The following is a 109,696-nucleotide window of genomic DNA, read 5'->3' as shown; positions in this document are numbered from 1 at the left end:
CACCAAGAGGCTAAGTTTTCATAGGCCCTTTTATCAAAAAGTCCCTCTTTACCTTGCTGACTGGGGATTCCAACTTTATCACAAACTAAATCCCCATGTGTATTTGAAGCTATTTCTGCACTTCTTCAGAGAAGGCAATGGCACCCCCACTCCAGTACTCTTGCCTGGAAAATCCCATGGACGGAGGAGCCTGGTGGGCTGCAGTCCATGGGGTCACGAAGAGTTGGACACGACTGAGTGACTTCACTTTCACTTTTCACTTTCATGCACTGGAGAAGGAAATGGCAAACCACTCCAGTGTTCTTGCCTGGAGAATCCCAGGGATGGGGGAGCCTGGTGGGCTGCCGTCTCTGGGGTCGCACAGAGTTGGACACGACTGAAGCGGCTTAGCAGCAGCAGCAGCTGCACTTCTTATTCCATCCCATTGGTCTAGCAACTCACATGCCAAAACTATATATTGTTTTCATGAAAGGTTTTAGAGGCTGCTTAAACACCTGGTAGGCTATAACTCTCCTGCCCCACTGCTCTTCTTTCCAATTTTCCTGGTTACTTGCAGTTATTTTTCCACTTGAATTTGAAATCACACTGTCCAGTTCCAGGGGGGGGAATCCTATTGGTTTTAGTAAAGGTACGACATTGAATTCATAAATTAATTTTGGGAGAACTGACCTTTTCAATATTAAATCTTTCTAACCAAGAACATGATATTTCTTTCCATTCATTCAAATTTACTTTTGTGTCCTTTAGAAGTGTTTTATTTTCCTCATCATTTTTGTACATTTCTTAAGTGTATTTCTAGATGCTTAATCTTTTTTTGTTCCTAATGCATATCTTCTACATCACTGGTCTCCAACCTTTCTGGAACCAGGAACTGGCTTCATGGGAAGATAATTTTTCCATGGACCCTTTGGGTAGGAGGGTGGGTTTCAGGATGATTCAACCACATTATACTTATTGTGCACTTTACATCAGCCCCATCTCAGATCATCAGGCAGATCCTGGAGGTTGGGGACCCCTGTTCTAAATGACTGTATTTCCATAAATGATTTCTGTATAAAAATTTTACATCTCATTGCCTTACTGAATCGGAGAAGGCAATGGCACCCCACTCCAGTACTCTTGCCTGGAAAATCCCATGGATGGAGGAGCCCGGTAGACTGCAGTCCATGGGGTTGCTAGGAGTCGGACACGACTGTGTAACTTTCAAGTAGGCAACCTGAGCGACTTCACTTTCACTTTTCACTTTCATGCATGAATAGAATGGCAAGCCACTCCAGTGTTCTTGCCTGGAGAATCCCAGGGACGGGGGAGCCTGGTGGGCTGCTGTCTCTGGGGTCACAGAGTCGGACATGACTGAAGCGACTTAGCAGCAGCAGCAGCAGCCTTACTGAATACACCTATTATGTGTAATAAGTTTTCAGACATTCTCTAGAATTTTCCAGCTACACATTTATATCATATGTAAATAGATGTAGTTTTATCTTTCTCTTAAATTCTTGTATGTTTAGTTTCTTTCTCATTTAACTGTACTAGCTAACACCTGAAAAGAAAGTGAAAGTGTCAGTTGCTCAGTCGTGTCCGACTCTTTGCAACCCCATAGACTATAGCCTGCTAGATTCCTCTGTCCATGGGATTCTCCAGGCAAGAATACTAGAGTGGGTAGCCATTCCCTTCTCCAGGGGATCTTCCCAACCCAGGGATTGAACCCAGGACTCTTGCATTGCAGGCAGACTCTTTACCATCTGAGACACCAGGGAGGCCACCCAAAACACAATGTTAAATAGTAGTAGTGATAGTGGGCTTTGCTGTCGTATCCTAATTCTAGTGGGAATGCCTCTCAGTGTTTCCCATTAAAGATGATAATGGTGGGACTTCCCTGGTGGTTTAGTGGTTAAGACTTTGTCCTCCCAATACAGGGGGCCCAGATTCAATCCTTGTCAGGGAACTAGATACTGCATGCGGCAACTAAGAGTTCACATGTTGCAAGTAAGACTTGATGCAGCCAAATAAATCATTATTAAAAAAAAAACAACCCTGCTCTACTACTTACTGCTGTGTGACCTTCAGCAAATTTAACTTTTCTCTACTTCAGTTCCATCATCTATAACATAATAATGATTCCTATACCCCACAGTGCTATCATGAGAATTACATGAGATAATAAATGCACGTAAAGTACTTAGAATAGTGTCTAGCCTATACTGGCATACATATGCTTAACAAATGCTAGATAATACTTCCATCAAAAATGGGATATATTTTCTCTTACACTAGCAGGCTTCACAGCTATTGAACACCAATGACAAAATAAGACTTAAAAAAGAATTATCAAGTGTCCAATGAAAACAGTGATGTAAAATGTATCTGTTGAGAATACCACTGGATGCATAAAGTGGAAACAGTATGCGTGCGTTTTCTGTTTAAATGTTTGATGTTAGCACATCAGCCGAAGGTCTTGATTACCAAGAGAGATGCCCTCCACCCTTGCTGCCCCAAAGATACAGGAAAAATGGCCACTCACAGCTGGAGAAGGCTCTGCCACATATAATAAAACAAAAATATGCATGTGAACATGTACTTAGCTGGTGTGACCAGTGTCTCAAAAAAAAAATTAAGATGAAACAGAATCATGCTTTTCCCATAGCCTTCAATCTAAACTTACAAGGGACTTGATTTCTTACCCAGTAACATCATCTCCCCAATGCTGTCTTCTTCCATCTCTGAGGTGGGCTGCTGAGCAGGATCCAGGCTTACACATTCTTCTTGGGAGTGAAATACATTCAAATCCTCAAAGACCACCAGTTTCTGAAAGAACAACAGGCCCCCTTCTTCTTAGTAACAGAGGTTCCTTGACAGCCTTGCTGTTAAGAAAGACTGAGACACAAAGATTGGGGAAGGGATGGTGAAAGGGATCTACAAGTCTCACGCAGACTGGAAAGCCAGGCTCAGAGAGAAGACAGAGGAAAAAACAGAACACAACTGTCTAAGAAGGCAGTGAAGAATGAGCCCAGTCTCCCTGCTGACTCCCTAGTGTGTTTTTATATGTGGGAGGGCTTCGAGAGCAGAGAGGGCGATGCACCCAAACAGTGAACGGGAAAGCTGAACCCACCTCAGATTCAGATTTCAGACACAGAGATACTGTCTCCTGTTTCTGCTGGATTTCTTCTCTAGGTAGAAGCTTCACTAAGGGGCGAGGTTGCCCTGGGGAAAGAGGAAGCTGCAGTTAAAGGAAAGTCAGTGACTCTAATACAAAGATTCTACCCACATTTTGAAGCCAGATCATTCCTTCGGTAGGTAACTCATAGTTTTTTCTGCTCCTACGAGCCCAGTCAGAGGTCAAGCCTCAAACCACAGGGTCTTGAACCTACATGGCATCTTTTCATTAAAAAAAAAAAAAGTTGATTCCCCTAAGCACCTTTTAAAGTTTCCATTACCACTAAAGGGAAGGTTGGGGTAAAGTCTGAAGATGTCCATAGCAAGCACAAAAGTTTACCAGATTCCACATAAGCTGAAGTCAATTCAATAATTCATCAACATTTCTTTATCGTAAAAACATACTCCCCAGGCTTCCCTGGCAGTTCAGTGTATAAGACTCCACCTTTGTAATGCAGGGGGCGCAGATTTTATCCCTTGTTGGGGAACTAAGATCCCACATGCTGCATGTCATGGCAAAACAAAAAGATTCCCCCTCCCGAATGTGTGAGTAAAAGTGACACTACAAAAAAAGTTAGTCCATTCTATGGCTTTACACACACTTAGCAAATCACTCAAACCCAGCTTGAGAAAAACAAACAAACAAACTCCCTCTTCCTGGCATGTTGACTTATTGGAATCAACTCCTTGTTTCAACACCCACCTTCCTAACCTGAATTCCCTATTACTATGGAAGCCTAGCTCAATCTCCAGTACCACCCTCTTTCTTCTAGTGAAACAGTATATGCTTCTTACCTCTATTCTGAAGGTTTGAGCTCACATCCTTGACAATAACCAAGGTCTCCTTGATTTTCTGACTGGGTTGGACGAAGCTTGGCTTGGGCAAGAAGGTGAGGAAGTGCTCCAGAACCAGTTGGTGGATGGTCTTGGGTCCACTAGTAGCATCTCGAAGTAGGTCTTGGCCCAGCTTGGAGTTGGGAGGGACTTTCAGTATAAAGGACCGCTTTGGCTTGGGGGGCATAGGGACCACTTTTGCAGCCATCGTGCCTTGAAATCACACACCACACTTGTTTCTGCAGAGCTTCAAGAGCCACCTCTTACTGGAGAAAACCTGTCAGTCAGCTGTAGATGAGAGAAACCATGGGTCAGGTTGAGCATGCCTCTACTCCAATGTTTCTTGGGCAGTGAGGCCACGTGAAATCTAAATCAGTAAGGAAAGATAAGCTGGGGTAGGGAACTCACAACTGAAAGGAAGACCCCTGAACCTGATACTCTCAGCAAGACCTGAAAGGAATATCCTGCGAATGGAAGCTGATGTCCAAACCTCAACGGAGCAAAGACAACCGGCAGAAGACCAAGGGTCTTCCTCACGATAATGTGAAGGGCAAACTCCATTAGGAAAAATGGTTTCACTCACGCTGGAAAAAAAAAAAAAGCGGGGGGGGGGGGGGGAGCGGGGGGGCAAAAGACAGGAAATCCGAGGTTCAATAACGAGGGCATCTGGTTAGAGGTCAGCTTGGCCACTGAACCTGGCCTCATCGTAGCCCTTGGACCGCATGTCCCTAGGATGTCCTTCAGGGGGCAGTTGGCCCAAGGAGCAACCGCAAGGCTGCATGAGGGGGTCTACATGTGGCCAGCCGACTGTTTTCCGCCCTCAAAGTCTTGTAAGAGAACAGGAGGCATCCCAGTAGGGCCCACCGGGCCAGGCCCACTCTGCAGCCTCTCCCACTGGCCAAGGAGCATCTTCACCGCAAAGCCCAGCTGGCGGCATTGCCTGGGGTGCGCTCCAGCAATGGCCCCTGTTTCGCTCCCTAGAGGCCGCCTCAGTCTAGTTCCCGCCCTCCCGGAGCCCCTCACCTTTTGGGGTTCTGCTGTGCCTGGGCGCACGCTGGGGACAACCCCGGACCCAGACTCAGGGGGAGACTGGGAAACTAGGCGCGAGAGGCCCAGCCCAACCCTCGCCCTTCGGGGTGTCCTCACTGTCAGCCAGCTATTATTTGTGTGAGCTGCGGTTAGTTGGTGAGGACGACCGGGACGCGGTGTCTTCTGGGAGACCGGGTGCCTAGGCGGCCGTGACGTCACGCCCGGTGCCTTGTTTCCGGTGCGGAAGCCTGGTCTCCTCGCTTGGAGCGGGCAGTCTGTGCTTCAGAAGGCGAGGCTCGAGGCCGACCAGCAGGACTTTCAGGACCGCAGGGAGGCCACGTTGGCAGCATCCGCTTTCTCTGCGGCTGTACCTGGGAGACGGAAAACTAAAGGCTAGCTCCAGCCCGCCAAACCTGGTTGGCACCGCTCCAAGTACGGAAGCGCTAACTACAGGGGCTGCTGGGAAATGTAGTTCAGCGCCACACAGCCAATGGGAGATCGTCAGGCTCAGCGGTTGGGGCCGAGCAGGATCGGGGCTCGACCGGAAGCGGGCTGTCGGGAGGACCGGAAGGTCTGTGCGAGGCAGCCGCAGTTTCCGCCGCAGCACCTGGGGTCTATCAAAAAACTGAGGTGGCGGTGAGTTGGTAGTGGGTTCTGGCCTCTATCAGGTCTAGGGTTCTGTTACAGCCGTCTCTTTCGGTAGCGGCCGCCCGTTGGTCAGAGCCGGGCGACGCTCCCCTCCCCTGTATGCCAACTCCTACACTGCGGTCTGGACCGGCCATCTTACTTTCTGAGGAATCGTAATTGTCCATTCCGCTTCCGTTCTCCGTTTATCTTTTCTTTCTGCCTTGTTAACATACTCGGTTCATACGCCAGGGAGGTATTGGTCAAGATTTTGGGCCACACAGGAGCAGAGATTGCCTTATTTCTCTGTGTAAAGTCATTGTCAGTCAGGATGACTAAAGTGAAAATATAGACGAGTCTCGTTTCTTAACGGAAACTGGGTGATTCAGCCATGGTCTAAAATGTGTTTTGAAGAGACTATTGTCAAAACTGTGTGGCAAAAAAAAACACAAACAAAAACTGTATAGCAACAAGTTAAAGAATACCTGTCTTTCCAGACATCAAAATTACGAAACAAAAACAAAAACCTTCTTTAATCAAAGCTGTATAGTTTGAACTACGAGTGAATAAATAGAACAATAAATGCTAAAATTGGTCTGAATATATGTCGACTTGTATGAAGGGGTGGCTTTTTGGTACTAGCAAAAGTTCTCTGTTCTTCCTGGAAAAAAGGAAGACTCCTGTCTTTACATACCCCAAAATTGGGATTTAATAGCCAATGAAAGAATATTTACGAGAAGGCTAAGTTTAATGTTGAGACAGAGTAGGAAACTGAGGTGCCTTAAAGTAGAATATAAACTTTTGAGAATGTATTAAAAAAAGAAACTTTAGAAAATAATATTGATAAAGTCAAACAAGCGGTAGACTGGAATGTAATTGTGCAAGATAAGACAAATAAAGAATAAGGCATTCCCAGCACGCAGAGCTCCTGCCAACTGACCGAAGACTGAGGCAAAGGCCATGGAACCATTCCATAGAGGAGGAAAGCTAAATGATATTGACATTTGAAAAGATGTTTAGTGGGAATTCCCTGGCAGTCCGTTGGTTTGATTCCTGGTCGAGGAACTAGGACATTGGATGCATGACAGTGTAGTGAAAAAAAGAAAGAAAGAAAAGATGCTTAGCCACAGTTTGGCAGTCTTTCAAAATATCAGCATAGAATTATTATAAGTTCAGTTCAGTTGGTCAGTCATTTCTGAGTGTGCAACCCCATGGACTGCAGCGCGGCCAGGCCTCCCTGTCCATCATGCACTCCCAGAGCTTGCTCAAACTCATGTCCATCCAGTCAGTAATGTCATCCAACCATCTTATCCTCTGTTATCCCCTTCTCCTCCTGCTCTCAATCTTTCCCAGCATCACGGTCTCTTTCATGAGTCAGTTTTTTTCATCAGGTGACCAAATTATTGGAGATTCATCTTCAGCATCAGTCCTTCCAATGAATATTCAGGGCTGATTTACTTTAGGATTGACTGGTTTGATCTCCTTGCAGTCCAAGGGACTCTCAAGAGTCTTCTCCAACACAATAGTTCAAAAGCATCAAGAATTACTATGCTGCTGCTGCTAAGTCGCTTCAGTCGTGTCCGACTCAGTGCGACCCCATAGATGGCAGCCCACCAGGCTCTGCTGTCCCTGAGATTCTCCAGGCAAGAACACGAGTGGGTTGCCATTTCCTTCTCCAATGCATGAAAGTGAAAAGTGAAAGTGAAGTCGCTCAGTCGTGTCCTACTCCTAGCAACCCCATGGACTGCAGCCTACCAGGCTCCTCCATCCATGGGATTTTCCAGGCAAGAGTACTGGAGTGGGTTGCCATTGCCTTCTCCGATAGGATCAAATAATTCCATTCCTAGGTATAAACCCAAGAGAAATGAAAACCTATACACAAATAGCATTGTTCATACTGGCTGAAAAGTAGAAACAACCCACTTGTCTGCGGAACAGATTAAGAAGATGTACATCCATATAATGAGTTGTTTAACAGTAAAAAAGGAACAAAGCAGTGATACATGCTGCAACATGAATGAACTTTTGACACACCGCTGAGCCAAAGAAACCAGTCACACAAGACCATATATTGTAATTCTTAGGTGAAATGTCCAGAACAGGCAAATCCGTAGAGATAAAAAATAGTTAGTGGTAGCCAGGCCCCTTTCACTGAGGGGAAAGACCAGTGACTGCCAATGGGTGCAAGGCTTGTTTTGGGGGTGATGAAAATGTTGTGGAATTAGTGTTGATCCACACATTGTGGATATACTAAAACCTATTTAGTTGTGTATTTAAAAGGGTGCATTTTATGATATGTGAATTATATCTCAATTTAAAAAAACCATCTGACAGGGAAAATTACATCCTACAAATACAAATATTTAATACTTAAAATATTTATGTAAAAGTACTACAAAAAACTCGTTCAATATCTGGATCCCACATAGCAAGTAGTTAAAGGAACTGTACCATTTTTATAGACTTGATGGAAGCAGTTTTTTACATGTTGAGGTATGGGGAAGTCATTCTTGCTTATAAATGATTTGGCTTGAACTTTATGCTAATTAGAATAGCCTGTTTTATGGGTTGTCTAACGTACATTGTACATATGCTTTAACCATTAAAAAAAAAGAATACAGCTACCAGATTGTTGAAAATGTCCTCTTTGAAGATAGGGATAAATGTTCCCCTCCCACCCCCATAACGCCAATGCTAGTACTCCATTAAAGATGAGGTTCTCTTCCCAGACACCAGGGTCATGCTAACTAGTTGTGTGCATGCTAATCTGCCTCATTTGAAACCTGTCATGTTTGATGTTTTTTGTTCTTTTTTATTAATATTACTTTTTGGCCATGCTGGGCCTTTGTTGCTGTGCGTGGGCTTTTCTGCAGTTGCTGGGAGTGAGGATTACTCTCATTGCAGTGTGTGAGCTTCATTGTGGCTTTTCTTGCTGTGTCTTGAGCTTGAATAGTTGCAGCCCATTGGCTCAGTAGTTACAGCTCTCTGGCTTTAGAGCACAGGCTCAATAGTTGTGGAGCATAGGCTTAGTTGCCCCACAGCATGTGGAATCTTCCTGGCCAGGGATCGAACCCGTGTCCCCTGCGTTGCAAGGCAAATTCTTAACCACTGGACCACCAGGGAAGCCCAATGTTCCTTGTTCTGCCAAGATATAAGACTGTGATTCAGGCATCCAAAATAGAGCAGGATAGTGATTGTGATTTAATTTCAGACTTGTGCTTGCATCATTGAGAACCTCAATTTTCTGAACTGTATCAGACTCAAGGATAGCACAAACCATTCTCAGAAACGTATCTGCTAGTAGCTGCCAGCTGAAACCTAATGGGCCAAGGTCTCCCCTTGTAACTTTGCAACCATTTTGGACCCCAACCAGTCCTTACTTAATAAGCACTCTTATTCTTTCCAGCTTCAATTATAATTCTTGACAAACAACTTATGTAGTTTTGGGGTTTTGCCTATATGAGCCTCCCCCCATTTTGAAGTTCTATGGAACACAGTTCAAGTACTTCTTAAATCTCTGTCTCCCAGGCTGTCGTCCTCAGTTTGGCTTGAATAAAACTATTACTATTATGGATTGTTTATCAAATATGTGTGTTGACAGAATGAAGCAAAAAAGTAGAAATTCACATGGAAAAATTCATAGCCTCAATTTCAGGTAATGAAATAAAGCAGGTAAAATCTCATTACATTTCTATCATATCAGCAAAAATTTTGTAAATGATCAACACTGCTTCAGGCATGAAACATTTAAAATCTTTCTGAAGGATTGTATGGCTAACCACTGCAAGTATTGTCAATTAATTCACGTTCTGAAACAGTTTTAGGAACAATTGGAGGGAAAATCATGTGTATGGGAGGGTGGCAGAAAATGTACACCAAGCTGTTCATGCCAAACCCAGGGAACGGCTGAGCAAACAGGGCACATGAGCTGTGTCAGCATGTCGATTATGCATGTAGAACAAAGCTCCATGAAGAAAGGAAAGCATGTATTTTGTGCTCTGGTCACAACCATGGAGAATCTAGACTCCACTGTGAAGATGGGAAGAGGAGTTGGAGTAGCAGGAGTTTGTGGTTCAATCTTCATTTGATCCTCCTTTTTTCTTACATCCCTCTCTATATGTCATTTTATTCTTTGGGTGTGTTAATTTTTTTCTTTTGAAGTATAGTTGATTTACAATGTTGTGCTAATCTCTGCCATACAGCAGTGTGACTCGGTTATACACATACAGACATCCTTTTTTAATATTCCTTTTCATTTGGTCTATCCCAGGAGACTGGCTATAGTTCCCTGTGCTATACAGTAGGACCTTGTTGTTTATCCATTCTCAACGTAATAGTTTGCATCTACTGTCCCCAAACTCCAAGTCTGTCCCTCTCCTTCCCCCTCTCTCTTTATGTCTCTTTAAATGGAGAATGAACTAGAACCTAACATTCCACAGACCCACAGATTGGCCGATAGAGCTCAGGAAGAATAGTAACAGCAGCCCCATCTCTTTCATGGTCTTCTGTATGCAAACAGCATTTCACAGTAATCAACTGTGTGACAACAAATGCAATTACAACTACATTTCTAAGTGATTTATTTATGAGGTCCAGCCACAGTTCATTAATCCAGGTACAAAAGTGATTTGTAGTGATCTAGTCTGCTTGTTTTTCTTCAGGCTTCCTAAGTCCTCAAGACAGGGGAAGGTAGAATGAAGGAACACATCCTTGCCAAGGGTCCTGAGGGAAAATGAGGATAGGCTCTGTCTTAGGAGCATCTTAGGTGCTAATTCTTAAAAAGGATTTATTAAGCAGCAGCTGTGTACTCTGAAATCCTTGTATCATCTGTATGTGTGTTCTCTTTACCCTTACCAGTATTTGTGACCCAGCCTACTTCTGCTTCTGTTCCATAAATTCCTTGGGCACGGGGACTGTTTTTTTATTGATTATATTCCCCACAGCACTGGAACCCAGTAATGACTGTCGAGTGTATGGATTCAAGATTCAAAGCCAGGAGCCTGAAGGGAGATGCAAAGTGTCTGGTATTCAGGGAGGCCGTGGCCACCCCCACTGGACAGATGGTCAGAGGATCCATGTTCTTCTCTCCATCATGTGTCCTGGGGCTGAGGATAGGTTGAAGGGGCCCAGGGGGAAAGTAGCCAGTGGCTGTGAGGGATGTGGGATTTGGCTGTCACATTGTAAAAGGAGATGTCCCCATCTTGTAGTCCACGGAGATGCCCCCATGCCAGCAGGGCTCCCCCATCTGGATCTGGAGAAAGGTGCACGCCTGGCATTGTTTACTGCCTCATTGTTTCTACCAAATGCCCATTCTCTGGTGACAGAGTCATGTTCTCCTTGCTGCTCATGGCTGCGTTGCAGACACCCAGGACCCACCCTGGCTTGTCGCCCACCTTCACTTCTCAGTCATGGTGGCTAGAGAGCAGGCTCAGAGAGCCCAGCACCACGAATCAGCTATAGAATTTTCCTGGACTAGCAGGTAGATGGTCGCACTTTTTTTCCCCAAGGCTCTCACTCTTCACATCATCAGAGAAGATGAAAGATGAGGTTGGAGTGGACAGTTTCTGCTTCCAGAATCACATTAACTGCAGAGAGAATAGAATTCCTGACTTCAGGTCCATGGACAACATCCCCACAGGGTTTTCCCCACATCCAGGAAACGTGGACAGGGTCCTTCTTCGGGAACGTACTGGGGGACCGAGCAGGGACCCCAGCAAGCCAAGGCTACTCGCCTCAGGGTGCCTGACCACCAATCAGTTCTGCAACTACAGAGAAAAAGGAGATAGGGGCAATGCTGAGCATCCCCAGTCAGAGGGACTACATCCGCCCCAATCCCCACAACAAGGAAAGACAAGGACCCCTCCTCCCCGCTCAGGACCTGCCTGGCTTCCTCTGACTTCATAGGCTGCCATTCCTCCCTGGCACCCAAGCCGGCCCTGGGTATTCTGTGGTCTGGCAGTGACCCTGGCTCAGAGACTATGAGAACTTGTCATGACTTTTCTCCCACCTTTGTTATAGGTTTTTTTTTTTTTTTTCTCTTCTAAATAATGCCTAGAAATCAACAGCACAAGGGACCCCTGGCCAACACAAACTACCACCACCATACTCACCATTGAACGTTTCCACTTCTGAGCGCAGGGTCTCTAAAAGGAAAGAAGGAGTTTGAGTTAGGTTCCCCATATGGGGACAGATCTGGGACAGGCTGAAGGCAGAGTCAGAAAGGACAAGGAAGATAGAAAAGGGACACCAGGGGGTCCAGGCTACATGGGTCTTGAAGGCAGGTGAGGGGGCGCCTCCCATTCTGCAAGCCCACCTACCCAAGAAGTGCTTCACGCGCTTCTCCACAAACTCTGATTTCTGATAGAGCAGGTGGATCTTCTCTTTCACCTCTGGTGGTGTGGCCCACAGCTCAGGGACAGTCACCATCTTGGCCCTAGAGGCAAAAAGACCATTGGCAAAAGAGGGCTGGAGCATGGGGGTGGCCCAAGGTCTCATGAACTGGAAGGGAGGTGCAGCTTCCACCAGGCACACACAGCCCAGACCCACTTCAAAAAGAAAGCTTCCTTCCTGGGCTTCAAGTTCTAAACACTGGTCCTCAACACTGGCCAGGGGGTGGGCTCTCCGGGGGAGTTTTAAAAACCACAGACACCAGGGGACTTGCCTGGCAGTCCAGTGGTTAACACTCCAAGCTTCCAGTGGAGAGGGTGAGGCTTGATCCCTGGTTGGGGAACTAAGGCCCTGCATGCCACAGAGCAATTAAACTCACACAAGGAATACCCAGCGCAGCCAAAATTTAAAAAGGAATAGGGGATTTCCCTGGTGATTGACTTGTTAAGACTCCACTGCAGGGGCCACAAGTTTGATTCCTGATTGGGAAACTAAGATCCAAGATGCAGCCCAGCCATAAAATAAATGTAAAAAAATAAAAGGAATGGAATTCTGGCACTCTACAACATGAATGAACCTTGAAGATATGCTAAGTGAGATAAACACAAAAACATAAATATTGCATAATTCCACTTATATGATGTAGCTAGAGTAGTGGAATACATAAAGACAGTAAAATGGTGGTTGCCAGGGGTCGGGGGAGGGGAGATTGGGAAGTTGTATAATAGTACGGAGTTTCCGTTTGGGAAGATGAGAGAGTTCTAGGGTTGGATCATGGTGATGTTCAATACTGTGATGTATGATGATATGAAGGTACTCACTGAACTGTACATTTTTAAATGCTTAAAATGGAAAATTTTGTGTTACATGTATTTCACCACCAAAAAAAATTCTTCAAAAAACTGATGCTTGGGTCATACTCCTGAGGATTCAGATTTAATTTGTCAGCCAGGGCCTGAATGTCAAGATCTTGTAATGTTCCCCTGAGTGATTGTAGGTTCCAGCCTCCTTCCCCTTCCCTTCCTCCCCTCCCTTCCCCATCTCTTCCCCTTCTCTTGCCCACCCCCTCCACCGCTGCCTGCTGGGCTTAGAAGATCCACTTCTGGAAAGTGCCTCTCTCCCTGTGCCTGCAAGCAGGCAGTCCTGCAGGAACAGTTTTCACAAGGTGAATTGCACAGGACGCGGGCGGTTAGGGGAGGTTTCCTAGGAAGCCACCACCATGCGACAGGCGTGTTCATTGGGTTCCGTCTTCAATCCCACACTCCCCTCCTGATCATGCTCCCATTCTCCCTACACAAATCCAGAAAGGCCTTTGGAAGCTGCAGGAGATGGGAGGAGGCACATCCCCAGGGTTGGGAGCATCTCCCTTCTAGGGCTGCCTCTCCAGATGCTGCCTGCAGGACCCCCACCACCACCACCACCACCAAGGGATCATCAGGGGACCTCTTGGTACCTGTGCAAGGTGACTCCAATGTCCTAGGAGAGAAAAGAGGGAAGTTCTCCATCACCAGTGTTGTAAGGGCTGTGCTCACTCCTCTTCTCCCTGCCCCAGAGTATCAACAAAAACAGGGCCCCTCTCCCCAGTTCTAATCACCAAGGTGGCAACTCAGCTGGGGCCTGCCCACAACCGTACCCAAAGTCTGCTGACATCTGGGAGATGCCAGGGGATCCCCTAGATTCTAGGCCACCATGGGTTCCTGAGAATGCATTGCAGGGGCCCGGGCACAAGAGGCATTATGGGTCAGCAAGGACAAGTCCCACCCCAGCCCCAAGGGCCTCACCACTGGGTTGGGGAGAGCTGATGGCAGTATTGGGAGCCCCTGTCATCCTACTGGGCACAGTGGACAGAGGAAGGCCAGGCTCAGCTGCACTCACCTTCATAAACTCCCACTCTGGCTGGCACTGCTTGGCCTCCAGCTCCCCAATCAGTTTGTTGAGAAGGGTGATGTCCCTCGTCCTTTGGGTGCCATATGTCTCCCTAACCTGGCTGATGGTCTGGCCCAACTCCTCTAGCCAGGCCACAAAGAGCTGCTCCTGCTGCTCTAAAAACTGGCACAGCTGCTCCAACTGGTACTGGATTCTCTGCTTTTGGGTTTCAGCTTGTTTCTGGGGAACAGAAGTCAGGGAGGTGTAAGGGCCTGTATGCTCAGGGAATACCCATAAGCCCACCTTCCAAAGGGAGAGTCCTCTGTCCTCCCCCTGAATGGGGGCAAGTCAGTCCATCTATTTGGATGCAAGTGAACTTGACTTCCAGTACTCTTGCACACTGGCCACCCATGACTTTCTCATCACTAGAAAGTTGCAGTGGACAGGTGAAGTTGCTCTAGGGTAACTTTCCTTCTTCCAAGGAGGAAGAGGACCCTTCACATAGACTGTATAGAAGAAATCTCATTTTTGGCTCAAAAGGACAGGACTAAATCTCTTAAGTTCTTTTGAACCAAAAATGTCTCTGCACCTTTTGTTGTTAATTTTTAATATGGGCACATTCATTTATTAGCTAAACTGCTAGACACAGCAAAGACTGCTAGTGGGTAGAACTCTGGTGTAAATTCCAGACAGCCCAGGGCCTCCCAGGACGCTTTGTGGATGTTTGCCTGGCCCCTGTTCCCCTGCCACCTGTGGTCCCCTAGTTGACATATGATAGTGGTTTCGACACTGCCTGGTATTTTTCTGTAATTAAGGAGTAAGACTATGAACTCGATGCATGCGGAACCACACACCTTCCCCTGTAACGTCAGCAGCCTTTGCTGAATCACATGCTGGGTTTCGAATGCGGAAGAGTGTTCTCCCAGTCTTTACAGCACAGCACCACAGACACACACCTGTGCCTCTGGTCTGCACAAGTCACTTTCCCCATCACTCACTGTCTGAGTCTAGACTATCAACAACAAAACCAAGACTGGGTTGTGGCATTTGCTGTTTCTTTGGCGTAGATGGGCTTCTCTGGTGGCTCAGACGGTAAAGAATCTGCAGTGCGGGAGACCTGGGTTTGTTCCCTGGATTAGGAAGATCCCCTGGAGGAGGGCATGGCAACCCACTCCAGTATTCTTGCCTGGAGAATCCCCATGGATAGAGGAGCCTGGTGGGTTACAGTCCATGGGGTTGCAAAGAGTCAGACACGACTGAGCAACTAAGCACTAAACATGTGGGCATAGATACTCCCACATGTGTCTAACTTGAGACATGTGGCCAGTCTCAAGCTTCCAATGTGATGTTCCTAAACATGGACTCTGGGACACCTTTTGTTGTTGATGGCAGTAATGTGGACTTTTTTTTTTTTAAGAGGACAGGTCAACCGTCCTGTTCAATGGCCTATATTCTAAAGTTCTCTGACAGTTTTGCTCATGATTAAATTCAGGAGAAACATGGGGTGGGGGTGAGGGTGCCACAGACCTAATGCCATGCTCTTTCTAGCCCATCCCAGCAGGAGGCAGACTCTCCAGTTTGCCATCATCAGTATAGGGATTCTATGGTTGGTAATTGGTTAAGGAGGGGCCTACCGGTCTCTACTGTAAATATATATTATTTCCTTTATAATTACTAAGTAATTTGGGGAGTGGTAGTTTGAGAGTGTATAAGTATGCTGTTCTCTGCTGGTTTTTTCCTAAAAAATTTAGCTTCTGTTGCTGATCCCTGTCCGTATCAACTGTATAGTGGAAATCTTTTAATTCAATTATTATTCTTCTGTACTTGTTTTAGCTGGCTTTCTGCTGTAAAAAGGAGGTTTCCTACCCTCTTTTCTATGATTAAAATTTTTTTTTCATTATTTGAAAAAGGAGGAGGAGGTGAAGGCCTGAAAACAGCATTTCCTTTTCATAAGGGCCCATGTCACTGTGTCTGAAGGGAAGGCTGGACACTTTTCTTTCCCTGAGCAGCCCAGGCTCCTGCCTCACCATCTTCCACCCCACCGGGAGCACCCCTGACCTCTGCTCCACCCACAAGTTCAAGCCACCTGGGGTTATAGGAAAGGGTTTTCATTTGACTACCATTCAGCTGGCTCAGAGGTTAAAGCGTCTGCCTCCAATGCGGGAGACCTGGGTTCAATCCCTGGGTCAGGAAGATCCCCTGGAGAAGGAAATGGTAACCCACTCCAGTATTCTTGCCTGGAGAATCCCATGGACAGAGAAGCCTGGTAGGTTACAGTCCATGGGGTTGCAAAGAGTCGGACACGACTGAGCGATTTCACTTTCTTTCTTTCTTTCAGCAGTTTCCCAAAAGTCAGACACCTGGACATCTGCCCCCCCATCCCCCTCCTTCTCATCCTGCCCTTTGTTTTCTTTGCTTGTTTCTCACTGCCGTGTGGTGGGTCCTGACAAGTTTGGAACTCAGGGAGATGAAATCCAACCAACAGAAATGCATCAGACAAATCAAGGCTCTGTGGGTTAGTTAGGCACCTCCGCACAAAGGGAAAACAGAAGCAACTAAAGCATCCAAGAGTCTGGACAACACCTTAACAGGAAGGCTACTAAGTGGTACTTATTGGAATCTGGGGTGTTACAGAACCACAGTTTTAAAAGACAATGTCCACTTTAACCATATATTTTAAAAATAAATAGGGCTTTTGTAAAAAAAAAAAAAAAAAGATAACAAGAATTATGAAAACAACATGGAGCAGTATTTAAAGTAGAAAGTCTCTCCTCCCCTTTCCTCAATCTCATTCCTCACTTACAGCATCCGTTTCTCTAAACCGTTTTGTGGTGAGTCTAAGAAAGTGTGACCGGGTCCTGGGAGATGCCCCTTGCTGGAGGTGGACTCCATCCCCAGGGACAAGCTCATCTCTGGACACCTGTTATTCCCTGCCCCCCAGGAGCAGATGACTCTAAATATGTGATCAGCTATGTTTCCCTGTGAGCCAGTACAGGACTTGAGGGACCCCTCCTCACTCTGGGTTCCCTGCTTCCTTCTACAGGGGTGAACCCAGTCAATGACAGGCCACAGACCACCCCCAACCTTACCAGGGAGTTCACTGTTTTCTTATCCCCCTGAGATCTCTGCTCCTCTCCAGATTTTCTCAACTCCTTCAGATGGTCCAACTGCTTCTGAATTTGCTCCTGGAAAACACACACACACACAACACTTGTTGAAGCTTAAACTTTGGCCCCTGCCATCTTTAGTTGGTGCCAACCCTAGATGGGAAAATTTGCTTCAGGGAATAAAGCTGGGGGTGCTGCAGCCAGGAGCATGGGGAGAGGTAACCAGAGGAAGAATGACCCCATCACACCAAAAGAAGCAGAGCCAAGAGGTGGTGAGGAAGATTTCTTGTGAGCACCTGGATTCAGCCAAATCTGAAGTTAGATTCCCATAGACCTCTGAGCTACATGCAGCATCCCTCTTTGCTGGCTCTATTTGTATGTGTTTGCCATTTACAGCCCAAGAATGCTGGCTAATGCACCAGCTCCTAGCATTTCAGGGAACCCCCCTGGTGTGTTCAGGTGCCCAGCAGAGAAGGGTCCCAATGCAGGAAGCCCTACCTTGTATTCCAGGGCAGCCTCCTCAATGGGGCGCACCCGGTGACCCCGGTGCTCCTGGCTCAGCCGGCAGATAAGGCAGATGAGCTCCCCATGGTCCTCGCAGAAGAGCAGCTGCGCTTGCTTCATGTGACGCTTACACTGTGGCAGACTCTTGGGGTTCAGGCTGGCCATCTGCAGGCCCTCCTGCCACTCACGGCTTCCATGGCTCTTCCCCGGGAGCAAGTCCTGGCACCGGGGGCAGCTGGATGAGCGACTGAGTGAGGCCTCAGGGTCCCTGGAAGCCGCAGAGCAGCTGCAGGAGATGTGCACACAGCTGCCACCAACCGGGTCTCCTTGCTGGGCACGGCAGAGAGGACACACAGCCTTGTCCTGCAGCCTCCCTGAGGACACAGCAATGGAAAAAGCTCCTGAGTGACAAACCCAAGATGCTACCAGGGGACGCTGCAAATCAGCGTGGCGAGAATCTGTGCCTGGGATGTGAATATTCTCTGTTAGACTGAGGAATTTTCCTGGCTTGTCCTCCCCCAACTTCCCTCCAGCGAGAACACTCGGACTGAGGGCTAAGGCCTGGATCTCATGCCAGTCCTGAAACTTGGAATTCTTGGGCATTTATCCTAAAGAAAGGCATTTTGCTATAAATTCTATGCCTTCCTCCTGCACATGCACTGACACAGGTGGTATAAAGATGGGAAGACATTCTACTGGTGTTGGCTTTACCACATACCTCCACTGAGAGGGTGCATAACTTGAGTTCCCGGGGGATGGTTACTCGCTTGTGGTTGAACCCACAGACCCTAGCAGAACCCCTGGCACCTGGTAAACATTTGGGAAGTGTGTGTTGAATGAAGGAATGAATGAGCCAGTGCTCACATCGTGATTCAGAAAACATGATGTGAAAATAGAGAAGTTAACTTTACAAGGCTGAAAGGTGTAACCCACTGTGATGACCTACAGCTGTGACCAGCTCTGCTCCAAGACCAGCACAGCTTCATAAAACAGAAATAATAGGAGACACAAGAGGAAATAGAAACACTCAATGCGCGAGTCCCCTCCCACCACCTCCTCTCTCAGGGTCCCAGGAACTCATATCATATCTGTAAGTGAGACTGCGAGCTCCCCAGTGACAGTTTCCCCCTTCCCTTATGATGACATTGTTTGTGGTCCATATTACTGCTTCCTCACCCCTGCTCCCCAAAACTACATTTTCCAGCCTCCCTAGCAGTTAGGTGTGGTCATGTGACTCTAGACACACCTCATTTCATTGCACTTCCCTTTATTGGGACACTTCATTTTTTACAAAATAAAGGTTTGCGACATCCCTGTACTACCAGATGATGGTGAACATTCTTTATCAATAAAGTATTTTTAAATTAAGGTGTGGATGTTTCCTGGTGGTCTGGTGGTTAGATTCAACCCTTTCAGTGCCATGGCCCAGGTTCAGTCCCTGGTGGAGGAATGGAGATCACACAAGCCATGCAGTGAGGACAAAAATAAAAGGTATATACATTGTTTTTTTAGACATAATTGTACACTTAATACAGACTACAATATAGTGTAAACATATGTACTGGAAAACCAAAACTTTGCTGTGACTGGCTTACTGCAATATTTGCATTATTGCAGTGGTCTGGAACAAAACCCACTTTATTGCTGAGGTATGTCTGTACATTCTGGCCAAGAGGCTGAAAACAGAGGCATCATGGGCAGCATCTAGAAACTTCCAAAAACATTCCCTAAGTGATACTGTTCTCCTTTGTCCCTCCATCCTGTTGCCTGGAATGAGGATGCTACCATCTGAGACCATGAGCTTCAAACTCTGTGGAGCAGAAAAGCAGCAGGAGCTGGGGTTCCTAGCCAGAGGGTACCACATTCATCCCAGACTATGTGTCATTTTTGTGAAAGGGGAACAAATGTCTATCTTGTTTCAGTTCTGTTACTTTGGTGTTTCTGTCATTCACAACCCATCATAATCCTAAGTTCTGCCTCTAGTAAAAGAGACCTACGATTTTGGCCACCAGCTTCCTCTCTGCTCAGAGAGACAGACTGGCAGAATCTCAGCCCCTTGACATACTGCCATGGAGTATTGTAAGGTGATATTTACCTAGTCTTTCCCAGATGATCAACCTGAGGTTCAGAAGCCCTTGGGGATTCTAAAGAAGTGTCTAAGAGCTAACTAGCTGAAATGTATGCAACATTGCAACATTTTGTGAAGATGTGCAGATATACCTTTTTTCAGGATTCAGAACCTACAACCAGATTTTCAAAGGATTGAGGCCTTCAAGGTGGACCCAAGGGTCCAGTGAAATGGATAGAGTAGAGATAAAAGCAGGCTTGTGCATCTTCCCAGGTGGTGCAGTGGCAAGGAATCTGTCTGCCAGTGCAGGAAACACAGACACAAGTTTGATCCCTGGGTTGGGAAGAAGACCTGGAGTAGGAAATGGCAACCTACTCCAGTATTCTTGTATAGGAAATTCCATGGACAGAGGAGCCTGGTGAGCTACAGTCCACAGGGTCACAAAGAGTCAACTGTGCACACACACGGGAAAACCTGCACCAGTCATCATTCCTAAGGATACCAGGTCTTCTGGACTCTGAGGTCCTTTCTTACCTGAAGATGGAGAGACTTCTGGATCTGAAGGCTCATGGGGCACACCGGAGGCCTTCGGAGCCCCAGTTCCACTTCTCTCTGAAGGAGCTGTGGGTTCTAGATGCTCCCCAATCATCATCTTTCCAGCCAGTGGTACACTGAAAGGTGTATTCCTGAGTGCTGTCCCCTCCAGGGTCGTGGCATGCTCTGGATTCCTGGAGCCTTTCTCCATAGTCACGGTCAGCCCTGTTTTCAGAGTGGCCACTTCGCTGGCAGTGGTTGCTGAGCTTGGATTCTCAGTGTTCATTTTCTCCTGAAGCAGAAGAATTTCTGGATTGAGGGGTCCTGTCTCTTCTGGAGAAATGTTAAGTTCAAGACTTTTGGGTCGCTTCTTTCCTGAAGGTAAATATACTTCTGATATCTTTGTTTCTCTCCTTCCTGGGGACCCAGCGAATGACCCGCTGGTGAGTCCCTGGAGCCTTCCTGCAGAGCTGGCGTTCCTCCGCAGCCTGACGCTTGGATAACTCCCTTTCTCCTTCTCTCGCAGCACCTTGGTGAGGAGAGGGCTTCTTTTGGAAGACAGAGTTGTGTTCCTGGACCCCAGCTTGCTCTGCACCTCCAGGCCCTCAGAGCCTTTCTGATCTCGCTGTTTGCCCAGAGGCTTCTTCTGGGGCCCCCTGCCAGCCTCAGGCTGGCTGGAGGGTGGGCAGCCAGCCCCATCAGCACTTTGTCGCTGCTTGTCACCTTCCAGACCATCTGGGGTCTTTAGGCTCTTGGGCTTCATCTCCCCAGAGGAACCCGACATTGCTGAGCTGTCTGCGTCACTTTCTTGTATCCGACACTCTGAAAAGACAATGAGATGAAAAGGCATGGGAATGCCCGGTGCTCACAGTCAAGATTTGGGGAAAGGGAGAGAAGAGAGAACCCCCTCAGAAATTAGGGAAGTTCGGGACGTTCTAGACAATGGCAGTCAATTAGCATTTAATAAGGTCATATTCATTATCTGCTGTCTTATTTCTGAAGTAGTACTTTTCAAACTTTTTTAGGCAGGAGAAGTTGTTTCCAACATAAGGTCTTACATAGAATAGTTTATTGGTATACAGTAATTGGTATACATTTGTGTGTGATTTACAGATCTACAAAACTCAGTTATCAGTCAATAAAGATAGGTGCAAAATTTGAAATCAAGGGTCATGAGGAACAGGATGGAGAACACGTGTACACCCGTGGCGGATTCATGTTGATGTATGGCAAAACCAATACAATATTATAAAGTAATTAGCCTCCAATTAAATAAATTTATATTAAAAAAAACTTTAGAAGCTAATATTTTGCTGTAAATATGGTTTCATGAAATGAATAAAATCCTAACTTATTCAGTTCAGTGTAAACAGTTTAAAAAACAAGTTTGCCTGGAAATGTCAGGGCAATATTTAATTAAACAGAAATGACAGAAAGGGCTGAATTTCAAAGTCTCCATAAAAAGGAGTTCAAGTATAGTATGAACTATCACACTGATGGCCTCCAATATTTTAAAATTTGGTTAATGGCACATTTTAATATGAATTTGTTAGTTTTGTAAGTTAAACAATTCATAAATTTTGAATCAAGTATTTGCCAACTTTCTAAAGAATCCCTGAAATGTCTTCCTGGGATACAATTTGAAAACCACTACTAAAGAAAATAACCTATAATTAGCACCTTAATTTTTGGTTTGAAAAAGTCCATAGTAAAATTAAGATTGCTTGAAACACTTTGTTGTTGGCTTTCCAGGAAAACATATTTTACAAAAACTGCCTCAGGAACTGGTGGAAAACCCTGAAGAGGCTCATAACCAAGTTTTAAAATAAAAAAAAATTAAAAATTATCCTCATTAAATTATACCAGGTTCAGATTACAGTCTAGCTTTATCACTCTTTCAAAGAGCAGAGAAGTTTTGTTATGTAAACTGTTCTACCTCATAGAAGGACAGGAAAAGCATTCCTGATATAGTCTTAAAATCTAGATATAGAAGAAAATTTCAGACATCGAAGAATAGTTTTTTAAAACTGGTCCCAGAGTAGCGCCCCTACCCTGACCAAATCTCAAAAAAAAAAAAAAAAAAGACTCTCAAAAAGCAGAAATCCAATAGACCACATTCTTTGATCACAGTGTAATAAAATCAGAAAGTGACAGCAAAGGGGTAGAAGAAGAAGGAAGGAAAAGAGGAAAGAAAGAAAAGATGAAAGAGAAATAAGGAGGGAAAGAAAGAAAAGGAAGGAGAAAGCCCTTTTGAGAATTTTAGAATACTTTTGTGACATGTGTTAGAGGAGAACTCAAAACTGAAAAGAGATAACAATATTACACATCAACCCAGTTGATAGGAGTGGTTAGTTTCTTGCTCGACCGAAGATACTCATCTGTAGGTGTTAATGACAAATGAAGTGAAGGACTCTACCAGCAGGCATCCAGCCCCTGCCTCTCCTGATCTGGCCCCATAATCAGAACCTCAACCTCCTGGGTTTGTTTTTTTAAAGCCACTGGGAGCCTTTGCTTTGCTCCAGCTGCAAAGACCAGAGAAGGGGACAGAACTTGATCAGCTGAAGAAGTCACAGGAGTTGTCGCAGACCTGGGACTCCTGACCCCCAAGTCAGTATGCACTGGCCTGAACACAAGTTCCCTCTTGTACCTTCCACCCAACTCCACGAACAGCCAGCGGTTGCACTGAAAGAGGAGGGCACTTGGGGCCGCTTACCTGGGCTGATCACCCGGTGAAGCTCCTCTGCCAGGAGGTGCTGGTTGATGGCCCTCAGGACCTGCAGGGTCAGCTGCACGGCGTACTCCTCCCCATAGTGGTTGACCATCAGAGAGGCCAGCTTCACCGGCTCGGCTGTCTGCAGTTGGCCCCGGGGGATCCGGAGGTGCTCCTTCTCCAGGCTGGTGTTCTGCAGCTTGAACTTGAACTTCTCGAAGTCATAGGGCAAAAGCTCTTCCAGGGAGTAGAGTAGATGGTCACTCTGGGTCCTGACCATGGTGTTGGCCAGAAGAGACTGGAGGCAGTCGTCCTGCCTCTGAGGGAAGAAACTACTGTTTGTCCTGGTGCCCAGACAGTGAAAAGATGCAGCTTGTGAAATAACGGAAAAGGCACAGGAAGTGCTCTGTGTTTTGGTGGGGAACCAAGACTAAGGCTGTTAGTGTGTCATTGCTGGCTTGTGTCCTCTTCTTCAAAGAATCAGAGGTTTTTCCAGGTGGGAGGGCTCAAAGCCTTGTCAGACACATGGTGGTCCTGCACGCCAGCTGTCGCTGACCCAGGCTGGACTTCGGAGTGGTGGGTTAGTCTTTGAGGGAGGGTCTGGGATTGGATTCCAGATTCTTGATCTTTGGAAGCCTCTCAGATGCTTCCCTCCTTCCTCCCAGGAAAGTGGGAGTGGGAGTGGGGGGAACAGAGTCCCTGGTCCAATGCTGCAGAGAATCACGATGAGGGTCAGTCCTTCTGGTCAGCTTCTCTCCTCCAGACTCTTGGGGTTTTATTGACCCTCTGGAGCCAATGGCAGCAGATACAGCCCTGCAAACTCTGCCCTTCCCTGCCGGAGGAGACAGGCAAGGTCTGGAGGCACGCCAAGAGAAAAGCCCTGGGATCACTCCCGTGGAAGTAGTTCCAGTTGTCTGGTTCTTCCAGCAACATAAAGGCCTAGGAATGTCACGCCTGGGACCACCATCGTGACTTGTTTGTCCCAGAGTTGACTCTGCCATGACTTCCTAGGAGCAGACCCCGGAGGGAGGGCGTCATACACGTATGGTTACTGAACACATGTTCTGAGCCAGGATGCTGGAGAAACAAGGGTGAAAAAGGTGTCCTTAGGGCTCACAGCCCAGTGTGGGGCCCCAGCCATGGCTCCGAAGCTAATGGAGGTGGTATGGGCGTAGTGACTTCTTCCTCTCTTAACTGCTCTCTTTCTGCTACAATGATTTTTATCCTCAATTTTGTTTTTGAAAAATTTCAAATCCACAGAAAAGTTAAGAGCATAGTACAATGAACACGTATATGCTCTCAACCCCTGTTCCTCAGTTGTTTATGTATTATGTTTGGTGATTCTCTCCCTCTCATACACATGTGCACACTTCTGTTTTTTCTTTTTTGAAGCATTTAGTAATAAGTTGAAAACATATCAGGTATCATTCATTCCAAATACCCTAACCATCCTAAATACTAAGAACAAGAATATGAGGATAATTACTTATGTATTTATTTATGGCCACGCCTCCAGGCTTGCGGAATGGAATCTTAATTCCCCGACTGGAGACTGAACTTGGGCCACAGCAGTGAAAGCACCAAGTCCCAACCACTGGACCACCAGGGAATTCCCAAGGATATTGTTTTTTTTCCAAGGATATTATTTTAAATAATCACAATACTGTTATCACACTCAGGGAATCTAATATTGTTAACAATACTACAATCCATCTGTAATCAAATGCCCCGGTTATCCTGATAATGTCTTTGATAGCTCATTAAAAATTTTTTTTTTCCCAAACTAGGATCCAGTCGGAGATCATGCATTGCTTTTAGTTGTCATATCATTGTAGTCTCCTTTCATCTAGAACACTTTCACATCCCCCCCACCTTTTATTTTTAAAATTTTTATTATTAATATATTTTTTTTTGGCCTTGCTGTGCAGCATGCGGGATCTGAGCTCACCAACCAGGGATCAGACCTGTGCCCCCTGCACTGGGAACAGAGTCTTAATCATGAACCACCAGGGAATTTTCTCTCCTCACCTTTTTAATTAATTAACTTGTTTATTTTTGGCTGTGCTGGGTCCTTATTGCTGAGTGTGGGCTTTTATCTAGCTGCGGAGAGCAGGGGCTACTCTCTGGTTATGGCACACGTTTCTCATCGCAGCAGCTTCTCTTGTTGCAGAGCATGGGCTCTAGGGTGCTCAGGCTTCGGTAGTTGCAGCACATGGGCTCAGTTGCTCCGAAGTATGTGTGATCTTCCCAGGCCAGGGATTGAATCTGTGACTCCTGCGTTGGCAGGTGGATTCTCATCCACTGAGCCACTGGGGAAACCCAACCCTCACCTTTTGAAATTCTTCCTTTCAAGACATTAATGTTTTTAAAAAAAGTCTGTTCCAAGCACAATGTCCCTCAGTATAGATTTGTGTGATTGTTTCCTCATTATTAGACTGAGGATATATCCTATTTATCCTTGAGATCTCTCCATTGTAAAAGGTCATTTTCTTTCTTTGTTATTAACACGTAAACTGGCGTGTGGAAGGGTCTTGTGCTCTCAGTCTTTCACCCCATGGTGTTAGCCTTCATTGATGATCCCTTCCTAAATCAGTTGCTAGAGTGGTGGTTGCAGAATGGTGGCATTTCTATCACTGAGTTAGCAAATGATGCCATATCCTGATTGAACTTGCTGTCTTCGTCATGAAATGTTTGGCTTACAGATATTTTTTCAAATGTTTTGTTGGTGATACAGTTACCCCTGAATGATGCTTACTCTGTGCTTTTTTTTTTTTTAATGCTGTGCTTTATACCCATTGTTCTCTAAAATCTGTGCAGCATCCCTTCAGAGCAGGATTCATTCAGGATTCACTACAGCTGGGATTAGTGGGTTAGAGACCTGCCCCAGAGTCAGGGTTCAAACTCACTCTATTAACCACTTTGTAATACTGTCTCCCTCCAATAATGATACTTTATTTTACTATTCATCATTAACCCTGGATGTCACCTTTACGGCTGACCAATGAGGCTCAAAATGGGCCATGCTGATCATTCCAGCAGGTCAGTGACAGCATTCTGATGTCTGGCTGAACAAACAGCCCTGAGTATGACCAACATGGGATCAAGGCTTCCTTGAGTTTCGATTGGTTGAATTTATTTTGATGGTCCATGTGCTTTGTATTTTACAGACTATTCAGTGTTTTGGATTTAACAACTGATAACATCCAGTTTTCTGGATCCTGGTGAGAAAATAAGACCCAAACCCAACATCTTCCCTTAAAAAAATGGATGAACTCAAATGCACCTTTATGGTGCAAATATCAGATGTGTGAAATTCTCAGGTTGGGCCAGAAGGGTTTTAACTGGGATTTTTCTGGGACCAGGACCTGCACAAGATTCTGGAAGGCAGTCTCCCACTGCTTCCACAGAAGTGATAAAATTGTGCAATGCCACAAGGCATCCTTCCGGTTCCTGGGAGCTCTGACGCTGATCTGACTGGCCAGGAAACTCCTCTAAGCTAAGACTAAGGTACCTATGACTAAACTGCATAGGAAGTGGGACTTTCCACTCTACAGCAGGATGTTTTGCAATTTCAGTGACGCTTTTTGCAACAGGAGCAATTCTGAGGCAGAGAGGTATTGAAAGATAGTGCTTTGTTGCTGCTGAGGCTTTCCTAGGTCAAGAGAGGCTCACAATGCTTTCATTTTTTGCAGTTCCAGTTATTTTTTTCCTTTTTAATATTTATTTATTTGACCACCCCAGGTCCTAGTTGAGGCACGCAGGATCTTCGTTGCCAAGTGCGGGATCCCCAGTTGCGGCATGTAGGGTCTAGTTCCCTGACCAGGGATCGAACTCAGGCACCCTGCATTGGGAGCTCAGAGTCCCAGCCACTGGACCACCAGGGAAGTCCCATCCAATGATATATTTTTTAAAATTTATTTATTTATTTATTTATTTTTGCCTGTGCTCAGTCTTTGGTGCTGCTCAGGCTTTTCTCTAGTTGCAAAGAGCGGGGGCTTGCTCACTAGTTGTGATGCACTGACTTTTCAACACGGTGGCTTCTCTTGTCAGGGAGCACGGGCTCAAGGGCGCCCAGGCATCAGTAGCTGCAGCACATGAACTCAGTATTTGTGGCTCCCGGGCTCTAGAGCACAGGCTCAATAGTTGTGGCACACGAGCTTGGTTGCTCTGCAGTATGTGGGAATCTTCCTGGATCAGGAATTGAACTCGTGTCTCCATCATCGTCAGGCAGATTCTTTACCACTGAGCCACCAGGGAAGTCCCCAGTGATTTTTTTTTTTTAATGAAGAAATTTGAAAATAGCATTATAGTCTTCAGGATGCATTTTAGATGTTTGATTAACAAATGGAGTGTTGATGAGCTCTTCTTTCTGTACATCTGTGACTATACGTGTGTGTGTGCTTATTTGGGGACATGACAAATCTAGATCCAGTGGAACTGCTGCCAAGGGTCCAACCTGTGCTGTCAGCCCTGACACTCTGACTTTTTCTCCATTCCTGGTCATCAGGGGTATCACATTCGACAATATTCAAGTTTGCATCATTTGGGGCCTTTAAAATCAATATGTATTACCTTTATAATAAGAAAAAAGATAAGTTAAAAAATCATTTCATAATTAGTTTAGCTTCAAAGCACATATCAATCCTGTCTCCCCAACACTCATGATAAAAGAGGTTTATGATGTTGAATATAATTAAGTGAAAGTGTTAGTCACTCAGTCATGTCTGACTCTTTGTAACACCATGGACTGTGGCCCTCCAGGCTCTTCTGTCCATGGAATTCTCCATTAGAGAATACTAGAGTGGGTAGCCATTCCATTTTCCAGGGGATCTGAACATAATACATATCTATTATTAAGAGAATAGAAAGCCCTGTTGGGAAGATCGTGGAAGAGTTCCTGTGTTAATCTGAAATTGAAAATAATGGATCCCACTGTGACCCAAACTCTCCCTCATCCACCAGTATATTGAATTTTAAGGGAGAAATCTGAGGCTTTGAGAGGCTAACCATTCAAGTTCAAAGTGAGTTTCCAGGTAATGAACTTGCCTCTGAGAAACATAGTGTAGCTGTTGTCTCTGCTGCTGCTGCTAAGTCACTTCAGTTGTGTCCGACTCTGTGCAACCCCATAGACGGCAGCCCACCAGGGTCCCCCATCCCTGGGATTCTCCAGGCAAGAACACTGGAGTGGGTGTTGCCTCTGAGGGTGAACCAACTTCTGGGACAACCTCTGACTCCCTCAGTGGGTGGAAAAAGTGGGAGAGGATGCCAACTCTCCAAAGTGGGGTGTGATGGGTGGTTTTGACCTGTCCCAGGTAATGTATTAAGAGTGTCAGAATAGGTCACCAAATGAGAGCTTCATTTGCATTATGGTAACCTTAAACCAGAGGCTTTATACGTTATAAAGTACTGTGTTTGTTCTTTAGTTGCTAAGTTGTGTCTGACTCTTTTGTGACCCCATGGACTGTAGCCTTGCAGGCTCCTCTGTCCATGGGATTCTCCAGGCAAGAATACTGGAGTGGGTAGCCATTCCCTTCTCCAGGGGATCTTCCAGACTCCAGGATCAAACCCGGGTCTCCTACACTGCAGGTAGAAGCTTTACCATCTGAGCCACAGGGAAGCCCCATAAAGTGCTATGCTATGCTATGCTAAGTCACTTCAGTCGTGTCTGACTCTGTGTGACCCCATAGACGGCAGCCCACCAGGCTCCTCCGTCCCTGGGATTCTCCAGGCAAGAACACTGGAGTGGGTTGCCATTTCCTTCTCCAGTGCATGAAAAGTGAAAAGTGAAAGTGAAGTTGCTCAGTCGTGTCCGACTCTGAGCGACCCCATGGACTGCAGCCCACCAGACTCCTCCATCCATGGGATTTTCCAGGCAAGAGTACTGGAGTGGGGTGCCATTGCCTTCTCCTAAAGTGCTATACACATTATTTATTTTGATTGTTAAATCTAGATGGAGAGTAAGTGCGTATTCATTTTACTCTTTAAGTATTTAAGTATTTAAACATTTTACATGCCCCCCCCCCCTCCCCGCACCGTGGGGGGCATGTGGAATGGAGGATCTTAGTTCCCCTACTAGGAATGGAACTCGTGAACCCAGCAGTGGAAGCATGGAGTCTTAACCACTGGACCACCAGGGAGGTCCAAACATTTTACAATTTAAAAAATTGGAAAAAATTTTGTTGTTTGTTCTACCGGTATTTATATGGCCCCTATTAGGAGGGTGGCCTTGAGCACACAGTCCCTAACCGCCAAAGGCAACTGCTTTCCCTTCCATGCATCCTTTGAGGTTAGGTTTACCTAATTCTGTCTCTGCTTCCACCTCCCACTTCTCATCACTGGCAGAGCTGACCTTCCTGGTGCTCTGGTCATTTCATTCCTGCTCCTCACCTTGCATTGAAATGTTGATGAGTTTGGAAGCTGCACGGAGTCGTGAGGCAATATGGGACTCCAAGATCTAGGAGCTGTGTGACCTGGGCAAATTATTCCACTTCTCTGAAATTGTTTTCCTATCTGTCAAATAGGTTGATAATGGAAGTCAACCAGATAATGTTTGCAAGCGCCGCCGGCATCGTGGAAGAAATCCTTGTTCATTCTTTGGTGTTCCAACGCCAAACACGCCGTGGGCGGTGTCCACGGATGTGGACAGGAGATTCCTGCTCCAGGACTGTCATCACCTTCAGGACCCCTTCGGTCCAAACTCCGCGTTTGCGGCAGGAGCGGTTCGTCTGGAGGAAGAATGGCCCAAGGATAAAGGGGAAGTGTCACTGCAGGGCAACAGCAGGCGGGCAGGCGCTGAGGTTGAAATCCGCTGGGCACACCATCTCTGCCAGGAGCCCGCAGGGCCTACTGGAGGCAGAGAAAGGCCCGACAGGCTCGACTCACCGCTGGGTCTGCCCTCGCAACGCCCGCATTTGTGCTCAAGACGCTCGGAACTACATCCCCCAGGAGGCCCCGGGAGTATGAGGAGTCAATTGGAAGGCGGGTGGGCGGGCCCTCCAGCGCCGTGTCTCTTAGCGGGTGCTGGGCCGCCGTGGTGAAGATTGGCGGCCGCAGTGGCCTGTAGCTGTTTCCCGCCTGAGCGGCCGCTCGCCGTACGCAGAGGAGGCGCGGTCGTAGTGACTGGTATCCCGGGAGCTACGCGGGCAAGTGGAATTCGCTCGGCCCGCTGCGGCCGGGGACTCGCGGGCTTCGGCGCCACGGGGCTGCGCTGGATCTGTAGGTCCTCAGTCTTTCCGCCCCTGATGGTGCTGTAGATCACTCATGTTTACGGCAAGTATTTACTGAGTGCCTGCTGTGTACCTCTTCCAGTGGCAGGGGCGAGGTAGTCACGGGCAGGCAGCGTCCCTGCCTCGAGGAGCTTATCACCTGGGGAGGAGAGAGGTGTGTAAACGGTAATTTCCAATCCTAGGAACAGGTGTGAAATAGATTGTTCAGCCCAGCACCAGCACTGCCGACTTCTCGGTTTTCAAATGCTGCTCCTACTAATCCTGATTAGTAGCGATTCTTAAACTTGTCTGTATCGTGATTCCTTTTGAAAAATCTAGTGATATGGCTATGGACCGTTAGGGCAGTGGCTTTTTGGCCGCGCCGCGCGGCTTGCAGCGTCTTAGTTCCCCGACTGGGAATTGAACCCCGGTCTGGTAGTGAAGGAAAACGGAGAAGGAAATGGCAACCCACTCCAGTATTCTTGCCTGGAAAATTCCATGGACAGAGGAGCCTGGTAGGCTACAGTCCATGGGATCGCAAAGAGTCGGATACGACTGAGCAACTTCATAGTCACAGTCTGGTAGTGAAAGCGCTGAGTCCCAACCAGTGGACTGCCCGGGAATTCCCTTTCGTTTTTCTTGTTTGTGTTTTTCAGGAAAGAAAGAAAAAAAAAAAAAAAGGCACATGCATCTACAGTCACGTATATCACTTCAGGGGCTTCATGGACTTTCTGAAGTCCACCTGCAGAAATCTGCAGGGGATTCTAGATATAGACACCCCCTCCCCAATGTCAGCTAGAGCAGCCCCTATGTTTTAACTGTTTTACCTTCAAGAAAGATTTCCTTTGATCCAAATCTACTGCAGGAGAAAAGTAAAAAAGGGAGCACTCAGGTTGATGGTCTAGCTGTAATTCTAGATCCAACATTCTTTTTTGAAGTCCTTGCCATCAAGTCTACTTTCTAGTCTCAGATAAACATAACTAGACTGAATTCTGGTTAACTAGACTAGCATGACGGTGTGGGGGGCATCTTCTTATTCAGATCATTCTCATTCTTCTGGAACATTCCCCTGCCTGCTACACTTGCCAGTTAGTTAGAAACTGTAAACAATTTAGATGACGAACACTTGGGGGCTGGCTGAGTAGTAATTTTGGAAAAATCTGTTCTATGCGCTGTACTGCATCTCTTGAAAGGGAGTGGAGATTTGCAGAAATTGGGCCACCGCCCACTTTTTGACATTTCTGGTGAGCCTTGGAGCTGTCATGGTGCCTGTGGGTGTGTCATTTAGTTTGCTGATGTGTTACAATGAGAACTTCCCAGGTGGTGCAGTGGCAAAGAACTCACCTGCCAATGCAGGAGATGCAGTTTCAGTCCCTGAGTTGGGAAGATACCCTCGAGGAGGAAATGGCAACCAACTCCAGTATTGTTGCCTGGAGAGAGGAGCCTGGAGGGCTACAGTCCATGGGGTTGCAAAGAGGTGAATATGACTTAGCCACCAAGCATGCCTCCCTTGAAGTGTGATGGGTTTCCATGTGCTAATGTGCAAGGATGGTCAATATATTAATATATTATTAAATGAGAAGAGCACATTTACCATGAGATGTGATAGTATAATCCCATGTTTTTAAATAACAGGGGGAAAAATTTTTTTTTCTTGCCCGCGTGGCATGCAGGATCTTAGTTCCCTGACCAGGGATCAACCCTTGCCCCCTGCAGGGGAAGTGTGGAGTATTAACCACTGGATCGCCAGGGAAGTTCTAGGAAGAATAATTTTTAAAATTTGAAAATCTGAAGATAGATTCAAGAAATAATATGGCAACCTCTCGAGAGTAGAATTGGGATTAGGAGGTTGTGCTTTTTACATTTTTAAAATGTTCTCTATGCACGTTTGTGGTTTTCAGTAAGGATGTAAACAGTTTATGACACATGGAACATACTCCGTGAATATATTTCCAGTGTAAAACTTAAAAGGCAAAACAGAAAATATAGCATGCTCAATCTTAGAGGCAGACTTTCATACTTTGCTCATTATTTTTATAGTAAAAACTGTAAAAAAATCTCATTAACTGAAATATTTTTTAACTGGAATGAAGAGGATTAGGAAAGTGGTTTTTAAAAAGCAGATTGTGCCCATAGAGAAACTAATGTGTGAAGTTTTCAAGTAGTATGTGAAGTTTGCCAGTATGAACACATTGTTGTTGTTGCTTAGTGGCTAAGTCGTGTTTAACTCTCTGTGATCCTATGGACTGTAGCCCGCCAGGCTCCTCTGTCCATGGATTCTCCAAGCAGGAATACTGGAGTGGGTTGCCATTTCCTTCTCCGGGGGATCTTCCCAACTCAGGGGTCGAACTCAAGTCTCCTGCATTGGCAGGCGGATTCTTTACTGCTGAGCCATCAGGGAAGGAAGCACTGCACAGGCCTACCTGCAAAGTAGGCACACACTCAGAAACATACACACAGGGCAGGTATCAAATTAACACAGACTTTTTAACGAGAATCCATAAAGTCTCATACCATCACTCCCTGAAGATATAGAACTGAAGCTAAAATTTTAAAAATATAGTTGAAATAAGAAAAATGACTGAAAGGCTGTTTGCTCAGGAAAGCCTTAGGACAAGTTTCTTCACCCACAGATCAATATCAAAACTCAGGTGGCATTTCACCTATCCTGTAGAGGGCACCCTCACATGTGAACTCTGCGGCTGCAGCTGGAAGCACAGTGGACACCACCCCACTCCCATCCCCACCCCCAAGAACAGTCCGCCAGCAGCCTTCTTTCTTTGCAGCTCAGGGGCTCTTTCTGTCTGCTTCAGTTATTGCAACATGCAGGCCTCAGTAGTTGTGACTTAGTTGCTCCACGGCATGTGGGATCTTAGTTCCTGAACTAGAGATTGAGCCCATGTCCCCTGTGTTGGTAGGAGGATTCTTAACCTCTGGACCACCAGGGAGGTCACTGGAAGAAGTTCCTAATGCTGCTGAGAGAGGATTTCAGGATGGGTACTCATTTCAGAATTCAAGATCATGACGTTTCCTGGAGGGCCCTTGGGATGTATTTTTGGGAAACTGTGAAAGTGCCTGTAGGCAGAGTGTACCATGCCTCACTCCTTACCATACTGTGAGCCCCTTGAGAGTGCATTCAGCAGTCTGTTCCTTGAGTTCCTTGATTTTAGCCTAGATAACATTCTCAACACACTGTGAAAGAATTGCTGCAGATTCTGGAAAGTCACAATTGAAAAAACTTTAAAATGGCTTCTGCAGGATTTCTCTGCTTTCAGAAAACAAACAACATGACATCTTAAGGAGGACTCTCAGCTAGAGAAAGGGATGAGCCTCTTCTAGGTCCTTTTGTCTCCTATCTTTATTACCAGCGTTAATTAGGTAGGCTGCTATTAACAGTTGTTATACAAAATCCACACAGGGAATTCCCTGGCAGTCCAGTGGTTAGGACTCTGCACTTTGACTGACGAGGGCTTGGCTGGGCAACTAAGATTCCACAAGCCTCCTGGCCTGGCCTAAAATAAAATCCATATGATAGGGAGGAGGGAGGAGGGTTCAGGATGGGGAACATGTGTATACCTGTGGCAGATTCATGTTGATATATGGTAAAACCAATACAATATTGTAAAGTTAAAAAACAAAAAAAAATTAAAAAAAAGAGCAGGAAAGAAAAAAAAATCCATATGATAGTTTTTTGTTTTGTTTTTTTGCTTTTAAACCTCTTTGGGTTTTTTTTGTTTGTTTTGTTTTTAAAACCTCTTAGTAAGGGAAGAGGAGGTAAAAAACAAAAGCAAACACCCAGGAGGCAGAATTGGGAAGCACTTAAACTCCTCTATCTCACTTCCCCTTCACTCACCACCAAGGATGCTTCTAAAGACACAAGAACACTTGAGCAGTCCAAGACTGTTCTAGATTTGGTCCTAGAGGTGGATCCCTTGTTTTCTAGGGCTTTGAGTATAATTAACAAGTTTTATTAAATATAAGTCTGAAGAAAACTGAAATGAACTTTTCAAAGCAGAAATAGAATGAATCTCATTTTCTAATGAATGAAGTAAAAAAAATTTTTTTTATATAGAGAAATTTTCTGGAACAGTTTGAGCAGTTGGCCAACTCTTGGCTCAAAGAGGAAATAATAAAAATGACAGTGATGGGAATTCCCTGGTGGTCCAATGGTTGGGGAACTGAGATTCCACGCACCACACAGCCAAAAATAGAATATGAAAACTTCAATGACTATTTTGAAATCATCAATAAAGACATTACTTTATATAGAAATTCTGAAATACAACCAGAGCTGCACATGGAGGAAATTGTTGTTGTTGGGTCGTAAGTCGTGTCCAACTCTTTGTGACCCCATGGACTGTAGCATGCCAGGCTTCCCTGTCCAGGCACCCCTGTCCTTCACTGTCTTCCAGAGTTTGCTCAAATTCATGTCGGTGATGCCATCAAACCGTCTCATCCTCTGCTGGCCCCATTCTCTTAGAAAAATATTTACAGCCTCAAATGCTTTTATCATAACAAAAGCAATAAAATACATTGATGTTTATTGAAAGTTTATTTTGTATAGAGCCTGAGCTTAAATATATTTCATTAACCTTTATGGTACTTATGAGGTAGGCACTGTTTTTTGCCCTTTTCAGAACTCTTAGAAGCAATAAGATATATCCATGCAGTGTTCTATGTTCTTAGTTTCCAAGAGGTATTATTCGACATCTCTCTTGGTTCAAAGCTACAAACATTTAATGTTTAGTATGTATAGGGTACATTACAGGATAAAGAAATGAGTTATTGCTGTTCTCTGTCTTGTAAAACTCTAGTCATGTGTGTGATGTTGATATATGTATATTGGAAGGGCAGGGGAAGATTGCAGTTAATCCTTCTAGTTAAGGAGAACTGTGTTAAGTGCTGAAAATGATCTCTAAACAAAGCACTAACACCCAAAAAAGATGTCCTTTTCATTACAGGGGTCTGGAATGCAAAAGTAGGAAGTCAAGAAACACCTGGAGTAACAGGCAAATTTCACCTTGGAGCACAGAATGAAGCAGGGCAAAGGCTAATAGAGTTGTGCCAAGAGAACGCAGTGGTCATAGCAAACACCCTCTTCCAACAACACAAGAGACGACTCTACACATGGACATCACCAGATGGTCAACACCGAAATCAGATTGATTATATTCTTTGCAGCCAAAGATGGAGAAGCTCTATACAGTCAGCAAAAACAAGACCGGGAGCTGACTGTGGCTCAGATCATGAACTCCTTATTGCCAAATTCAGACTTAAATTGAAGAAAGTAGGGAAAACCACTAGACCATTCAGGTATGACCTAAATCAAATCCCTTATGATTATACAGTGGAAGTGAGAAATAGATTTAAGGGTCTAGATCTGATAGACAGAGTACCTGATGAACTATGGATGGAGGTTTGTGACATCGTACAGGAGACAAGGATCAAGACCATCCCCATGGAAAAGAAATGCAAAAAAGCAAAATGACTGTCTGAGGAGGCCTTACAAATAGCTGTGAAAAGCAAAGGAGAAAAGGAAAGATATAAGCATCTGAATGCAGAGTTCCAAAGAATAGCAAGAAGAGATAAGAAAGCCTTCCTCAGCAATCAGTGCAAAGAAATAGAGGAAAACAGCAGAATGGGAAAGACTAGAGATCTCTTCAAGAAAATTAGAGATACCAAGGGAACATTTCATGCAAAGATGGGCTCGATAAAGGACAGAAATGGTATGGACCTAACAGAAGCAGAAGATATTAAGAAGAGGTGGCAAGAATACACAGAAGAACTGTACAAAAAAAGAGCTTCATGACCCAGATAATCACGATGGTGTGATCACTCATCTAGAGCCAGACATCCTGGAATGTGAAGTCAAGTGGGCCTTAGAAAGCATCACTATGAACACAGCTAGTGGAGGTGATGGAATTCCAGTTGAGCTATTTCAAATCCTGAAAGATGATGCTGTGAAAGTGCTGCACTCAATATGCCAGCAAATTTGGAAAACTCAGCAGTGGCCACAGGACTGGAAAAGGTCAGTTTTCATCCCAATCCCAAAGGCAATGCCAAAGAATGCTCAAACTACCGCACAATTGTACTCATCTCACATGCTAGTAAAGTAATGCTCAAAATTCTCCAAGCCAGGCTTCAGCAGTACATGAGCCATGAACTTCCAGATGCTCAAGCTGGTTTTAGAAAAGGCAGAGGAACCAGAGATCAGATTGCCAACATCTGCTGGATCATCAAAAAAGCAAGAGAGTTCCAGAAAAACATCTATTTCTGCTTTATTGACCACACCAAAGCCTTTGACTGTGTGGATCACAATAAACTGTGGAAAATTCTGAAAGAGATGGGAATACCAGATCACCTGACCTGCCTCTTGAGAAACCTATATGCAGGTCAGGAAGCAACAGTTAGAACTGGACATGGAACAACAGGCTGATTCCAAACAGGAAAAGGAGTACATCAAGGCTGTATATTGTCACCTTGCTTATTTAACTAATATTCAGAGTACATCATGACAAACGCTGGGTTGGAAGAAGCACAAGCTGGAATCAAGATTTCTGGGAGAAATATCAATAACCTCAGATATGCAGATGACACCACCCTTATGGCAGAAAGTGAAGAAGAACTAAAAAGCCTCTTGATGAAAGTGAAAGAGGAGAGTGAAAAAGTTGGCTTAAAGCTCAACATTCAGAAAACGAAGATCATGGCATCTGGTCCCATCACTTCATGGGAAATGATGGGGAAACAGTGGAAATAGTGTCAGACTTTATTTTTTGGGGCTCCAAAATCACTGCAGATGTTGACTGCAGCCATGAAATTAAAAGACGCTTACTCCTTGGAAGGAAAGTTATGACCAATCTAGATAACATATTGAAAAGCAGAGATATTACCTTGCCAACAAAGTCCGTCTAGTCAAGGCTATGGTTTTTCCAGTGGTCATGTATGGATGTGAGAGTTGGACTGTGAAGAAAGCTGAGTGCCGAAGAATTGATGCTTTTGAACTGTGGTGTTGGAGAAGACTCTTGAGTCCCTTGGACTGCAAGGAGATCCAACAAGTCCATCCTAAAGGAGATCAGTCCTGGGTGTTCATTGGAAGGACTGATGCTGAAGCTGAAACTCCAATACTTTGGCCACCTCATGTGAAGAGTTGACTCATTGGAAAAGACTCTGATGCTGGGAGGGATTGGTGCAGGAGGAGAAGGGGACGACAGAGGATGAGATAGCTGGATGGCATCACTGACTCGATGGACATGAGTTTGAGTGAACTCTGGGAGTTGGTGATGGACAGGGAGGCCTGGCGTGCTGTGATTCATGGGTCCGCAGAGAGTCAGACACGACTGAGCGACTGAACTGAAATGAACTGAACTGAAACAAAGCACTGGCAAAAAGAGAGGGAAAAGGTAGAAGTAGTGACAGAATTCTTCTTGGGTTCTAAAATCACTGCCGACAGTGACTGCAGCAATGAAATATGAAGACATTTGCTTCTTGGCAGGAAAGCTATGAGAAACCTAGACAGAGTGTTGAAAAGCAGAGACATTGCTGACAAAGGCCCATATGGTCAAGGGCCTTGGTCTTGGTCATAGCTTTAGTCAAGTCTATGGTCTTCCCAGTGGTCATGTACAGTTGTGAGAGCTAGACAATAAAGAAGGTGGAGCACCAAAGAATTGATGCCTTCAAACTGTGATGCTGGAGAAGACTCCTGAGAGTCCCTTGGATCGCAAGGCGTTCAAACCAGTCAATCTTAAGGGAAATCAACCCTGAATACTCGTTGGAAGGACTGATGCTGAAGCTGAAATTCCAGTATTTTGGTCATCTGATGCGAACAGTTGACTCATTGGAAAAGTCACTGATGCTGGGAAAGATTGATGGCAGAAGGAGAAGAAGTATCAGAGGACGAGTTGACTGGATGGAATCACCAATGCAACAGACATGAGGCTGGGCAAACTTTGGGAGATGGTGAGGGATGGAGAGGCCTGTCATGCTTCAGTCCATGTGGTCGCAAAGAGCTGGACATGACTGGGTGACTGAACAACAACAACAACAAACAAAGCACTAATAGTTCGAGATGAGGCAATGAAGAAAGGAAGACAACCTCAACGGAGACAGATTACCTTTATTCAGGCAAGGAGGGGCGACAGTCGCTCTAATGACCAGGCTGAGCGCGCAGGATCAGGGAGGCTTCATATTTAAGGGGAGGTTTGAGAAAGCGCTACGGAAGATTTGGTCAGGTGGGGCATTCTGAGTAATGTTTAGCTGAGATGGCAGTTTACGGTTGAACGGGGGTGGGTGGGGGGTCCCTGGGCAGGGGGTTGAAAGTCTTGGGCTAGTGAAATCTGCCAGAGTATCAGGGTGGGACTTTAAGTTCAGTTTTATTTTCCCTGAAGTCAGGTGGTCCATCATGGGCCTTTGAAGTGGTTATCTCCTTTTTCCAGGCTGGAGGACTCCTTCATTCCAGACCCTGAAATCATAAAAAGATGGGGGAAAAGGGCACCGTATCTCTCTGGCTACTTCCTGCTGGGTAGGGGCGACAGCTCTGGGTCTGTAATGGAGGCCTGTCCTAGGGCCCAGGGTCTCCTTTTCCTGAGGTTGAGGTGAGGCTCTTGAGAAGGAGAATGGTCTTGACTTGGACTTGAGAGAGGGCCCAAATCTGGTCTTGGAGAAACCTTTGAAAGATACTGAAGAAACAGGGTCCAAATAACAGGAATTAAATGATAAGTACCAATGGTCCCGAGAAAGGGAGCAACCAAGGGAGGGCCAGTTTGGAATAGGCTTTGGGGAGTGGAACGATTTTGTAACTCTTTTTTGCTGCATTTGATTCTGTCTCTAAGTTCTCTGACCCTTCCCTGGACTACGCCTGTTTCATTAACAAAATAGCAGCAGTCATCTCCTAGGAAAAGGCAGGTTCTTCCCTTTTCCACAGTGAAAAGGCCCAGGCCTCGTCTGTCTTGTAGGGCCACAGAAGCTAATGAGTTAATTTGTCTTTGGACTGAAACAAAAGATTCCACACCTGCTGCATATCCTCATTAAGTTCTTGGGACAGCTTGTAGTAGAAATGGACTGAGGTGGAGATGCCCCCAAACCCTGTGCCCAGGGCTGCCTCTATGCCAGTCCCAATCAGGAGGGGGGCCACGATAGCTCGTTTTTTCCTGTGGGAATGTTCCACTTGGGGGTTGACTATCTGTTGTATCTCTTCTTCTTTGAGGATTGTTAGACTCGGGGTCAGGAAGACCAAGATGCAAGGTCCAGGGGGGTCGGGGGGAGACATGAATATGCGTAGGTCCCACAGAGAATGAAGATTCCCGGGTTGGTGCAATTATTTGTGCTGTTCCAGAGAACCCAACTGGAACAGAAGGAGGGAGTGGTTTGTGAGACCAGTGTAGGTGGAGCTAGAGTAATTGATACAGGTTAGGTTTGAAGGGGCTGAAAGAAGGATATTGTCAGAAACTGGCCCAATGAGCTGTGTGGTGTTCTGTTGGGAAGGGGAGGTATAGCTGCCCTGTGGCAACCATGTGGAGGGTAAAGGGATTGCTGTGTGTGGTGATGGAGACAGTGACAGGCATATGTGTGTTTTGTGTCCTGGAAGAATTGGAAGGAGGAGTTAAGACGGCGGGTCAGGTGTTGGTTGTCAGAGGATTTAGGAGAGGCTGTAGTTGGGAAAGGAGGTCCAGGTGTCTACAGGGCTTGGGGGTCACTTGTACCTGGGAAATTAGGTCTTTTATGACCTGCTTTTGGTTCCTCTTATGTTGTTGATCTTGTGTCCCTCCCCTGTCTAAGTACCCCCAGTGGGTAGTGGGATAGAAGCATATGTCTTTTCCATTTGGCATATAGCAGTTGCTCACGGAGTTCCCTGTCTTTTGTATTTTAACAGTGAGCAGGGATCTGAACTTCCCCCCGCCCTCCCCCCTCGATGTTCATGGTGCATGGTTTACGGGCCTCATTATAACATGAGGAATGAACATAGGAATAAATGTCTAAGCAGGGGCGGGGACTAGCCAAAAGGCAGGGGAGTGTGACAAGGGTAAGGAACAGGGGAGTAACGGGTCTGTTCGTTAGGCAGCGCGGAGGACATAGCACCCTTGGAGTAGAACACAGTAGGCGATGCCGACGAGGAGACATAGGGTGGGTGACCAGTCCCCAGGGGAGAAGGTTGGTAGGCCTATAGCAAAGGTTAAGAGTGCGGTTATGGCCAGAAAGACGGGGAGAGGCAAGAGGCAGAAGGCCTCGAGTTTGTGGTAGCTTGAATCTGAAAAGGAAGAATGTTCATAAGGATATATATAGAATGATGTAGAGAATGAGAGTAAAGAAATCAATCTCGTCTGGACTTAGGTTGTAGAAGGTTCCCTGAAGCCACACTTGAGAACCAGTGTGGTCAGGTCTTCAAAGGAGGTTCCTGTTGGGGTGCTGGTCTAGAGGTCTTGCAGTAGTTGGGTCAGAAACAGTTGCAGGTTGAGGAGTGTCCAGGTCATTCAGTGTCTTCTTGGATGGTCGACAGAGGTTGTCGTCAGGTGATTTTTATGGAGGTGGGCCCTGTGAGGGAGACCTGATAGGCGTTAGTGTGATCGGAAATAACCCTTTTTAGGTGAGAGATGTGTACCCAAGAGGTGACCTTTTCGAGTTTAGCTGCTGTTGGGGTAAGAAGGATGATTTTGAATGGTCCCTGCCACTTTGGGGTGAGGTCACCCTGGGGATTGTCAGACAGATAGACAATATCCCCAATCTGTAGAGGGGGCGAGGGGGCTTGGGGGTCAGGGGCGGGCAAGTTGTGGTTGATGTATTTCCAGAGGGCGTCACAGAGTTCTGCCATCAGAGAGGAGTGTAGGGAGCTTGATAGGGGAGGAGGTTCAGGGGGAAGTCCAGGGCGGGCATGGGCCTTCCGTACATCACTTCAAGGGGGCTCAACCCAAGGGATTTTCTGGGCAAAGCCCGTCTTTTGAGGAGAGCAATCGGCAACAGTTTGGTTCAGTCTAGATGTACCTTGGAGAAGTCAATGGCACCTCACTCCAGTACTCTTGCCTGGAAAATCTCATGGGCAGAGGAGCCTGGTAGGCTGCAGTCCATGGGGTTGCTAAGAGTCGGGAATGACTGAGCGACTTCACTTTCGCTTTTCACTTTCATGCATTGGAGAAGGAAATGGCAACCCACTTCAGTATTCTTGCCTGGAGAGTCCCAGGGACAGACGAGCCTAGTGGGCTGCCATCTATGGGGTCGTACAGAATGGGACACGACTGAAGAGACTTAGCAGCAGTAGCAGCAGATGTACCTCGAGGTATAATTTGGTGAGAGTTTCTTTGATTATCCTGTTCATCCTTTCTACCTTCCCTGAGGACTGGGGATGGTATGGAATGTGAAATTTCCAGGGGATCTGTAAGAATTGGACAATTTGTTGGGTGACCCTGGACGTGAATTCTGGGCCATTATCAGTCTGTAGGGATGAAAGTAGGCCAAACCTGGGGATAATTTCTGTGAGGAGGACCTGGGCCACAGTGTGGGCTCTTTTTGTTTGTTGTGGGAAATGCTTTTACCCATCCCGAAAAGATGTCCACAAGGACCAGGAGGTATCGAACTCTCCAAACCCGGGGCAAATGAGTAAAGTCTATCTGCCAGTCTTGTGCTGAGAGGCTGCCTCGCATTTGATGGGTTGGGAAGGATGTAGGTTTGAGGTTGGAATTGGGATTAGTACGTTGACATGCCTGACAGGAGCGGGTAAGGTTAGATAAATAATGTTGGTCAGCAGTCGATATGGGGAAGTGGTTACAGATGAACTGCTGGAGTACCTTGGTCGAAGGATGAAAGAATGAGTGTAGACAGGAGAGGATTTCTCTAGTGGTGGAAGGATCGGATGGGGTCAGGGCTAAGATGGTGGGGGACTGGAGAGTGAGATGGGACAGACCTACTATCTCTTTTGCCTTCTGATCTGCGGCTTTGTTGTAGGTTGATATGAGACTTCCTTTTTGATGTCCCCTACAGTGGAGGATGGTGGCTTTATTTGGTGAGAGTGTGGCTTCTAGAAGCTTGTGGTTAAGATCTGAATTAATAATGGGGGATCCCCTTTGGGTGAGGAACCCTCTTTCTCTCCATATCAGGATGTTTGAGTGGAGTATATTATAGGCATATTTGGAGTCCGTGTAGATGTTAACTCTTCGATTTTTAGCCAGGGTCGAAGTTCGGGTGAGAGCTATTAGTCCTGCCTGTTAGGAGGTGGTGTGAGGTGGCAGAGGTCAGGCTTCAATTATCTGTGTCCCGTGGTCATGATGAAGATCTGCTTGAATGATGGCATATCCTGCTGCAAAGGGTGGGGATTTTTGAGAGCTGCTATCAGTGAACCAGTGTGGGGTGTCAGGGTCTAAGATGGGCTGATCTGTTAAGTGTTGGAAGGGATTTTGGGTAAGATCCACTGTTAGACTGCAGCTATGTAGGGGAGGGCCTGTTATAGAAGGCATGGGTAACAAACTGGCAGGGGGAGAATGAGAATTGGGGGTCAAGGAAAAAGACGTGTAGAATTTGTACCCTGGAAGAGGGAAGGGAGAGAAAAGCCCGGTGTGATAGTTGGTCTCAGAGGGTGTGTGGCAACAGACTGTTAAGGGGGTGTGCCTAGAGAGCTTGTTTGCTTCAGGCACCAGGGCTGCGATGGCAGCCATGGCTGGTATACGGGAGGCCACCCCTTGGTCACCGTGTCAAGTTGTTTTGATAAATAGGCTATGGGAGCCCAGTTGTCTCTGGCCCTCTGGCATAGAAGCCCCAGGGCCTGTCCTTGGTTGGAATGTGCACAGAGGAAAAATGGTCTGGTGTAACCTGGCAGGTGGAGAGTTGGCACTCAGAGGAGGCTCTGGGTGAGCTGGCGAATAGGATAGGCTAGTGAGGAGGGGTTCCTCTAAGGACCCTTTGGTTGCCTCATAAAGTGGCTTTGCAATGTGGGAGAAATTGGGGATCCAGATATGGAAAAAGTTTAGGAGGCTGAGAAGAGACAGGAGTTCCTGTTTTATTTTTGGAGGCGGACAGTCAGTTAAGGCCTGGATTCTGCCTGGAGGAATGGTTCTTTGTTGGTGGGCTGAGAGTCCCAGGTAGGTGACTTCTGTCTGGGCTATTTGGGCCTTGGATCGGGATACCCGATAACCCCAGGACCCCAGGGCCTCAAGGAGTTTGGCAGTATGTTGGAGGCAAAGTTTTTGGGTTGGGCTATAAAGGAGGAGGTCATCTACATATTGGAGGAGGTAACTAGGGGTCAGGTCGAGTGTCTATAGGTCCTTTTGTAAAGCCTGTCCAAAAAAGTGGGGGCTGTCTCTGAACTCTTGGGGAAGAACTGTCCATGTTAGTTGTTGGGAGACATGAGTCTCGGGGTCCTGCCAGGTGAAGGCAAAGAGGGGGTGGGAGAGGGGGTGGCGGGGGATGTTGAAGAAGGAGTCTTTAAGATCTAATACTGTGAAGAAGGTTGTAGTCGGGGGAATGGCGGACAGAAAGGTGTAAGGATTGGGGACTACTGGAAATGTTGGTATGATGGCCTCATTGATTTTTCTTAGATGTTGGACCAATCTCCAAGAGTTTGGTCCCTTCTTTACTGCCAGAATGGGCGTGTTGTGTGGCAAATGGGTAGTAATTAAGATGGAGGCTTGAAGAAGATGGTCAGTGATAGGTTTAAGTCCCTTGTGGGCCTCCGGGGTGAGAGTACTGTTGTTGGACGATTATAGCTGAGGGGTCCTTTAGGGTCATGTGGACTGGGGGATGATGTTTGGCTATGGATGGGTGATCAGTATCCCAGACTCAGGGGTCTACGGTGGGTAGATCCAAGGGAAGATCAGGAGTAGGGGATGGGGATGGTCTGGGTGCCATCTGCATGTAGAACATAGAGACTGCCTCTAGAGGGGGTATGGTAATAGAGACCCCTAATTTGGATAACAAATCTCTCCCTAGGAGTGCCACTGGGCGCTGAGGCATTATGAGGAATGAGTGTATGAGGGTCGATTTTCCAAATTGACAGAGTAATGGAGGGCTGATTTTGGGGCTTAAGGGGACTCCAGGGACCCCCTTGATTGTGAGCTCTGAGTTTTGGGTTGGGCCAGAGTAGGAGGTTAAGAGAGAGAAGGCGGTTCCAGTGTCTACTATGAAGGAGATCTTTTTCCTGGCCACTATCCCATCTACCCTAAGTTCTGAGCCCGTGTTCGGGGCATGGGCTGGGGGGCTGGAACCTGGGTCCCGTCATTGGAACAACTCTCGTAGGGTTGGGCTGGGGTTTTGGGGAGAAGTGGGGACCTCCCCAGGGGTACTAGAGGGTCCCTGTGGACGTTCCATCCTCCAAGTCTGGGGGGTAGGGACCTGGCGCCAGGCCGTCTCTGGGGACAGTCCATCTTCCAGTGTCCCCATTGGCCACAGGTCAGGCACGCCTTTGCGGGGGGATTGTGGGTTTGGGCATACCTTTGCCCAGTGTCCTGATTGGCTGCATTGGAAGCAGGGTCCGGGGGAGATCTTAAGCCCTGGTCTGGGATGACTTGGGCTGGGTTGATCTCTTCCCTTAATTGCTGCCGCCGAAAAGGCATATTTAGCTTTTCTCTCACGGTCTTTTTCTCTCCTAGCCTCCTCCTCTCTATTATTGAACACCTTGAAGGCTACTTCTAGAAGGTCTCTTCGGGTCTCTTGGGGCCCTCCTCTAGTTGTAGAAGCTTGCGTCTAATGTCAGGGGCAGACTGGCTGATGAACTGAACATGAAGGTAGAGTAACCCAGCAGAGGTGGTGATATCTAGGTTGGTATATTTCTGGACCGCCTCAGTGAAGCGTGCCAAGAACAAGGCTGGATTTTCGGCCGCCCCTTGGGTGACTTCTCTGACTTTATCATAATTGACATGGATATGAGCATTTTTCTGCATGCCCTCTAGGAGGCAGGTGATCATGTGATTGAGTCTCCTAATGCCTGGGTCACCGGGCTGGTATGTCCAGTGGGGTTCTAATTGAGGCACTGCCTCATCAGCAACTGGGTTAGCCTGGTCTTGGTTATTTAAGTGATCAGTGTGGGCTTTCGCCGCTTGCCAGATACGATCTTTTTCATCTGGAGTGAGAGTGACATTTAGGATATAATATACATCACTCTGTGTGAGGTTATAAGCCTGGATGAGCCTCAGGAATTATTTTTCTGTATCTGGTAGGGTTTTCAGAAAACGATCCTAACTTTTCTTCTATCTGGCTCATGTCTGAATGAAAATGGCACATGGACTCGGGTGGGGCCCTCTGGTCCCGCCACCTCTCTTAGGGGAAACGTGTTTGGTATGTGATCATGTGGCAGCGGGGGAGGGAAGAGGGGAAGGGGAATTGGAGGAATGGGGTAACAGGGTTGATAGAGACTCAGGAGAGGTTTCAGAGTCAGTAGGTGAGTTTGGTGAGAGGGAGGTGGGGGTTTGATGGTGTGGCTGGTAGGGAGGGGGCTTGTCTTCGGGGTCGAACTCCAGGGGTGTGGAAGGTCACCATCGGTGTTTAGTTGAAGAAGAGGGGTCCTTTTATTTGGGAGGCAAGGTGCATATAAGGATGCACCCTTGCATAGGGAGGGCCTGCTCCGAAGGGCCCAAAAGGCTTGGGCATATGGGACATCCGACCACTTGCCATTCCGTTTAAGGAAGTCAGTGAGATCTTGAAGAATGTAAAAGTCAAATGTGCCGAATTCAGGCCAGCAATTTTGATTGTCCAGTTGGTACTGAGGCTAGATCTGTATACAGAGCTGTTCTAAATGGCTAGCTTTGAGTTCAGTGAGTAAGAGTGGTTTGAGATTTTTGAGGACCCAGGCCAGAGGGGAATCTTTTGGGATAGATTGACCAGACCCCATGATTGGGAGGCAAGCAGAGGCTCCTGTTGTGAGTTTGGGTCATCACCCATAGTCACAATAGGAGTTATAAGAGAGCTCTGTATCGAGATGGAGCGTCCCCCACCATCACTTACAAAGTGGCCTTAGGCTGGGGGTCCCCGGGACCCGGAGAGGACAGCATTCTAGGTACCTCTAGAACACTATCGAGATCTTACCTTAATCTAGGGGCTGGAGTGAGTGGAATGTTGGATGTGGAGTGGTCGAATGGCAAGAATTCCCCGCTCCGGAGGTCGTCAGAGAGAGAGCGGAGGGGGATAGAGCCAAAGGCCTGGGGGTACATAAGTTACGGATAAAACCTTAGGACAAGGCTTGCACCGTTCATGATTCCAGGCTCTGGGATGGGGGAAAACGTCAGAGAGAGAGAGGCAAGTGCCTTGCCCTCTCCCGGGTTTCGGCACCAAAAATGTATAGTTTGAGACAAGGCAATGAAGAAAGGAAGACGACCTCAACCGAGAGAGGTTACCTTTATTCAGGCAAGGAGGGGCATCAGTCGGTCTAACTACCAGGCTGAGCGGGCGGAGGATCAGGGAGGCTTCAGGTGTGGCCTCAATCACATCCGACTCTTTGCGATCCCATGGACTATATAGCCCATTAGGCTCCTCTGTCCTTGTAATTTTCCAGGCAAGAATACTGGAGTGGGTTACCATTTCCTTCTCCAGGGGATCTTCCCGACCCAGGGATGGAACCCTCATCTCCTGCATTGGCAGGTGGATTCTTAACCACTGGCGCCACCTGGGAAGCCAAAGGAAACAGGGAGCCCCAAAGAAATTAATTCTGACTTGGGGTAGGGGCAGGGTCAGCTGCAGTGGCTTGCTGCCGCAGTTCAGTGCCTGCACCTTGAAGGTCTTTACAGCTTTGTTGAGGAATCTGTGCTTTATTATCAGGGCAATGGGGAACCACTGGGGGGTCTGTGTGTGGGGGTGAAGGTTTGTGTAACGACTATATTTTTATTGTTGCAATTCTGTTTTTGTTTTCTCCCCTCAGAATTGTTTCTCAGATATGGAACTGCTTGATAAAAGAGGTAAAACAGGGACTTCCCTGGTGGTCCACTGATTACAGGGCACTTGGGTTTGATCCCTGGTTGGGGAACTAAGATCCCACATGCTGTGTGGGAGAAATATTTTCGGAGAAAAACTTTTTTTTCTTAAAAAGAATATTCGAAAAAAGGAAATATTTTAAATATTCTTAAAACACACTGTCAAATCGTTTTTCATAACTATAGTGCATTCATGGGGTCTCTCCTATGTGGAGATGTCTGTGTCTACCAATGTCTGAATGAAGGAAGCTTCTAACAGCCAGGGCACTTGTGAGGCTCCCTTCCTGAATGAATCCTCTGGTGCTCAGTAGGTCTTACAATGTCAAGAGGTTCTTCCAGGTTAGAGCTCTTAGGGTTTTCTCTCTCTGTAGAGTGGTTATGATGATCTATAAGCTTTGGGGATTTCCATGCTAACTTTCTAGATGTTTTTAGTCTTTTTCTCTGTGTAAAGTAGAACCATGGGACACATCCCCCTTTAACAATGAATGGATGCAGAGTTCACAGGGTTTTTTTTTCTTTTTCTAGTTTGAAGAAGCGTCTTCATTTTCTCTCTGAATCTGAGAGAAGAAATAGAAATTGAACATATCACCCTGATCCAAGGAGAAAGAGTTGTGTTAAACCAGTCATGGGATGATAAAAACTTCTAAGTAGATCACAAAACTTTTTCTTCCAATTAAGACTGAAATTTCTTTTCTTTCCTTGAACACCCAATTGTCTTGAAGTCAAATCACTGTTGCATTTCTTTGGAATCCTGCAATTTCTTCACCCGTAACTCTTCTCTGCTCCCTGGGGAAGCTCAGGCCAGTTTTGGTACTGGACATCCTGGCCATGATAAAGACAGGAAGCAGGTTAGTTTAGGTCCCCACTGGTGTTTCTGAATTCAGACTGAATTCTGGGGATGACCTCTATATTGATTTCTGTTTTCAGTTTGGATTATTTCACCTGGAACTTCTGTCAGGCAGTTTTTCAACATTAGGACAAAACTAAAACAAGTGGAAGGCTCCTTTTGGGCTTAAGGCTGTTGTCCTCCAGTCTATGGAAGAGCAGTTAATTCTGTGTTAAAATCAATAAACTAAGTTAGCTTTATATATTATCTTCTGAATATTTTGATATTAGAATTATCTAAGTTAGGACTAAAATGTAAATTTTGCTAAAATTCTGAGTCTTTTAAGGCTGAGAAGCATTGTCTTATTGAATCCCAAGAAAAGAGAGAGAGGTGAAAGTGGGAGTTTTGGAACTGTGTCCTGGACTAATTTCAGTTAAATGATTTTCAAATAAAAATTGGTATCTGAACTGGGCTGGTTGGTGACCAGCAAAAAATAACCTTTACATGTTTTAGCTCATCAAGTCTAGAAGTGGATTATTTTGAAATTAACGAAAACAACTATCTTAACATTGTTTCTGGCAATCTGAGGACAACTAGTAAAATTTTCTCCAGCTCAGTTTCCTGCCACGTCTACCATTCCTTTGTCACTGGAGCAGTTACGGTTTGCTCCCTCTTTCTGTGTCCCTTCCTCTCCCTCCTCACATCTTACAGTGTTTACTGTTCTGGAATAAAATGTAGGTTGATAAATAGTGATTTAAGATCCAAATAGAGGGAAATATTAAATATTAACATTACCAAAAAATATTAGCAAGCTTGTTTGGTTAATGTTAACTCGAAAGAAAATTTAAATTTCAGAACATTTTATCAAAATGCTTTATTTTATATTTTCATGGAGAAGGTAAATATGATTAAGATTAATAAAAATAAAATGTGTTTCAAATGAAATGCCATTTAAAATCACTATTTTTCTGTTTGGATTTCAAAGCTAAGCATGGGATCAAAGAATAATGTATTACAGGTCAAGACAAGCCTGAAGTCATAGATCATAGGAAAGCTGTAGTTAAATGGGGAAAAATCAAAACTGGGGAGAGTGGCAAATAGCAAAGGCTTAGGTGGCAGAAACCTGCAGGCCAGGATATCCTAAGGTGAGAGTCAGGAAAAGCATTTCAGAATGACAGGAGCTGCTTATGTGCTCCTGCACCAAACAGCACAGACTTGAACATCTTAACGTTGTTGTTGTTCAGTCGCTCAGTTGTGACCAACTCTTGGTGACCCCATGGACTGCAGGACACCAGGCTTCCCTGTCCTTCACCATCTCCTGGAGTTTGCTCAAACTTATGTCCATTGAGTCTGTGATGCCATCCAACCATCTCATCCTTTGTCATCCCCTCTCCTCCTGCCTTCAGTCTTTCCCAATATCAGGGTCTCTTAACATTGTAGATTTCATCAGCTGTCAGTTTGAAAACCAGGCACAGACAACTACCATCCCCACCCCCTTGAGTACAAAGGAATCTATGGGACCCAGGCAAGGACTGAAAGCAGCTCCAGAGACAGAATTCAGTACCCATGAGAACTAAGACCCGGAGTGGTAGGGCTTCTTTAAATCTGAAATTCAAAATTATTTTTTCTTCTACAAAATAGGGAGCCACTGATAGCTAAGGACAAGAAAATATAGTTAACTTGTCCAACATGGGTTTGAACTGCATGAATCCACTTTCACATGGGAATTTTTCACTAAATGCGTGTTACAGTACTATACAATCCATGTGTCTTGGTTGGCTGAATCCATGGATGCAGATATGGAAGGCCAACTGTAAAGTTATACATGAATTTTCCACTGCGCAGAGAGTTAGAGCCCCAAACCCTCACTGCGTTGTTCAATTACCAATTGTTTAAGAAAGTAAAATCAACAGTGGTTACTCAAGGGCATACTTACTTCTCTTACTTTTCACCAAGCCTTAAAGTAGTGTTTTCTAATCTTTTTCATCATTTAAAGAACTTGATGAAAGCCATGGATTCACTTCCTAGAAAATACACACACACATGTAGTTTTCTGTACAATATCAAAAGTTTTATAAAATCTCCAAATCCATCCACGTGACCCTCTAGAATTGTTGATGGGAGCCACTACCTAGTGGGTCTTAGCAACACGAGCTGCATTTTAAGTGCTCAGTAGCCACCATTATAGGAAGTTCTATTGTAGTTAGAACTGCTGCTCTAGAATTTCATGGACCCTAGGTTGAGAACTCCTGCCCCAAATGAACCTGTATAATTCTGTTGGCCTGTAACCCCACTATAAAAGCTATTTTTCTATTGGACTATAGCTAGAACTCAAAGAAATGGAGGAATACTATTGGTAATTGTGAATAACTGAAAATCTCTCTAGCTTTAAGTACCTGTTAACCTAAAATCAAAGGGAACTTGGATAGCAAATGGTTCATCATTTTTGTTTTGATTTGGGTTTTTTTTTGGCTGCACCATGAGGGTTGCAGGATCTTATTTCCCTGATCAGGGATCGAACCTGTCGGAGTCTTAACAGCGGGTCACCAGAGAAGCCCCTCATCCTTCATTCTTACCATCTCAAGGTATGTGTAGTTTGCAAACATTACTATGCCCCACATCTGTAATAATAATCCTAGTAGCTTTTCTATAACATAGGGTAAGCCTTCAGGAATTTGCTGTGCATTGCGTGTGTGTGTTCAGTCATGTGCAAGTCTTTGCAACTCCATGAACTGTAGCCCTCTAGGTTCCTCTGTCCATGGAATTTTCCAGGCAAAAAATACTGTAGGGTTGCCATTTCCTACTCCAGGGGATCGTTCTGGCCAAGGGATCGAACCCGCGTGTCTTTTCTCTTCTATATTGGCAGGTAGATTCTTTACCACTGTGCCACCTGGGAAGCTATACATTAGTCACAGCTAATATTGAGTTCATAGTAAATGCCAGGTATGATTCTAAGCATCCCACATATTTTAGCCCATTTAATCTTCACCCAATATTATAAGGTGGGTATAGTATTCCCTCAAAACAGATGAAGGAACTGAGATTTGAGGCTTAATGAGATTAAATAAGACTTGGCAGCCCACTCCAGTATTCTTGTTTTGGAGAATCCCATGGACAGAGGAGCCTGGCGGACTACAGTCCATGAGGCTGCAGAGTCAGACACCACTTAGGGACTGAGCACACACCCCCAACGAGATTGAATAACTTGTCTGAGATGACAGAGTAAATGCCAGAGAAGTGGTTTTTAGGTTAGAATCTACTGTCTCCTGAAATGTGAATGTTAAAACATGAGAGGAAGAAGTCTTAGAGGACTCTGATTCTGAAAGGGACATATACCAGCCTGTGTGCCAGGAGGCCTCTGGGTCTGCATCTGCCACAGCGGCTTGTGGACCTCTTCTCTGGAGTGGAACAACAAAAAGCCAAATTCTCTGGCTTTTTCCATCCTGTCGTTGAAAGTTGCCCCTCTCCGTCCCCACACCCCCTTTCCGGTCACGGCAGCCTGAACTTTAACGACAGACTAAACTGTGATTCTGGGCAAGTGACTTAACTGACACTGTACATGGGGATGATAATAACAGTGTCTAGTTCCTACAATTTTGTGTGCCATGAGCATCCAGATGCATGTCAGCAGGGGCAAACGATTACTGTTTTTCACGATTCAACCCCACGACCCTTTAATCGGCTGAGACCACAAGACTAACAACCCTCGCTGGAGGCAATGGACTAGCTGAGCCGGTCTGGGCCGTGGACACCTGCCTCACTGCTGGGCAGCCCTCCCCTCAGCAGCATAAAGCCTGGACTGCACCGGCCAAGAAATCAACCTTCCTTTCACCTCTCACTGTGAAAATTTACGGTGGACCTACAAGGGAGGTGAACAACGACCTGGCCCCGCAGGGCTGGACAATGAAAAAGGCACGCCCCCGACAAGTTAAAAATGAGAAGCCAGTGCAGGATGGGTCCCGACTGGCCCTGAGGAACGTCCAGCCGCCAGCGGTGGGACCCTGGACTGACAGGAGAGCGCCACGGGACACAAGAACACTCCCCTCGACTGCGCCCGCGCCGGGCTCCATAGCGCCAGCACCTTCAGGGCGCAGGCGCGGGCCCCGCCGCCCCGTCGACGGCGTCTCCCTGAGAGCTCTGCGGCAGCGCTGACCTGGTCGGGGCCACTCTTCCCCGCATCTCCCAAGCACCGAGCGGGTGGTCGAGTGAACCGTGGCTCAATTGGCCCCCGAGGCTTCCTGGGCAGGTGAGCCCTCTCCTGCAGCTCCCTTAAGTTAGCGGGTGAGGGCCGCCTTGAAATCCGTTTTGACCAGGGCAGTGATTCTCAAAACTTGTCTGTGGGGGAAGAATTTCTCCACAGTTAGATTTTCGGGCCCACCCCGACACTCAAAAGCAAGGGGTCTCGCGTGACTCGGAGGTCTGCACTCAAGCTTTCCGAGGAATTCTGACCCCCGTACCCCGCCGGTCTACCCGTCGCACCCGATATAAGCTTAATTTCCACTAACCGACCTAGTGATCTCGCCCCTAAGGTTTCTGGGATCTCGGGCTCGCGCGACGGTCCAGTCTCCCTACCCCAATTGGCCCCTCCTTCGTCCCGCCCCCACAGGCAAATATTTTCTTCTGACTGGTCAGCGGTAAGTGTGTGGCGAAACCTGAACCAATGGGCGCTAGAGTTCTCAGAACGTAATCCGGAAGTTGGTCCTGAGCAGTTCCGATTGGTTGTTGACGCCTAACCCGCGTTGAGACTTCCGGCGTGGGTGCGGAGCGCGGAGTCCTGTGAGGTGAAAGGCGTGGAGCTCAGGTCCTGTTCTAGGGCGGTCTTGGCGGGGGCGGGCCAAGGGGCGGTGCGGCGGCGCCCGCGAGCAACTGAGGCTGAGGCGCAGGAGCCGTTTGCGCCAGGGTTGGAGCCAGCTTTCTCGGCCAGGGTTTGGAGCCCCGGGCCACCTGGCTGTTGCGGACTCCAGCCATCCTTGCGCTGGGCCAGGGGCGTCTTTGGCGTGCGCAGCTGGTTTCGCGGCCAAGGCGGTCTGGGGGCCTGAAGATGGCGTCGGGTCCCGGCTTCCAGGACCGGGAAGGGCTCCTGATAGTAAAACTGGAGGAGGACAGCGCCTGGAGCCAGGAGCTGCCCCAGCCAGACCCAGGTCCCAGCCCGGAGGCCTCTCACCTGCGCTTCAGACGGTTCCGCTTTCAAGAGGCCGCTGGGCCCCGGGAAGCCCTCAGCCGGCTCCAGGAGCTTTGCCACGGGTGGCTCCAGCCGGAGATGCGCACCAAGGAGCAGATCTTGGAGCTGTTGGTGCTGGAGCAGTTCCTGACCATCCTGCCCCAGGAGATCCAGAGCAGGGTGCAGGAGCTGCACCCGGAGAGCGGCGAGGAAGCGGTGACTCTCGTTGAGGATATGCAGAAAGAACTTGGGAGACTGAGACAGAAGGTAAGATAAAGAGCTGTTTTATATGCGGTTTGTTTGGCCCCAGTTGCCCATACCAGTTTACTTGGTTGCTCTGAGTAGATCTTATATGGGCAAGAAGACTTTTTGTAGATTAGTGAGGAACTTTCATTCTCCAGATTTGCTCCAAGTTGACAGACAGTGAAGAGTGCCCTGTTTTCCCCTGGAGCAGTGTCTCTGCGTTAGAGTGAGCCCAGGAGTTAGCTTGCCAGGTTCAGATCCTCCCTCTGCTTCACACTAGCTTTGGGACTTTGGGCAAGTTACTTAATTTCTTCCGGCCTCAGATTTGCCGCTGGCAAAATAAGAATGTTAAAATACCTCTCTAAGGTTGTTTTGAGAATTAGAGAGAGAGCAGCATGTAGTTTGATCACGCGTTTGGCTTAGAGTTGGTGCTTAATAGCTGTTAGCTATTGTTACATTACAGTCTGCAGTCTAATCTCTACAAAGCTGGGTGGCAGTTAATAGTGGAATTTAAAAAGTTTGCAACTGAAGCTCTGAGGCCATATGCCCCAGGGCCACCCAGATTTACCTTATCCAGTAGTGAGGAGTGGATGCATCTAGAAGAGGTGGGTGAGAAAGTGAGAGGGAGTGAGGTGGGTCAGGACCTGAGTGGGGAAGGTGTGCCCTGGGAGTGAAATCCCCCCGAACCCCACCCCTCACACACATTTTCTCAGGTGTACACAGGATCAGAAAAGTTTGGTTTTAGTGTAACTCCTTCTCTTGCTGGATCTAAAGGGTACGCCAGTCGTTCTCTGTTGAAGGCTTGCCCTCAGAATTCTGTATTAATGTCCCTTCCTTTTGGGCCCTGTTGTGATGATGAGTGATGTGGGTTGGTTCCCAGGTCACAAACCGTGGGCGGGGAACAGAAATGCTTTTGGAGGAGCCTTTGCCTCTGGAAACAGCACAAGAGTCACCGAGCTTCAAGCTGGAGCCCATGGAGACTGAGCGAAGCCCTGGCCGCAGGCTGCAGGAGCTGCTAGGCCCCGACCCCAAAAGGGACCCTCAGACTGTAAAGGAGAGGGGTGAGGAACAGTTATCTGGGCAAGCGGGAGGGAGGAGGGGCTTTGGGGTTGCCCCTGACACTGGCAGGATGCAGCCTCACTGCCAAGGAGGGAGCATTTCTGACCTGAGGGTCCCCAGATATGAGTAAAAGATCTAGAAGTGGTTTGGATTCCTCTTGGGGTGGGTGAAGGGAGGGGGATCTCTTAGGAAGTCTTTTTGTATGCAGAAGAGAGACTTTTAGAGCTCAGTGAATGAGGGCTTGAGTGCTTGGGCCAGCAGGAGAGACTGCTGGTACTCCGTTGTTTTGGGTGTCGCCTTATTATCCCTCCGTTGCCTTCTGTTCAGTGTTGGGTCCTCCTAGCAGAGTCTGGGTGTCAGGGCACAGTGGACACTGTGTTGTGATAATCCTTGGGTTGCCAAGATTTAAGAATGCCATTCTCACCATCATTTCTGTCACCTTCAGCATTATCTGCTCCCTGGCTTTCTCTCTTTCCTCCCGAAGGAAACATGGAAGACAAGGAGCTGACTGGGCCCCAGGTGATGTGGAAGTTCTCATTGTCTCCCCCTAGTTGTTCTTGTGGGGGTGGGGTCCTTTTGCCAGTTAGGATCCTTACCACCTCACCACATGCACCTCCCCACCTTCTTTGTTTGTCTCCTCCACACTTCACTTGTAGGCCTAACACCCTTCTTCCCCATGAAACGAGTCCTTGGCACCCCTGGGTTTTGCCCTTTAACCTGTGACTCTGCTTGAATTGTTCTTGGTGCCTTAGGGCCTAAAGGTGATCTTGTGCTATTTCAGTTGCCTGAGAGCTTAGAGGACGTGGCTATGTACATCTCCCAGGAGGAGTGGGGGCGTCAGCATCCTAGTAAGAGGGCCCTCTCCCGGGACACGGTGCAGGAGAGTTATGAGAATGTGGACTCACTGGGTAAGGACTTCTTTTCCAAGGATGAAGACTGAGCCATTTCTGACCAGGGTCCTGTCCCTTAGCCACTTGCCTCCTGTGTGTCAAGTTCTGAGTTTGGCCAGGAGACCTGCTTTTGCCTAAAGTCCCTTGGACTAAGATCAGTTAAATATTTGTCAAGTGCCATAGTTGGCATACTTAAGGGCCCCAGCTGCCAGAGATGAGGGCAGGGAGTCCGAGCCATGATGAACTTACCAGGGCAGAACAAGTCAAATCCAGTGATGCTCACCACCCCCCCTATCCCCACTTCCCACGCATCACCCATAGAATACTGTGGGGCTCCAAGTTCCTGATACCTTGAAATTTAAAAATGCTTATTCTTCCTACCTCACTTATGTTTTCTGTGCTCCATTAGTATTTCTGGGCTCTTCCCCCAAAACACAGGTTTCAGGGCACTGGCATCAACATTCTAGCTTAGTGACTGTCCCAGTCCTTGAAAACTGAGGAAGGGGGAAAGCTTTGTAGAAATTTGGAAATGATATATATTCAAAACGGGTATAAGTAATTTAAACATAAATTAAGGTGCATCTTCATTTATGTTGAACTATTATGCAGAGATTAAAAATGAGGTCTATAAAACAGGGCCAAAAACTGATTGTTGGATTAAGTGGAGAGTGTGTGGGTATTGTATAATTCCTTCATCTTTTCTGCATGTATAGAAATTCTCATAATAAAAACTTGAAGAAATCTTAAAAACAAAAAACAGGACTGTGTATGTTACCATTGTAGCTATCTTGATGCATACCTGGTAGAAAAGAAGTTTGGTTGCCTTCGCGGGGGCCTTCTCCAGGGTCTCTGTCATTGTGCTGTGGCTTGGCACCCTAAGTTGAGCACAGTTCTTTCAGTGAGTGCTAAATAAGAAGAGTTCAGATCACGAGTTCTTGGGACTAACCTTTTTTAAAAAAGTCCATGTTTGATGGAGTTGGAGTGAGCATAACACAGGATGGCTCTTTAGGGTTTTAATCTCAGAGTCCCAGGTCCTTTTCTGATTGTCCATCATATTACATTTTTTCCTTCTGGAATTGTCCCAACTTAGTTTCATAAGGTCAAGGCTCTTTCACAGTATTAAACTTTGATTCCTCAAGGAACTGACCACTCTGACCATGTGCATTTGAGTGTTGTTTTAATTACAAAAGTTTTACATTGTCATTGCAAAAAGTCCCAACTACCACACAAGTGTAAGAAGAAAAAAGCCATAGTCTCCCTCATCTAATTTCTTTCTCTGGAGGTAACAGTGGGAATAGTTTTATGTTCCAAGTAATTGCTGTCAGACTTACTGCACCTTCCGTATCCATCCACTGAAGGCAGGGAGCAAGACTGTCTTTGTTTCTCTTGTCTGGTTGAGGAAAGTGGTGACATAGAAATCCTTTTCTTTCATTGTGGTCAGAGTCTCAGGTTCCCAGTCAGGAGGCCCTGAGCACCCAGGTGGAACATGGAGGAAAGCCCTGGCACCCCAGTGTCCAGACTTGCAAGGAAGGTCTGAGCTCCAGGACCCCAGCTCCAGGTAAGGAAAGCAGCTGAGCAGCCTGCCCAGCTAGTCTCCGGCTGTTGGGAATAAGGTATTTGAGGGTCTTGGTGTAAGGCTAGCCTGTCCCCACTGCCCATTTCCATCCCAGTGATGGCAAGTGAGGTTCCCAGGGTGCAGAGTGTAAGAAGGCATTCATTCCTGGGTTCACCTGCCCACTTTTATCCCAGTCTTGCTGCATCCCACACTTTTCCCAAAGGACAGAAGCCAGGGGCTCAGTTGGAGAGGGAGGTCAGGGCCCCCACAAGGGAATTCGAGGCTGGTTTGAGCTCTCATTCCTGAGTGATGTCCCCACGCCTCATATGGCTGCCTGTCTAGAGTGAGTTACCAAAATGGGAAAGATGGGAAACCTAGGGAGAGCGAGGCCTTCTGAACTTCTGACCTACAGGCAGTATCACGCATGGGATTTCCTTTTCTCCTGCATAGACATAACATGGGGGTTTGATTTCTCTTGCTCTTCCAGGGGAAGAGAAATTTGAGAACCAGCAAGAGTGTGCTCAGTCTGTTTCCCCTGAGAGTATCCACTGTCAGGCACTGCTGCCTGGCCAGGCCAGAGGGGAGGTGCCCTGGAGTCCTGAGCAGGGAAGGCCTCGGGACAGGGCAGAAAAGCTTTGGGAGCCTCCCACAGAGGATCGAATGGAGCAGTCCTTAGTGGGGGCCACAAGTTGCAAAAAACTGGGACGACCAACGGAACTGCAGCCGAAGAAGCTCCACTTATGTCCCTTGTGTGGCAAAAATTTCTCTAACAACTCGAACCTGATTAGGCACCAGAGAATACATGCAGCAGAAAGACTGTGCATGGGTGTGGAGTGTGCTGAAATCTTTGGTGGGAATCCACACTTTTTATCACTACACAGAGCACACCTGGGAGAGGAAGCCCATAAGTGCCTCGAGTGTGGAAAAAGCTTCAGTCAGAATACCCACCTGACTCGCCACCAGCGAACCCACACAGGTGAGAAGCCCTATCAGTGTAATGTGTGTGGAAAGAGCTTCTCTTGCAACTCCAACCTCCACAGGCACCAGAGAACGCACACAGGCGAAAAGCCCTACAAGTGCCCTGAGTGCGGGGAGATCTTCGCTCACAGTTCCAACCTCCTCAGGCACCAGAGAATTCACACGGGAGAGAGACCTTATAAGTGTGCTGAGTGTGGGAAAAGTTTCTCTCGCAGTTCACACCTTGTTATTCACGAAAGAACTCATGAGAAAGAGAGGCTGTACCCCTTCTCTGAGTGTGGAGAAGCAGTGAGGGACAGCACGCTCTTTCTTACAAATCCGGGGACCCACCCCAAAGCAGAGAAGAAACTCTTCCAGTGTTTGACTTGTGGGAAAAGCTTCCGGCAGGGCATGCACCTCACCAGACACCAGAGAACACACACAGGAGAGAAACCATATAAATGTAACCTCTGTGGGGAAAACTTTTCTCATAGATCCAACTTAATCAGGCACCAGAGAATTCACACGGGAGAGAAACCCTATACCTGTCACGAATGTGGGGACAGTTTCTCTCACAGCTCCAATCGGATTCGTCATCTGAGAACCCACACAGGAGAGAAACCTTATAAATGTTCTGAATGTGGAGAAAGCTTTTCCCGGAGTTCACGCCTTATGAGTCATCAGAGAACTCACACTGGATAGAAACAATGGGATTTCTTTTGGGCCCAGATAAGGTGGCCTGTTCAGAGGGGCCTGTTATTCAGAGCTCATATTCCTTACCCATCGAGTAATTACCCTGCCCTTGCAGGGCAGGGTCCTTCTGAGGGAAGTACAGAAGCAGCAAAGGATTAGCATAAAACTGAAAAGGAATTCTGTTGGAATTAGTGAGAATAGCAAGTCTTTGAGGTGACCCACTCAAGCTGGAATTCTGTGAAGTACTTCCTGTCCCAGGACACTATCCCCCTCATCATATTTAGCCAGCTTGTGATGTGGGTGCCTTATTCTGCCCTGTGTCCATCCCAACAACTTTGGGAATCCACGGACTTACTGCTTCCTCACTTGGGACATTCATCAGGAATATTTGGGCTCCTGAGGCCCTTGAGAGCAAAGAAGAGCAATCAGGTTTCCTGGGAAAGCAGGAGGCACCAAAATACTGGTGGTGACTTGCAGCTCTTCTGAAGGCCTGGCTGGGAAGTGCATAGGCGGTCCCGGGCACCCACCGTCAGTGGCCTGACCATATTGGTCACTGGCAGGTCCTAATGTAATTGTCACCTCAAACAAAAAGGAACAAGAGACCTAAGGGAAATAGACAGAATTTGCAGGTCTGCCCGGAAATAGGCAGAGGAAACTATTTAAGTCTGAATTAGTTTACCCTTTGCAGAGATCGAGTCTTCAGAAGGTTCATGGAAGATGGGTTCCCTGGAAGACTTTGAAAACATGGATCCTGGGGAAGTTAGGAATCATGCCCACCCTTGTTGAAAATATGGTTGGATGTTAATAAATATCTTCAGGAAACATGAACGTGTGACTCATCATTGAGGGCCTTTGTCTTGTCCGCTATGTTGGTCTGTCTTTGTCCACTTTGGGAGGAGGACCTGCTTTCTGTTTCTGGTCTTAACTTGTTGCTAAGGAAGGTTCTGAAAAAGGTGACAACAGACAGGTGGAGGGAGGGAGGTGTGGCCCTGGCTGGCTCTAGGCTGAGATCGCTATGTGGAAACAAGGGTCAAGCCCAGTGGCTGCTTCGGGTGATGTCATAAAGGTGTCCTTTAAATTTTGTGAGTGTTTTTTCCTTCTCTAGAGTACAGCAGTGAACGTGCCTTTTGATTGTTTTTAGAATGTTTGCTTTCTTGCAAAGTAAAGATCTGGCTCTTCAAAAACAAGTTATTTTGGTCTAGGAAATGGTTACCAAGAAAAAATGGTCCTGGTATGACTGAGTTATTGCCCATGAGTGGAGACAGACTTCGGAGAAGGCAATGGCAATCCACTCCAGTACTCTTGCCTGGAAAATCCCATGGGCGCAGTCCATGGGGCCGCTAAGAGTCGGACACGACTGAGCGACTTCACTTCCACTTTTCACTTTCATGCGTTGGAGAAGGAAATGGCAACCCACTCAAGTGTTCTTGCCTGGAGAATCCCAGGGACGGCAGAGCCTGGTGGGCTGCTGTCTATGGGGACGCACAGAGTCAGACACAACTGAAGCGACTTAGTGGCAGCAGCAGCAGCAGGAAAGAGACTTGGGGGAGAGGGCAAAACTATTAGGGGAAAACATTACATTTTACAATGGGGAATCAGGAATAGGAATTCAGGATTGTGTTTCTGTGGAAAAGATACCAGAAAAATTCGAGGAGTGGGAAATGCCGATGCCAGGAAAACATTGCAGGTTTTGGCCCTGGAGGAAGATACCAAATTAGCTGTTCTTCAGGAGGAAAAGATGAAATATTCCATTGAGAACAATTAAATATAGCACTCTTGAGTGAGGGAGGTACCCCTGCATGCTCCTCACCCTTTCTTATGTCTGTCTTTCATTTCTTTCCCCTTCTCTTGAGAGCAGTGGTAGTGTGGGGCTTGGGCGCCAGGGGAGGGAGGTGAGGATTTGAAAGAGATTCATGTGGGATGGAAAGTGGTGGAAGCAGGTCAGGCTGCTGTGGCTGTTGATGCCATGAAATGGGTGGGTGGTATAAAGTTGATGTTACTAAGCACTCTGGTTAAGACAGTAACTTAATGTGGGTTGTGAACCTTGTAAAAATGGAAAGCACCCCTTTAGAACCCCACTTACCCCTGAAGCCCTATAATATCACCCATACAGATCTCATGATGTGCTCTAACTGGCATTGCTCCTACTTGGAGTACTACAGCCAGAGCAAGAGGCCCCTCGTGTGTTCACTCCTGGCACAAGAAGGCTTTCCAAGAGGAGACCACCCAGTCCCAGTCCAGCTCCCCTTCTAACAAACTTAGTATGCAGAGCTCTTCTTGCCTTGTTTTCATGAGATGATGTCACAAAGTATTGCATGTAAAACACTTACCGCAGAGCCTGGAACATAAAATACTCATCTATTCGTGCCACTTGTGGACGTATAAAACTGGGAAATTGCTTTTCTTCTAAGGACCTGGTACTGAGATCAATGTGAGACCAAGCTGGAGAATTCCCTGACGGTCCAGTGGTTAGGACTCACTGCCGTGGCCCAGGTTCAATCCTTGATTGGGGAACTAAGATCCTGCAAGCCACTCGGGTGCAGCTGGGGGATAAAAAAAGACCACGCTGGCAGGAATATTCAGGTGATAGTCTACTGTTGGAGAAGGCAATGGCAACCCACTCCAGTACTCTTGCCTGGAAAATCTCATGGGCAGAGGAGCCTGGTGGGCTGCAGTCCCTGGGGTTGCTGGGAGTCGGAAACGACAGAGCGACTTCACTTTCACTTTTCACTTTCATGGATTGGAGAAGGAAATGGCAACCCACTCCAGTGTTCTTGCCTGGAGAATCCCAGGGACGGGGGAGCCTGGTGGGCTGCCGTCTATGGGGTTGCACAGAGTCGGACATGACTGAAGCGACTTAGCAGCAGCAGCAGTCTACTGTTACAGGCAGGATTGATGACTTTGTAGTCATATTTGTATTTTGTTTTTTCTTGTAGTCATATTTGAAAAAGTAGGTCAGAGGTCCTTACAGTAGGGTCCCATGAAGGCATTGCAAGGGAAGGTTAAGTATATATACTTTTACGTTACTCCTACTTTTACCCCACTAGTCTTCTTGGGAAAGAAACCAGAAGAGATTCCAGCTGGCTGTTTTGTCAAAAAGAAACTAACACTGGGGCAATAAAGACCCCTTCCCCCCTCAGTCCAGATGGGTACAAAGGAGGCTTGGGAGATGTGGACTGGCCCTGAGCAACAGTCTCATACCCTGTAGCAAAAGTAGTGCTTGAAACCACCAGAAAGGCTCCTGGTACCATGCATAAGCAATGTGAAAAAGTCTGGCAGAGGCCATCTAGAAGCATCAGGCCCGACAAAGGGGATAAAGCCCCATAACACCAGAGACCAGACAGAGTGATAAAACAGCACTAAGTTGCTTAGTTTTTATTTCCAGGAAGAGCCATCAGCAGTCACTGAGTTTTTACCCCATTTATGAAAGAACACGTTTCAGTGCAGTTAGGAGACAGAATGGTCCAGGGAAATTCAACAACAAAATGGTTAATGAAAAATGACTCAGGCCTACCCTCACCCCCCACACCATCTCTGACAAACAAGTGAATGTCCTTAATTCATCACTGAAACACTTTGAGCATCCCAGAAACTTCTGTGTTAAGAAACCAAAACTGATGGCTCACCAGGATCCAAACCTGCTTCAGGGAGATTTCCCCAGGTGGAAAGGATGAGAAGAGAAAATGCTAAGTTTCTGAAATGTAGGCAGTGGTAACCCACTCCAGTATTTATGCCTGGAAAATTCCAGGGACGGCTGGGGCTGGCGGGTTACAGTCCATGAGTTTCACAGTCGACGCGACTGTGCACGCTGCACACACCGTACGCACGCACGCCAGGATGTGTTTAGGACCTAAAGAGGAGAAACGGTCTTTGCCTCTCCACCCCAACTTCCCCTCTAGGCAGGAAAACGTTCTAAATCCATCAGAGGGTGAAGCTTCTCTTGAGGCTGTTTCCCATTCTCTTGGGAGAGAGGCCAGGTTAAGTCTGGGAACCCTGCCACAGCCACTGGAACAAGAGCGAGGAGCCTGGGTTTCTCTGAGGAGCTCTCGTCTTCAGGAAGATTTCCAGAAGCCAAAACGTCAGTCCTTTCTCAGGTTTAGGCAAAAAAACGAGGCTGCGGGTCCCACAGCTTAGCTTCTGGCGGCATCTGGGAGCGGGCGCAGCGCGCCTAGGACCTTGTGAGCCCCACCAGCTGGTCCCTTCGAGGATGGCTCCGAGCCGGCCCGGGAGGAGCAAGGACTAGTGTGTGTGTGTTGGGGGCGGGGGGTGCTCGACGGCCCTGTCCCAGCAAACCTTTCCCCCTCCACGAGGGCCTGGGGCCGCCTTGCGCAGGCAGTCCGCACCTGCCGCGCCCCGCTCGCTGGCCCTCCAGGGCCTTGCCTGGCTGCTCCCATTCTCAGGCCCGCCCTCCGCGCAGGCCCGGCCCGGGCCGCCCCGGACCTCGCCCAGTCTTCGGCTCTGACTCCTGGCGCAGGGCCAGGACGGCCGAGCAGCACAGTTTTCCCCTCCTTCCACCGCGAGAAGTTCCTGGCGGCGCGACTACACTCTCCGAAGCTTCCCAGTCCGCAGGTGCGCGCGCTCACCCGCAGTCAGACTCTCCCTCGTGGTCCAGCAGGAGGCGAGCTGGTACGGGTGGGCAGGTCTCGGGCGGGGAAGGGTGGGCCTAGGGGCCCACGGCCCACTGGGAGCACCTCTTCAATTTTTAGTTCGCTGTCTCTGGCCACAGGATGGGGAACTGATGGCAGAGGAGACCAAGGAGACAGGTGCAGAGTGGATGCACCCTGGACTAGGAAAGGAGCAGTAAGGAGGAAGTGGAGCTGAGGTCAGACCTTCAGGATGCAGCGCCTACAGGACTTCACGTGGATCCAGGCCGAAGTCTTCGGATGACCTCCAGGGGCACTGAAAATCTGTCCCTGGTTTGTCTTTGCTCTGGTCTCCACTAGTCGCCCCTACGGCAACCATCCAGGGACCTCGACGCTTCCCAGGGACATACATTCTGACACCAGAGAGCCTGTGCTCACTTCCCCTTTGCCTAGACTGCCTTTCCCCTGCTTCCCCCACACTTCAAAGGCCAGCTCAGAAGTCACACTTGCCCGTTCCCTATTATCCAAGCACTCATAAAGCCCTCTGTGAACTCATTTTGGCTCTCACACACCCAACTGTGGCTTGTTCCTATTCCTAAATACCCAGCACAACAACGTGAAATTTGCAAAATCAATGAATACTGTTTTTTCGGGGAGGGGGTTGCTATTCACAGGATTTTTGGGGTCTCAAATGGCGACCAGGGATTGAACCTGGGCCGTGGCAGTGAAAGTCTGGAATGCTAACCACTAGGCCACCACGGAACTCCCTCAATGAATACTTTTGAAAAGAGTATGACTGCAGGTCATATATTCTGAGACTTTATGAACACTGGGGTAAAAATGGATGTTAATGCCATGAACTTGAGAGCTATCCAGTATGCTCATCTGACATTCCCCCTCAACTTCTTCCACCATCCATTCTACCCTAAGGATTGAAAGATGTCTCAACAAATGCTAATTTGTAAATAACAAAATTGTTAATAAGATACAAAACTGTATTTACAATGTAACTTACCTATTTTAAAGATACATGCAATATACCAAAGTGTTGACAGTCCATCATTAGTCAATAAAATTTGAGTGCTTTTATCTTTTTTATGTTGTCTTTTATAATTGGGATGTTACTTCCACAATAAGAGAAAAACAAACACTAAGTAGGTGGTAACCCATTTACAAGAGCAGTGTGTCACACCATTACATTGAAAAGTCTGTCCTTACCTTCTTAAATAACTAGTCAGCATAACTATAGCTGCTTTGTTATATGCTGTGAATATATTTAGATTTTAATGCTTTCCTCACATCCATTCCACCCATAATCTGGGACAGTAATTCCTTATTTAAAGCCTTTGCCTTAAGTAGAAAAAAAAAATGGATTAAATAACATTTATATATAAAAAAAACAAATTTATTCCTTTCAAATTGTTTATTTTATAAACAATATAAATGGGCATTGCTATGCAAAGTGAGGTCAGTTGATAAAAACAATGACAATCCACAACAGGTCTAGTTCATGTATCATCACAAAATTGCAGAAATCTTTAAACACAACATCTAATTATTACAACCAGAAGTTGAAGGCACACTGAAGGAATACTTAATATTATGAGGCCTCGGTTTCAAAATCCTACCAGTTCTAGAATGGATTCTATTCTGGAACTGTTTCTTGATTATTTCTTGTTGCATCTCTTTCAGTGTAAAATGGAACCTTTGAAACTCAGGTGTGACATTGACAAAGTCAAGTAGAGTAGTCCAAACTCTTTCCTACAGCTGATAACTTAAACTCATCAGCCTCCTCTTCAGCTCCTTTTTGAACAACTTTCTTTATAATTCCACCTTTTGTTTCTGGGGGGCTACCCTTTTCTTCTTCACCCACACTGAACCATACCCTATTGTCATCCAGCTTGGTTTCCAACTCCCTACATGTCTCAAGAATTTCTCTATAATCCCCATCTTCTAAGCCTTGAAGATCATATTCATGTTCCTTTTTGTAAAGAAGATTTTCCCATGCATTTGCTATCGTTATTTGCTTTACTTCATCCCAACTCTTTGCCCAGTTAAAAACTGCTCTTTTTAGGTTGTAGATTTTAATATTGGAAACTAATTTTTCTCCTTTTTCTTGTTCATCATCACTTTCTTGAAAAATTACAAGATTTTCCTCAAGTTGCTTCCACCAGTAAAGTTGTTTGCAGCTCAAGATCACGCCTTGATTCATTGGTTGAATTAGGGTTGAAGTGTTATGGGGAAAGAACATGTATTTTATTCAACCATCCTCACTGGTTAGTAATTCAGTAGAAGGGTGAACTGGAGAACTGTCCAGAAGTAACAAGGCCCTGACATCCTCCTCTTGGAATCTTAGGACATTAAGTGCTTGACCTCAGGAACAAAGTTTTGAAAAAACCATTCTGAGAACAATTCTCTGGTGAACCAAACATCTTTACTAGGTTTGTATATCACAGGTAATGTACATGTGTCCTCTTTTACACTTTTGGGCAGCTTTGATTTTCCAATAATGATTGACTTCAACTTATGAGTACCATCTGCGTTTGCACATAAAAGAGCAGACAATTGTTCTTTGTTTATTTTCCTCCCTGGCAGGCAAATATCTTTTCTGCTTGCCTGAGTATTTTCTGGCATTGACTTCCAAAAGAGGTCAGTCTCATCCTCACTGTACAGCTGAGCAAGACACAACTTCTCTTCTTTGATAAGCATGGACAGTTTTTGTCAAAATGACTCAACATTTTCTGAAGCTGAACTTAGGACTTGTTCTGCACATAATTTTCGGTTCCCAATTGCATGCCTATTTCGAAACCTAAAAGGCCCACCAGTGCTAGCTTTGAAGTCTGTTCACCCAAAACACTGTGCGAATCTCTCGGCAGCAGCTTGAAGCTCCACACCTCTCACAGGGACACTAGCGGAGCGTTTCTGTTGGTACCACATGTAGACAGCATCGTCCACGTCGCCATATTTGGCTCCTGTTGTCCTCTTTCTCTTCTCAGCCCCTATTAATGGCACATCCTGCTTCAGTACAAAGTCCAAAATCAATTTCTTATTCTTTTTAATGTCATAAAATGTTGACTTACTGATTCCAAATTCACCCATTACACTTTTAAGAGATCTTCCAGCTTCAATCCTACTTAGAACCTTCATTTTCTCCTCCAAATTCAGTGTTGTATATTTCCCTCTCTTATTCATACTGAATTTGGTTTCAAAAAATCAATAGAGGTAAAAAGAAAGAAGCCTGACTTAATTAGGAAAAAAAAAAAAAAAAAGAAAAAAAAAAAACAACCCATCCCCTCCAAAAACTAGCACAAACTTCCAGAAGGCACAGGCATTTATACTGAAGGGTACACATATCCCTAAAAGGGATAAAGGCTCATGTAGTGCTGGTCTAGAGGTAAAGGTCTGAACTCAGAGTTACCACTGCCAAGGTCCTGTCTAGCTGTTGCTACTGCAAGACATGGGTGATCAATCTTCAGAACCCTGCTTCTGAATGCTGCTTGTTCTCTTCCTCTCTCTTTACAGTAGCACCAGTCAGGAATAACAGGAATACCTGCATACTCTCCCTAACTGAATATAGGAAAAGACACAAAAGGGAGAAAAAAGGTGAGAAAAAAGGTCTGCTCACAAGAACAGACTTAAGATAAATAAGATAAATCTCAATAAAAAGTAGTGCTTCAGAAGGAAGGATGAAAGCCTGAAAGGCAAGGACAGAATAATATTGTGTAACAGATGCAGTGTGGCTTCTCCTCTCCTGAAACAAGCTGATTTTCCTCACTGCCAGAAAGGAAAGCAGTAATCATATTGCTCTGCCTGTAGTGGTCACTGGGCAGCAGTCCGTCCACCTGGATAAAGACTTAAAGCCACCCTGACAGTGAGATGTCTGGAGAGTTGGAATTCAGGAACAGTAGTATACTATCTTTAGGCAAAGAAGAAAGTTTTTGCCCATATGAATGAAATCCAACTTTTACTGCATTCAATATAGCATTCCCAAAGACTAAGCTTTAACTTGAGTGTTTATTATGTTTACCAAGGTAATCTGTTAAGTTTACAAATAATGTATGTTATTGGCACTTTTCCACTCTCAGATATTCTTCCTTGTGTACATTTTGTGTATTTTCAAGTGTTATTTATAATAAATTCTTCCATATTTGGGATATTATCAAGTTTCAGCATCATGGCAATTCTTAGAGATGAGCCCAAAAGTTTTATAAAAATTTTACAATAGTAAAAAAAGTAAAAGATTTGTCCTTGAGATTGTTTTCCTAAATTTACATTGAGTGTTCAGTAACACATTTTCTCCATTTGAGATTTTATTTGATTTCTCTTCAGCATAGATTTTACTTAATTTGACCCAAGACTCAGTTTTTCCACGGCTTGAAGAAATTTAAACGGTTTCTCTATTGACGATTCTTATCTCTGTTTCCCATAAATCCTTCTGTTGGCAAACTCTTCTATAGCTCTGCACCCTCAAATATTCCTTTTAAGTCCTCCTGGTGTTGCCCAAAGCCATTCATTCCATGCCTTTAGAAATGTCCTACTCTAGGTTAATTTCATGGTTCTCCTTCCAGATACATAACCTCATGGGAAGTAACAAAACTGCCACTTTTGTCCATTCCAGGTGCTATGAAGAAAGAAAAGTATGTCAGAGAAATGAGAAAAATGATTGGTATTTCAGTTATTTTTCTTCTCTTTTAGGGCAAAGCCTGACTGACTTTCATTCATTTCTTGACTACACAGGATTCTCAAAAGCCTCTCACCTAGAAGAACCCAGACCATTAGTTTTCCTCTAACATTTGTTGCAAGAAATGTCAACTGCTTTACAGAGTACTAAGGCTCAAGAAAGAATACAAAAATGAATAGGGTGTGAAGCCAATGACAGGCTAAGCTCAAGCAACCTTCTAAAAAAAGGCAGCTCTAACTAAGGTGATTACTATTATAAACCAAAAAAGGAAAGAGTGTTTGTTAGCCAACAGCAGCACCATTAAACCCAGCCAGTCACCCAGCAAAAACATTCAGCCTGCTATGGCAGTTGTATGATGTCTCAGAATAAACTGCATGCTTTCATTGCTTTCCAGCTGTACATTCATCATTTCTCAAACTGTGCCCAGGCAGAGAAAGGTGAAATCAAAAGGAAAGATTTTCAGGGGACTTTAGTGGCTTCCTCAGCAAGAATAAGGAACTGTGGCCCTTATCCTTAACATTCAAACAACAGTCATCAGGGGCCCTCATTCACAATTCAGTATTTTGTGCCTTCTTTCCTCTTCTTCCTTTCAGAGGGTCTCTTTTCCCACTTTCTTCTCCCTGTGTTCAGTAACCAGCTCCCTACCCATGTTATGAATCAGGCCTGCCAGTGACACTCAGGGGCACAGCTGGCAGAGCTCCATTTATTCAGTTTAACAAATTCCAATTTTATGTTCAGCTTGGTCCAGACGATGAGGATCTCAATGCTCTGAATTACATGTGGCAGACTTACTGCCCACTGGTTCTGAGAGACTGGAAACAGCAACTACTTTGAAGAGACTAAGTCACAACCTGAAATTCTAAGGAAATGAACCTGCTTTGAAACATATTCAAGTGACTTAGGCAGATACTTTTTTTTTTTTGGCCATGCTGCATGGTCTGTGGGATCTTAGTTCCCCAACCAGAGACTGTATCCATGCCCTCAAGAGTGGACGCAAGGAGCCCTAACCACTGGACCACCAGGAAATCCCCAGCAGATACTATTATCACCTCTGTCTAATCCTTTTCTCTCACTCAAAAAGAATCAAGATCTATGCCTTGGAGTGTAACACCAGTCTACCTAAAAGCAAAAATAGCATAATGACCTGGTAATGGTCTCTTATTTTTGTTCCCACCTTAAACTTAGCTCCAGATGAGCTGCCCTGGAAGAACCTCCCTCAAAAACCCTCAAATGATACTCTTTATTACTTTATTTTATTAAATGCAATCTCTTCACTTCCATTCCAGGCTCCATAGTAGAAGTACAAGAACTCATTTTCTAACTTTTACTCTAAATATACCCTAATTACATTGAGTTAAAAAAAAAAAAAAAGAAAGAACTAAAGATTTTCTCACATGCTCATCTCTGAAGCTTTCAAGACTGCTCTTACCTTTCCCCCTGCCTGGAATATGGCCCAACTCTCTGCTGCAGGGCAAATCCCTCAAGGACTTCTGTAACTTTTCCCTACCCCGAAATCAACTTTCACTTCCTTGGAACTCCCACAGCGTTCAGCTTATGTGTTACTCTTTCCTACCTGTGTTACTGATATTTGTTAAATTGTCTCAGTCCTTTTCCCAGATTTCTTGAATCAAAGGCACAGTCCTACCGACTCTGTAACACTGGCTACACGTGGTAGCCAGTTGACTAGACTTGGCTGACAATTGAAAGCGGACAACCTGAGATACTCAGATTCCTATAAATATGACTCAGTACATATTTATGGAATGCCTACATTACCCAGGAAACTCTATAAGACATAAATAAAGTAAAGAAGCCCCAGCCTCCGGGGAGCGCGCTCTGGTGGAAAAAACATAAGATAGGAAAAAGGACCCTAAATTCCACTGGAACACCCCCATTGATGAATTACCTGACCTTGAACTCCTTAGCTCGCAATTCTCTGTCAAGGAGCTCTAGGAAAGGAAACTACTGCACAAGGAAAAACCTACCTCACAAGAAAAAACAGAATTGTGTGAGTACGCACGCCTTGAAACGGGTACACACCCGCCCAGGGGCCGTTGATGCTGACCGGGACAAAACGGACTTGTACTGGCGGAGATGCGACGAGCCCCGGGACCGCGCTCGGACACCGCCCGCTAAGCCGCGGGAAGGTCGGGGGCCCCACGCGCGGAAGGGGACGGCGACCCTCAAGGACGAATCTGAATCACTAGACTCCGCCGGCAGCCCGAACGCGACACAGGGACGACCTGGACGCACGAGCCTCAAAGAGCTGGGACGAGAGACAGCGACACCCGGGCGTCGAGTCGCGCGCTGGGCCCTCTAGGCTGGAAGGACTTGGAGACTCGGCGGTCGGTAACCCTTTCTTGCTGTCAGGGCTTAATTCTGAGCCGAAGGAGGTACCCCAGCCGCGCCTGGAACCGCAGCGCTAGAGTCCCAAGCGGGGCTGCGAGGGCCCGTCCCCGGAAGTGCGTCCCTTCTACTTCCGGTTGGAGTGCCGATCTTGGCGCCAGGCGGACAGGCAGAAGAGGTAGAGCGGCTGGGTGGGCCTAAGGGGTTCCAGACCTGCGCCCCAGGACCCGCCTCTGAGTGGCGTGGAGCCGGGGGTTGTGCTCCTCAGAGCGGCGGTTGGACGCTTGGCGGCTTGCGGTTGAACCCCGGGAAGAGGGAACGGCTTCCACGAAGCCAGGCTGTCTGAGGTAACCTGGAAGCGGCTTCCCCTTCAGCGCCGGCTCCGGAGACGCCGAGAGACTCCTGTCACTGCTCGCGGCCGCTGCAAGGCAGCTGGTCGGAGCCGGTCGGCCAGACTACCCCGGGCGAGGCCCGACGTCATGTTCCTGAGGCCGCTCTGCACCCTTTGCGCGGGTGGCGCCCGTGCCCGCGCGGCTGAAACCCGCTCGGACACTGCCTGCAGGCCCATTGCTCGCGGACGCGCCCCGAGTCGTGTCCACTTTCCCGCCTCCGCCGGCGTTTCCTTTACTGGCTGATGTGACCGCGGGAGAAACGAGAGTCCTCGCCTCAGAGATCAGCCTCTGTGATGCAAAAGTTTGATAAGTGTCCCCCGTGCCCCCTGAGCCTAGTGGGCATAGGGAGCCGGCCTTTTGTAGATACCGCGGCTTCCTGGGCAGAATTTCTGTGCCATTTCTAATGGGTAACCTCAGGGAAAGTGAGATTCACGAGGACTTGCTCAGAGGTCTAAATGACCCTTGGAAAAGCTTGAAGTAATCATCACCAACTCACATGCTCTCCTTTTTTATCTGCTTGACATTTGGATAAACATTTTGTGAACAAGGGTCACCTGTAATTTTTCCTAGATCAAATTCAAAATACACGTATAAATCTTCTGCATAGTTTTCTTTACACATCTTGCAAAGAAATGTCAAGGATGTTTTCAGTTAGTTGATTTCTTGTGGGGAGCCTTTTTTTTTTTTTTTTTTTTGCTGTACTTTGGGAAATATGAAATCTGAATTCTCTGACCAGGGATCAAACCCTTGCCCCCTGCACTGGAAGTGTGGATTCTTAATCACTGGACCCCCAGGAGACTCCCTTGGGAGATGCTTTTTTCAAGAAAATAAGGCTCCAGTTTTCCTAATTACTTTCCTTCTACTCTGGTCTCATAGTTTCAGCTCTCCTGGCAGTAATCACAATGGAAAGTAGCACCTCAAATGGTCCAGGAAGCGAAGGTTTCCATCTCAAGAGGATGAAGGGTAATACAAGTGTACCCACTTACCAAAGACAGAAGATTAGGATGATATGTTGACATTTTAAGAGAAACTCTGAATATTCTCCTAATCTTTCTTTGACATGGAGAGGATGGCATAAGAAGTGCATGAGTTAAATATTTGGATAATCCCAAAACTCGTGGGAGCCAGTGGGTACTAGGTTTTTCACCTGCTAACCTTTCCTGATTTTTTTTTTTCTTTTGAGAAGGAGAAGTGACTTATTGGAATTTGTCTTTAATAAGCTGTGCTGTATTCAGTTGGTTAATAGAAAAGGAGCAAAACACAGGCCTGGCAGTTGATTTTTAAAGTTCATTTTTCTCATAATAAGTAGCAAGTAATAAAGTTCATGTGACAATATCTTACTGACGTGAGCTTGTTTCTGCTCTCCGTGCTTTAGGAAGAAGATCCTTTTATTGATTTTATTCAAAACCAGATCGGGCTTCAGTTGTCAGAGGTAGCCGCTGGTGGGGTGTCTAATACAGGAGCAGAATTGTTCCTGGAGAAGAATGATGACAGTAGATCTGAAGGTGGCTGAGTTCTTGAACCCTCAGATCAGAGCCCTTTGGGAGACCAAAGGACCTGTGGCAGAGAATGCCAGTCAGCATAAGAAACATGCCCCACAGACGGACAGTCTCAGTCCTGAGAGGTCTCACCAGCACTTCCGGAACTTCCTCTATCATGAAGCAGCTGGACCCCGGGAGGTAGTTGACCAGCTTCAAGAATTGTGCCGTCGGTGGCTGAGGCCAGAGATTCTTTCAAAAGAGCAGATCTTGGAACTTGTGGTGCTAGAGCAGTTCCTGACCATTCTGCCCGGGGACACACAGACTCTCATAAAGAAGCAACATCCACAGAGCATCGAGGAGGCTGTGGTCCTGGTAGAACACTTGCAAAGGGAAACTGGCCAAACAAGGAATGGGGTGAGGAGAAAGATTCTTGATGTGCAGTGAAATAGAGTGAAGGTGGATATATTGGGGCAATTAATTGGGAGAAAAAATGGATTAGGTCACTATTGTATTGCTCCTTTAACACTTGTGAAACAGGCTGAAAGCACAGACCCGCAGCCTTAGTCAGCCCATAGGATTCAGAGATCCTGGCAGAGACTTCCCTGGCCTTAGGGACAGAGTTGAGTTTTGCTGTCTTTGGAGCCAGGGTATGTTGAGGGTAATGAGCCTAGTCTGGCTTGGCCAAGGAGCTGGACCTCAAATCTTAGAAACATACAAAAAGCACTAAGGAGATGGAGAGTTCAGGGCAGATCAGAAAAGAAAGGACTCTGAGAGACCAAAAGAGAGTGAAGATACGACAGAGAAGGAACAAACCAAACGACTAGGGGACAACTGCCCAGGAAGGGGAAAAAGTAGAAAGAACACAGGGAAAGAAAGATTTGAAACCCCAGCAGAGTAGCTGAGAGAAGAAAGACCCTGAGGGATAGTGTCCTCTGTACCATAGGCGAGAGCCTCCACTGCCCTCTCTCAGTGGTGGTTCCTGGCTCTGCTCTGAGTGGGGATCCAGGACATGCCCTTGGGCAGGTGACAGCTCACCAGCTGGCCTCAGGCCCGCTGTGAATACCGGGAGGGCACATGTTTTGTATCAGAATCATTTGGGGATAGGACAGAGCCATTACTCTTACCCGCTTTTTTCTCCATTTCATCCCCATTGTCTGTGAGAATCTTCCCTGACTATGTGGGAAATGTGGCTGACAGGACAACTTTTAAATTCAATTCCTTAATCTTCTTAGAGAATTAGAAGACAGGAAACCACTAAGGCAAGGATCTAAGTTGGGAGAGAAAGCCTGTCAAGGCAGCATGAGAACAGGTGGCCTGTGCAACCCTGTTAGTGGGCCGAACTGGGCTGAATTCAGAGGGTGGGACTGCTGTCTTGGAGAGCTTGCAGTAACCACACCCTTTACTGGTTTCTCCCAGTTTTCCCATGTTGTGTATGGATCGTTTTTGTGGAAAATTGGTGGCTGGTATCTCTAGGTCTTTGTGTCGTTTCCTTCAGCATCTCCCTCTTTCCCCGCAGTCTGCACTCTGCTTTTTCCTCCCTCTCCCATCAAGCCCAAACCAAAAGTCAGTTCTGTGGTAACAAGTATGGGGGTTATTTCTAGGTTGCAGTCCAGGAGCTGGGAAAGGAGGCAGTACTCTTGGGAGAAGCAGCAGAGGCCCCAGGCTTCCAGCTGAAGCCAGCAGAGTCCCAGCCAGTGGGCATGTCCCTGGAGGAAGAAGTTTGGAATATACACCAGGGTCTACAAGAACCACTGAGCAGGAATACCCACAAAGAACCTGAGCCCGTATGTGAGAGGGGTAAGGATCTTCATGTTACTTTTCTTCTCCTGGGAGGTGGGATACAATTTAAGCCAAAATGTGTGAGCACTTCTGGTTACCCTGCCCTGTGGATCTACTAATGCAGCTACATTAGCAATTAGGATGCCCCCCAGGTGGCGGTAGAATAGGTCATGTGGGGTTGAGGGTGGGGGTTGGCCTAAGATACAGAAATCTCCCAACCGCAGAACCCTGGTAATAACACCGGCAATTGTTTTTAGAAAAGTAAAGATGGTCTGGCTCACCTCATCTTGAAAATACAGAAGAAATTTGGATCAGAATGGGTGGTTAGTGACAGAATGTTAGTAATAGAATGTGTATACTACTGTGTACCAAGGAAAAAGTAATAAATGATTTAAAAACTATCTCCTACTGTACACTGGAGTCCTTGAGTACTTCATTTGCAAATATGTTTAAACCTTGCCAAGGTGACCAATTTATGTCATCAGAGGAAAATAATAAAAAGAGTTTTCTTTTGTTAATTTTGCTTGTGGAAACTGGGGCCCCTGTTGTAGAGGCTGGTAGATACTTGGTTCTCATTAACAAGGAGAAAGCCATTTCTGTGCACCACACGCTTATAAAACATCTCATCAATCCTGAAAAAATCAGGGTCTTCTATTTTTTAGAACTGACCATAGCATATTAGAAACATAAGCAAGAAATATTTACTATGGCTCCATTTCACCCACAGTGGTGCCTGCTCACCGGATCCTAACCTTTCCTGAGCAGACAGACACCAAAGACTGGACAGTGGCACCTGAGCTTGTCTTGCCTGAGTCCCAGGTGAGCTGTGCTTTCCAGAATCTTGGGCTACCTCTCCCTGCTGCCCATGACCCACCCTGGCCAGCAGATGCTCAGAGGACTTAACCCAGATTTTCTCAGGACTTTGGGCACCTGTTTGCTGATCCCTTGCCTACTTCCTTTCTACTGTCTCACTTAAAATTAATTCATGTGCTGTTAGTTCCTTTAGTGACTGGCTTACCATGCAGTTCATGGCTCAGAAGGTTGGGCCGCTTTTGAAGTGGCAAGTACTTGGCTGAAGCCCATTCTCTTCTTTAGAGCTTGTTGACATTTGAAGAAGTGGCCATGTATTTTTCCCAGGAAGAATGGGAGTTACTGGATCCCACTCAGAAGGCCCTCTACAATGATGTAATGCAAGAAAACTATGAGACTGTCATCTCTCTAGGTAAAGTTTCTTTTTCCCCTTCCCTTTGCGCAGCAGTGGACTAATCTGTCCTGTTTTGGGGGGTACTGAGAATGCACCCTTGTGAGAGTCTGTTCTAGTAGCTGACTGGTTCTCAACTAGATGGTGTGGGCAGGGAAAAGGTATACCAGATCACCAGCAAGCTTTTAACATGTGTACATACTCATTCCTTATCCTAAAACTTGATCCTTCTCTTTTTCCCTCAAAATCGCTCTTCTCTTCTCTTTCCTTCACCCAGTATTTTAGGCTAGAAAACTTGTGGTCATCCTTTGCACCAGTCTATTCCAACCCTGGTAGTACTAATGCATCACTAGTTCTCTTGGCTCCACCTTCCTGTGTGGCCTGAGTCCAACCAAGTCTCAGCCTCCTGTGCTTTAGCATTGTGGTGTAAGCAGCGGCAATCTCTAATAATGTCCACCTCCATACTTGGCACCCCCTGCCAGCATTCCTCCCTGCCTGCAGTCTGTTCTCCACACAGCAGCCAGAATCCTTTAAAAAAACAGTTTATATCAGAACATGGCTCAACATCAAAGCCTTACTGTGATTTTTCACACATTCAAAATAAATCCAAACTCCTTATAGAGGCACCCAGGAACCCCCAAGTTCTGGCCCCTCTTCACTTTCCTCCCCTAGTCTGCCACTCCTGCCCTGCTCAGTCCTCTTTAGCCACACTGGTCTTGCTGTTTCTTGAACTCACCAAACTCATTCCGACCTTTGGATTTTCTGTACCTGGCACATTGGACTCAGTACTGCATTGTACAACACCTCTAATTTTTGTCCAGCTCTGAAGAATTCATGTCATGTAAAGAAAAAAACAAGATTTCCTTTTCTTAACTTCACTCGTGAAAACTGAAGAGTCAACTGGGAAACCTGTTGACAAGCTAGTAGATGCTTGTTTAAAATGATGCTTGTTTAACTTCTCGGTACCATGTAACACTTTTAAAGTTGTTCTATCTCAACTGAAAGAATCAGGATCTTCTATACTTTTGAATAGGATGTTCAAAGATGGGAGGGAGAGAAATTTTCTTGTTCTTCCACAGCTGTGCCTGCTCACCAGCTCCTAGCCTTTCCTAAGCAGACAAATACCAGTGAGTGGACAGTGGCACCTGAGCTCATTCTGCCTGAGTCCCAGGTGAGCTGTACTTTTCAGCTTCTTGGGGCTGCCTCTCCCTGCTGCCCATGACATGCCCTGCCCAGCAGGTGCTCAGAGGTGTCCCAGATGTTCCCCCTGGGGAACTGAGTACCTCCTGGGCTGTTTGCTGATCCCTTGCCTACTTTCTACCATCTTGCTTTAAAATAATTCATGTGCTATTAGTTCCTTTAGTGACTGGCTTACTTTGTAGTTCATGGCTTAGAAGATTGGGCTGCTTCTGTAGTGGCAAGTACTGAGCTGAAGCCCATTCTCTTCTTTAGAGCTTGTTGACATTTGAAGAAGTGGCCATGTATTTTTCCCAGGAAGAATGGGAGTTACTGGATCCCACTCAGAAGGCCCTCTACAATGACGTAATGCAAGAAAACTATGAGACTGTCATCTCTCTAGGTAAAGTTTCTCCCCTTCACGTTGCCTAGGAGTGGACTAAACTGTCCTGTTGTTGGCATACTGAGAATGCACCCTTGTGCGAGAGTCTCTGTTCTAGTAGCTGACTGGTTCTCAATAAAATGGTGTGGGCAGGGATCACCAGATCACCAGGGAGCTTTTCCCCAGTACACATTCCTTATACTGTTGGAATTCTTGATCTCTTCTTCCATCTAAACTTGCCCTTACATCTTTCTCATTTCTGTAAAAGGCATCCCCATTCATCCACTTGCTCAGAACAAGCAATGTCCAGTCATCCTTTACCTTGATCTTGCCATAATACCCCACTAAGTCTAGCACTCTTGGTTCCACCTCACAGTGTAGCCTGAGTGTCACATCTCAGCTCCTTGGGCTCGTAGCATCCTGGTCTTAGGTAGCAGCATCTCTATCGAGGTTTACCTCAGTACGTTCTTCCTGGCACCCACTGCCTGCCCTCTCACAGTCTGTTTCCTATGTGGCAGCCAGAGTCTTTTAAAAACCTGACCAGATCATGACATTTTCTGCTTCAAACCTTACAATAACTTCTCATAACATTCAGAATAAATCCAGGTTCCTTACCAAGACCCAGGACCCTCCAAGGTCTGGCCCTTCCTCACCAACCTGCTGTTGTCTCCTGCCACTTGTGCCCTTGCTCTGGACCCTCTAGTCACACTACTCATCTTGTTTCATGGACTTGATGTGCTCATTTCTTCCTCCTTCCCTCTGCCTGGCCCACATTTCTGCCTCATGACAAAACCCTCATTTTAGGATTCTGCTCAGATGTTACTTTCTTAAGGAGACTTTTTATACAACTTTATATCTCAAGTAGCTTCACAGAAGCAGAATCTTAAAATGTTCTCTTACCCTCCCTTAGTTTTCTTCAAAACATGTATCACTTCCTGACATTTTATTTGCTTGTCTGTTGATGTTAGATTGTTTCACTCTGCACAAGAATATAAGCTTTGTGAGATCAGTGGACTTGATTTATTTAGCACTATGTCCCTGGCACATAGAGGGAGCCTGGTGCACCATAGCCACTCACTACATATTTATGGAATGACTGAGTGATGAATACTTTCCATACTTGGCAGTAAGATTTTGAGAAAGTCCACTAAGTAATTCTTGTCTGTTTCTTCCACCTGGATGTGAACCAATGAGCTACAGGAGTGGTAGAAATCTTTTCTAGTCCAGTGTTTGGTGCTTGAGGACTAAATAAAAAGTTAGTTTTATTTAGTTATTTTGTTTAACTTTTACTAAATAAAAGTAATGATGGCATGTATCATTTATGCCTGATACCCCACCCACAGACCTTTGCATTGACTCCCCTGAACCTGGACTTACCTAGTTTAAGTCTTCCTGTTTTTCAACTGTGGTGTTGGAGAAGACGCTTGAGAGTCCCCTGGACTGCAAGGAGATCCAACCAGTCCATCCTAAAGGAGATCAGTCCTGGGTGTTCATTGGAAGGACTGATGCTGAAGCTGAAACTACAGTACTTTGGCCACCTCATGCGAAGAGTTGACTCATTGGAAAAGACCCTGATGCTGGGAGGGATTGGGGGCAGGAGGAGAAGGGGATGACAGAGGATGAGATGGCTGGATGGCATCACCGACTCGATGGACATGAGTTTGGGTGAACTCTGGGAGTTGGTGATGGACAGGGAGGCCTGGTGTGCTGTGATTCACGGGGTCGCAAAGAGTCGGACACGACTGAGTGACTAAACTGAATTGAATAGTCAATAGGACTAGTGTGTGTATTTCTTGGCAGCCTTTGCAGTTTGATTCTACCTTAGTAGAATGTGGGGTATTCTTGGTAGCAGAAGATGGGGATCATGCACTATGTTTCTGTGCCCTATATCTTTTTCACTGGTCCAGCTCAGGTTTATTTCTCAGTCTCCACTTTGCATATCCATCCACCAATGAAGTATGTTATAAACCTGATATGAGATTTGGTGTTGTAAACTATTCAAGCATCCTTTGCTGTTCCTGAAATAGTTTGAAATTAGTGAACTGTTGTTAAGTTACCAGTCTTTGACCTTAGTTTTTCTGTTTCACAGCATTATTTGTGCTCCCCAAACCTAAAGTGATCTCCTGTCTAGAGCAAGGAGAAGAGCCATGGGTTCAAAGACCCCTGGAGTTCAAGGATAGTTCTGAAGAGCTGCCTACAGGTAAGTAGACCATGGGAAGAAGGGAAATGTGCCATGATAGGAATCTTTGCAAGGATTTCACATTTTACAGTTCTGCTTATCTATTTTTTTAAAAATTAGTGTTTGTCCAGTTTTTCTTTTCATTTACTATGGCTTACTTGCTCTGACATATAGTAAGCTGTTTCTCACATTTATTCCAGCAGGGCTGAAGCTTAAAAATGACACTGAAAATATTCAGTCTCTATGTCTTTCTGACTTAGAAATACAAGCACCAGTAGCTATAGCATCAAGAAAGGCCAGATTGAAAGTTCCCCAGAAAACAATTGGCAAGGAAAATCATGGTGATGTGCATAGGGTGGGGAAATTGCACCGAGATTTTCCGGTGAAGAAAAAAAAGAAACTTTCAACCTGGAAACAAGAGCTGCTGAAACTTATGGAACTTCAGAAGAAAGAACGTGCAGCAGAGAGGCCTTTTAAATGCCAGGAATGTGGGAAAAGCTTCAGAGTTAGCTCTGACCTCATTAAACACCAGAGAGTTCACACGGAAGAGAAACCATATAAATGTCAACAATGTGATAAGAGGTTTAGGTGGAGCTCCGATCTTAATAAGCACTTAACAACACACCAAGGAATAAAACCATATAAATGCTCATGGTGTGGGAAAGGCTTCAGTCAAAAGACAAATCTCCACACACACCAAAGAACTCACACTGGAGAGAAGCCCTTTACTTGTCATGAATGTGGGAAAAAATTCAATCAAAATTGCCACCTTATTAAACATCGGAGAACTCACACAGGTGAGCAGCCTTACACCTGTACCACGTGCAGGAGAAACTTCAGCAGACGCTCAAGCCTTCTTAGACACCAGAAACTCCACCAGTAAAGGGACGTTTGTTCAGTGTCCTCAGTCTAAAGAAATTTATCAAGTGGAACTTGACTTTAAGGTGAAGAAAAATACAAAATTATGAAGCATGAAGAATTTTTCATCAGGAAACTTTGGGATATAAACATGTTTCATAGAAGGAATCAAGGTTGACTCTTCAAAGGATTTGTTAGTAGTTGCACTACTTGCTATTTTTACTAAAAGCTTCCAGGGAATTCCTTAGCAGGAGAGGTGTTCTAAGAACATTCTGAGTAAAGCAAAAAGCTGTTTGGGGATGTATATGGCAAAACAGCAAATTCAGCTTTGCATAGCAGATGCAGCTATGAAATAATCTTCTTTGGTCACAGAGGTAAATATTGTTGGTTTGCATTGATTTCCCAAGGCACTCAAACTTAATATGATGGACACATTTGTATTATAGCATGGTCTTCCAAAACAAAAAGCAATAATATGCATGTTTAGTTGCATACCATTGTCTTCCAGTTTTGCCAGTTTCAATAATCTCATGGGCAGAAATGAATTCTAATGTAAAACTTTTGAAGAGCCAAATTGGATTTTCTTAACTGTCCCATCATTGGGCGTTGTTCACCAATTTGGACATTGAGTTCCTTTGTTAACTTTTTAGCAAATGCAGCTCTTGAATCCTATTAGTACAATTTTTACTCTGATGAAATATTTTCTTCAGCAATATCGATTCTATCCAGATGAACACATATAATCACTATTTTATGCCTCTCTGCTGGTGAATAATCACTATTTTATGCCTCTTGAAAAGGGAGAGCACCTCTAAGAAGGAGATAGAATGGAAACAGGTTGGAATCTTTAGCCATGTAAAGAAGAACTTTCTGCAGTAAAAGAAACTAGACTCTTTATATCACAATATCAATAGGATAAAACAGCCATGAAAATGAGCACTTTTTTTTCAAGGTCTAAATGGAAATTAATGGGAATTCAGGATCATCTTCTCAGGTTTTTATCTGTTTGCATTTTAATTTGGTTTTTGTTTGTTGTTAAGAACAAGGAGAGAGTTACATTTGTCTGGGAACTAGAGTGTTTTCTGCACCAGGATCTTGTGGCTCCCTGGGCATGTTATTCTGGGAATCCAGTGAGCTGGAGACCAAGTTCCCAAAAGGGGAGCTAATGCTGGGTGGCAGGCAAGGATGGACAAATGCACCTCTACATTGGTTAACTTACACTGTAACTGTTAAGCAGGCAAGGACATCCTACTTCTGTTTTCTCCATCCTTTCAGGTAACAGCCTTAGGTTACGAATTTGATAGATTGCTAGAAATCTCCTTAGGTTGTGAGTTTTCTTGTAACTCCCCCTTTTATCTGCTCAGTGATGCAGATATGTTCCTGGTAGAGCATCTAGGTGTAATCAGGAAAGGAGTTAAATTATCTCTCCCAAATCTCTGACTTTATAAAGTAAGGAAGTTAGGCTTAAAGAGATCCAGAGGCTTGTTACAACCGCATAGTTAGTGGGTCTGTTGGCTGTCACTTAGCTGCATCAGTCAGGCCTGAAGGCAGGATCAGCAGAACTGATCTATATGTTGTTCCGGTCCAGCCAGCCTGGATGATACGTTGTTTCTAGCTAGTAAAACATGCCTGTTTCTTGATTGGTTACTGAAACATTCTTAAATCTCCATTTTCTTTATGAAATAGAGATAATGCTTAACTCAGGGTTCTCTGAGGATTAGAGGGATTGATGAAGGAAAAGCACCTGATGATCTGACTGATAGTGGGGTCTCAGACACTGTACACACCTTTCTCTTTCCTCTGAGCCACAGTGGTGTGTTGGGTAGACTGACCACACTGAAGGAGCAGATCCATTTGTGGCTGTTGCAGCTTCTTCCAGGAGCTGAGCACTTGTTGTGGTGGTTTGCTCAGTTGATTTGTTCCTTGGCTTCAGTGCTTTATGGTGTAAGTCACCTGACCAGTTGGTGTGTCTCTCTCAGCAGGATTTCATTATCTTCCCTAAGATGAACTCCAGCAAGTATTATTTCCTAAGCGCAGGTAGCTTTGCAGCTCTGGTCTGTATGGATCTTACTGAACATCCTTGGTCTTAAACCCCGGGGATTCTTGTCTCTTCTCCCAATATATACAGGTTTGGATTTCTTGCTGGTGCTACATTCATTCATTCAAGTTAATGAGATCTTGTTATGTGCCCAGGTACTCTTCTAAAGTAAGGATACAGTAGTGGACAAGGATACAAAATGTTTATCCTCATGGACCTTGTATCCTAGTGAACAGTAAGAAGGGAATGGTTAGATGTTTTTGCTTCTTGCAGTTGGGGTCCAGAGATAATTTTGAGCAGTGGGTTGTGTGCAGAGGTCTCACTTCTTGGCTGAAACATTTATTTGTTGGTGCAGGACCCTAATGCTGTTTTTTCCTGCCTCAGCCATGTAAGCATATAGAAGAGGAGACGAAATTCAGAACAGTCTGGAATGCCAAGCACCCAACAATGGGGAGCAGTACCTGTTCTGGAGAGTTCCCTAGACCTGTAATGGACTTTGTAGGAAGGATTAATAAACTTTTGTTGTGTTAAAACACTGGGATGTTGGTGCTGTGTGTTTCTGCAGCATAACCTGGCCTGTCTTGTTGGAAACATTAGAACAGATCCAGCACTTGCTGGATGGCACATGTAACCCAGTAGAGGTTGACAGTCTTCTTGAAACAGGAGAAATGTGAGCCTTAGAATGAAGCCAACACCACAGCAGACAGAGCAGGGTGATACTCAGGTTTTAGAGACACCATTGAGCTGTAGGATCAAGCATCACCTGATACCTAGAATTGCACTGGACTTTTCAGCTACATAAATCTATACATTTCTTATTATTTAAGCCAGTGTGATTGGCATTTCTGTTCATTGTAACTGAAATAATTCTAATATAGAGAGCAATAACTGATTTAAGATAATATATGTAGGAGAGGAACAGTGTTCTTATATATATATATATATATATATTTAATTCTTTCATTATGGAAATTATCAAAATATCTAAAGTAGAGAAAATAATATGACCCTTATATAGGCTTTAAAATTTTTGCCAGTTTTTACATTTACCCACTCCATTGTTTTGTTTTTATTTTGTTTGGGGTGGGTGGGTTTTGGAATATTTGGAATATTTTGTTTTGGAATATTTGAAGCCAATCTCAGACATTATGACATTTCATGCATAAATAGTTTCTTCGTTAGAGATAAAAAATCCTTGATAGTCTCTGCGCTAATCTGTCTATGAAAAAGAATTCATTCAGTCAATAGAGGCTGTCTCCACATGGCGCAAGCTTAATTGAGAACATGGGAGCTGTCTTTTCCTCCCTCAGAGGGCTACCAGAACTTGACCAACAGCTTCTCAATATGACTCTATAAGAGGACCCTCTTGGTCTCCTCCGCACCCCACGGTATTCATTTGTGAGAACCAACAGGCAGCCTTGATGCCTCATAATAAGGGTGGTCCACAAGGAATACTAGATGCCTGTCGTGATCACTTGAGCAACTTATTAAAAGTTGAAACTTCATGATCAACTGCTAACTTTTAACAAGCCCCAGTGTGATTTACTCGTTAAGAGTTCAGTAGTAATAGTTAATTGTTGGTTTCCTAGAAGCCATCAAAGAACAAAATAATAGTAATTACTCTTTAACATTTTCATATGGAACATTTACACTGAAGCTCAAAAAGTGCCCTCATTTACCTACTTTTCATTGGTGTTCCTTCTTTTTTTCTTGAAATAATGTGTAAATGAATGCTAAAAATACTATAGTAAAAATGCTTTTTACTATAATTTATAATCCACTTCCTTCTAAGCATTCCTGTTTGATTGTATTTTTTACAATTAGCATTTAACCATCACATTTCAGTAACTGCTAAGATGAAAAATGAAGTGGATATTTAATATTCCTATTCTAGTTTTTTCCTTATTTAGTACCATACATTCTCTTAATGAAGTTTCTCTCCTTTTCCCTGGTTGGTGTCTACTTGTTCCCTTGATCCTCTTTCTGTTGTTCTAAGGTTATTATTCTGTGCTTCAGCAGTCAGTGTTCTAATAGTCAAGAAGTGTGGTGCAAACTACTTTGACAGATGCCTTCATGGCCAGTTCAGCTTACCTTACTTTATAACTATTGACTTAATTAACAAAATGTTTTTTGCAACCAGTCCTGGTGCCATAAGTTAGGATTTATCACCTTTAATTCCCAAATTGATGTATTAACTGTGCTGCCAAAAACTGGTTCTGTCTTTATCTCTGCCTGTGGATGTTTGCTCCCTAAAACTGTTGGAGAGATATGTACTGTGAATGTTCATTTATTCATTCAACATCGGATATTGATATAGAGCACTTATGTGTCAGGAGCATTGTTTTAGGTGCTGAGATTTTATGTTTATGAACATTTTTGGTTTTGCATTTTTGCTTCTAAAGTATGCTGGATTGGGGATAAAGTGGGCATTCTTTAGGCTCCTTCTCCATGGTTTAAACAATTTGTATAATATTTGTTGTATTCATTTGTTTGGCACTTTGGCTTTTCATGGTCAGTTTCCCACTCTGCCTTACCTTTAAGACCAACCACAGCTTCCCAAAAACAGAATAGGAAAAACACAACTCTACTGTCTTACATACCTTAATGTTTTGTTGGTTTTTTTTTTTAATGTGGTTGGGTTGATTTAAACTCTTTACATTTTGAGAGTGGATTTGCACAATTTGGAGAGCATCTCCAATAATTTTTAAGAAAATATTAAAAGTAGAGACATAATTAGAGCATTAGAGCTGAAATAAGAAATCTAGCTACATTCTCAGTAAGTCATGAAGACAGAAAGCCAACTCTTAGGAAAAGTTGGGCACTTTAGTATATCAGCAATTATATCCTACTTGCCAAAAGAGTATTTTTAAAGCTTGTGTCAAGTTTTTATAACTACAAACCCCCAAATGATGAGAAACATCATCTCAGGAAGCATTACTTGACACTAAAGAAACTCAGTAGTAGAGAGATTATTATTGAAGAATTTGAGTAGACGTTTCTCACAATAAGATATACAACTGGCCAGTCAGCATATAAACAGGCATTCAACATCATTAGCTGTCAGGGAAATTCAAATCAAAATCACACTGAGTTCCCTGGCAGTTCAGTGGTTAAGGCTCTGTCACTACCAAGGGCCCAGGTTTGATCCCTAATTGGGAAAATAAAATCTCACAATTCGCCAAAGAAACTAAAAAACATTGAGATACCACTTAACCTCCCCTAATGTGGTTATAATCAAGATTAATACATGTTATCAAGGATGTGAAGAAATTAGAACCCTCATACACTGCTTGTGGAAATTTAAATTGTACAGCCATTGAAGAAAACATTTGATCAGTAACTTCCAAAGTTAAACATAGAATTTCCATTTGTCCCAGCAATTCAACTGCTAAGCATTGTATATACCCAAGAGAAATGAAATCTTATGTCCACAAAAAACCTTATATATGAATATACATAGCAGCATTATTCACAGTAGCCCTGAAGTAGAAAGGACCCCAAAATCTACCAACTGATAAATGGATAAAAAATGTTATAGTTGTACAATGGGATATTATTAGCAATATAAAAATAAAGGAAATTATGATACATGCTATGACATGGATGAATGTTGAAAACATGCTAAGTGAAAGTAGTTAGACATAAAAGGTCACATATATTACATATCAAGAATAGACAAATCTTTAGACAGCAAAAGTGAATTAGTATTTTCCAGGAACTGAAAGCTGCAGGGGGTCGAGTTTGCTAAAGATACGGGGCTTTTTCAGGGAATGATGAAAATGTTCTGAAATTAGTGATGATGAAATGTAAATATACTAATAAACTGCTGAATTAAATACTTTAAATTGTGAATTTTATTATGTATCTTATATCACAATTTAAAAAGTGACAAGGGATGTAAGTATGTATCATAATGCTGTTTTTATCTGCATTTCCTTAATGACAAGTATACTTCAGTATTAATACTAGCAGGTGGGACAGGGAAGAAGATTGTGGACAACAAAAAAAGGAAGATAAAGTATAGGCTTTGAAAAGAAGTAAACTAATTTATGAAGATTTGCAGAGGCAGGGATTAGGTGTCAGAGTGGAGAACCAGTAATACACGAAAGAAAGAATATCGTATAAAGATTGGAAAAGCACTAGAAAAACTAATAGTATTAGGGTTCCAGCTCTGGCTAAGTTAAAATAAGCATGCTTCACCTTTTTTCTCACATAGACAACAACCTTAAAATTTGGGTAAAATGCATAGAGCAGCTATTTGAGAACTTTATTAATCGCAGGTGAATTGGAGAACAACAGTAGAATTCAAAGCATCACAGAACTGATAGTGAATTTACAATTTATGTTCTCTGATATTCCTTTACCTCAGATTAGCACAACTAGCAACCTGGAAATGAACACTGTAGTAACATGCAGACAAAAATACAACATTTGTTTATGACAAACTCAGGGAACTAGGAAAAGAATGGAACTTCTTCAACCTATAAAAGAGCATCTATTTTTATAATTAATTTTCCCACAGCTTGTGGGATCCCAGTTTTCTGACCAGGGATTGGACCCAGGCCATGGCACTGAAAGCAGCAAATCCTAAGCACTAGGTCACCAGGGAACTCCCAAAGAGCATCTATTTTTAAAAAACCCATTGTAAGCACCCCGCCCTGCACTCTGCAAATGGCGAGCGAGACAGCGGAGATGCGCTGAGGAGCGGAGGCGAGCGTGCAAAGCCGCTTCGCCCCTCAGTCCGGAGCCCGGCCGGGCCCTGCTGCAGGGAATATGTACTCTTCCATTCCTGAAACCGAGTCACACAGCGAGGAGAGCGGCGGCTCAGCCAACGTGGTTTATAACATTCACGTGAATGGAGTCCTGCACTGTTGGGTGGGCAACAGGCAGCTCCTGGGGTTGCACGAGCAGCTTCGGAAGGAATATGGGGCCAATGTGCTTCCTGCATTTCCCGCCAAAAAGCTTTTGGCTTTGACACCGGCAGAGTGAAACAGGAGAGAGCAGTTAGAGAAATACATGGAAGCTTTTCGGGAAGACCCATTGCTTGGGAGCAGTGAGACCTTCAATAGTTTCCTTCGTCGGGCACAGCAGGAGGTCCTCACAGAAGAGGTCTCTTTGGAAATGCTGCTCAGCAACGGGCAGAAAGTTCTGGTCAACGTGCTAACTTCAGATCAGACTGAATATGTCCTGGAGGGTGTGGCTGCAAAGCTGGATATTCCAGATGACTTGATCGGCTACTTCAGTCTCTTTCTAGTTCGAGAAAAATAGGATGGAGCCCTTTCGTTTGTACGGAAGTTGCAAGAGTTTGAGTTGCCTTATGTGTCTATTACCAGTCTTCAGAGTCAAGAGTGTAAGATTGTGCTAAGGAAGAGTTATTTGGACTCTACCTAAGACGACAATGTCATGGAGAACCGGGTTGGCCTGAACCTGCTTTATGCTCAGATGGTAGCAGACATTAAGCGTGTGTGGATCCTGGTCGCCAAGGAACAGTAGCAGCTCAAATCACTGCAGGAGGAGGTCTCCAAGAAGGAGTTCCTGCGGCTGGCCCAGACACTGTGGCACTATGGCTACTTGCGCTTCGATGCCTGTATGGCTGACTTCCCAGAGAAGGACTGTCTGTCTGGTGGTGGTGAGCGCAGGCAACAGTGAGCTCAGCCTCCAGCTCTGCCTGCCTGGCCAGCAACTCCGTGAAGTCTCCTTCCGGGTCACCTGCATGCGATGCTGGTGGGTCACCTCCTCTGTGCCATTGCCCAGCTGAGGCACAAGCAGCCTCGCCCGGGGTGAGGTGCACCTGGAATTGGCTTTTGAATACCTCATGAGCAAGGACCAGCTACAGTGGGTCACCATCACCAGCCCCCAGGCTATCATGATGAGTATCTGCTTGCAGTCCAAGGTAGATGAACTGATGGTGAAACAATCTGGCGGCAGTATCAGGAAGATGGTGCACCGGCGGGTGGGGGGCACCCTGAGATGCTCAGACAGCCAGCAAGCCGTGAAGTCACCACCGCTGCTTGAGTCACCAGATGCCACCCGGGAGTCCATGGTCAAACTCTCAAACAAGCTGAGTGCTGTGAACCTGCGGGTGATTGGCACTCCTGGTACAGATGCCAGTGCCAGTGATGTCCACAGCAGTTTCACCTTCAAGGGCATTGGAGACAAGTACCTGTGATCTCCAGCACTCGGATATCTGCCCTTTGCCCTGGGGGAATGTTCAGAAACTAGCCCTGTGCCTATATCCCCCCTGCCTCCCAAACAGGGGTCATTTTCCTTTCTCTTGTCCCCTTTTCTCCTCTCGGCCAGGGGCCTCCTAACCCACCTCTTTTTCCCCCACCCTCCCCCATCCTGGGGCTGGCTACACAAAGGATCACCTAGAGCTGGCCCTCAATGCCAAATTAGCATTTAGTATTTTGCACAAAGTCCACCGGACCATGGCTACCTGCCTGGGGAGGAACTACAGTTCCCTCCAGGCTGCTTCTGGCTTCTAGAGGCCATGAGTCAAGGGGATGGGCAGAGGTCTGTGTATGTTCTGGCCCAGCTCTCCATCATTAAATTCAGCCTGATTGCTGCCTAAAACAAACAAACCCTATTGTACATATCACACTTAATTGTCAGAGACTGAATGCTTTCCCTCTGAGCTAAGGAACAAAAGAAGAATACCCACTCCTGTCACTCCTGTTTAGCATTGTACTGGAAGGCTTGGCCAGTCCATTCAAGAAAGAAAAGGAAATACAAAACATCCAGATTGGAAAGGAAAAACAAAACGTTCTTATTCACAGGTGACATGATTGTCAATGTAGAAAATCCTAAGACCCTACCAGAATTTCTGGAGTAAGTACATTTAGTAAGATCACATGATGCAAAGTCAACAAACAAATTCTGTTTCTATACACTGGAATTAATATAGTTTACAATAGCTTCAAAAAATTAAATAGTTATAAATCTAGTGAAACATGAAGTCAAACAAGTCCTAAATAAATGGGAGGACTTAACCATGTTCATCTGTTTTGATCTTTACAGTGTTCCTGTTTACTGTGTTCATTTTATAGATGATGAAACAAAGTGCGAGAGAGATCCACTGGCTACCACAGCTAATTATTTGCAGACTACAACAAGGTTCCCAAGTGTCTAGGTTCCTAACGTTCTAGGATATCTTCCTGCATTTATTTATTTGTTTAACTAGCTGAGCAGGGTCTTAGTTGCTGCACGTGAACTCTAAGTTTCAGCACGTGGGATCTTTTAGTTGCGGCATGTGGGATCTAGCTCCCCTGCCAAGGGTCGAACCCCACACTCCCTGCATTGGGAGCGCAGAGTCTTTAGCCACTGGACCACCAGGGAATTCCCTGCCTCCCTATTTAGACAGCAGGGTAATTGGATGGCTATATTGACAGGAAAGAGAAGTGGGTGGGGGAGAGAGGGACAGAATTGTGTTTGATTATGGGAAGAAATGAAGGAAGAGCAGTGATTCTCGGTAGTACTACTGTGGCTGTCTCGTCTGTAAACGGAGGGAGAACAGGTGCCACAAGGACCCTTCAAAATAAGAGAAACAGAAGCGCCCAAACTGAAACGCCTGGCGATTCATGGGGTCACAAAGAGTCGGACACGCTTCAGCGACTGAACTGAACTGAAGGATTAACAAATAAGCGGTTTAAATAGGTTATGACGCAACGAGGATCCCATCTTCTCATTGGGTAAGACTGCTGTCGATTAGCGAAGGGGCGGGACCAGTCGGGGAGGGCTATGCATGCTCCTCGCCGCTGTTTTCCGGCTTAGCCTTTGCGCATGCGCCAGACTTTTTGTAAGTCATGGCTTGCACAATGGCAGCTCCCGCGCTCTGGGAAAGACGGCCTGGTGGTTAACTGACTGGGTTGAGGGCGGTTTTCCCGGTGGGCGGACCCGAGCCCTGCAGCTCCCTCCTCTCTGAGGCTGTAGTCGTGTCTCGGATCCTTGAACGGGAAGACACTCAGTGACCATGAGCTGCAACCTCCTCTGTTTGGAGAGGCCTGGGAACTCGGAAGCCTGGTGTGTGGGCCCTGTCGCTCTTCGCCCTGTCCCTCCCTTTCCCCGTGAAGTCGCCTTTGAAAGGCCCTGAGCCTCTTGTTCTTGTGATGTACGCGAATAAAGCACTGGTTCACCAAGGCCTTATGGCACTCATGTGCTGGGCAGTGGGTACACGAAGACAGCTCAGAACTCCTTGTCTTCAGAGAGCGCCTAGACTGTGGAGTAGATTACCCCGCAGAAACAAATTCTGGTGTTTAGGTGGGTAATGTAGCTGAGCAAGGGCCGTGTACCTCTGGTGCAGAAAGCCAAACTCTGACCGCAGGTGTTTGCAGTGTAATAGAGGCGGGGCACGCAAGACAACAAATACCTGTCCGGCCCCCAATATTAGTAGTGCTGAAGTTCAGAAATCCCACCTTAGAGCCATGGGAGTGAAAACGAAGGGGAGACCGATCTCAGGGACATCTCAGCCGAAACCAATTTTCAACTTAGTTTGTACTCTTTATAATGCTTGAGTATTGGACACCCGGTCAGTAAAACAGGTGTGAAGACCCTAGTCGTCTTTGTCTTTTTTCACCCATTTATTCATTTGCCAAATGTTTATTTTAGGACTGAGCGACTTCACTTTCACTTTTCCCTTTCATGCATTGGAGAAGGAAATGGCAACCCACTCCAGTGTTCTTGCCTGGAGAATCCCAGGGATGGCGGAGCCTGGTGGGCTGCTGTCTATGGGGTCGCACAGAGTCAGACACGACTGAAGTGACTTAGCAGCGGCAGACACTTCTTGAGGTGCTGCGATTCACCAATGAAACAAATTACCCACTCTCCAAGAACCTTACATTCTGTGGGGATGACATACGTTAAACCTATTAATATATGTCAAATAGTGAGATATGCTTAAAATTCCTATAAGATGGTACTTCTCTTACACCAACCCAGACCATTTACTCTGCACCTTCTAAGTGCCAAGCACTGGGCCAGATGCTATACAAATAGCATTTCTAATCTTTTCCTCTGTGCTGCATGGTATTGTTATGCTCAGATGAGAAATAGAGGCATAGAGAAGTTCAGTATTTTCCCCAACATCATTAGTATGGGTTGAGCTGGGACTGGAAACTGTATCTAGTTGATGGTCAAGGCCTGTTTGATTTCCATTAGGTAACTCGTCTGTCAGCCTGATTATATCCACATTGTGGGGATTGAATTTGGCAACTTGGAGAGCTCCCACCAGCTCTTCGGACTCTCCCGTTTCAGCAACTGCTGGGCCTCACAAGCTTTGAGCCAGCTCTGGGAACCTTGGTCATGATGGTTGGACCCCAAGCTGCATTCAGGTATAGGATCCTGGAGCTGAAAGTAATTTTTGATGGTCTGCACAGGGAGATCCAAACCTGGGTGAGAAATGAAGCATTGAGAAGGCAGTGAGCTTGGTGCAGCATCTGGAGTGAGAACCCAGCAGAGGAAGGCATGGTGAGAAAGGGAGCATGGAAAGAGAATGGAAATCAGATTGGAGATGGCCTCGGTGAGGGGACAGGCAGTTGAAAAAAGGTGGAGAAGCTTAATTTAGCTTCTGCTTAAGCACTTGTTTTCCTCATCAGTGTCCATGCCAGTTTTTTATTTTTGTTTCTCCACGCTGTGCAGTATGTGGGATCTTGGTTCCCCAACCAGGGAGCAAACCTGTGCCCCCTGCAGTGGAAGCGCAGAGTCCTAACCACTGGATTGCCAGGGAATTTTTGATTCCCGATTTTAGGAGAACAGATTTCCTTTTCCCCTTTGAAGGAGGGAGAGTTCTCAATAGATCTTGGCTGCAGAGAACAAAGGAAGGGAGGTATCTGTCCCTGTAGAACTCAAGCTTTCTCCCCACACATTATAATGATCCAAGTCATCTCTGTACGTGAGAATCTTCTGGTTCTTGATGTATCTTGTAAGACAGAGGGATTGCAGTGCTCAGTCAGCTGTGGGAACTTTGATTGCATCTCAGTGTCTAGTTTGCACCTCTCACAAAGCAGATTAATAAGACAAAACTGCCTTTGCGAAAATTACTATCTTATTTAAAATGGAATCAGAGCTCAAAGGAGCAGATATCATGCCCCACCTCTAGACATCAATTGCATCAGCAACAGGAAGAAGGTTTACTTTTCTACCCACCAGAAGAATTTCTACTGGCCCAGCAAAATACCTGCTAATGGGAGACTGTCAAAACTCAGCCAATGAAAACCCACTATACTCCTCCCATTTTGCTCCTTTGGATTCTTGAGTCACGTTCGCCAGACTTGCTAACAGTTGCGAGTTTACATATTCCAGCCCTAAATTGTCCCCAAATTAATTTTTCTGACAAAAATAACAGGCTATTTTATTGTTTTAGGTAAACACCAGGTACTGGAGGAGGCTGTGAGAAGCGGCGGGAGCCCAGCTCGGGTACCGGCAGGGACGGGGGCTGCACCCGGCGGGACGATGGGTTACCGCCCGCCACCTGCAGCGATGGTGGAAGAAATGGCCGCGAGAGGGCGGCGCCCATGCAGGGACCCCAGGCTCCAAGGGCCTGAGATTTCGCGGCATCAATTCTTTCCCGCTGACAGGCTGCTCCCTCTGTTGCAGCCGTGATAAAGCAATGGGCGTTGCGGAGCCCTCTCCGGAAGTACGTCACTTCCCCTTCCGGTTCGCTGGGTTTTTCCGGCCCCGGGGAATCTAAGTGGAACCCGGCGTTCCCCTCTTCCCCCCGCCTCTAGCCTCTGAGTGGCACGCTAGGCGGCGAGGCGGGGGCAGTCCTCCTCAGAACCTCTGTTAGACTGGAGGCGACTTGCGGTTGAGCCCTGGGAAGAGGGAGCGGCTTCCGTGAAGCCAGTCCGTCTGAGGTAACTTAGAGGCGGCTTCCAGTTCGGCACCAGCTCTGAAGCCGCCGAGAGACCCCCGCCGCTGCTGGGCAGCCGGGGGCGTTTCGGAGCCGGGCAGCCGGATTGACCCGGGCTAGGCCCGCCGTCAGGCTCCTGAGGCTGCTTTCTGCACTTTTTGCGCGGGTCGTGCCCCGTGCCGCGCAGCTGGAGGCCTCTCGGATACTGCCCGTAGGCCCAGTGCTCGCGGGCGCGCCCCGCGTCGTGTCCACTTTGCTGCCTCCACCGGTGTTTCCTTTACTGGCTGATGTGACCGCAGGAGAAACAAGAGGCCCAGGCTCAGAGATCAGCTTCCGTGTTGCGAAAGCCTGTTTAGTGTCCCGTGCGCCCCCTTAGCGGGCCGGCCATCAGGAGCCGGTCGTTTGTGGATACCGCGGCTTCCTGGGCAGAATCTGTGCCTTTTCTTCTGGTTATCTCAGGGAAAGTGAGACAGACAGCTCTTTCCTCCCACCCCCACCAGCATCGCTTAGAGGTCTAAAGGACCCTTGGAGAATCTGAAAGGAATCAGTAGCAGTTGAATGTAATGGCCACTCACGTGGGCTCCCTTTTTTTTTCATCTCTTGACTGTGCTGGGTCTTTGCAGCGTGCGGGCTTTTTAGCCGGTGGGCTTTCCCTAGTTACCTACTAGACTCACTTGCTCTGGGGAGTGTGGTATCTTGGTTCCCTGCTGCTACTGCTAAGTCGCTTCAGTCGTATCGGACTCTGTGCGACCCCATAGATGGCAGCCCACCAGGCTCCCCCGTCCCTGGGATTCTCCAGGCAAGAACACTGGAGTGGGTTGCCATTTCCTTCTCCAATGCATGAAAGTGAAAAGTGAAAGTGAAGTCGCTCAGTCGTGTCCGGCTCTTAGCGACCCCATGGACTGCAGCCTACCAGGCTCCCCCGTCCCTGGGATTTTCCAGGCAAGAGTACTGGAGTGGGGTGCCATTGCCTTCTCCGTTAGTTCCCTGACCAGGGATCAAATCCAGGCCCCCTGCAGTGGGAGGCGGATTCTTAACCCCTGGACCACAGGGAAGTCTCACCACTTGACATTTGAATAAACAGTTTGTGAACAAGGGTCAGTTGTAGTTTTTTCCTAGGTCAAGAGAAATTTAAAATACGGATATAAATCTTCTACATAGTGTTTTTTATATGTCTTGCAAAGAAATGCCAAAATAAATGTTGAACAACTAGTTATTGAGGGATGCTTTTTCAGAAGAATAAGGCTCCATTTTCCTAATTACTTTCTTTCTGCTCTGGTCTCATTGTTGCAGCTCTCCTACAAGTTTTGATACAATGGAAAGGAGCACCTCAAAAGGTCCAGGAAGTGAAGGCTTTCATCTTCCCAAAAGGACAAAGGTTATAGAAGTTGTATCCTCTTACTAAAGACAGACTAGGACAATATGTTAAAATTTAAGACAAACTCAGAATATTCTCATCTTTCCTTAACAATAGAGAATGACATAGGAAGTTTTTCAGTTAAATCTTTGGATAATCCCTGAACTCCCTGCAGCCAGTGGGTATTAGTTTTCTCATCCATATACTTTTCCTGATTGTTTTTTTAAAGGCAAAGTGATTTATTGGAATTTGTCTTCAGTAAGCTATGCTGTATTAAGTTGAATAATAGAAAGTAGAAAAACATGGCCCTGGCAGTTGATTTTTAAAGTTCATCTTTCTCATTATAACTAGCAGATAGTAAAGTTCATGTGACAGCATCTTACTGACATGCACTTTTTTCTGCCCTGAATGCCTTAGGAAGAAGATTGTTTTATTGATTTTGTTCCAGACCAGACTGGGCTTCAGTTGTCAGATCTGGAGCTGGTGGTGTATCTGGCACAGGAGCAGAATTGTTCCTAGATCAAAATGAAGACAGTAGATCTGAAGGTGTGTAAGTACTTGAATGCTCATTTCAGGGCTCTGTGGGAGACCAAGGGACTCGTGGCAGAGAACTCCAGTCAGCATAAGAAACATGCCCCACAGACAGATGGTCTCACTCCTGAGAGGTCTCACCAGCACTTCGGGAACTTCCTCTGTCATGAAGCAGCTGGACCCTGGGATGCTGGTGACCAGCTCCAGGAATTATGCCATTGGTGGCTGAGGCTAGCTGCTGCTGCTGCTAAGTCGCTTCAGTCGTGTCCGACTCTGAGCGACCCCATAGACAGCAGCCCACCAGGCTCCCCCGTCCCTGGAATTCTCCAGACAAGAACACTGGAATGGGTTGCCATTTCCTTCTCCAGTGCATGAAAGTGAAAAGTGAAAGTGAAGTTGCTCAGTCGTGTCCGACTCTTCTCAACCCCATGAACTGCAGCCCACTAGGCTTCTCCATCCATGGGATTTTCCAGGCAAAAGTACTGGAGTGGGGTGCCATCGCCTTCATTCAAAAGAGCAGATCTTGGAACTTGTGGTGCTAGAGCAGTTCCTGACCATTGTGCCCGGGAACACCCAGACACTCATAAAGAAGCAACATCCACAGAGCATCAAGGAGGCTGTGGTCCTCATAGAACACTTGCAAAGGGAAACTGGCCAAACAAGGAATGGGTTAGGAGAAAGATTCTTGATGTGCAGTGGAATAGAGTGAAGGTGGATATATTGGGGCAATTAATTGGGAGAAAAAATGGATTAAGTCACTATTGTATTGCTCCTTTAGCACTTGTGAAGCAGGACCTGAAATCACAGACCGCAGCCTTAGTCAGCCCATAGGATTCAGAGATCCTGGCAGAGACTTCCCTGGCCTTAGGGACAGAGTTGAGTTTTCCTGTCTTTGGAGCCAGGGTGTATTAAGGGTAATGAGCCTAGTCTGGCTTGGCCAAGGAGATGGACCTCAAATTCTTAGAAACATACAAAAAGCACTAAGGAGCTGGAGAGTTCAGGGCAGATCAGAAAAGAAAGGACTCTGAGAGACCAAAAGAGAGCGAAGATACGATAGAGAAGGAACAAACCAAATGACTAGGGAACGACTGCCCGGGAAGGGGAAAAAGTAGAAAGAACACAGGGAAAGAAAGATTTGAAATCCCAGCAGAGTAGCTGAGAGAAGAAAGATCCTGAGGGATAGTGTCCTCTGTACCATAGGCGAGAGCCTCCACTGCCCTCTCTCAGTGGTGGTTCCTGGCTCTGCTCTGAGTGGGGATCCAGGACATGCCCTTGGGCAGGTGACAGCTCACCAGCTGGCCTCAGGCCCGCTGTGAATACCGGGAGGGCACATGTTTGTCAAAATTATTTGAACATAGGTCAGAACTATGGCTCTTTTCTCCTGCTTTTTTCCTCCATTTCATCCCCATTGTCTGTGAGAATCTTCCCTGACCATGTGGAAAATCTGGTTGACAGGACAGCTTTTAAATTCAATTCCTTAATCTTCTTAGAGAATTAGAAGACAGGAAACCACTAAGGCAAGGATCTAAGTTGGGAGAGAAAGCCTGTCAAGGCAGCATGAGAACAGGTGGCCTGTGCAACCCTGTTAGTGGGCTGAACTGCGCTGAATTCAGTGGGGGGGACTGCTGTCTTGGAGAGCTTGCAGTAACCACACCCTTTACTGGTTTCTCCCAGTTTTCCCATGTTGTGTATGGATCGTTCTTGTGGAAAATTGGTGGCTGGTATCTCTAGGTCTTTGTGTCATTTCCTTCAGCGTCTCCCTCTTTCCCCGCAGTCTGCACTCTCTGCTTTTTCCTCCCTCTCCCATCAAGCCCAAACCAAAAGTCAGTTCTGTGGTAACAAGTATGGGGGTTATTTCTAGGTTGCAGTCCAGGAGCTGAGAAAGGAGGCAGTGCTCTTGGGAGAAGCAGCAGAGGCCCCAGGCTTCCAGCTGAAGCCAGCAGAGTCCCAGCCAGTGGGCATGTCCCTGGAGGAAGAAGTTTGGAATATACACCAGGGTCTACAAGAACCACTGAGCAGGAATACCCACAAAGAACCTGAGCCCGTATGTGAGAGGGGTAAGGATCTTCATGCTACTTTTCTTCTCCTAGGAGGTGGAATATAATTTAAGCCAGAATGTGTGTGCACTTTCTGGTTACCCTGCCCTGTGGATCTACTAATGCAGCTACATTAGCAATTAGGATGCCCCCCAGGTGGTGGTAGAATAGGTCATATGGGGTTGAGGGTGGGGGTTGGTCTAAGATACAGAAATCTCCCAACCGCAGAACCCTGGTAATGATACTGGGAACTCAGTTCTTTAGAAAAGTAAAGAGGATTGGGCCCACCTGTCCTTGTAAAAACAGAAGGAATTAAGGGGTTATCAGTGACAAAATGTGAATAAAATTGTATACAGGCAAAAAGTAACAATAAAAAATTTAAAAAAGCTAAAGCAACTTTTCTTACTGTACACTAGATTCCCTGAGTATTTTGTTCTCAATTCATGTCATGACTGGATAACAGGTTTTTTCCTTTCATAAATTTGCTCAGGAAGATTAGGGAACCTGTTTTAGGGGCTGGTAGATTCAGTGGTTTTTATTTACAAGGAGAGAGCCATTTCTAGATACCACACACACTTGTAAAGGTATCTCATCAATCCTGAAAACATGGGAATCTTTTACATTTTAGAAATGAGCCTGCTGCTGCTGCTGCTAAGTCGCTTCAGTCATGTCCGACTCTGTGCGACCCCATAGACGGCAGCCCATCAGGCTCCCCCGTCCCTGGGATTCTCCAGGCAAGAACACTGGAGTGGGTTGCCATTTCTTTCTCCAATGCATGAAGGTGAAAAGTGAAAGTGAAGTCGCTCTGTCGTGCCCGACTCTTAGCGACCCCATGGACTGCAGCCTACCAGGCTCTTCCATCCATGGGATTTTCCAGGCAAGAGTACTGGAGTGGGTTGCCATTGTCTTCTCCGAGAAATAAGCCTAGTATGTTTAAAAACAGAGGAGAAATTTCTGTGGTGCTTTTTCACCCACAGTGGTACCTACCTACCAGATCCTAGCCGGTCCTGAGGAAACAAACACCAAAGACTGGACAGTGGCACCTGAGTTCATCTTGCCTGAGTCCCAGGTGAGCTGTGCTTTCCAGCTTCTTGGGGCTGCTTCTCCCTGCTGTCTGTGACCCACCCTGCCCAGCAGGTGTTCAAAAGCATGTTAACTCAGATGATCTCCCAGGGGAACTGGGTACCTCCTGGGATTACTGATCCCTTCCCTCTTTCTTTTCTGCCTTCTCACTTTAAAAAGTATCATGTGTTGTTCCTTTAATATCTGGCTAACATACGAATCATGGGCCAGATGGTTGGGCTGTCTTTCAAGTGGCAAGTTCTGAGTTAAAGCCATTCTCTTCTTTAGGGTTTGTTGACATTTGAGGAAGTGGCCATATACTTTTCCCAGGAAGAATGGGAACTACTGAATCCCACTCAGAAGGCCCTCTACAATGACGTAATGCATGAGAACTATGAGACTGTCATCTCTCTAGGTAAAAATTCTCCTCTTCCCTTTGCACAGGAATGGACTAATCTGTCACATTCTTGGTTTACTTTTACCCCCGTGAGAGAATCTCTGTTTCAGTAGCTCGTTGATTCTCAGATAGTGGTTCACCACAGGAAAGGTGTATCTGGAAACCCTGGAGCTTCTGCCAAGTTCACATGTTCATTCCTTATCCAAAATTTTTGTTCCCTTCAAATCTGCTTTGCTCTACTCTCTCCTGTCTCCCTGAAAGACACAACCATTAACCTAAAGTTCAGGCCAGAAAACCCCTGGATCATTTTTTACTGTGATGTTGCCATCATGCCCTACTACTAACACATCACTGATCATCTTGGCTCCACAATCACAGTGTAGTTTGAATTGGATCATGTCTCAGCCTCTTGCGCTGTTCACATCCTCATCTCAGCCACAAGGTTCACCTCAGTACTTTCTTACTGGCACCCATTGCCACCACTACTGCTCTCCCACCCTCAGTTTTCCACACAGCAGCCAGAGTCTTTTATTTATTTATTTTTTTTAAATATGGAATGCTTCACGAATTTGCGTGTCATCCTTGCGCAGGGGCCATGCTAATCTTCTCTGTATCGTTCCAGTTTTAGTATATGTGCTGCCGAAGCAAGCACCAGAGTCTTTTAAAAACCTAATCATGGGGTATTTCCTGGCTTGGTCCATTGGTTAGGGCTTTTCATTTTCAATGCCAAGAGTGTGGATTCAATCCCTGGTTGCGGAACTAATATCCCAAAAGCTGCATGACCTGGCCAAAAAAAAAGCCTGATCAGATCACGACATTTTCTGCTTAAAAACCTGTCATAGGAGAAGGAAATGGCAATCCACTCCGGTAGTCTTGCCTGGAAAAGTCCATGGACAGAGGAGCCTGGCAGGCTGCAGTCCATGGGGTTATATGACTGAGCACACATGCATGAGGGTGGAGGGAGATGGGTTGGTAGTAATAAGCTGGTAGAACTTTAAAGGAAAAAAAAGAACAACCTATGATAAATTCTCAATATATTCAGTATTAGAACCAAATTCCTTACCACAGCCCCCAGGATCCTCCAAGGTCTGGCTTCTCATCTGCTGTCATCTCTTGCCACTTGTGCTCTTGCTTCATTCTTCACTCTTGTCATCTTGCTGTTTCATGGACTTCAAATGCTCATTTCTTTCTCTTACCCTCTGCCTGGTACACTTTTCTGTCACATGACAAAACTCACCTTAGGGTTCTGCTCAGATATCATTTTCTAAAAGAAGCTTTTTTTACAGTCTTATCTAAAATAGCGTCACAGAAACAGAATCTTAAATGTTCTCTTACCCTTCCTTAGTTTCCTTTAAAACATTGATCACTTCCTGACATTTGTTTGTCTGTTGATGTTAGAGTGTCTGACTCTGCATGAGATGATAAGCTCTGTGGTAGCAGGGGATTTGGCTTATTCTCCACTATGTCCCTGGTACATAGAGGGTGCCTGGTGCACCATAACCACTCAGTGCGTATTTATGGAATGACTGAGTAATGCATACTTTCCATACTTGGCAGTACAATTTGAAGTAAGTTCACTAAGTAATTCTTGCCTGTTTCCGCCACCTGAATGTGAACCAGTGAGCCATGGGAGTGGTAGAAATCTTTTCTAGTCCAGTGTTTGGTGCTTGAGAACTAAATAAAAAGTTAGTATAATGATGGCATGTATCATTTGTGCATGATACATGCCCATTGACCTTCACATCAACTCCCCTAAACCTGGTCTTATCCAGTATAAGTCTTCCTGAAGATGTAATAGCACCAGTCTGTGTTTCCTGCAGGCTCGGGAGTTTGGTTACTCCTTAGTTGAATATGGAGAATTGGTGTCAGAAGATGTGGAATTAAAAAAAAAAAAAAAGAAGAAGATGTGGAATTTGCACTGGATTCCTGTCGATCTAGCTTAGGTTCCTTTCTCAGTCTTTGTTTTTCATGCCCACTCACAAATGCAGTATAGTGTAAACTTAATATTGAATATGAGAGTATCCATTTAACCATTCAGGGTAACAAACAGTTAAAGTATCTTTTGCTTTTCCTGAAGTAGTCTGAAATTAGTGAACCATTATTAGTTCTGGTTGTTGACCTCAGTTTTTTATTTCACAGCATTATTTGTGCTCCCCAAACCTAAAGTGATCTCCTATTTAGAGCAAGGGGAAGAGCCATATATTCAAGGATCTCCAATGTTCAAAGACAATCCTGGAGAGCTGCTTTCAGGTAAATAATACCATGGGAAGAGGAGAAATGCACCTGGATTAGGAACCTTTCCAAGGGCTTAACATTTTAAGATTCTGCTTCCCTATATATATATTTTAAAATCAGTGAATGTTGTGCTTTTTTTCTATCCCCATATTTATCTTGCTCTGACATACAGTAGACTGATTCTTATGTTTATTTCCAACAGAGATAAAGCTGAAAAATGACATGGAAAATCATCGACTCATGTGTCTTTCTGACTTAGAAATACAAGCACCGGGAGACATAGTATCAAAAAAAGCCAGTGTGAATGTTCATCAGAAAACAACGGGCAAAGAAAATCATGGTGATGTGCATAGGCTGGGGAAATGGCACCAAGATTTCCCAGTGAAGGAAAGAAATAAACTTTCCAACTGGTGGGAGGAAGAGCTGCTGAAACTTATGGAGCTTCATAAGAAAGAACGTGCAGCAGAGAAGCCTTTTAAATGTCAGGAATGTGGGAAAAGCTTCAGAGTTAGTTCTGACCTTATTAAGCACCAAAGAATTCACACTGAGGAGAAACCATATAAATGTCAGCAGTGTGATAAGAGGTTTAGATGGAGGTCAGATCTTAATAAGCACTTAACCACACACCAAGGAGTAAAACCATATAAATGCTCCTGGTGTGGGAAAAGCTTCAGTCAAAATTCACATCTCCACACACATCAAAGAATTCACACAGGAGAGAAGCCCTTTACATGTCATGAATGTGGAAAAAAATTCAGTCAAAATTCCCACCTTATTAAACACCGGAGAACCCATCTATAACACATGCAAGCATCAGTGAATGCTCAAAACTTTGACACCAGGATTGACACCAATGAAGAAAAGCTTATCCAGTGTTCTTAGTCTAAAAACTTTACCAACCAGAGTTTAACCCTAAAGTTTATGAAAAATTTCAAAATTAAGAAGCATGAAGAATTTTTTACCAGTGGAAAATTTGGTGATATAAACATCATGTTTCACAGAAAGAAGTTAGGGTTGACTGTGAGAGGAAACAGTAGTAGTTAGTTGTAGTACTTACTGTTTTTACACAGAACTATCACTGAATTCCTTAGGAAAATAGGTGTTCTAAGAACCCGAGTAAGGGAAAAAGCTTTTGGGATTGTAGCTGACAGAATAGCAACACCAGCTTCAAATAGCAGATGCAGTCATGATCACTAGTCTTCTGTGGTCACAGAGGTAAATATTGTTTTTCATTGATCTTCCAGCCACTGTTTAGCACATATGATAGAAACATTTGTAGCATAGTTTTCCAAAATAAAAAGCAGTAATATACGTGTTTGATTACATACATTGTCTTTCAGGTAGCCGACTTAGCAGTTTCAATAGTCTTTTGGGACAGAAATGAATTTTAACATGAAGTTTTCCAGAAACCAAGTTGAATTTTCTTACTCTTGTCATTGGACAGTGTTTGCAAAATTGACATGGTTTTGACTTCCTTTATGAATTTTTATTTCTATACCTCTGGAATCCTTTTAGCACAATTTTTACTGTGATGAAATAATTTACTTTATTGGTGGAGAATCTGCCAGGTGAACTGATGCACCATCATACCTCTCATTGGTGATGTTTGAAAAAAGGAGAATATCTCTAATGAGGTCATGTGGACATGAATTGGAATTTTTACCATTCAGTCTATATTAGATGGCAGGCTATAGTGCATGGGGTTGCAAAGAGTTGGACACGACTTAGCAACTAAACAACAACAACATAATAGATGTAAAGAATTTTCTATAATAAACTAGACTCCTTACCTCACAATGCCAATAGGATAAAAGAGCCATGAACATGAGTACTTTTCTGAGGCCTAAATGGATATTAATGGGAATTCAGGAACAATTTCTCAGTTTTTTGTCTGTTTGCTTTTTAATTTGGCTTTTGTTTGTTATTAAGAACAAGGAGAGGGTTATGCTTGTCTGGGAACTGGAGTGTGTGCAGTAGGGAGGATCCTGTGGGTCACTGGGCATGGTGCTCTGTGAATCCAGGGAGCAGGAGACCAAGTTCAAAGGTTTGGGAGCTGATGCTAAGTGGTAGATGAAGGTGGGTGAACCTGCACCTCCCTTGGCTGACAATAAACTGTTAAACACATGGGATCTTCTGTTTCTGTTTACTTCAGCACACCATAGACTGCTGAGAATCTCTCTGGATCCTGGGTTTTCTTATAATACCTTTTTATCTACAGCCCTGATTCAGATGTGTTCCTTCTAGAGCTTTCGGGTAGTGTTAGGAAAGGAGTTAAATAATGTCTCTAACATATCTCTTAGAAACAAGGAAGTTAAGGCTCAGAGAGATTTAGGGACTTGTTAAGACCCCATAACTAGCGGATCCTTTGGCTGTCACTTAGCTGTAACTAGTCAGGCCTGAAGACAGGATCAGTTGGACTGATCTGTATGTTGTCCCTGCCCAGTCAGCCTGGATGACATTGGATCTGTTTCAAGTTTATAAAACTGTAATTTCTTGGTTACTGAAACACGCATAAGTCTTCATTTTCTCTATGAAATAGAGATAAAGCTCAACTCAGGGTTTTCTGAGGATTAGAGGGATTGATGAAGGAAAAGTATCTAATGGCCATGCTGGTAGTGGGGTCTCAGACAGTGTCCACGTCCTTTCCTTTTCTCTGATCTGCAGTGGTGTGTTGGGTGGACTGACAGCACTGAAGGAGCCAGTGCATCCATGGCTGTTGGAGCTCCTTCCAGGAGGTGAGCACTCGTGGTGGTTTGCTCAGTTGATTTGTCCCTTGGCTTCAGTGCTTTATGGTGTTAGTCACCTGATCTGTTGGTGTGTCGCTGTCAGCAAGATTTCATTTCCTTCCCCAAGATGAATTCTGTCAAGAATTATTTGCTAAGCACAGCCAGCTCTGCATAGATCTTACCCAACACCCTTGGTCTTAACACCCCTGGAACTCTTGTCTCTTCTCCCAGGATACACCTATGGATTAGTTGCTGGCACTGCATTCATGCCTTTGTTTTAATGAGGTCCATTATGTGTCCAGGTACTTGTTTTTTTGAAGAGCAGACTTTCAACAAGCCTTTTTGTTTTTTTCCCCCGCAGTGGGTCTTTGTTGCAGTGTGCAGGCTTCTCTTGTGGTGAGCGGGCTTAGTTGCCCCAAAGCATGTGGAATCTTGGTTCCCCAACCAGGGATTGAACCCACGTCCCTTGCATTTGAAGGCAGATTCTTAACCACTGGACCACCAGGGAAGTTCCCACGTACTCTTCTAAGCTAAGAATATGATAGTGGACAAGGAGACAAAATGCTTATTGCTGTGGAGCTTGTATCCCAGTGAACAGTAAGAATGGGGTGGTTGGGACTTCCTGGCGGTCCAGTAGGACTCCTCACTTTCACTGTTGAGGGCCTGGGTCCAGTCCTTGGTTGGGGAACTGGAATCCTGTAAGCTAATGTGGGACAGCCAAAAAAAAGAGGGGGGTGGGGGTGGGAGTGGTTATCCTTTTCTGCTCCTTTTGGTTTGACAGGGTCCTGAGATAGTTTTGAGCAGTGGGTTGTATAGAAGTCTCACTTCTTGACTGAAGCACTTATTTGTTGGTACAGGACTCTTGTGCTGTCTTCTGCCTCAGTCATGTAAGCACATAGGAGCTACGAGATCAGAACAGTCTGGAATGCTGACCTCCCACACTGGGGAGAGGTATCTGTTCTAGATGGTCTGCCAGACCTGTAATGCACTTTGTAGGAACAATAAATAAACTTTTGTTGTGTTAAATCACTGGGATGTTGGTGCTGTGTGTTTCTACAGCATAACGTGACCTGTCTTAATTGGGCTGGCTGTTCTGGTAGAGCTCAGAAACTTTTGTCATTCTGCCTGGTCTTTGGTCCTCGGAAGAGATCTAGTTTCCTCTTGATGCTCCACTGAGACGATGTAACTGTAACACCAGTGGAAACACATAGGAGCTTACAAGATTGTAGGTGATGGGAAAGAAAGACTGGATTGCTTACCCAAAACAAATAAGAGGTCAGTTGTTGAAGTGGATGAGGCAACCATCTCTCCCTCTCCCTGACCTTATTCCACTTTGTCTTTGTCCTCCACTGCACCACTGCTCCATTAGCCCCTCATGCACTGGAAGGGTTTCTGTCCATCAGTGGGCTTGAGATGGGGTAGGGATTTCCTTCCATTCTTCATGTGAATGTAGCAGACTTCAAGTGATTGTTTGTTAAATACCTCTTGTGCCTTTTGTGAGTTGTGCCTCAGAGAACCAGGACACAAGTCACCAAATTTTCCCACAGTATAAAGAGGAATGTGGCTTCTTTCCCTGGACTGAAAGGTGACAGTTGGGAAGAAACTTGGACAGGATCACAGGAGCAGTCCAGTCCAGTTGGGGAATGAGAAACCTCCAGTGGGAAAGTCCTAGCCACTAGTTAGCAGCACGGTGTCTTATTCCTTATGTTTGGAATTTGGGTTGGATATGTGCAAGTTAGAAGAAGGCATTTCGATACCTCATCACAGGAATGAGAGCTGATTACTAAAACAACAATATAAAACTAAAACTATTGAACCTTGGTTCAAAAATGAATTCAGACTTGACCCTGGGTTCAGTCTCGCTAATGTGACCTTTGTAACCAGATGATTTCTAGGACAAACCAGAAGGTGCTTAATTTTTTGTGTGTTCAGTTAACAGCCTTACAAGTGGCTCCAGGGTTGCTTCTGAGAAGTAGATCACTGATCTAGTCTAGCCCCTAGATCTTTGACACCTTCTCTGCACTGGTGCATCCCAGTGGTCACAGTCCTGGGACCATTGCATACCCAGAGTTCTGGCCATTAAGCTGACTGTAACCTCAAGCTGATCTTGAGAACTTCCACTGTCTTGACTAGAGGGGAAGTACAGGAGGAGAGCTTGGAAACGAAAACTCTGGTGTTTCGATCAGCTTTTGAAACAGAACAGTGTTTAATTCTGCTGGAGAACTTGAGACAATCCTAAGTGGCCTTTTCGATTCTTCAGAACAAGGTAAGGATGCTTGGAGCTCTAGTTCTTTGTTCTCCTAGTGAACATGTTTTCTGCTGTACTTTACTTAACTCTACAGTGTGCTTACGTGAATGAATGACATGCCCTGCGCGAGGCAAGTGAGGAGCCCTGCTCTTTGGTTCCACAGTGACCTCTTATGACTTATGGCAGAAATCCTGTCAGGGGTTTAAACCGATCTGCCAATGGACTTCCCTGGTGGCTTAGATGATAAAGTGTTGCCTACCAGGAGTACCTGGGTTCAATCCCTGGGTCGGGAAGATCTGGAGAAGGAAATGGCAATGCACTCCAGTATTCTTACCTGGAAGATCCCATGGGTGGAGGAGCCTGGTAGGCTACAGTCCGTGGGGTCACAAAGAATTGGACACGACTGAGGGAGTTCACTTTTCTTTCTTTTCTATCCATCTGGACAGTTGGGAGTAATGCAGAAGATTTGAACACTGTAAAGGGTTTTTCAGACGTTCACTGAACCATTTCACACCACAGACCAGTGTTTACTGAGCACCTTGTGCATTCTCTGACTCATTCCTGTTCACATGTAATGGATCAAGGCTGCCCATTGCTTTTATCTCAGGAGTGTTCCCTCCAGGGCTCACTGATTATTTGCTGAAGGCTTCCTCAACATTCTGTGGGTTCTCTCCTGTGTAGTCTTTAAAGTGCCTCAGTAGAAAGTGTTGAAGCTTTGCTGCTGCTGCTGCTAAGTCACTTCAGTCGTGTCCAACTCTGTGCGACCCCATAGATGGCAGCCCACCAGGCCCTGCCATCCCTGGGATTCTCCAGGCTAGAACACTGGAATGGGTTGCCATTTCCTCCTCCAATGCATAAAAGTGAAGAGTGAAAGTGAAGTCACTCAGTCCTGTCCGACTCTCAGCGACCCCATGGACTGCAGCCTACCAGGCTCCATCCATGGGATTTTCCAGGCAAGAGTACTGGAGTGGGGTGCCATTGCCTTCTCTGGTTGAAGCTTTAGCCACACACTATTTCTAGGTTTCTTTTCAAACAAGTTACAAAAGCATATTGTTGCTGAATCTCTTCCACACTTGGCGCTTTTATAGTTTCTTCCCTGTGTGGGTTCAGTGGGGAGCAAGGCTGGAGCACTGTTCAAAGCATCAACCAAACCCAATGTACATGTAGGGTTTCTTTGTGTATGAATTCTCCAGCAGACAAGGGTACTGGGCTGCACTGAATTTCCTTCCACAGTCAGGCGTCTTGTCAGGCTTCCCTCCTGTATAATTCATCCGTGATGACAGTGCCTGCGCTTCACTTAAGGCTGTTTCCCATCTGGCTCTTGTGAGAGGAATTATGTAAGCCAGCTCTTGTCTTTCACTCAGTTTCAGATGTAGGAAAGCTATCAGAATCACTTCTCATTTCCACCACTGTAGGATGATGAATCTCAAACTGCTCAGGTCTAAGCACTAGCACAAAAATGTAAAGGTTTATTGTATTTGAATACCCTGCACCTTCAAGGAAGAACTTAGTAAGAAGACTTTCTGTGGAGTTTTTAAGCCAATAAATGTAACATTTCCAACATCATGATTCCCACACTAAGTATTTGTCTATGACTTGGACAGGGAAGCCTGGTGTGCTGCAGTTCATGGGGTTGCAAAGAGTTGGACATGACTTAACGACTGAACAACAATGACTTGTACACCAAACAGTTTCAGAGCATCTGAAAAAAATGTAAAAGTGACGGATATTTAATGTTCATGAAGAGAAGAGTTAGATATTTTAAGCTTTAAAGCAAACTTTAAAAAAATGTTAGCAGATTGGGACTTCCCTGGTAATTCAGTGGCTAGGACTCTGCACTCCCAAGGCTGGGGGCCTGAGTTCAATCTCTGATCAGGAAACTCGATCGCACATACCAAAACTGAGTTCACATGCTGCAATGGAAAGATCCTGCATGCTGCAACTAAGACTTGGCGCAGCCAAATAAATAAATATGCATATTTTTAATATTAGTAGAGTAAGGAACAATAGTTTCTTTTTTGACTGCATTGTGCAGCTTGCAGGATCTTAGTTCCCCAACCCAGGATCAAACTTGCCTCCCTACCCCCTGCAGTAGAAGCAAGGACTCTTAACCCATGGACTCCAGGGAAGTCCCCCACCACTTTTTTTTTTCTTTTCTGTTTTTTTTAAATTTAGTTTCTTACGTGTAGTTAGGGAAATGTTTTTTAAATGTTTCCTTCATCCCGTAACTATGATAAGCATTACCCAACATCAAAGCTATTTATCCTCCTTAAAGGAGAGGCTCATTTCCGGTCTTTTATCTGTTTGGCTGCACCACGTGGCTTGTGGTATCTTAGTTCCCCAACCAGGGATTGAACCTGCGCCTTTGGCAATGAAAGACTGGAGTTCTAACCACTGGACTGTCAGAGAGTTCCCGAGTCCTTACTCTTTGAATTAAGAGGCGCTTGTACAATATTCTCCTCTTGAATCTCTCCACAGCTCCCACATTTTGAAACCCAAGCTTGCACAAGGGCTTTATCTTCTCTTGACCTTCACTCTTGTTCAGTCAGTCCTGTCTGCCCTCACCATTCTGAGTGCTGTGCTTCACAGCATGTATCACAAAGTAGAGTTACTTGGTTTGTTGTTTTTGTCTATCTGCATCGATTAGAATATAAGCATCAAGAGGGCAGTGGCTTTGTCCTGTGTAGCCTTGAATCTTCAGTGTTGGGCACAAAACTGACTTATAATGAATATAAGAATGAAAATACAGTTGATTCTTGAGCAACACATGGAGTAGGTTGGGGGTGCCAGCTGCTGGACTGTTCAAAATTTGTGTATGATTTTACCACTGGCCCTCTGGATCCGTGGTTCTGCAACTTCAACCAGGCATGGATCATGTACTTTGCTGCTGCTGCTGCTAAGTCGCTTCAGTCATGTCCGACTCTGTGCGACCCCATAGACAGCCCACCAGGCTTCCCGTCCCTGGGATTCTCCAGGCAAGAACACTGGAGTGGGTTGCCATTTCCTTCTCCAGTGCATGAAAGTGAAAAGTGAAAGTGAAGTCACTCAGTCGTGTCCGACTCTAGTGACCCCATGGACTGCAGCCTACCAGGCTCCTCCATCCATGGGATTTTCTAGGGAAAAGTACTGGAGTGGGGTGCCATTGCCTTCTCTGTCATGTACTTTAGTACTGAGTTATTCAGTAGGCTCCCCATGTGAGTGGGGCCTCACAGTTCAAACCTGTGTCCTTCAAGGATCAACTTACATCAAACAGAAAAAAGCTACCATAGGCACCAAACATTAGCTTTGGTCACTCAGAGCACCCCTGTCCCAGTGTGCTCTCTTCTTTAGGTATTGACTGTTTGACAGATGTGTGATGGCTGTGAGTTCTCATCTTGTTCTTTTTCAGAAGAGATGGAAGCAAAGAGCTTGTAGGTCCTGTCAAGGAACGCACAGAGGTGACCTACATTGGGTACCTTGGAATGTCTTAAGGCTGTCATTCCAGCTGCCTGAATACTCTAGCTTGGAGCTCAGGGAGCTTCACCCAGGGGTAGGAAGACTGGATTCCATGTGCACCCCAGGGAAAGCACCTCCACTCAGGTTGCCTCTCCTCCCAGCACGTTCCCCCACCACATCTGCTCTTCAGTGCTTGCGCTGGACCCAAATGCCTGCAATTCAGCAAGGGCCTGAGTGCACACACAGTCCTAGGGGGCCCTTCAGATCCTTGGCACGTCTCTTCCCCAGGACTCTCAACACTGAGGTGTGTAAAAGGACCTGGAAGGGCCTTGGAAATCTGTTCTGTCAGTGGGTTCCGAGCTGGTAGGCAGAGAACACTGAGATGTGCAGAGCTATTCCGTGAAGGATGTGTTATGCACCCAAGTAAATCGTAACAGTGGGTTGAAGTCCAGTATAAGATCTTTCAACTTCAGAACTCATTTACTCCCCAGGAGTTTCTCCGTCCTTGGTTAGAAAGATGGCTCAGGATTAGGCCTGTGACTTTAAGCCGATCCCATCACGACTTGTTGGAAACACTAGAACAGATCCAACACTTGCAGGATGACACATATAACCCAGCAGATGTTCAGTCTCCTCGAAACAGGAGATGTGAGCCTTAGGATGAAAACAATACCACAGAAGGCAGAGCAGTGATACATATGATGCAGGTTTCGGTGACACCGTTGAGCTGTCAGATCAAGCATCACCTGACACCTAGAATTGCCCTGGACTTTTCAGCTGCTAATACATAAATCTATAACTTCATTTTATTGTTTAAGCCAGTGTGAATTGTAACTGCAAAGAGTTCTAATACATAGAGCAGTAGCTGATTTAAGATAATAAATGTTGGAGATTAATAATCCTTTTATAGATATATATTTTACAATTTTCATTATGGAAGTTATCAAACATAGTAATTATATGATGAACCCCTATGTAGACTTCACCAGTTATCAACATTTTGCCTATTTTGTTTCACTTATCCTATCCAGTTTTTGTTTTTATTTTGTTTTGGAATATTTTAAAGCAAAAACATATGACATTCCATGAATAAATAGTTCCTTTTAAAAGAGATCAATAAATCTTGACAACCATACCCTAATCCGTCTATGAGAAAGTATTCCCACTCAACAGAGGCCCTGTCTCCACAAGAGGCAAGCTTAATTAAGAACAAGGGAGCTGTGTTTCCCTCCCTCAGAGGGCAACCAGAGCTTGACCAACAAGTTGTCAAGATGACTTTGTAAGAGGCCCCTCCTGATACGCTCCCCCTCCCAAGGATATTCATTTATGAGAACCACAGGCAACCCATATGCCTCATAATGAGGGTGGTCCACAAGGAATACTAGATGCCTGTAGTGATCACTAGAGCAACTTATTAAAAGTTGAAACTTCATGATCAACTGCTA

The 109,696-nt window shown here is 45.7% G+C and overlaps 5 protein-coding genes, 3 long non-coding RNA genes, 1 other non-coding gene and 1 pseudogene across 30 annotated transcripts in view; 5 read left to right on the top strand and 5 right to left on the bottom strand.

Annotated features, from left to right (window-relative positions):
* Positions 1-5,439, bottom strand: part of ZNF200 (zinc finger protein 200) — an 11,524-nt gene extending 6,085 nt beyond the window's left edge. Inside the window, exons 1-4 of the mRNA XM_006054848.4 lie at positions 5,011-5,439; positions 3,949-4,275; positions 3,110-3,201; positions 2,682-2,805 (exon numbers count right to left, since the gene is read on the bottom strand). Coding sequence (XP_006054910.1) covers positions 2,682-2,805; positions 3,110-3,201; positions 3,949-4,195 — 463 coding nt within the window. The 5' untranslated portion in view covers positions 4,196-4,275; positions 5,011-5,439. The remainder of the gene's footprint in view (positions 1-2,681; positions 2,806-3,109; positions 3,202-3,948; positions 4,276-5,010) is intronic.
* A 4,764-nt stretch (positions 5,440-10,203) lies between these two features.
* On the bottom strand, positions 10,204-23,271 carry MEFV (MEFV innate immuity regulator, pyrin). 11 transcript variants are annotated; one of them, XM_025275731.3, is made up of 10 exons: positions 22,820-23,247; positions 20,107-20,928; positions 17,499-17,878; positions 16,983-17,078; positions 13,903-14,133; positions 13,481-13,503; positions 11,958-12,073; positions 11,751-11,783; positions 11,373-11,405; positions 10,204-11,225 (listed from the first exon to the last, which is right to left on the bottom strand). In XM_025275731.3, the coding sequence occupies exons 1-9, from the start codon at positions 23,094-23,096 to the stop codon at positions 11,374-11,376; spliced, it is 2,010 nt and encodes a 669-aa protein (XP_025131516.3). In that variant the 5' UTR covers positions 23,097-23,247; the 3' UTR covers positions 10,204-11,225; position 11,373. The 11 variants fall into 11 exon arrangements, 9 of the variants coding, with proteins under 9 accessions (XP_025131516.3, XP_025131517.3, XP_006054911.3 ...); XM_025275732.3 differs by lacking the exon at positions 11,958-12,073 and having other exon boundaries at positions 22,820-23,252; XM_006054849.4 differs by lacking the exon at positions 11,373-11,405 and having other exon boundaries at positions 22,820-23,248.
* Positions 23,272-47,417: 24,146 nt separating this feature from the next.
* LOC102398890 lies at positions 47,418-49,759 on the bottom strand. The gene is made up of 2 exons (XR_327244.3): positions 49,664-49,759; positions 47,418-47,723 (listed from the first exon to the last, which is right to left on the bottom strand). It is a non-coding gene; the product is annotated as an uncharacterized LOC102398890 (long non-coding RNA).
* A 228-nt stretch (positions 49,760-49,987) lies between these two features.
* On the top strand, positions 49,988-59,113 carry ZNF263 (zinc finger protein 263). 4 transcript variants are annotated; one of them, XM_025275728.3, is made up of 7 exons: positions 49,988-51,973; positions 52,334-53,155; positions 54,012-54,192; positions 54,636-54,709; positions 54,972-55,098; positions 56,522-56,638; positions 57,123-59,113. In XM_025275728.3, exons 2-7 carry the CDS (start codon positions 52,769-52,771, stop codon positions 58,292-58,294), a joined length of 2,058 nt encoding a protein of 685 aa, XP_025131513.2. In that variant the 5' UTR covers positions 49,988-51,973; positions 52,334-52,768; the 3' UTR covers positions 58,295-59,113. The 4 variants fall into 4 exon arrangements, with proteins under 4 accessions (XP_025131513.2, XP_025131512.2, XP_025131514.2 ...); XM_025275727.3 differs by having other exon boundaries at positions 49,988-53,155; XM_025275729.3 differs by lacking the exons at positions 54,012-54,192; positions 54,636-54,709 and having other exon boundaries at positions 49,988-53,155.
* Positions 59,114-61,039: 1,926 nt separating this feature from the next.
* On the top strand, positions 61,040-63,963 carry LOC112581898. The gene is made up of 2 exons (XR_003106575.2): positions 61,040-62,911; positions 63,012-63,963. It is a non-coding gene; the product is annotated as an uncharacterized LOC112581898 (long non-coding RNA).
* Positions 63,964-65,291: 1,328 nt separating this feature from the next.
* LOC112581897 lies at positions 65,292-69,790 on the bottom strand. The gene is made up of 2 exons (XR_003106574.3): positions 69,535-69,790; positions 65,292-67,489 (listed from the first exon to the last, which is right to left on the bottom strand). It is a non-coding gene; the product is annotated as an uncharacterized LOC112581897 (long non-coding RNA).
* A 251-nt stretch (positions 69,791-70,041) lies between these two features.
* Positions 70,042-94,107, top strand: LOC102394770 (zinc finger protein 75D). Of its 9 annotated transcripts, none has more exons than XR_006548188.2 (11): positions 70,044-72,182; positions 73,370-73,565; positions 74,275-74,366; positions 74,643-74,769; positions 75,828-75,919; positions 76,201-76,327; positions 78,396-78,506; positions 88,428-89,069; positions 90,535-92,228; positions 93,518-93,602; positions 93,999-94,107. XR_006548188.2 is itself a non-coding variant. In XM_025275738.3 (8 exons), exons 1-8 carry the CDS (start codon positions 71,772-71,774, stop codon positions 79,366-79,368), a joined length of 1,836 nt encoding a protein of 611 aa, XP_025131523.1. In that variant the 5' UTR covers positions 70,042-71,771; the 3' UTR covers positions 79,369-81,916. The 9 variants fall into 9 exon arrangements, 4 of the variants coding, with proteins under 4 accessions (XP_025131523.1, XP_025131522.1, XP_044791628.1 ...); XR_006548187.2 differs by having other exon boundaries at positions 88,428-90,707; positions 91,739-92,228; XR_006548186.2 differs by having other exon boundaries at positions 88,428-92,228.
* Positions 85,376-88,390, top strand: LOC102399435 (annotated as a pseudogene).
* On the top strand, positions 93,999-101,966 carry LOC112581895 (zinc finger protein 75A-like). Its single transcript, XM_025275751.3, has 6 exons — positions 93,999-94,127; positions 95,974-96,169; positions 97,126-97,217; positions 97,499-97,625; positions 99,747-99,857; positions 100,045-101,966. The coding sequence occupies exons 1-6, from the start codon at positions 94,107-94,109 to the stop codon at positions 100,641-100,643; spliced, it is 1,146 nt and encodes a 381-aa protein (XP_025131536.2). The 5' UTR covers positions 93,999-94,106; the 3' UTR covers positions 100,644-101,966.
* Positions 98,153-98,259, bottom strand: LOC112581906. Its single transcript, XR_003106581.2, has one exon. It is a non-coding gene; the product is annotated as a U6 spliceosomal RNA (small nuclear RNA).
* Positions 101,967-109,696: the final 7,730 nt, after the last annotated feature.

This window comes from Bubalus bubalis, chromosome 24, assembly GCF_019923935.1.
Source record: "Bubalus bubalis isolate 160015118507 breed Murrah chromosome 24, NDDB_SH_1, whole genome shotgun sequence".
NCBI classification, from domain to species: Eukaryota; Metazoa; Chordata; class Mammalia; order Artiodactyla; family Bovidae; genus Bubalus; species Bubalus bubalis.
This window is presented reverse-complemented; position numbering and strand designations above follow the sequence as displayed.

What these genes read in the sequence shown, in the direction of transcription:
- LOC112581895 (XM_025275751.3), top strand. Translation starts at nt 94,107, where the DNA reads ATGAAGACAGTAGATCTGAAG. An exon ending in TGAGCCCGTATGTGAGAGGG is followed by an intron (nt 96,170 to 97,125) that starts GTAAGGATCTTC and finishes TTTCACCCACAG; the next exon opens with TGGTACCTACCTACCAGATC. An exon ending in TCATCTTGCCTGAGTCCCAG is followed by an intron (nt 97,218 to 97,498) that starts GTGAGCTGTGCT and finishes TCTCTTCTTTAG; the next exon opens with GGTTTGTTGACATTTGAGGA.
- ZNF263 (XM_025275728.3), top strand. Translation starts at nt 52,769, where the DNA reads ATGGCGTCGGGTCCCGGCTTCCAGGACCGGGAAGGGCTCCTGATAGTA. An exon ending in TCAGACTGTAAAGGAGAGGG is followed by an intron (nt 54,193 to 54,635) that starts GTGAGGAACAGT and finishes TGTCACCTTCAG; the next exon opens with CATTATCTGCTCCCTGGCTT. An exon ending in TGAGAATGTGGACTCACTGG is followed by an intron (nt 55,099 to 56,521) that starts GTAAGGACTTCT and finishes CATTGTGGTCAG; the next exon opens with AGTCTCAGGTTCCCAGTCAG.
- LOC102394770 (XM_025275737.3), top strand. Translation starts at nt 71,772, where the DNA reads ATGATGACAGTAGATCTGAAGGTGGCTGAGTTCTTGAACCCTCAGATC. An exon ending in CTGGCCAAACAAGGAATGGG is followed by an intron (nt 72,183 to 73,369) that starts GTGAGGAGAAAG and finishes GGTTATTTCTAG; the next exon opens with GTTGCAGTCCAGGAGCTGGG. An exon ending in TGAGACTGTCATCTCTCTAG is followed by an intron (nt 74,770 to 75,827) that starts GTAAAGTTTCTT and finishes GTTCTTCCACAG; the next exon opens with CTGTGCCTGCTCACCAGCTC.
- MEFV (XM_006054849.4), bottom strand. Translation starts at nt 23,096, where the DNA reads ATGGTCAGGACCCAGAGTGACCATCTACTCTACTCCCTGGAAGAGCTT. An exon ending in TCACCGGGTGATCAGCCCAG is followed by an intron (nt 20,929 to 22,819) that starts GTAAGCGGCCCC and finishes TTGTCTTTTCAG; the next exon opens with AGTGTCGGATACAAGAAAGT. An exon ending in ATTGGAGTCACCTTGCACAG is followed by an intron (nt 12,074 to 13,480) that starts GTACCAAGAGGT and finishes TTTTGCCTCTAG; the next exon opens with GGCCAAGATGGTGACTGTCC.